General features: G+C 42.1%; 2 protein-coding genes and 1 pseudogene across 2 annotated transcripts; all 3 read right to left on the bottom strand.

Annotated features, from left to right (window-relative positions):
* Positions 1 to 10748: 10748 nt before the first annotated feature.
* Positions 10749 to 34636, bottom strand: LOC147458177 (uncharacterized; annotated as a pseudogene).
* Positions 34637 to 55387: 20751 nt separating this feature from the next.
* On the bottom strand, positions 55388 to 108479 carry LOC147458178 (chaperone protein dnaJ GFA2, mitochondrial-like). Its single transcript, XM_086512902.1, has 17 exons — positions 108293 to 108479; positions 107993 to 108073; positions 107810 to 107901; positions 107652 to 107735; positions 107528 to 107566; positions 107187 to 107303; positions 58472 to 58522; positions 58301 to 58388; positions 58136 to 58200; positions 57974 to 58051; positions 57818 to 57890; positions 56566 to 56657; positions 56418 to 56489; positions 56257 to 56313; positions 56129 to 56177; positions 55976 to 56042; positions 55388 to 55868 (listed from the first exon to the last, which is right to left on the bottom strand). Exons 1-17 carry the CDS (start codon positions 108417 to 108419, stop codon positions 55766 to 55768), a joined length of 1335 nt encoding a protein of 444 aa, XP_086369028.1. The 5' UTR covers positions 108420 to 108479; the 3' UTR covers positions 55388 to 55765.
* A 5102-nt stretch (positions 108480 to 113581) lies between these two features.
* Positions 113582 to 114904, bottom strand: LOC147458179 (uncharacterized). The gene is made up of 4 exons (XM_086513407.1): positions 114578 to 114904; positions 114340 to 114502; positions 114011 to 114130; positions 113582 to 113733 (listed from the first exon to the last, which is right to left on the bottom strand). Exons 1-4 carry the CDS (start codon positions 114902 to 114904, stop codon positions 113582 to 113584), a joined length of 762 nt encoding a protein of 253 aa, XP_086369533.1.
* Between the last annotated feature and the right edge of the window lie 29275 nt (positions 114905 to 144179).

Genomic DNA, 144179 nt, shown 5'->3' on the forward strand with positions numbered 1-144179 from the left:
GGCTTAGAGCTCGAGTAGGAGACTGTCGAGATTTTAGGATAGGTGTCGTTTCTGTGAAATGAAGGCATGTGCAGAGCATCAAAGTTTGCTCAAAATACCCCCAATATTTAGTCATAGATTCCCAAAATGCGTAAATTGCCTTCTTTTGTGAGGTATTTTGTGACAAATCACATGCTAAGCACTAAAAAAACGATCTCAATTGTCAAAATGGAAAAGAATTAGAAAATCTTGAAAAATCCAACAAAGATAGATACAAGGGTATTTTGGGAATTTTTAAATTTGAGGAATATTTTGGGAATCTCCACAAATTAGAGGGGTATTTGTGACAACCCAATCCATATCCCAGCCTCAGTCGGCCTATCAATCAATGTACAGGTTTCTGATACAGGTGGACTCTAAAGTCTGTTGTGATGCTTGCTCATCTGAATGCCGCGTATTGCAGTATGAAAAAATCAGTAATCTCCCTCTGTGAGTGTCTCCTACCGTCTGTTCTCCTCAAGAGGCTCTCCCTATGTTTGTGCAGCTCCAATAAAAATAGCCCAAGGCATCTCTGATCCTAATATCTCATAACTTTGGCCAGTGGTCCAAAACCCTCTCTGAATAGGCAGTGGAAGCAAGGGGTTTGAGGGTAAGAGGGGCCATGCCGCCGCTGAAGGCGGCGCCGTTTTACTAGTAAAAGTAATGGGGGGGGGGATGGGTCCTTAAACAAGACCTATTTTTTACTACTGGCGCCTCTAACCTAGTGTGACTCGTTGGATTGTCAATTGCACAATTGTGACAAAACTGTGAAGTCGAAATCTACATTTCTCTTTTTTTTTTTTCTTTGTGGAAAGCATTAAGAGATCCAAAGTAGAAAAGCTTTCAAGGAGTTGGTAAGTGATTGCATGTAATGCTGGGCGCTTAGGCGTTGGTTTGACAGGCCACAAAAGGATTTGTTAAATGGAAAATTACCAAAATACCCGTCTAATTTGTGGAAATTCCCAATACACCCCTCTAATTTCAAAACTTCCCAAAATACCCTTGTATCTATTTTCGTTGGATCTTCAAGATTTTCTAATCTTTATTCTTGTTTGACAATTGAGATCGGCTTTTGAGTGCTTAGCATGTAATTTTTCACAAATTACCTCCCAAAAAAAAAGCAATTATGTCTAAAAATAATGAAGGAATTCATCTCCAAAGCCTACATAACCAATTCAAATTTTAGTTTTAGCATCCTGTATGGTAGACAATCGCTCTTCTTATGAAAAGCTACAAGTTTTCTTGTTTTTCGAGAAATTTACTTTCACAACCAGGTGTATTTTGGGAATTTTGTAAAATTATAAGGGCTTTTTGGGGATTTATGACAAATTATGGGGGTACTTTGGGAATTATTGAAATTTAAGGGGTATTTTGGGAATTTCCACAAATTAGAGGGGTATTTTGATAATTTTCCCTTTGTTAAATTATAGTGGGCAGTCAAAAAGTAAAGGTCCCATCTCGCTAAAGAAGGCCAATCAAATGCCATTGTCCACCCAAGACAGGGATGAACGAAAAGGGGGAAACAAGTGAAACATATGACCAAGAACAAGAGGCCACAAGGAACACCTCCAATGTTAACATCCTGTTGCCCACCAGCACACGAACACTCAACACGTAAATATTGTGAATGATTGCACACAACACTCGTGGCCACACTCACAAGAAGAATTAGAAATTTTCCCTTGTAAGAAAACGGAGCCTTTTTCAATGTTTTTCATACAATGCATAACATCATGAGTAGAGGCACCACATACCTAGCTAGGTACGATTGGGGGCAAGGACACCCCCCCCCCCCCCCCCCCCCCCCCCCCCTCCCGGCCGGTGGTCCCCTGCCCCCATCGTACCTAGCTAGGTATGAGTGGCCTCCCTCATAGAAGCTCATAATGTTGAGGTAAGTGAGAATGTGGGAATTATTGTGAGAATTTGTCCAAAACTTCTTGCAACTCCATACCACTTGTCGACTATATTGTGCCCCCCTCAATTCATTGTAAATATGCATACAATCATATTAGTTTGGCCTCTTTACCAAGACCATATATACATATAATTCATTAGCAGGATCATGTACGTAAAGGCTCCTACAATGACGTGCATAACAACATATGGGGAGCTCACAAATTAGCCTTAGCAGGCTTTGGTTGCTATCATACCCATGTATGTGAAGCATACAAGCCTTGCTAGCCCAAAAGCTCACATGGACACCCTCTTCCATGTATTCTACCTGCATCTTGCATCTGCTCAACCATTGACTCGCCATAATGACTCTCCAGTCACAAGCAATGCTTATTTTATTGTGTCTCTCTCAATCCATTGTGCTCAGCTCAATTCAAGGTTCATGTACAAACAACTATACCAGTTCTAGCTAGGGAAGTGCAATCTAAATGTCTAGCCTCCGCTAAGTTTGAATCTCCTTTGCAAAATTTTTTGGAAAGAGGCAATGGCATGGATTTCCTTGTAGGGCCCTTTGCAAATCCCAGAATTCCCCTAATGAAATTGTGTCTTGTCATTTCTCTCTCACCCTCTCCTTACATGCTTCCCATCCCTAATGAAAGCCCACGGTTGTGCATCATGTCATTGTGACATTGTGAGTTACAAATTCCGTGGTTAGGCAAAGGTCAATTGTAAAGAAGCCTGCTTTTTGGACTTGAAGAAGAGAAGTGCTTGCACAAGTGGCATTGTAGTATAATTGGTTGTTGCTTTTCCAAAGAGTTGACATATTCATGCGATCGAGCTTCCAATTATAGTAGAGTGCTCACTAGGGTGTGGAGCAAGTATTTCTTGTGCACGAGCCATTGGAGAGCGCCATGTATGAAAGTCATTGGTAGAGTAGATGCAGGAAGAAGAGGTGGAAGAGGGTTTCCATGTGAGATTTTAGCCTAACACGCTTCACATACATGGTTACAATAGCACCAAATTCTAAGGCTAGTTTGTGGAGCACTTTTATAGGAGCCTTGATTTGGTCATTTTAATCCATGACATCTATTTATGGTCTTGAAGTCACAAATATAAACAAAGATCAAGGTTAATTACCCTAGTAGGTAGAGCGACATAGGTGGTTGGCGGGACACATTAGCTCTTTATGTTCAACAATCCTCTTTTCTCATTTTCTAGAGGTAGAAATAAGAAGTGGAAGAGGGTGTCCCTACGAGCTTTTGTGTGAGTGTCTTTTGGCCTTCCTCCTTCACTTCACCAGATATAAATTACATAGATAGATTTCAACTCTTATACCTACCTATACTGGTCAACATGAGCAACACAACATAATTATGCTCAACTCTTCCAGCTTGAGCACTACCTAGAAAAACTAAGATGCTTAGACCACATAGAATATTACTTGAAGCTCTGGGACTAACTCCTCGCTCATTTGGTGGCTTAGCTGCCCGACTCTGACTATTAGGCCATGTATTTTTAATGGAGACTTGGACGTACCAGTTCAAAGCCAGAAACCCAATTCCATAAGTTCTAGAAATTTAGACCTCTTCCATTGTGTTGGTCTTTGGATGCCACCATTTAGTCATGTAGGTTGGCATATTTTGCCTCTTCTTGACTTGCTTGTTGTATGTTGACAGTGCTTTGTGAAACAAGTCGTTTAGCTCTTATAGACTGATGTAGCCTAAATATTATTTCCATGAGAAGCAATTGTCGATAGGTGTGGGTTTTTTTTAATTGAGTTTCTACTAGCAGGATGTCCTCAAGTATGTCTACAAGATCATCAAGTCAGATACCCCACTATGAACACCACATTTGGATTTGAATTTTGGTGTGTTGATAGTTTATGATCTTTGTAGCCTCCTCATCCACAAATTTTTGAATTCGGATCAGTTTTTCCCAACCAAAAGTGACTTCTACAGTCTGTTGTAGAGATTTTGAGAATGTTTCTCTTTTGCTCTTTTGACCACTTTTTTCAACTTTTTTGCCAATGGTTCTTTTGGGAAAAGTGTGTCTATGTCTCAGCTACCCACTGCTCAAATATCAGCCAAAAATCTTGATGAGATACATGAATTGGGATCCATGTTCCATCAAATCTGAAGACCAAATTTAACTTGATAAATACATGCAGTGTTAGTAGTCTACTTCACCACTTCTTTTTGAATTTGGATAACTTTTTCTTTGTCAAAAGTGAGTTTTTTTGTCTGCCCTACAATTTTGGCTATTTACTGTGTTGGCTATTTTGACCCATTTTTCTTAGTTTTTTGATATGATACCTTTTGGCAAAGTTGGTTCCACTAGTTATTAGGGATGTATTGGTCAAATATCAGTCCCAAATGTCAAAAAGGTACGTGGATTGCGATCCATTTTTGGAAGCATTTTGTCATGAATTTGTTTTGCTGGGCCTTTATTCCATGTACAAGCCAAATCTTACCCCTTTATTGATTTGGATCCCAAAAAGTTGGAAAATCCCAAATTTTGTGTCTACAATGCCTGTTTTGCTTTTTTTGCCCTATCAGCCAATTCTGATGTAATTTTTTAGTTTTTCTTTCAAGAAAATTTGATCAAAGGAATATCCCAATGATGCACAGTGTCACTAATTAATTTTTTACAAAAATGGTCTTTGGGGGTCATGGATCGCAATCCATGTTTCTCCGCAGAATCTAGTCAAACTTTTCAGATTGTTTCTAGAGAGTATGTTGATGTCCTTGATCCACAATTTTTTGAATTTGTATCACTTTTGAGGTTTCTACCATCAAATTTTTAGAAGTTCAAAGTTATGGTCATTTCGGCCAAAATATGATTTTAACCCTTTTTTACCTCAATCTTTTAGCCCATATTTGATGATGGTAGTTTCTACTTACCCTACTCCTAAGTATAAAAATGAAACTAGGAAGAAAAATGAACAAAACGATACAAAATAAAGTCAAAACGGAAAACAAAGCAGCACTCTAAAAGCATAGAGAAAATCAAAAAATGAAATGATTTTGGCTATCTCATTCACAACCCTCTTTACCTCTCAAGAATAGACCTAGCAAGTCCTTGACTTCTAGACTCTACCAAGCACTAAACCTCGTGTCTAGCTGCTTCACTGATAAGGTGTAAATGGAATGGAGACGAATCTTCAAAAAAGATGCTCTCACACTAGGTCATTCACCATCTAAGGATCATATCTTCGGCAATGATGCCAATGTTGACGGACCGCGACCGATGTCTGTAGCATAGCTATATCGCACTAACATAATGTCAATACTCAAGGAAGTGACTCAGAGACTCTTTCAGGTTGTCAATTTCAAGAAGTGAACCTAACAAGCAAACACACCAACTCAACAAGTAAACCACCACCACTCAATGATCAAGGAAATGTGCCTATGTCCTTCTCTCACCACTCTAGGTCATCATGCCATTTTGGCACTTGAATGGACTCAAAATGCAACGAAACTTTAGGAGAAGGTGTAAGACACCTAGGGACACTATCTTACCAAGTCTGGTTGCAATCCAACAAGGTACCAAAATCACTATTCATCATAAAAAGTGTCCTAAAAACTACAACAGATCACTCCAAAAATTTCGTCCAATGGTCTAGGAACACTCTCCTATGGTCAAAACGTTAAAAAACAGTGATTTAAGCACTCATATTTGAAGATTAGGCTCACTAATGTGTAGTCGCAAAACTCAACAAAACTAACAATGCTTACTCTTGAATGAAAGAGCAAAGAGAGAGGAACACAATGCAAGCGTGTAGTCGTGAACCTCAACAAAACCGACAATGCTTACACTTAAATGAAAGAGCAAAGAGAGAGGAACACAATGCAAGCGTATAGTCGCAAACCTCAACAAAACCGACAATGCTTACACTTGAATGAAAGAGAAAAGAGAGAGGAACAGAATGTAAGTTTCACAATTGAAAATGGATTAGCCAATCATTTGAAAAGTTGGTTACAAGTTTGAGCAGCTTAGTAGCTTGAGCGCATGTGCAACATAGCTCTTACTTCTTCTCCAGATAAGCCTCCTTTTCACATTAAGGTTATTGACATTTATACCTAGGGCTTTCTAAATGGCCAGTGGTTGGCTCACATGGGCTTTTACACGTATTGTTACAAAATTACATCTCAAGGAATTGACTTGCTACTCTGGAATCAAGATTTACACAGAGTATCACTTGACTAGCTCAAAAAAACAATAAGAGTACAAATCTTGTGTCCGACTACGTGTTTGGCCAGGTGGGTGTCCGTATGGTCAATCCCCTAGCACTCACACTACCTTTTTCCTATCACATCTACATTTTGGGCAGACGGGTGTGAAAAACCAGCTATACCAAAGTGTGTTTCAAGCATTCAAACATGGCCATAGGCACCCAAAAAAAATGTTTGGACACCTACGTTTCCATACATAGGGCTAACCATGCGTGGTTACATTGTCCCAAACACATTTCCTAGCACATAATCTTGAAAACTTAAGGAAGTTCCATCCATGGCATGAAGCACTAAACCACCTCCAAAATAACCAGGATATGAAGTAGGAAATGGAAGGGTATGATGTGTAGCCCGTTCATTACTCCCTTGGCCATTCACAAACGATTTCTATCTAGGTAGGTCAAGTTTCTTTGGATCAATGGACACCACTTGTTGCTCAATCACATGGGCATTCCCTTGAGCATCAAGAGACCCCTTTGCATGAGGGATCTCCTTTTCCTACAATGGCTCATACATACCCTGTGTCGGAGCATGTAAACCTTTTGTAGGAGCCGGTAAGAACTCCTCCACCCTTGGATTCTTGACCAACTGCTGAAAAATTTTCATGTAGCTAAGTAGATGATCTTTAAACAACCTGTCTTGTTAAAGAATCTAATATTTACTTTAGATTCAACAAAATTTTAACTTATGTAGCCAAGTAGATGAGCTTTAAACAATTTGTCTTGTCAAAGAATCTAATACTTACTTTAGATTTAGTGGAATTTTAACTTATGAAAGGAGAGAGTTTTCCTAAAAAGAATTCTTTAGAGGAGATTAGAGGTTGTGCCAGGGTGATTTCATTGCACATTTACACATTAAAACATTAAAAATTATGCACATAATTTGACAATTAAGATTGACAACTTGATGAGGATTGGATTTGGTTAGAGCCGGGGTCCCCCCTCCAAAAGGTCTTTGGATTACAATTCTCTCTCAAAGAGAGCTTTGATTCCAGCATAACTTGTGTTCTTCTGGAGCTTTTCTCAAACCAAGTTGCTGGTGTTCTTCAAGATTCCATGGTATAACCCTCCTTCCCAAGCCCTAAACACCCCACTGGGGAGAAAGAACTATGGGGTAAGAGATAGATAAGGGTGAAAGAAGTATTTTTCAGGCAAGAGATTTTTTTTTTTTGTATACGCTTACTCCATGGGAAATCCCTTAGCGTAGCTTAGCATAATAGAGTAGTAAAAGAAGAAGAAGAGAAGAAGATGAAGCTTTCACTTTCTTGGATTTTTATCCATAGCCAAGTGCTTGAGCATGATGGTCACCTCTTGAGATCCCATGAGAGAGAGAGAGAGAGAGAGAGAGAGAGGGAGAGATAGATTGATTATCATCCACGGAGGATCAGATATGACCCATGGGACCAAAACAAAACATTACATTTGTTCTTTTGGGGTGGAGGTGTTAAATACATATCAGCTAGGGACTGAGGTTCCATCAAGGGGGAAAGAAACAAGATCAAAACCTAAGGCGGGTCAGGTAAAGGGGGAGTTGTCTTGGGAGTTCGAAACTCCTGAATGATGGCTTTACCACTACGATAGATTGCCCATTTACCTCATTTACGAGCTTCATGCAACTACTTGAGCTCGCTTGCTTTATGCTTGAGTTGGTTTCCGGTCAATTCCTCGACGATCCAAAGCTTTTTCCCCTTGAGGCGGTAGGATTGGCATAGCAGCCTTGTCCATTCTTCTTTGTTTTTGAAAGTGAGGATGCATTGGATAGGTGGTACATGACTATGCATGTCGTTTTTCCAAGAGACAATGCCGGGCTCGATGTTGATTGGTTGAAGAGTGTCATTGAGCTTGGTGATGGCTTCTTTGAGGGTGTCCTCTTTGGTACACCATGGTGTGGAGAGTCCTCCAATTCTAATCTTGAGGGCAAGGGATTCTTGTAGCCGGCATTCTTGTAAGGCCACTTGGATTTCGTTGTTGATCTTCTTATGCGCTATTGCATTGGCTTCTTGCTGAGCCACCTTGACACTCTCATTGAGAGAAGCTTTGACTTTGTGTTTTTTTGTGAGTAGAGTTTCGTTCTCCTTTTCAGCATCCTCGAGCTTACTCAAGTGTTATTTGAGTGCAGCGTACTCCAAAACATGTTCTTGGATTTGAGCCTCTAGGGCCGTGATCCTCGCGTCTTGGCGAGTGGCGGGATCCTTCTTGGGTGCATCTGCCACAACAAGAAAACTCTTGCGTGTGTTGGGGGTTGGCGTGTTGAAGGAAGACATGGCTCGTATAAACCTTGAGTGTTGTGAAAACCCTTGAAGCTCAACAAAAACCTATGATTATCCTTGTGGAAGTGGAGGTCAAACCTTGAGTGTTGTGAGAGGGGTGTGAAGACCCTTGAAGCTTGATGAAAACCTACAGGACTTTGTCCTTGTGGAAGTGGAGGTCAAAGTCAAGTGGAGCATCCAACTCCAGGTAGCCCACATGAAGACCATAGTGCCGTCATGGTAGAACCGCCGTCGAGTGACTGTGTGGAAGCGAGGGTTTTCTGAGAGAGTGGGAGTAAGGGGCGTGGTGATGCAAAGACTGTTGCGCTGGTCTGGTTCGCAAGTGCTGCTATTTGTGCTAGTTTGTTGAGAGAGTGGGAGCAAGGAGTGTGGAGCTTGAGTTTGTGCATGGAATGGTAGAGGCTAACGTCCCCCATAGGGCAGTCCCTCGCCCATAGGGGGACTGAGGGAGGGACGAGACAGAGAACGGAGCTAGGGTTTGAGCGATATATATATATGTGTGTGTGTGTGTGTGTATATATATATATATATATATATATATATATATATATATAGAGAGAGAGAGAGAGAGAGAGAGAGAGAGAGAGGGGGGGGGGGGGGTTCATAGCTTTCCATCGCTAAATATTGTGCAGGAGAGGAGGGGTGGAGCATGCAGTTGAGGAGTAGATCACCTTGCACCAATGACAAGAAGAAACCATATGAGAGATCCCTCCATTAATAGATTGAACGAGACGATCGAGAAGGATTGGGGAGGATGAACCCTTGTGATAGTTATTGGCGCTCGGTGTGGGCTGTTCTTGATGAGGTACAAATAAAAGAGAAAGACAACAACAAGGAAAGAAGGTGGCATCCTGTCCGGTGACAAACTAGCTACCAAAATGAGGGAGCCCATACAAAAGGTAAATATAAGTTTGTTAAAGGGGGTGTTATAGTGTCGATAGTACCGATAGCCGTAAGCATTTCAATAGCTTTTTTTTTGGGTGGGAGGGGGGGGGGGGGGGGGGGGGGGGGGTGAGTCAGGATTTGCGTTTTAATGGGATTTCGAGCCCTAGAAAGTGCAAGCTGCTTTGTATGGGCAAAGCGTCCATAGCAAATGGAGGGCAGAAAGACAGCTAGAACGTTGAGTAAGGTAGATCAAACCGTCGTTCTCTAGGCTCACTGGGATCCCCAAGCAAGATTCTTCCAAGTAAAAAATGAGAAGCATGAGAAGAACAACTTCATGGGAGGTGAGTATACGAGAGGTAAGCAACCCATGTGATATAGGCTGCGTGGTTTTCTCGACAAACTCCTCTTCTGGCCTTCCATAGTACGGCTTTGTCTGGGTGGGAAGATAGACCAGGCTCCTTGAGCCCACCATATTGTGAAAAAGGGCGAGTTCTTGTAGTATTGGGTGCCCCAATACCTTCCTTTGAAATCCAATGAGGTTAGTGGACGGGGGTGTCTGGTGAACTTAATGAGATGGCACCCGTCTGACTAGTCAAGCTAGCCCCATTTAGGCCAGAGTAGAGGATCCGTTTTAGGAGGGGCTTGGGGCACTTGTCTCCCCACTTTTCCATAAAAAAGGACCAGAAGGACCCAGATTGGTAGGCCTCCCATGTATTGGGTGACTTAGTCTAGCCCATGAGGCCCGCATAGATGCCAGTGTGGCACGCCACCATGTCAATCTCCTCCAAGGTAAGCTCACTGGGGAGAACTAGATGGTCAATTACCCGTCAAATGACCCTCTTAATGTTGCATCTTAGGTTGGCTAGGGTGGCTACACCAAAGCCGTTCTTTGGCACGAGTCGCAAGTAACTGGGAAGCTCTACATATGAGGTGTTGCACGGGGCATCTACGGTTGAAATATGGGCTATCTTTTGGGCTAAATAAGCAAAAGAGTAGGTAATATGTGCTGGTTATAGCCTTGGTCTCCTCATTGAGAAGATTAACGAGCTCTTTGTATCAAGAGGGGGTGGCAGCCAACCTCGATAACCCAGAGCCCAAGTGGCCCGATAAAGCCTTAAGACAGGCCGGCCAAGGTAGTACTAGGCAATAAGGGTGGCAGCCCATAACCTGTTTGCACGGAGGCCTTCTCCTCCTAGAAATAGAGCCCCCCCACATGTTCCTTTAGGCCCTCTCTTACCTTGATGTGAGACAGTGCCCAATGAACCATCTGGTACTCCATCCATATCCCCTTCCTGCAATAGGCCTCCCCAAGCTCCGAGTACTGCTTTAAGAATTCCAAGGTCCTCTCCACTTTGGGGCGGGTTATTTGATCCAGAGGCTCGCCCTTGTTCACTCCCATGACCGATTCTTCTTCCAAGATTGCCTCCCCCCCCCCCCCCACCCCCCCAACGCTAGTTGGATAGAAGGCACCCTCCCGTTTTAGGCTCATCATCCTTTCCCTCCACGTATTCCCGACTGGATAAACTATCACCAGTATCGACACCGTCCACACCTTCAACATGGTCGACCGTCTCAAAGCCTCCTTGTTCCCATCCTTCCTTGTCCTCCTTAAACCCAGGCAGAGGATCAATTTTCATCCGGTACCGCATCAAACCAGTTATTTTGTTCTTCCTTATGGGTTCCCCATAACCGAGCCTTAGCCCTTGCACTACTCTCCCTTTAGATCTCCTCCTAATAACAACGTCGCGATATCCCTGCGATCATATAATTTCATCTAACACATCCAAAAATTGGTTAAATGGGATCGGTTCTATCCCATTCGCATCTACATAGAGGATATAATCCTCGTAGAGAGACCCAAGGATTGGCACCTTCTTTGCTCCTAGTGGGATTTTGGCCCCCAGGTCATACCTCACTTTTATTGTTACCCACTCTATCAGCCCTGAAAAGTCTGTCCCCCCTCCGGTTAACTCGTTAAGGGCTTTTTCACTGTGATCTATCGGACGAAATTCACAAGGCCTAGGTAACTAGCCCGTTGGCACCCCCTTGAGCATTTCAATAAGAAAGGGATTGCGACATGTCACCATTTTGGGTGTCTATATAAAGAGAAAGCGTCTCCTCCCCCTGCTAGATCGGTCCATGTTGTCGAGAAATTTGCGGTCTTGCCAGAAAAGCACCGGGCTTTTGGCTGTGAGAGTTTGTGAGAGAACTCCAAGAAACTATATGAAGGAGTTAAACCATAGATGCCATGAAGTATAGGGTTTGGAAGGAAGTGTAACCGAAGAAGCCTCACTCTTTCTCTCTTGCACTCACACACACAAAGAAAGAACACAAAAGAGAATATCAAAACAACACAAAGATGAAAACATCAAGGCTATGGTCATATTGTATCATGGGTAATATGAAAAGGTTATTAGATGAGTTAATGGAATTCAGTCTATGCCGACCAAATAGGCTACAAATCGTTCTTTGGAATTGTAGTTTTGTGCTTACCATAATATATATATTTTGTCTAGTGATTGAGATTAATTGTGTGTACAAATCCTCTTGTTCATAGCAAGATAACTACACTTATGTGGTCTATAAGAGGTAGTATGATGGAAACTGGTGAAAGAAGTATTTCATTGAGCCTTTCTGGGCCAAAGAGAAACACAATACGTTGTTGAAAGTTTATTTTACGGCTAATCCATACGTTAATTCTAATAGATCGCACAAAGTGGAAGCGATAAAAATTCTCATAATGTGGATTATTCATATAGGCTAACTCTAGTATGTGCAAAATGTAGATATGAGAGAAGAGAAGAAAAGAGAATTTCCCTCCCAAGCCCTATTCTTGCATGTAGGCAATAAGGATACTGCGGGGAGAGATGTACCTGTAGCAAGGAGAACCTAGAATTTGTAGACAGAATGAATTTATAAGAGTGAGAGAGATAGGTTTGGTGAGAGAGGGAAATGAGATTAGAGATATATGTGGGGTTAGAGGTGAAAAAGAAAACAACAAGAAATCAACAAAATATCAAAGTAAAACACATCTTACTTGACAAACTTTTTGGGAGTTGTTCACCATTATGATGGAGAGAGAAGAAGAGGATAGACTTCAAGTCTTGATTGATATACCAAGTTCAAGTCCTTCTTTGATTAGAGATTATCTTCCAAGGATAGCTTACAAGAATGGCTAGTCTTCCTCTAGGAGTAAGTGTAGGCTTAGGCTTATGTTTATGGCTAAGTATAATTAGGCATTACTAATCTCACTCCCTCATGAATTCCTCTCATCAATGGCTTAAATGGTTTTCAAGGAAGAAGAGGATCCCTTTTATATATGAAGGAAACCCCCAAGGGTTTACACAAGAAGAGAGAGCCAGTGTGAACAGAAACTGGAAAAGTTAACCGTGGCTCCAAATAAAAAAGTAAAAATATGAGCAAAAACTTTAGCTTATAAGCTATGACTCCCATTTTATATACATTTTTCAATTCGGATTGGAACCTTTTGTAAAAAAATCATCAAAATAGGGTACAGTTTTGGCAGCAAAAGTCTTCTTGTGGTCCCCTTAGCCTAGACTTTTATTTAATTCCAATGGACACCTCATGCCATATGAAAGCATAAAATTGCTCCTTGACAAATTTTTGTAATCATGCTTGCAATAATGCATTAAAATAGGTGTATCTTTGAAAATCATGACACCTAATGTCCCACTAGGATATGATTCCTTCCTAGTAGCTATTAAAAAGAAATATAAGAAATATATGAAAATCCATAGAATATATATTATATTGAAAGTTACCCTAGATATAGGATCTAGCTAAGGTGTGAGATGATAATGAGATAGTATAAATAAAGAACCAATGCTTTTTGCCCCAAGTTAAAGAGGCGGAGCTATTAACGCTTTACCCATAGTATTTTTTGACGATAAAGTAAGAATAGGTTACCCTTGAGATACATAACAGGATGAGATAGAAAGATTGTTATTATACTTAGATATGCATATGTACATTATAAGAAATATAATTATGTATCTAAAAAGTTTCAAGATAAATCTTGTAACATGCGCTCACACTATGTATGTGTCACAGCAAGACATCCACCCCCTCTAAACTTGCACATCCTCCGGTATGTGCCACATTCTCTCGTTGTAAGATTAGCCCTCTTGTACATCTTCCTTTCTTTCTTCTTCATTGGATGGTTCCAAAGCTTTTGCTTCACTTTGATCTTCACATGTGTTTTGCTCTTCCTCCTCATCAACATCTTCTGGATCATTGTCTCCTCTTCTCTTAAACATTTTGATCCTTTTTCCTGCAATGGGAATCTTTACTTCTATACCATCTAGTTCAGACAAGCTGTAAGTAGCATTTTCATGCACATGCTTTACAACATACGGTCCAAACCATCTTTTTGAGAACTTACGCATGACTGTGTGTTGGTTATCAAGGCTACTATCATATACTAAAACCCAGTCACCTTTGTCAATTGGTTTGCTCCTGAGTGGATGTCGCTTCTCAAAGTAGTCCTTGTTTTTCAACCTTTCATTTTTGATTCGTTCTTTTGCAGCCTCAATGTCTTCAGGTCTTCTCTCTAATTGCCTTATGCGCAATGCAAGGAGATCTTCCCAACTAAGCCCCTCTTGCCAAGGTAGTACATTCCATGTGGGAATTGTATCTTCAATCGGCATCACTGGCTTTTGACCATGCATTAGCTTTGCAGGCATGTATCCAGTTACTGAGCTATGTGTTGTACAATCATCCCATAAAGCATATGGTAATAGTTTTGGCCACTCACCAACTCTTCCTTCGCAAGCCTTGGCCAAAGCTTTGATGATAGGAGGATGCCCTCTTTCACTCTTTCCATTGCCTTCAGGGTTGTAAGTTGTAGTAAGAGAAATCTTGATTCCTAATCTGGAAAAGAACTCCTTTGCTTCCTCGGCATCGTGTTCACCTCTATCTACAGTGATCTTTCCAACACAACCATAACGACAAATCACCTCATCAAAAAGGAATTTGCACACAGCTTCTGTGGTTTTAGCTCTTAATGCTCTTCCTTCAACCTGGTTAGTTAGGTCCTCTCATGCAAGAACCAAATACCTCATCTTCCAGAGTCCTAAAGGCATTTTGACTAGATCCACAACCCATTTATAGTGCATGGCTAGTGGATATGTAGGGTGCAATCCATCACGATGTCGGACATTTGAATACATTTTACAAGTTACACATGACTCTACAAATTGAGATACATCTTTATACATACCCTTCCACCAGTATTTTTCTTTCAACTTGGAGAAGGTTTCCCACACACCCCTATGTCTAGTCCATAGACTCTCATGAAACTCTTGCATGAGCTTTACTTGAGTCTCTTTTTTACATATAACCCTTTGTGGTGTAGCACCCTTTTGTTTACGATGCTTCCACAAGTAACCATCCCTCAAAAAGTACCCATATGCTTTCCTACGTATCCTCCTAAATTCTTGTTCAGACCAATCATCCTATTTTGCTAGAGTACTCAAATAGCTTCCAATAAGAAGTCAATCACCTTCATAAAGATTTTTCAAGAACAATTCAAGTGGATTAGTCATGGAAACATTGTTACCTTTGACATGAGAGATAGAATAGAACTTTGTGCCCACATCATCTCCCTTATCAATCATTTGTGACTCATCTTCATACCTTGCCCTTGATAGCATATATGCTACTGTATTGTCTTTACCTGCAATATGCTTAAACTCGGGATTTAAGGACTTAATGTAGGCAAAATCCACCGCAACATAGCAATGTCTAGCGTTGAGCAGCTTGTAATTATCCCAAGAAGTGGTAGAAAATCTGTTTCTACAACCACACATGCACCAATTAGGTACTCTTTCCCATTTTTCAAGGCTGTAACCATACCCCATAACTCTCTCTTTATATGTGGATAGTTTTTTTGGCGAGAACTTAGTGCCTTTGCTCCAAATCTTACCACATACTTGTGTCCTTCTTCGTCATCTTGCTTTATTGCCCATCCAATCCCTGTAAACTGGTGTCTACTGTCACAATTATTGGCCTTTGACACTAATAGTCTACCTTTCTCAAAGTTGGTGATGATGCAGTTCATAAAGAGGATCAGCTACATGTACATAATGTGGAATCCAAATAACATAAAAGACACATGCTTTCAAAAACCTTCTAACCTCAGTGATGCTAGTGCATGTTTCTTTCATTCTTTGGATGGCATCTACCTTTGTTGGACAAGGTTTCCTACCATATGGCCCGCACATGTGCCCCACAATGAGCACTTCATTGACACCAAACATAGACTTTTTCCCTGAAAATGTAAGATTCACTTCCTCTAGCCTAGATAGAATTTTATCACAATCATTTATGTGATTTACCACAAACCTGCAACATCCCCTAAGATCCAAAGCTTCATATTTCTCACTTTCTTCACATCCTTTGATAGGAAAATCATCAATGAAAGGCATTGTGATTTGAGGAATAAAGTCACGTAAGACCTTATTCATCCCATTCATCATATGTGAAACCAAGTTGGTTGCTCCCTGCAGCAAGGTACACATCCTTCCAAACCCAAAGGTGTTCTCATGGTTGTCAAGTCAGTCTCACAAGTTGAAAATTGATCATACCCTGAGTAGAGATCCCCATTGAGTAGATTGGCCTCCCTGCAAACACCTCTGCAAACTCATCCACAATTGGACCTATACCTACATTTCTAATTGTCACCTTGTTCACTGGTTGCATATCTTGGGTGAAGCGTAGAGAACCATTCTTCTTTGGAACTGTGAACCACCTGTTTGAGTATGGAGCACAAGAAGGCTCCAAAATTCCAATTTTGATCTTCTTATTCAGTAGCTCTAGTAGCTTTGGCAAATGTGTCTTTGGAACTGGAATAGGCCACAGATTTCAAGGCACATGAGGTATTGTGAAAATTACCATAGGAGCTATAATAGAAGGATCAACACATCCTATCTCAAGTGGCTCAAATGCAAAAGCCTTACCATGCTTTGAAAGCATTTCTTTGAATCACTTTGTCTCCTCCTATGTTAGAAACTCCTCGCAACCAATCTGCAACTCTTGAAAAGATTATTTTGTGAAGGTGTGCTCGATCTTTTTAGGATTCCTTAAACTTGGTTGCAAAGAAGATTGCTCAATCTTTTCCCTATTGTTGGGTGGTAAGGGTGAAGCTACTAGTTTCACCTTCTTTGCTACACTCATGTATTTAGTTTCAATATGGACTTCTGGGCCAAGTTTTTGATCTTCTTTGAAGGCTTCTATGACTTGATACATTTCCATAGAGCATACTTCCACAACACTATTTTCAAGATGCAAACTAGACTCCATTATAGCATCAAGCTCACCTATAGTATCTACAAAAGAAACTTGCTCACACAAACCCAAAACATTTTCAATAGGCTCTAGCAACCCACTCTCTTTCATGCCTATTTGTACATTATTTACATATTGCCTCTCACATCTCTTCAAATCTTCAACTTTTATAAAACATATTTATCCATTGCTTGTTACCAAGGATCCCGTTGAGAAATTTTCACCTATTTTTGGATCCGACGAGACCCTTTTTCTTTTTGTACCATTGCAATCCCGCTTTACAATGGTACTTGCCCAAAACCCATCATTTCCCTATGATCATGTAACTCTTTTCTCACCTTTGGTAGAGGATGTTCTCTGAGGTTGTCATGATTTCTTTCATGGTTTACACAAACTGTGAGAAATTGGACAGCACGTTTACCATCTTTGCTACATATCCTAGCATATGTAGCATCATTTTGTTGGCATTTTGTAATATACGCATGCACTGACAAGGAGTCCACTGGATCATTCCATCCTGTTTCTACACGTATGCAATCACCTGCTTCATGTAGAATCTCTTTTGTAAGCTTTCCCTTTTTAGCTAATTGCATGACATTTGGCCAAATTTGACCATGATGGTCACTCACCTCTTCATCACTAAGATGCTCAATTTTTACTCGATAAGTAGCTACCTCAATTAAAGAGGTGGCATGGTTAGTTGCCATATCTTCAACTAAGGTTTGCATTCCCCCCTTCCCAAAGTTAGTTCTCAAGGGTAGACATGTCTCTCTTAAGTGGATTTTACCATCCTTAGAAAAGACAACATCTTTTGTCAAAGCATCACTGAAACTATCACAATCCCTTGTCACATGGTCTGTACTATCACACCAAATACATCTATTAACAAACCCTTCTTTGGGCTGTTGTCTTTGCCTAGGAAGTGGCCCTGATGGTTGGCCTTTTTCTTCAAGCTTTGCAAGCTTTACCTTCAAGTCACGCATTCCCTTCACAAGCTCATCTAGCATAGACTCATGAAACTTAGGAGCTATAAAAGTAGGCTTTACCATTTTGTCAGAAGTTGAGGTGGAAGGACTTGTAGTGCTTACTACAATCTTGTCCCTTCTTCTTTGTCGTTTGGAAAGCAGTGAGATAGCACCTTCAACTTCATTCCGGTTGGTCTTTAGTCCTTTCAGCATCTTTATCTTCAAGAAGAAGCTCCAAATTTTCTTGAAACTATTTACCTGTAGCTTGTAAGAAAAGATATGTCTTCTCTGCATCTAGTGTGGCCCTTTCTGTCCTAGTGACTTGTACATAGTGCCCCTCAAATTCCCTAAGTAGCTCTATTATTGATAGTCTTGCTTTGGCTTGACTAGCCATTCTAAGAATGTCCTTTTGGTCACTCTCTCAGAGTACTCCATGAAATATTCCTCCTTCAAAGCTACTTTGAGTTCTTCCCAGTTTCTCCCATGCCCATCTTTAATTCCCCTAACATATTCCCTAATTTTTGGAGCAACAACTAGCTCAAAGCTTTGAATCATATCACCTTATGAAATGCGATGTAGCTCCATCTCCTTCACATACTCGCATAAGTACTTGGTTACATCGTTGCCATTAAAATGATCCACTCTATTGACGACTGCTTGTATGGCCTTGGTTGTTGAAATCTCCCTTCTTTCAGTGGCATGTCGTTGTTGCATGAACATTGCGAATGCTTGAAGCATTTGCATTGTTGCTGTATGCATACCCTATTGCTCAACATGATCACCCATACCTACCCAAAAACTCTCACCCTGGCAGATTTACGTCGGGTTCACAAAAAACAAGTCGAGAAATTTGCGGTCTTGCCAGAAAAGCACCGAGCTTTTGGCTGTGAGAGTTTGTGAGAAAATATAAGAAATGTATAAAAAATACATAGAATATATATATATATTGGAAGTTACTCTAGATATAGGATCTAGTTACGTGTGAGATGATAATGAGTTAGTAGAACTAAAGAACCAATGCTTGTTGCCCCAAGTTAAAGAGGCGGAGCTATTGACACTTTTCCCATAGTATTTTCTGACAGTAAAGTAAGAATAGGTTACCCTTGAGATAAATAATAGGATTAGATAGAAAGATTATTATTATACTTAGATATACATATGTATATTATAGGAAATATAATTATACATCTAAAAGTTGCAAGATAGATCTTGTAGCATGCGTTCACACTATGTACGTGTCACTGCACGACAACGTCGGGCCACCTCCAGTTGGTCGTAAATAAGGAGTGGGTGTGGGCTTAACCCAACATAGTGGGCCTCCCTTTAGCTTCTATTGTTATCCTCTTGTTGGAGAGAAAACTTTTTGATATACTGGCGGTCACATTACTCGATTATCGAGTAACATCTTGAAAGAGCAGCAAGTTCTTTCCTTTTAAGAGTGTCAGCTCAAATCGATTGGCTATCCGTCTCACGTCCAGGCTCTCTCACCTTTCCCCTATAGGATGTACTCCTAGATCTCCATTAGGGTCGACTTCTCCGTGGCCCTGGGCCCCCATAGAAAGAGACTGAACTGCTCCCAGGTATCTAATGTAAAGACTAGCCTCAGGAAGGCTCTCAACAAGTTTAGCTTTAGGACGTCTCCATCCATCAGGGTCAGGAGGAAGATTTTCTAAATAGGGGTCATTGGTGTACACGAGAGAGAGAGAGAGAGAGAGAGAGAGAGAGAGAGAGAGAGAGAGAGAGAGAGAGAGAGAGAGAGCTTGATTTTCCAACTTGGGCGCTTGAAAGAGACAGCAAAGAATCCAATTTCCCACAAGCTAGTCTCTTTTATCCCCTGAGAGTTTATCCCTTCCCCCACTTGTCAAAAGCCCAAAATTGGGTGCTAGTGTATGAATCAATCATATGAAAGGACCTAAGTGGAAACTTTGTGCATTCTTGTACACTTGTACATCAATCCATACTTGAAACACTCGCCCTCCCTTAGAATCTTCTTAGCAAGTGTACACACACACACACACACACACACACACACACACACATATGTCGCTTTCATATGTGGCTTATTGTCTGAGAATGAATACTTGTTGTCTTTTAAACTCTTTTTTGTATAAGTATAAGTCTAAAAACAACAACACACACACACACACTTGCTAACTTCATTGGTGCTACATTGGACATGTGGTCTAGCCAAGCTTAGTAAGGAAGGAATGATTTAACCTTAGACTATAGCTTTTCTTCATCAATTATTGAAAAACATAAACTTACCCTTTACTTTAATTATCTTGGGTGCACGACCTTTGCACAAACCTTGGTGGCTTTATGAAGCTGACACGGGCTACAACCTACCTACTACTTTAGGAATTGCTAGATTAGAACAACTTTGGTAAAAAAGTAAAACTCACCCTTGGGCTTTAAAACTTCACCTCCTACACAAAACCTTAGGATAGTGCTTTGGAGGTACCATCAAGCTGCTTCCAAAACCTACTAAATTTAGACCTACTACATTTAGACATACTACATTTAAACTATCTATGAAAAGTTCTAAATTTACTCTAAGGATTTCCAAACTTCTTACTTGAATTTTGAAGATTTATTTTAATTACTTGATCTTAGCACAATTAATTTCTATTTTTAGGACTCCTATCATTGCTTTATGTAACCTCCTTTGTCATGTACCTTTGATAAAGGTTGTTGGGGTAAGCCTTTAGCTTACACTCAATACATGGCCAACCCTAAACCCAAGAAAACTAAGTATACACCCTTTTGTGCATGAATGCATCTACTACACAAATTACCCTAACACATGCTTCTTTATAGTCACATTCTATTTGGTATAGCACATGCTATTTGACCTTTTACCACATGTGATCAATATCACTTTCCAAGATTTAATGCCACCTTTCTTTTTTGAGCCTATACAAGTCATTGTGCTCATTCTCAACATGAATGGTTTGTTGTATGATCCTCCATAGCTACAACTCTCCCTTTCAATTAGTATCAGAGCCATCACCATGTTGGCATGAGCATAAACCCTAATCTCTATATATTCTCTATGCTAGATTGAACATCACTATATGCTTAATTGCTAATCATAATTTCCTCTTAGACTCATTAGGAATAATAATACCTATACTCGTTGATGTAATCAAGGTTTGGGCATGTTCTTGGTGATTCCAATGAGCCACTACCCTCACTTGGTGTTATCACTAGTGCATGGTGTGCTGAGGATTAGTTTTTTCTATCTTTGGACTTATCGCATTGTACATAAGCCCTAATATTGAAACTTTGGATTCTTAGTGCACTCTGCACTAAAAGCCCATTTTGCATCAACATCAGCATCACAATCTCCTTTTGCAGAAGACTCAACAATAGCTGCTTAGCCTCGTTTGCCTTTGATTTTGGAGATTGCTCGATCAAGTGATTGTTAGCTTTGCAATAATAGCAACGCATCTTCTTTTTGCCCTTTTCACTAATAATTCCCAGAGGAGGTGCTACCAACAAAATCATTAGGAACAAATGATTTGCCACTTTCTCAAGAACCATGAGAAATGGCTACATTGCTATTACCACCTTTTCTTTGGGCATCAATACAAGCCTATTCAACTGCATGCTATTTAGCCTTGTTCTTTGAGAAACAATAAAAGCATGTTCAATTGCATGGTGTTTAATAAAAGTTTGGTAATAATTTGGCAAAGCATCAAGAACAGTCTGCACAAGAGAACTGTTAGAAATGACTTCACCTGTAGAAATGAGTTGCTCATTAATAGGCTTGATACCAGAAAGGAAAGTTTCCATGTAATATTCATCATGCATAATCTTTGACTCTAGCTCTTTACGCAAAAATACAATTTTAGCCTCAATGCGACTTGCATAAAGACCATCAAAAATATCCTAAGCCTGTTTGTTGAGCAAATGTGAGGAGTAATAGTGCACTTCATAGATAATGTAATCAATGCATGAGATTGCACATCTCTAACATCCCAATGAGCTTGCTCAGTTGTAGGCAAAACAGCTCTAGCAACAAGGTTTACATTATCCTCTAGTTGGATGCATCCACCTTGCATCTTAAAAAGGATAATTCTTTAATCTGGCAAGATATCATCAGACGGCCTTACCACTTCTTAAAACCTTGTTGTCATATCGTACAATTGCCACTTGCTACAAGATATATTCTTGAACTTCAAGCTCGGGTGGTTCTTCAATTGTTGGCTCTTTGGGTGGCTCGTTGTTATAAGGTTTGACATGAAGGGCATTGTGAATGAGCCAAATGATTTGGTTCTTCAAGGCTAGACTTTGTAGAGTATTTAAGACCAGATGGTGATGTCCACTCTTGGTTGGGTGAAAAAGGTACATGGATCGCAATCCATGCTGGGTAGGATTTGGGATTGTCATTAAGTACACATGTTCCTATATCCCATCCTAGTACACTAGTGAAATTTTTTCAAGTTTGTACATGTTTTTTCTATGTTTACTTCAAGTCTCAGTTTATGACCATGTTTTTCCGACTTTGACCATATATATGAGTTCTAGACCCCTTTTTGATCAATTCCTTTTGTTGGTTTCTGATGTTTCCTTGACTTCTGTTGATTTGTATGTGAGGATCACCTTGCTATCCCTTTGTCTATTAATTTTCAATGCTCTCTGATTGCATGTAGAGTTGGAGATCCAGCTGAGCAAATTATGGAACCTTCAAAGCACTTTTAGCAAGATTTCACAAACTTTGAAATTTGAATGTTTCTCTTTGTCAGTTTGGTTTCTCACACATCTGCTTTGAACTTCAAAAGAAACACTTATGGACTATCCTAACATCAATTTCCCTGTATTTCTCTTGTATAGAACCATTGGTTTGTAAATTTGAACTCTGTCAAAATTTTCTTGAGGAAGATCCATGTTCTGGGGTCAAATGCTACCAGACTTGGTGGGTTTGCTTTTGACACATATTCTAAGCCATTTGACATAGAATTTTGGGCTTATGATCATTCTATCACATGTTAGACCTAAAATGACGATTTGTAGACTGAAATTGCTAAAACTTTTGATTCTTAGTAATTTAGTGTCCCATTTTGTACCCAATTTGCATGGCATGCTCCTCTTTGCTACCTCTAACTATAGGCTGAGTTTTTTGTTGAATATGGGGTACATGGATCACGATCCATGTTGGAGCATGATTTGAAAATCCATATAGCACAATGTTTTTATAGGTGAATGGGAAGTGCACTGCCCACTTTTCCTTGAATTTAGGGTGTCTCAATCTTTTGCAATTGTGATTAGTTGGGTTGATTCTACCACATATCAGGAGTCTTCTGGTGAAACGTTTTGTGGTTTTGACATGTGTAGTTGCCCCAAATTGGTTCTAAAAGTTTGCAAATTTTCCATCTTTGCTTTAATCTTTTCTGCTCATTTGATGTTTTTGGTACAGCGTAGCACATGCATAATTGTTCTTGCAAGATTAATGATCATACCTGACAAACCTGGTGCAGTACAAGATGCTATGATGGTCGTAGCAAGCAGAAGTGCGTCAGAGAAGTCTAGGTTTCTCAACTTCTCTTCCTCTCTCGAAGCAAATGAGTTTGAAATGCCCAATTCTGACTATATGTCCCTAACCTACCCAGAAGGCCTTGTGCATAGTTACCTTGATTGCTCATATTTTTTGTCAAACCACCTGTGGTTCAAACGGTTCATCATTTGGACATTCGATTGCCAAATGGCTTTTAATCTGCAGTTTTGATCCCTCACGGGTTGGCTTTCCACATTTTCCATGTTCGAAGCCCCTGTTTTGTAGATTTGACGTTTGCTCTCAGAATTGAATTTCGACTGTCCTAGCTCAACTTATTAGTTTTTAAAAGCTTTTTTCACTTAAAATTAAAAGAAAATTACCTATAATAATATTTATTCAGCAAAAATTTGCCAAAATGATTATTCTCACTCATATATACATGATCCTAATGTAGCATCCTACTTCTAATGAGTTTTTCAATATGGCTCGGTAATATGCCTAAAAAAGCTCATGAAAAGACAAACAATGTGTTACTCCCCCTTCTCATTCTGAGTCATCCCGGACGAAGATACTACATGGTGCATGGGCTCAAATTATGTGTTCTATGGAAGGCCATGTAATGTGGCCCTATTGTGCAAATTGAAGAGATGCATGGGGTAACGAGATGATGTGAAAAATGTGGGTCGTGAACGGTCTGTTCAGTGTCTTTTGTTGGTGAGATTGCTTTAAAACTACTATGCCTGAACAAAAGAATTTGGATAAAACGTTGTCAAGAAGTGTGCAGTGCGACCAGGAAAGCACCTGGCCTCTGACTGTGAGGATTCGTAGCAAATTCAAGCAAGGCATTGATGATTTGAAACCAAAAACACACTAAAAAAGAAAAAAACTCCAGCCATGAAAGCTCCACTTTGAAAAAGAACCGATACTAACTCAAACATCTTGTGTGTGTGAAGATTAGGTGTATCCTCGCTCCCAATTGCACAGATGCAGTGCTCATTTGACCTGTTAAAAACCCTAAATTGACGCTTCGATTCCTCGTTGTGACCATTTTATGGAAGTTTTCGTACTTCATTGGATAAGCCCAAGTAGTTATTTAAGGAGGGAGAACCCTAATTAGAGGCCTCACAACGTCAAACATGTAGTAGAAGCAGCACGGGACTGCACTAGCACCCTATATGGGGATGGTTGTATCTCCTTGCTTATATGCCCAAATGAGCTCATTATTGGCTCTAAAACTTCCTCTCTACTTAGGCAACAATGACACCGTTGTTGATGTGGAATTTTGAGTTATTTTTAGCTATTTTGAGCTATTTTTAGGCTATTTTTAACTATTTTAAAGCCATTTTTAGCCCAAAAATGGCCCTCTTTGTTTGTATAAAACCCAAACGAGCTGGGGAATATCCCTAATTTTTTGGAAAAATCCCATTAGACTCCTTTTGAATAACTTGATTCTTTTCCCTGTGATGGGAATCTTCATTTTTGTCCCATCTAATTCATGCAAGGTATAAGTTGCATTCCCATGTACATGTTGAACGACATAAGGACCAAACCATCTCTGAAATCTTTCTTATTGTTGAATGTTGGTTGTCAAGGCTGCTGTCATACACCAACACCCAATCACCTTCCTCAATAGCTTTAGGTCTGAGCCTATGCCTCTTATCAAATTTGTCTTTATTCTTTAACCTTGCATCTTTCAATCGTGCTACTGCATTCTCAATATCTTGAGGCCTTCTTTCTAACTGTTGTATGTGCAAAGCAAGAAGGTCTTCCCTACTCATTCCATATTCCCAAGGTAATACATTCCATGTGGGCATTACATCCTCAATTGGCATTATAGGTTTCTGACCATACATCAACTCAAAAGGCATATAACCAGTAATTGAGCTGTGAGTTGTACGATCAGCCCATAAAGCATAAGGCAATAACCTAGACCACTCTCCCATTTTACCTTTGCTAACCTTAGCCAAAGCTTTAATGATAGGAGGATGCCCACACTCTGATTCACCATTTCCCTCAGGATTATATGCAGTAGTGAGAGCAAGTTTAATGCCCAACCTAGAGAAAAACTCCCTTGCTTTGTCAACATCCAACTCACCCCTATCCGATGTTATTTTCCCAACCCAACCATAACAGCTAATTATATAATCCAAGAGGAATGTACATATCCCTTCTGTGCTTTTCGTTCTTAGAGCACGACGTTCAACTTGGTTGGTTAAGTCTTCTCGTGCAAGCACTATGTATCTCATTTGCCATAAGCCCAGTGGCATTGTAACCAGATCTACTACCCACTTATAGTGCATGGCCGATGGGTAAGTAGGGTGCAACCCATGACGATGACGTACATTTGAATACATTTGACAGGTTTCACAAGACTCCACAAAGTGAGATACATCTTTATACATACCTTTCCACCAATACCTCTCTTTCTATGTTAGTAAAGGTTGCTCATACGCCTCTATGTCCAGCATAAAGACTCTCATGAAACTTTTTCATAAGCTCATTTTGAGCACCCTTATCATTCACAACACTCAAGGGCATTCCATTTCTTTGTTTGGATGCTTCCATAAGTACCCATCTTTCAAAAAGTATCCATAGGTCTTTCTCCGTGTTCTTTTGAACTTTTGATCATTCTACACTTCTCGCCTTGTCAAAGTGCTCAGATAGCATCCAATGAGCAACCAGTCACCTTGATATAGGTCCTTTGTAAATGACTCAAGTGTATTTTACAGGTAAACATGATCACCCTTGGCATGAGAGATACTATAGAATTGTGTGTATACATCGTCGCCCTCAACAACCATGTCTTCTTCATTTTCATACCTTGCTCTTGAAAGCATATCTGCAACAACTGGATTATCTTTCCCTACAATATGCTTAAATTCTAGATTCAAGGACTTTATGTAGGAAATCCATCTCAACATAGCTAGTCGGGAGTTGAGCAGCTTGTGATCATTCATAGAAGGGGTAGACAAGCAATCTCCACAATTACATTTGCTCCAATCAAATACTTTGTCACATTTCAATGTTGTGACTACTTTCAATAACTCTCTTTTTACCTATGGATAGTTGCGTGACGAGCACTGAGGACTTTTGCTCCAAATCTCACCACATAGCTTGCCATCATCATCATCTTGCCCAATTGCCCATCCAATTACCGTGGGGCTAGTATCCACTGTCACATTTAAATGTCTTCCACATTTATAGTTTTATTTCCTCAAAGTTGAAGACATAGGCAACAACTTATTTTATTTTCTCATGGCATGGGTATGCATTTCTTCCCATTGAAACTTTTGATTCTTTCTCAAAAGCTGATACAAAGGTTCTGCCACACACGCATAATGTGGAATCCAGATAACATAGAACACACATGCACCCAAGAACCTTCAAACCTCACTTACATTAATACATGTCACTTTCATTCTTTGAATTACATAATCTTTGTAGGACAAGGCCTTCTACCATATGGCACGTATGGCCCATAATAAGAACTTCGCTCACACCAAACACTGACTTTTTCCCAGACAAGGTAAGGTTCACTTCTTCCAATCTTGACAAGATCTCATCACAATCATCGATATGATTTGCCATAGGCTTGTGTCACCCCCTTGAATCCAGATCCATACCTATATCACTTACATCACATCCTTTAATTGGTACATCATCAAGAAGGGGCATTGTAGTTTGCGGTATAAATCACGTAGGACTTTGTTCATACCATTTATCATACGTGCAACTGAATTAGTTGCTCCCTAAGGTAAGGTGCACATCATTACTAGACCCCAAGGTGTCCTCATGGTAGTCGTCCCTGCTTTCCATTGCTAGTTGGAACTTGATCATACCCTGAGTACAAATCCCCCATAGAATATATTGCCCTTCTTGCAAATGCCTCTGCAAATCCATCTACAACTGGCTTTGTACCCACATTTATAATTGTAACCTTTTTGACAGGTTGCATATCCTGGATAAAGCGTAAAGAACCATTTTTCTTCAAAACTGTGAACCACCTGTTTGAATATGGAGCACAAGAAGGCTCCAGAATACCCATCTTGATCTTTTCATTAAGCAACTCAATGAGTTTTGGCAAATGGGTCTTTGGAACTGGAATAGGCCTCAAGTTCCAATGTACATGAGGGATAGTGAAGATCATCATAGGAGCAACAATGAATGGATTAACACACCCTATCTCATGCGGCTCAAATGCAAAAGCATTTCCATGTTTGACAAGCATTTCTTCAAAGCATGCTCTTTCAACATCTATCAAATTGTCCTTGCAACCAATCTTTAACTCCTTCAAATTATATGTGTGAACTTATGTCCAATCTTTCTCGACTCACGAAGAATAGGTTGCAAAGCAGTTTGATCCATTTTATCCGTATAGTCTTTTGGTAGAGGTAATGCCATTGGTTTCACTTTCTTTGCCACATACTTTGTACTTGGTCTCCACTCGTACATCAACACCTTGAGCATTTCTAAAATCCTCAATGACTTTGTACATTTCTATTGAGCATACTTTCACGACCTCACTTCCTATATGCAAATTACAATCCACTAAAGACTCTAAGTCTTGCATAGTATCCACAAACTAACATGCATCAAACACACTTGCAATGCACTCACCATCTTCTAGCAAACCATTCATCTTCAAACCTCTTTGTACACTATTTACATGTTGTCGTTCACCCAGCTTTAAGTCCTCACACCTTGTAAAAACAATAGATCCATAGTCTGTTAATCCTACAAAACCTATGGAAAATGTTTTCTTTGCATATACATCATGCAAGAACTTTTCTCTTCTTGTACCACTGCAATCCCGCTCTACAATGGTACATGGACAAAACCCCTCATATCTATGTAGTCCTTGAATTCTTTGTTTGTCTTTGGCAAGGATTGCTCTCTAAGACTTTCACGGTTCCTTTCATGGTCCACACAAACAGTAAGGAACTGTACTGCACGCTTCCCATCCTTGCTCCTTATTCTTGCATAAGCTGACCCATCATCCATCACCTTGGTTTCCATGCGAGTAGTAGTGATGTATGGCTGCCCAAGGATAAGAGGGTATGTAGACATCTCATGTACAAAGAGATTCTGATCATCTTTCACATCCGATATAGTCACCTTTACATTTGGACAAGCTCCGTACAGCTCCGCGGATGATTTGTTTTCTGCACAAATCATCCATCCATGATTTATATCAATTGGGCATTTTCCTTTTTGATAAAGGCTCTTTGACATGAGGTTAATTTCTAACCCATGATCTATCAACACAATGTATGGCTCTTCTAAGTCTGCCATTTTTACCAGGGTCTCAGTAGTTGCTCTTGCCCAATGATTCTTCAAGTAGTAGCTCTTGTGAGTGGTCTTGACTTATTCTTCATCATCCAAGAAGTGAACATGTTTTACTCCTCCCCTAGACATGTACCATCCAACAAGATTTTCTTCCCCTTGCTCGCCATAGACCAGTACACCATGTGCATTTAAAGTCTCTTCTTCACCTTGTACATGGATAGATTCAGTAAGAGATTGTCACTTCCTCTTTATGATATCGATTATTTCTTTGTGGAATTCCGGCTTTGCTATACCAAGGACCTCACCCAAGGTAAATTCCACCTTATCATTTAGAATCCTCTCTTCCAAAACCTTTTTGAGATTGGTTGTTGGAATTAGGGTTGCAGAGAAACGCACACAGCTTGGAGAAGATGTAGGAAGCTCAAGGTACACAATAGAAAGTGCGTTACTTAGTGTGCAATGGAAAGATAGGTAGCCCTAGAGTGATGGGCGTATATACAATGCATGGGGGAAAAAACCTCCTAAAAAGGGAAATAATGCCCCAGCAATCCTAGTGTGTTCACACACATCACTACCACATGTATATGGTAACAAATTCCCCCTGGAGTGATGCGGTGAAGGAGAGCTAGCACATGAGTAAAGGGAAGTGCCATGCCCTGAGGACATGATCAGTCCACAAAGGGGAGTAAGCCTAAAGCTTTGCAGAAAGCTTTGAGCTTCTTACGGTCAATGCCTTTGTGAAAAGATCTGCAAGGTTGTACTGTGTTGGCACATAAGCCAAGTTGATCTCTCCTGCTGAGAGCCTCTTTGTGACATAGTGGTAATGCACCTCAATGTTCTTTGTGCGAGCATGAAAAATTGGGTTCCTTGCAATTGCCAATGCGCTCCGACTGTCATTGTAGATAGTGTTAGCAGTGTCCTGTCCAACACCCAAATCAGATATAAGGCGTCTGAGCCGTACACACTCAATCGTAGTTGTGAAGGCTGCCCTGTACTTAGCTTCACAACTCAAAGTGGCCACAGTAGGTTGCTTCTTGCTCAACCATGATATACATGAACTGCCAAGCATGAAACGAAAACCACTTGTGGACACTTGCGTGTCAAAACAACCAGCCCAATATCTGAGTCCAAAAAAGCATGTAAGTCTAGCGGCAGTGATCCTTCCTTGGGACAGAACAAGCCAAGATGTAAAGTGCCACTAAGGTAGCAAAAAATCCTCTTGATAGCCTACCAATGCTTAGACCCTGGGCTATGCATGAATATGCTGACCTGTGAGACTGCAAACTGAATATCCGGCCTCGTGTTGCATACATAAATGAGGCAGCCAACAACAGTTTGGTAAAGAGTGACATCAACAGGATCACCAGCATCATGTAGACTTAACTTCAAACCTGTTTCCATGGGAGTGGAAATACGTTTGCAATCCTCAAGTCCAAACTTAGCACTGTTTCTATGTAACTTTTCTGACACAAAGCAATACCGCCATCACACTGCTTAAACTCTATGCCCAAATAATGATGCAACAGTCCCAAATCTTTCACCTTGAAAGTAGCATTCAAATCAGTCTTAAATTCAGCAATATGTTTCTCATTTGGTCTAGTGATCAGCAAATCATCTACATAAAGAACCACAATGAGAAGTACATCACCCTCACGCTTTACATACAATGTGCTTTCTGTTGGACTGTTATACAAAAGTCTTGTTTGACCAAATGAGTGTCAGCTTTCATACCAAGCACGAGGAGATTGCTTTAACGCATACAAAGCCTTGTTACATTTGCATACTTTGTCCTCTTGTCCTTTCTTGACAAAACCGCATGGCTGCGTTACATAAACTTCCTCAAATATGTCACCATTCAAGAAAGCAGTAACAATGTCTGATTGATGTACATCCCAACCAAAATGAGCTGCCAATGCATATAGAAAATGCATAGTAGTCATACAACAAGTGGGAGCAAAAGTCTCTTTATAATCTATGCCTTTTTGTTGTGCATAACCCTTTGCAACAAGTCGAGCCTTATAGCGATTGATCTCACCATCCGCCTTGCGTTTCAACTTGTAAACCCACTTCGTGACAATGGCCTTTTTGCCAGGAGGCAAATCACGTAAAGTCCATGTGTCATTTTCTATTAGTGAATCATATTTTGATTGCATGGCAGGAATCCAATTTTTTGAATTTTGTCCTTCATCAAAAGAAAAAAGCTCCTCAACATCATGTAAGCTAGACACAGCCAAAGCATAACAATTTGATGCATAAGATGCATGGCAAGAGCCTGAACGAGTACGACTAGATAAAGGTGCATCCAATTTACTATCCCTCAATGTATGCACCAGCCATTTGGCATACCTCTAGCCGACTCATTTTCAGTAATGTCTCTATGTAACACTTTCAGAAACCCCCATGGGCTGTACATTTGCCTCATTGGAACTTACATTTGTATTTCCACCACTGAAAAGAGGCAACAAAGTATCATAAATGTCTTGTGAGCTTACATTACTATCTCTAGTACATGACAGCAAGGGCTGAACTGAATCTTCCACAAACACTACATCGTGTGAAACTAGAATACGCTTTGTTTGTGGATGATACAACCTGTAACCTTTGCTTTCAGCACTATAACCAACAAAAATACATTTGACAGCCTTATTATCCAATTTATGCGTTGTGTTTGTGGCACCAAAGCATATGCCAAACAGCCAAAAACACGCATGTGCTCAATAGAAGGCTTTCTATCATACCATGCTTCATATGGAGTAATAGACTGCAAAGCTTTTGTAGGACACATGTTTAATACATAAGTGGCACACATTATGGCCTCAAGCCAAAAAGAATGAGGTAAAGCTTGACTTTTTACCATACATCATGCCATTTTAGTAAGTGACCTATTTTTCCTCTCGACAACACCATTTTGATGAGGTGTATAAGGCACTGTACATTGGTGTTTTATCCCACGACTAGCCAGAAATGCATTAAATTGATGACACATATACTCCCCCCCTCGATCGGAACGGAAGGTGCCCATAGTACATTTCAAGACATTTTCAGCCATAGCTAGAAATTGTTTGAAGCACATAAAAACTTCGGACTTCGCTTTAAGTGGAAATACCCATGCATGCCTGGAGTAATCATCAATAAAAGTCACGAAGTAAAGGTAATTGCGCAAGGACAGAGTTTGCATGGGCCCACAAACATCACTATGCAAAGCTACAACCTGCATATGGCCCGAACTGAACCATCCTTTGGAAACTTCGAACATTGCATCTTACCCAAAATACAACCTTCACAAACATGTTTGACAGGTGCTTCAAGAGGCAGCAAAGAAGCAACCATATCAGATTTCTGCAAATGCAGCAAACTGGCAAAATTCAGATGACCAAAACGTGCATGCCAAAGTTTTGCATCTGAAATAGCCCTTGAATCTGCAACTACATTTGCAAACTTTTATCCACACTTGTCATACAAAGTGAGCTTATACAACCCACGACACAAAAGCCCAGATACAACAATTTCATCACCAAAACTGAGATCATGAACTGTACATCTGTCATACACAAATTTGACTACAAGTCCAAGTCTAGCAAGTGCAGATACAGACAAAAGAGTTTTCTTGATTCCAGGTACATAAAGTGCATCAACAAGTGTGAAAGAACTGCCATTTGCAGCAATAAGCACAATCTTTCCAAATCCATGAACCGGATAAGAGGCATTGTTGGCACAAGTGACTAAATTCCCATGAGGGACATACTTGAGAGATGTGAACAATTCACGATGTGAGGTAATGTGCTTTGTAGCACCACTATCGAAATACCACACATGTGAATTTGTAGCAACTGACATGCATGCATCATGGACAGCAGGATTGTAAGTGCACTCTGCACTAAAGGCCCATTCTACATCAACATCAGCATCATAGTCTCCTTTCACAGAAGACTCGACAATGGCTACATTTGCAGTGGAACCACCCTCTTTCTTCTTAGCCTCTTTTGCCTTCCACTTAGGAAACTACTTGATCAAGTGATCATTAGCTTTACAATAATGGCAACACATCTTCTTTTTGCCCTTATCACCAAAATTGCCAGACGAACTGCTGCCAGTAGAAGCATTGGGAATAGAAGTTTTGCCACTCGTAGCAGAACCATAAGAAGTGATTCCTTTGCTGTTATCACCCTTTGTTTGAGAAGCAATAAAAGCCTGTTCAACTACATGCTATCTAGTCCTGTTTTTTTTTTTAAGTGACTCTTGCAACAGCAATGTGCATAATGCATCAAACTTGACAACTTCTAGATTTCCTTGGGTCATAAGTCTCCAAGTACTAGCAAAAGTCTGGTAAGAATCTGGTAAGGCATCAAGAGCAACTTGCACAAGGGAACTGTCCAAAATGACTTCACCTACAAAAATAAGTTGCTCATTGATATCCTGACGCAAGCAAGGAAAGTGTCTCATCTTCCTCATGCATAATCTTTGACTCCAGCTCTTTACGCAGCAAAGCAATTTTAGCCTCATTGCGGCTTGCATAAAGACCTGCTAGAATATCCCAAGCATGTTTTGTAGATTTTGCTGAACGGATGTGAGGAACAATGGTGCGCTTCACAGACAACACAATCAATGCATGAGCCTATGCATCCTTTGTATCCTAACGAGCTTGTTCTATTGTAGGCAAAACAACTCTAATAGCAGCAATCCTTGCAGCAAGACCTACAACATCCTCAACGTCGCCTACATCCTCAGAACCAGGACGTACATCAATGCCCTGCACAATATTCCAGGCCCTTTGACACATTAACGTGTTGCATCATATAAGCCCACATAGGGTAATTGTCCCCATCCAACCTGTCCTCAGCAACAAACATCTTGAACACATATGTGTTGTTGTTAGTTATGGTAAGTGCTACACCTGATGTGAAAACTGCCCGAAAAGAGGAGAAATGGAGCGGGAACAACACGTTCTATATAGCACAAACTGCAGAAGATTGTAAGGCACTTGTTATGCAGAAAATGGCACTGACAAAAATTTTTCATAAAATGAAGAAAATGCCTGTGCAGGCCTGCCTATAGTGGAAACGGAGGCCAAAATGAGCCCGAATCAAAAATCTGAGCAGACTAAGCTCTACGAGCTTATCCAAAATATTTGTTGACCTACGAGCGCTTGCCAAACCTCATTGTAATCAAAGAAAGTGAGCATGCGTGTGCTGGAGCAGCTGGCGACTAAGCCCGGGAGGACGCAACCTGCTCTGATACCAATTGTTGGAATTAGGGTTGCAGAGAAATGCACACATCTTGGAGAAAACGAAGGAAGCTCAAGGCACACAATAGAGAGTGTGTTACTTAGTGTGCAAGTGCAATGGAAAGATAGGTAGCCCTAGAGTGATGGGCGTATATACAATGCACGGGGGGAAAAAACCTCCTAAAGAGGGAAAAAATGCCCCGGCGGTCCTAGTGTGTTCACACACATCACTACCACATGTATATGGTAACATTGGTTTCCGCCTCTATGTCAAATTGGAGTTTGTAGGCCGGACCCTTTTCTTTAGATTTTGCTGCATCCTTCTTCTTTTCTTTAGAGGCTTCCTACATCGGCACTTCAAGGACAGACTTCTATTGCAAGGAAGGTGATCTAGGAGGCACTGTGTCATTTCTACCTCCACTCCTTGTAGCCCGTTTTGAAGGCCCTTCATCCCCATTCTCACGCCTACGTTTCTCTTTGACAATGGCCTCATTGGCTTGACACTTGGCAATGTATGCATGCACTGACAAAGAGTCCAAAGGGTCATTCCAACCTGTTTCTAGCCAAATGCAGTCTTTAGCTTTATGTAAAACCTCTATAGTCATTTTAACCTTCATAGCAGATTCTATAGCGCATGGCCATAGCTCTCCAATACCATTAGATGCTTCTCCTCCCTAACCTTGAATCTTTTTTTCTTTATAGGATCCCATAGGCGTCTGCCTCAACCATTGAGATGGCATGGCTAGTAGCCATGTGCTCAACTAGCTTCTTCATTCCGTCTTTTCCAAAGTTTGTCCCTAAGAGCTTACCTATTTCACTTAAGTGAATTTTTTCATCTTTAAAAAAAACAAGCTCCTTTATCAAAGATTCTTTAAAGATTTTACAATCCCTCCTTGCATGGTCAGTACTATCACACCATAGACATCTAGTAAGCTTTAACTTGAGCTCTTGCATTCCCTTGACAATATCCTCTAGAATGGACTTGTTATTCTTCGGAACCACAATAACAGGCTTTATGGGACTCTCAGGAACGCTTGGGGATTGAGTAGGGTTAACTATCATCTTGTCTCTTAGTCGTTGTTGCTTAGATAGCAGTGAAATGGCGTCTTTGACCTCATTCCAATCGGTCTTTAAGCCGTGTTCAGCATCTTTTTCCTCAAGTAGTAACTCTAGCTTCTCTTGAATCTCTTTACCTACTGCCTGCAAAAAGAGCTTTGTCTTCTTTGAGTTTAGCGTAGCCTTTTCAGTCCTTGACAATTGATCATATCAGCGTTCAAATTCCCTTAGCAATTTGGTAGGCAAAAGCCCCTCTTTTGGCCAAACTACCCACTCTAAAAAGTCCTCTTTGTTACCCTTTCGGAGTCTTCCACAAAATACTCTTCCTTCAAGGCTAATTTGAATGCTTCCCAAGTTGCCCCATGCTCATTTCTAATTACCCTTACATGCTCTCAAATCTCAGGAACCACAACTAGTTCAAAACTTTGCACCATCTCTGCTTCGGGCACTCGATGTAGCTCCATCTCCTTTACATACCCACAAAGGTACTTTGTTACATCTTTACCTTTAAATTGGTTCATTTTCTTTACCACAGATTGAAGCTCTTTGGTTGATGAAAGCTCCCTCCTTTTCGCAGCTTGTTGTTGCTACATAAACACCACAAAAAGCTTGAAACATTTGCATTGTGACTGGATCAAATCAAACCCCCTGTTGCTCTTGTTGCTCCAAAATTTCATCACCAAAACTGAGATCATGAATTGTACATCTGTCATCCACAAATTTGACTACAAGTCCAAGTCTAGCAAGTGTGGATACAGATAAGAGATTCTTCTTTATCCCAGGTACATAAAGTGCATCAACAAGTGTGAAGGAACCGCCGTTTGCAGCAGTAAGCACAATCTTTCCAACTCCCTGAACCGGATAAGAGGCATTGTTGGCACAAGTGACTGAATTCCCATGAGGGACAGACTCGAGAGAGGTAAACAATTCACGATGTGAGGTAATGTGCTTTGTAGCACCTCTGTCGAAATACCACACATGTGAATCTGCATCAACTGACAAGCATGCATCATGGACAGTAGGATTGTAAGTGCACTCTGCGCTAAAAGCCCATTCTGCATCAACATTAGCATCACAGTCTCCTTTCACAAAAGACTCAACAATGGCTGCATTTGTAGTGGAACCACCCTCTTTCTTCTTAGCCTCTTTGGCCTTCAACTTAGGACATGATTTGATCAAGTGATCATTAGCTTTACAATAATGGCAACGCATCTTCTTTTTGCCCTTATTACCAGAATTTCCCGACAAATTGCTGCCAGCAGAAGCATCAAGAACAGAAGTTTTGCCACTCGCAGCAGAACCATAAGAAGTGGTTACATTATTGTTACCACCCTTTCTTTGAGAAGCAATAAAAGCATGTTCAACTGCATGCTGTCTAGTCGTGTTTGTTTTGGAAAGTGACTCTTGCAATAGCAATGTGCATAATGCATCAAACTTGACAAGTTCTGGATTTCCTTGGGTCATAAGTCTCCAAGTACTAGCAAAAGTCTGGTAGGAATCTGGTAAGGCATCAAGAACAGTCTACACAAGGGAACTGTCTGAAATGACTTCACCTGCAGAAATAAGTTTCTCATTGATATCCTTGACACTAGCAAGGAAAGTGTCCATATCATCTTCCTCATGCATAATCTTCGACTCCAGATCTTTACACAGCAAAGCAGTTTTAGCCTCATTTTGTGACTTGCATAAAGACCAGCCAAAATATCCCAAGCCTGTTTTGCAGATTTTGTTGAACGGATGTGAGGAACAATGGTGCGCTTCACAGACAACACAATCAATGCATGAGCCTACGCATCCTTAACATCCCAACGAGCTTATTCTACCGTAGGAAAAACAACTCTAACAGCAACAAGACCTGCATCATCCTCAACATCGCCTATATCCTCAGAACCAGGACGTACATCAATGCCCTGCACAATATTCCAGACGCCCTTTGACACAAGAATGTGTTGCATCATATAAGCCCACATAGGGTAATTGTTCCCATTTGTTGCTACTATGATATATTGAGTGTGTGTGTGTGTGGTATGCAAGAGGTATGATGGAGCCTACAAAATATATACCCCACTTGGCAAAGGCTTGAAGTCCTATCATTGGGCATAATGGTGTTTCATCTCTTTGTAGAGCTTTAGTGCATTGGCATTCATCACACCATTTTACATGTCTCTGCGTCTGTGAATAGTGTTGGCCACCATATTCTGGCATGAAGTATCATCTTTGAAATTTTGTCAGCAGAAAAATTTTCACCTGGCTGGCTTGAGTGTGCTTGTTCTAGGATGGAGAAATATTCGCTTTTAGTATCACATAATCTCAGTTGATTGTCATTAATTCCTTGCCAGTACAGTTGGATTGAAATCATCACATAGTGATTTGCTTCCTCCTCTATAGTTCTCATTCATGCTTACTCAATCCCCTCTAGGAACGTCTTCGTGTTTGAGTACTCGATAATGTAAGTACTCAATTTGGGCGCTCCAATTACTCTCTATATGCAAATATGCCCCACTCTATTGCAAAAATTGTCTTATGTTGATCTTATGGTTTTATGGTCAACTGGTTGTAGCCTGAGAACCCATCTAAGAAACTGTAAGCTTCCTTCCGTGCAACTGTCTCGATCATGTGATCTGTTATTGGTAGGGGATAGTTGTCTTTGATGGTAGCAACATTTACCTGTTTGAGGTTCACATAGATCTGTAACTTTCTATTCTTTTTGGGCACTACCACAATTGGGGACACCCAATCAGTGTGTTCAATCTCATAGATAAGCTCTGCAACCTTGAGTTTGTTTATCTCTTCCTTAATCTTTTTGGAAAAAGTCTCATTGTACGTATAAGGATGTTGTCTGTGCGGTTTGGTGTCATTCTTAAGGGGTATGGTGTATTGATAGATTTTTGGATCTATTCCCTTTAGATCTTTGTATGACCATGCAAACATGTCTTTATATCATCAGAGTGTTGCTATCAATAGCTGCTCTTCTTCTCTTGTGAGGTCACTAGCAATGTATGTTGGCTTAGGTTCCTTGCCTGGTTCCGCTAGGTCTATACACTTGGTTTTTTTTCCCCATCATATGAGGTTCCAGGTTCCTTTGGGTCTCATTTTGGCTTTTGAACTACAATTTTTTTGTCTTGGATAGTGTACCTTTTATAGTGGGAAGCTGCATCAAACATATCATTGTCAGATTCATCATCAAAGTCCAACTCCGTTGTCCAAACTTATTTCAAAGTTTGTTTCAATTTGTTGTATATGTGTTTGCACTCTGTTTTTTATCATTTTGTTGACTTTTTAGAGTTGGTTGTTATGGAAATTATGGCCCCACTGTCTAATATAGCAATTGTTTTTACTCCTTTGTATTCCACACGTAAGGTAGTGTTTCCTTCTTCTCCTTCATAGTAATCTCCCACCTTATTCACGGGTACTGGCTCTGGTTTAGTCTGTTTTGGCGTCTGGTTATTTGATATTTTTGGAGGAACAATTGGTTGCAAAATTATCAGTCCTATTTTCTCCAAAAAAATTCCCACTTCTTCCCAAAGATGAGGTCTTACTTGCAGTAACTCAGATAGAATTTGCATACAATGGATAGGAGACGACATCTACTAATGGAGATTTTTAGTGTCCATCATCTTAGGACCAGATTTCCATTGCGATGGTACTTTTCTAATTCTAATCTTATTTCATGGTTGCCAATGAATGAAGGTAAAGTTTTCAAAGACTCACGTTTGATCTCATCAGACATTTTTAGTACCTGCATCACCATATAGTGATCGAACATCGCCAGGGTAGAACTCATGGTCTAGATGGATCTCAGTTATAGGGGCTAACTCAAGGGGTCGCACTTCCATATTTTTTGTTTCGAATATCCTCCCACAGATCAGAACCATGTGGCCATGGTTCTTCTACTTTCAAGATTTTCACAATTGTGCATGAGCACAACCCATCTGTGGTATTGGCTACCACCCTCGTATCTAATGATGTTTCAACTATCGGTTCTTTTTTGTCTCTGTTGTCAATACCTCAATTCTCCATCTCTCGGATTATTTTGCAGATCAACACCTTAATATTTGGAGCGCTCGAGACAGGTGGTTCCATAAGAGCTTGGGCCGCTTGGATAAGCTCCTTGCACATTTGCAACCTCTCTTTCTCATACCATGGATGAGGATATGTTAACCATCTATGCTCTTGGGTTTGGTTGGGATTCAGTCTAGCTTCAAAAGCCTTCAAAATTGCATCTAATGGCTCAAAGACTTTGTCCACCAAGATCGAACCTCCAAAAGGTATTCTTGATGGTTTTCCTAAAACATTTTTTTATTTATGGTCACTTTCCACTCTCAACTATTCTTCCGTTTGCTACAGTTTGCTTTGCAGGCTGATTTTTATTTTATCCTTTTGGATATCATCTTGTCCCTTTTTGCTTTCTAGGATTTTCTGGAGGTTCTAACCGACAAATTCTCTATCTCGGTTTGGTTGGGTGGGATGTTTTTATCTCCCATAGATATATTTATTGCTGCTTCTTGGGCTTGTGCTCTTGTTACAACATTCATTAGAATTGCTGGCTCCATTTCTAATCCACTTGAGCTTGATACAACTTTGATTTTATTTATGGTAACCTTTCCTTTGTTATCAAGGTTGAAGAGGTGATACTCGTCCCTTGGTATGTGTCCTCAGTCACCTCCCCATATGCTTTACAGCTGTCTACTAAATACAGTGCCTCTTTAGTGACTTGCTCAAAGGTAACGCATGCCTGGAGGTGCAGATCCTTTTTGAGAGTATCATTGTGCAATCCTTCTATGAAAAGGACTGATAGTCTCTCAAACTGATGTAGCTCTTTGGTGGGGCATCTTTCAATGTATTGATTGAATCGAAGCGAGGCGTCTTTCTCCTTTTGTCCAAATGCATAGATTTGGGAGACCATATTATGCTTAATCCCTCTTTTTGAGAATTCCTCTATAAATTTTTGTAGAAGTTGTTCTATGTTGGGGAATTCCCAGTTGTTTAATGGCTAGAACCAGATCAAGGCTATTCCTTCTAGGGTCAATCCAAATCCTTCATACTAAGTATGAATATCCTTTACATGTTCAGTCCTCAACACTTGTTTCAAGATTGAAACATGTGCATACCGATCCCCCGATCCACTATACTTTTTGGGTACACACTTGGCCACTTGGGATGGTCGCATGGGTCTAGTCTTGGCAACCATCCTAACCATCCTCGGTCCTCCTGATATGGTCTCTCTAGTTTTGTATTCTCCCCTTGGCACTACACTCAGTGTCCTATTTCCCATTCTTTCATCAGGTCATTTTGTTCAATCTTGTGTAATAGCTGAAGGGATTATAGTTGTGTAAGTCAAATCATGTGCTTCACTACCCCTGTGTGTCTTCAAAGAAATCCTACACCCCATTGATCCCACGGGTCCTGCATTCAAGAATTGTTGGTGCCCAAATAATTCTTCCACTTCATTCTTATTGGATTCAATATCCAATTTTTGGTCTCGTTTGAGTTGTCATGGGTCTAACTTGCTCAGGGTTTACATAATATTGATGGAGTGGTCCACCAAAGTATGTATACCGCTCTAGCTCCTTATGGTCTATAGGAAAGCATTTACAGCCATGCTTATCCATCATGACCACTTGGATATTTCTCCCCTCTGTGTATGTAAAAACATATAGTCTTTTGTGGTCGGTCAGCTCCTCAAAGCGCGGTTCATCATATCTATAATAGAGTGTTTGTTCTCAATTATTGAATTTATATAGCCCCATGTAAGTGTTGTCTATATTAAGCCGCTCCGTCTCATTAGTGCACCTAAGTACAACGTTTTTCTTATCCAACTTGGGCAGCTCATCCACTAACTCCTCATCTACTTTGTCCTTGGTGCCAATCAACCCCCATTTGTCCACAATAAAGGGGTTGTCCACAACTAGATACATCATTTCTTCCCAGTCAAAGTATCTATCTCTGTTATAGTCCACATCTACAAGGTCCTTGAACTTGCTTGGTTTTTTTCCATCTTAATACAGTAGCAATCCACTCCATCGTTATAGATTTTAGCTTTAAGCTCATTTTTTAATTGAAATTTTTGATACAATAGCTTGATGTTTGATGCAGGTCAAGAAGGATTGTCTTCGTGGAAGTTTCTTCCTTAAAGCTCACCATATTGAATCCCTTAGCCATTATGGTGTATGATCTTTTTGATGAGGTATCAAACAAAATCTTATCTAAAATGGCTTCTAGCGGATGTAGTGGATTTTGATTCACACTCTCTTTAGTTGAGAGGTTGCTCACTTGGTCTCTTAGGATGGGATTCGTATCCTCATACAATCTTCCTGATCGTAAATACATGAAAAATTGATTTTACAAAACCCCAACTTCGTTACCTCATTGGCTACTTGTATTCTCCAATTTGTCTTACTTGTTGGGCCATACTCTCTAGCACTTGCAACCTGTCGAAAAATGCTTGCTGGCTATGATTTTATAGCCACTCTTGTTAGTCCAAGCTTACAATCGACAAAATTTTATTTGACACTTTCAATAACTTCACAATTTTGCTTGTAACATCCATAACTCAAGTCCAATTTCAATTTTGAAAAAACCACCAGGGTCCTGGGGACTATCTCTAGCTATGGTGAAATTTTGGTCTCATTATGTCTTAGAGGAACATGGATCGCGATCCATGTTTGGAGGTCAAACTGACCCTTTTTGGTACCATCAAAATCAGCATGATTAGTAGGTCCTTTGGTACTAATTTTTTTGAAAATGCACCTCTGGGTTGGAAATTAGGTTAGTTTTTGCACTTGCTCAGAATGTTTGACAGTTCTGGGCTTTTAGTTTGGTTTATGATATCCAAATTCACTTTTGAAAAAACCACTAGACCCCTTGTGATGGACTCTAGCTATGGTGCAAATTTGGTATCAGTTTGTGACAGAGGAACATGGATCCCGATCCATGTACCTATGTAACAGATTTCACTGAAAATTGGCATACAGCCTCCCCTTGGTCCACTGATGTCTGCTATATGGTTTTTGTGTGCTTTGGACCTTTTTGTTGGAATTAGGGTTGCAAGAAAACACACACAGCTTGGAGAAGACAAAGGAAGCTCAAGGCACACAACAAAGAGTGTTTTACTTAGTGTGCAATGGAAAGATAGATAGCCCTAGAATTATGGGTGTATATAGAATTCATGGGGGGGAAAACCTCCTAGTGAGGGTAAAAAAATATCCCGATGGTCCTAAGTGTGTTCACACACATCACTATCACATGCATATGGTAACAAATCCCCCCTGGAGAGTGATGTGTTGAACGACAGCTGGCACATAGAATAAGGGAAAGGCCATGCCCTGAGGACATGATCAGTTCACAAAGGAGAGTAAGCCCAAAGCTTTGCGGAAAGCTTCAAACTTCACACAAGACAATGCCTTTGTGAAAAGATCTGCAACATTTTGTCTTGTGTTGGTACTTAAGCCAAGTTTATCTCTCCTACTGAGAGCCTCTCCTTGGCATAGGGGTAATGCACCTCAATGTGCTTTGTGCAAGCATGAAAAGCTTGGTTCCTCAAAAATGCCAATGGGCTCTGAGTGTCACTATAGATAGTGTTGGCAGTGTCCTTTCCAACACACAAATCAGCCATAAGGCGTCTGAGCCATACACACTCAATCGTAGCTATGAAGACTGCCATGTACTCAGCCTCACACCTAGAAGTGGCCACAGTAGGTTGCTTCTTGCTCAACCATGATATACATGAACTTTCAAGAATGAAACAAAAACCACTTGTGGACACTCCCATGTCCAAACAACTAGCCCAATCTGAGTCCAAAAAAGCATGTAAATCTGGCGGCAATGATCCCGCCTTGGGATAAAACAAGTCAAGATGTAAAGTGCCACTCAAGTAGTGGAAAATTCTCTTGACACTATTCCAATGCTTAGACCCTAGGCTATGCATAAATCTGTTGACCTGTGAGACTGCAAATTGAATATCCGGCCTCATGTTGCATACATAAATGAGGCATTCAACAACAGTTTGATAAAGAGTGACATTTGCAGGATCACTAGCATCATGAAGACTCAATTTCAAACTTGTTTCCATGGGAGTGGCAATAGGTTTGCAATCCTCAAGTCTAAACTTACATAGCAATGTCTCTATGTAACTTTTCTGACACGAGGCAATACCACCATCACACTGCTTAAACTGTATACCCAAGTAATGATGCAACAACCCCAAATCTTTCATCTTGAAAGTAGCATTCAAATCAGCCTTAAATTCAGTAATATGTCTCTTATTTGTTCCAGTGATCAGCAAATCATCCACATAAAGAACCACAATAAGAAGTACATCACCCTCATGCTTTACATACAATGTGCTTTTTGTTGGACTGTTATGAAAGCCTCATTTGACCAAATGACTGTCAGCCTTCTCATACCAAGCACGAGGAGATTGCTTCAACTCATACAAAGCTTTCTTACATCTACACACTTTAGCATCTTGTCCTTTCTTGACAAAACCGCGAGGCTGCATTACATAAACTTCCTCAAATATGTCACCATTCAAGAAAGCAGTAACAATGTCAGATTGATGTACATCCCAATAAAGTAAACTCCTAATGCACATAGAAAACGCACAGTAGTCATACAACAAGAGGGAGCAAAATTCTCTTCATAATCTATGCCTTTTTGTTGTTCATAACCCTTTGCAACAACAAGTCAAGCCTTAGCGATCATTCTCACCATCTAGCTTGCATTTCAACTTGTAAACCCACTTTGTACCAATGGCTTTTTTGCCAAGAGGCAAATCACAAAAATTCCATGTGTCATTTTCTATAAGTGCATCATATTCTGATTGCATGGTAGCCATCCAATTTTTTGAATTTTGTGCTTCATCAAAGGACAAAGGTCCCTCAACATCATATAATCTAGACATAGCCAAAGCATAACAAACTGATGCATAAGATGCATGGCAAGAACCTGAACGAGTACGACTAGACAAAGTTGCATCCAATTTATTGTCACGCAAAGTATGGATCAGCCATTTAGGCATACCTCTAATCTACTCATTCTTAGCCCTTTCCTCATCAAGTACATCATGTACATCTACATCAGTAATAGGCTGATCTGTAACATTTTGAAAACCCCCATAGGCTTTACATTTGCCTCATTGGAATTTACATTTAAACTTCCACCATTGAAAAGAGGCAACAAATTTGACTTGTGTTTGTAGGTCAAAAATGAAGCTTTGTGCACCTTCGTTTTGTTTTATAATTCCATTGGCATCACATGATGTTTTCCCATCATCCCAATGAGGAAAATTGTATATAACCTCTATATGGGAAATTCCCATGAAGTTAGAAATCAATTCCAAAACTTGGAAAAAAGAGAAGTTATTATCTATAGAGTCCACTAGATCCTTGTTATATGGTCATTTGATCTTGTGGAACTATTTTATAGGTCTATGATATGGCCCCCTTTGAGTTTGGTTCACTTTGGTGTATTGGGCCAATCACTATGGTCATTTCTACATTCATTTGTCTTGAGAAGGCCATGATGACCTAGGGTTCTTTTGAGCTAGCCATTTGTTAAACCTGCAAACGAACATGCTCATTAATAAGTTGGTAATTCACTCCTCATATCTTGTGTGAGACTGCGTAGTGTAGGACCCATTAGAAGCTCACAACCGCACGCACAAAGTAGGTCTGGACGAGCTCTCTCCAAAAGCCACAAGTAAAAATGAGGCTCTATTTGACCTACCTAGTACATATATACATGGGGTCCCCAGCTTCTCATCGACTCACTTTCTCTCATAAACACTTCAAGCATTACCTATTTTATAGCAATTTCCATGTCGCTGAGTCTGCATTCAGAAGTGCCTCCCCTCCTCCTAGTTCAAGTCCTCTAGGACAAGAGTGTGTAGTTGAGGTAGTGCTATGCATGGGTTGAAAAGTCCTGTATATGGATAGCTTGAATTGGATCTACCATGCTTGTGAAATCAATGCATTGTTAAACAATACGTAGTGCAAGAGGAGGGTGATGAGCTGCTTCCTCAAGGGTGTCTAATGCCGAGGCTTCTTGATTTTTTTTTCTCTTATATAAGAGATCTTGAATAAATTGAGCACATTATTTGATAGTAAATCATGAACAACCATCATTTTCTCGTGGAGAAATATTTTGAGATATTGATTGTTGCTTTGATGTCGAAAGTGACGACTATTAAAGCTCTCATACCCACTTATACGCTGATGGATTGGTTTCTTTGCTTTGGGTTGATTATTTGGCTTCCAAACCCATTTCTTCTTAGGTGATTGCATCTTCTTCTTTTCTAGTCTTTCATGGTTGGTTCTGAGGCTTGCAGGATAAATGGCATGAGTAATTCTTGCTAGGATTCTGGCAAAGATGTTGTCTCTTGGAGTACTTTGATTGCAGGGTATGCTTAGAATGGAGGTTGTGAGGGTGACCTTTCAATAATTTTTATGGAAATATCTATGGCTAATAAAGATTGTAGTTTCCATGCAAACCCTATGTAAAGGTGCACAATCTTCTCAACAATTCTACACAATGCATGCAATGTGCATAGGTGGACATTTTGAGAGTGAAATATCTAATGCGGCTTGAAGGTTTGGATCTCTAGAGTGTCTATCTAGGGCTTTCTTCCAATTAGTAGGATTCAGCTCCTTTGCTACACCCATGCAGAAGATACAAGGACTTTAGGCATTGGCACCTTTTGATACATTTTACATCCACTTCAATGTATTTAGGTCTCCCCCCATGCGCCATTTCACCTTGTACCTACCAAACGACTCAACATCTAGATCCTCCCCATATGTTGGCCTTGATTATTTCTGTAAGGGCCTTCCCCTAACCCTTATGCAAGGAAAACACATCTAAGCTGCCGACTTAAAAGATGAAAAAGAAAAAGAAAATAATAGAAAGAAAAAACTATTCGAGAAAATTCGGGCTCAATTTAAGCACCAAAGTATACTCTTGAGACGCTTCTAGCTTATGGCATGGGAACATGGACATAACCAATGCATAGGAAATTAGCTTTTGATTTTGAGAAAAATTAGCATAAAGGAAAAGAGAAGATAAGGGAAAAAGAAAAAGATCAAAATAAAGAAGGAAAAGAGAAGATAAGGATAAGATAAGTAAGTAACTTGTTGAGAAAGTTTTGATAAGCAAGATAAGTTATCAAAGAAAGATAAGCTATCAAGATAAGTGAAAGCACTTATCAAAAATGTGCATAAAAAGAGGGCTTCTCTTCTCATTTTTCACTTCTCTCCTCCATTTTTAGGATGCAACTAGAGAGTAATTTTTAGAGAATCTTGAGGAAGCCATAGCCAAGCCTCTTGCAATACACACACACACCTTCTACACACATCTCCTTCACACATCTCTTCTCTAAGAGAATCCATGGCCAAAAAACCATAACCATGCTTCCTATAACTTGATCTTCTTCTTCCCATTACACTCTCTCATAACCCCTAAGCTTTACATAGCTTGAATCTCTCTTGCCTCTCCTTCCAAATAGTGCAAGTGGTGGTCTTGAAGAGGGGGAGAGTCGACTACATCAACAAGCTTTTCATTCACCTAAAGCAAGGAGAAGACTCTTACCATACACACCAAGGTAATGTTTTCTTGTCATCTTCATGCGATTGCACACCTTAACCATTGGGTTACTCTTCATTCTACATTAATTCATGATTAAGCTCTCACCTTTACATAAGCAAACTTTCCTCTTTCTTAGAAGGACAAAGTACTAATGTACTCTTGTTAACTAACAACATTACTAACCACTAACTACGATGTTATTTCAAGTTTTTTATTTCAAATTTTTTTATTTCAAGTTCTTTAGAGTACCCTGCAATATGGCCTTGAGAGAGTAGAAAGCACTCTCTTTATCCATAGGTGACTGGAGATCATACTTAACTAAACAGTATGCCCATGATGAATTGTGACTAATATGTATAATTACCCCTAATTTTCCTCAAACATTTTGTTGATCGACTTTTAAGTTACTCTCTTACTCTTGTTCTTTAAAGTTAGTCTTATTTAAATGAGTTAATAGAGATAAAATTCCATAAATCAAAGGAAGTTGAATATTGGATTTCTTTTTGAAACTAACTTTAGTTTCCCAAAAGAGGCAATATAATTTCTATAAAAGATCTCTTATGAAAAGGCTCACCACTTTTCTTCATGCATTCAATTTAAATAAAGAAAGAATCATTTTTTTCCCTCTCTGTAAAATATGTGCATAAGCGTTTTAGTAATATAATTAAGCTAATATCTAATTCTGTCAAAGAAGAAGTTAATTCTTGAAGGATAATTCTTTCATAAACAAGGGAGTTTTTTTGTAAGATTCTCATTCCAAGTAAGGTTATCCTCCTCTTGCCGATTGGAAAATCCCAAATCCTTAAACCTTTCCTAGAGCTATATAATTAATCCTCCCCATGGTAGTAAAGGTATGCCTAAATCCCTTCTTAAGGAAGAATTTGTTAATCATTCATACACTATTACATGAGCATTTTTCACTACACTAGCATGTCAACTTTTAAGAACTTTGTAATTTTTGTACACTACCATGCATGGAAGGGTTTCGCTTTTGCATAAGCACTCAAAGGAAGTTTCTTGATTATTTTTCTCAAGATTGCAAGTTGGTGCATTCAGAAGTTTTGTGTTTACCATGCATAGATCACACCAAAGCAAAACTCATTGTACAAAGTATATACATTGTTCATTTCAAGTTTGTCTACTTTCAAATTTGTTTTGCAAATTCGAAAGGGGAGAGTAAGGGGATAGCTTCACGGAAGTGATGCCCGTGTTGCTTGAACATAAAACTCCCATCACTTCCATGGAGATCCCCCATGGATGGCAAGTGATATAAAGAAAACATATGGGATTCGTTTATGACGGTGTTAACTTGAAACTTACTTGAGACAAAACCTTAAAATTCCAAGAGACTCGTTGTTTTCTTAAGGTGTCGTTTGAGTAGACATTAAAAGGAAAAAGGAATCAAGGGATTTTAACTCAAGGAACTCACACTACGATTAAAACCTTTACGAAGAAGATTTGACGTGGATAGCCCTAGCATAACATAGAAGATTTAAGAGTGAGCTTTGTCTTACATGTTTGGAAAAGGCCGGCACAGGTGTTTACCTCTGGGATGCAACGAGGGATGGTCCTTTTTGGCTATGACTGATAACCGTTGGTCTATGTTTTCAGTTCGTGTTTGTTCATTGCCCTAGAAATGGGATTGAATAAGAGGGAGTCCCGATCGGGTGGTGAGATCCACAGATGCGTTTGGAAATCGGCCTAGTCCGAGTAGGCCTAATGCCAACAAGAAAAGGAGGAATAAAAATGGATCCATGAAGGGATTAGGATAAGGTAGGAGGAGGTGAATTAATTAAGGAACTCTTCTGATTGTTTGGTAAAAAGGAACCCTGGAAAGGCTAGGAAACTAGATGGGCTATTCTGCAATTGTCCTCATCAGTCGAACCTTTACTCTACTTCTCAGATTATTGATTTAAAAAGAATCTAGAGTAGAATATTTTTTAAATCGTTTCCTACACACGATAAAGAAAAATAAGAATTAGAAATTGTATCAAAGCGTCGCCTCCACACGTGGCGGATGAGACAGGATATCCAAGTCCTAAGACAAGGATAGGGATATGCATGGAAGAGTATATGTGATTGCTTGAAGATAACTATATAATTTTACTAATACTAAAGAGAAAATAAAATAAGATATTCTAAAAAGAAAAAAGGTGGGAATGACCTGATAAATGCACACTTGCAACAACAAGGGCATGCAACAGTTTGCATGTTGCTTTCAAATGCTTGAAATGTATTCTTGGTTTGACATGATTGGAATATTGAGTATCATAGTACTACCTTGGGAAGGTGCATTTATCAAATGGTTTGGTGGATGAGTGGATTTCGGAGGGGTAATTTGTTGGCCGAAAAGTTGAACCCAATTTTATGTTGTCCATTAAGTTAAGTCAAAACTAAGAAAAGGATTCCGATCTGCGGAGTGGGAATCAAACTTGGGAACGAATAGTTTGTGTAGTTAGTAAATACACTCATCTTAAGGGAACGTACTGATGGTCGTGCTCAGTCATAACCGAGAAACAAGCGTTAGTAATTTTGAACCAAGGGTGAACTAGAGAACTCCCACCAATTGACCCTTGAAGGTTGAGCTTGAATTTAGTCTGATGACTTTGATTGGAAAGTTGGACCGGTAAGCAAAGGTGCTTCAGGGCTAAAGAATTCATACAAGAGAAAGTGAATGTTATCACCCCCTTAAGTTGGCATGGAAGAGCAGGAGGAGTCGTGTCTTTGTGTCGGTCTCAAGCGGGAGGGATGTCAGAGATCACGGTGTATCCATTGGGAGATGGTACAGCAGTCGGTGGTCCCTCGCATGGCCCTCATAAGTGGTATCAAAGCATAGTTTTTATCCTTGTCCAGATAAAGATTTTTAGTATGAACTTTTGTAGGAAGAGAGTGAAATATTGACAAAAATGACATGGGAATATTAAGAAGAGAAAGTTCTCCAGTTTTTGTAAGAATAAATGAAGATAGCAAGTGTAGAAAAGAATGAAGAAAAGAAAGAGGACATGATAAAGAACTTTATCTACCTAATATTCCTACCAAAAAAAGAATTAGGAAATCTGCAATTATGGGAGACCCAGTAAATTATAACTAGAATAATGCCTTGGGGGCCATTACTATGATTTGGATAACCTTTATCTAGAAATGGTGATAGAAAACAAATGGGTGTAGGTCCCAAGTATTCTTGTTGGACCCTTGTTGAAAACAAATTGGCATTGTAATTTGGACTCGCAAGTCATCTTTTTTATCCAAGTCTACAATCTTATATTTTGCACCTACTATGAACCCTAGAGATTTAAGGACAATCCTCTGAAAAGCGTGAAACGGGAGAACTTGGAAAAAAAAATGTTAAAGCGCTTCCCTCGAGCATTAATTATTTCCCACATGTAAATTTTGGATGAGATAAAGAGAATCCATCTTTTGAAACGTCTGAGTTTTTATAAATCTACCCTTGAGTATTTGTGAATCTATCACTAAGAGAAAGTAGTTTTGTTTGCCACAGCCATAAAATATGTGCCACGTAAACTCCCAAGAAATAGAGCTTCTCGGGACTTGCCTATAGCTAACACTTCAGATTCAGTTCTTCTTGATACACAAGCGCCACCACCACCTCAAGTTGTCCCTGTACCAAATCAGATGTCGCTTGCTATAACACTCGTAGAAGATTTTGGATGTGACAAGGATCTGAAGGCCCTGTTCAAATTTTTTAGGGACAGGTGATGATGTGCCTACTCAACTAGAAGAATGGATAATTTAGATGGATGAATACTTTGTTGTTGCCAGCTACAATGAAGTTTCTCAAAGAATAATAGGGAGAGCTAAGTTAGAAGGACCAGGAAAAACATGGTGGAAGCTCAACTGTCAATCTCGCCAAGTACCAGAGGTGACTAAGAGTTGGGATGAGTTAAAGCATTATCTCAAGGAGAGGTATCTTATTCCACTACTAGGATGAACAACTTTCTTTCTTGCAATCTGGGGAATAGGTATGTTGAAGCTTACTAAGAGGATTTTTTCGGCTTTCACGATATGCTCCTCTCATGATAGGAGAACAAAAGCTAAGTCGATTCATCCTTGGGCTTGGAGAAGATTTGGCTCCCAAAGTAGAGTTCCTTTGACTTGTCTCACTCGTAGACGCTCTAATATGGGCCAAGTCAAAGCATAAGAGCATTTTTCAAAGAGGCACTACAACCAATAGGAAGTGAGAATTTCCTTCCTACTCCAATCAACCCTGTCAAGCAACCAAAGTACCATTTATACCAAAGCCAATTGCCCAACCCCAATCACCACCGCACTTTGTTAGTGTGAATTCTCTTCCAATCACTCAGAGTGGAAGGCAAATTCGGTTCTACGAGTGACTGGAATTCGTTCATAGGAAGGCCCAGTGCCCTAAAGGAAATGACCCTAGTAATTGAAACCTCCCTGTTAACCTTCAGAATCCACCCAATCAAGGGGGACAATTCAAAAACATTAGAGCAAGAGGAAGAAATCCAACTCAAGCAAGAACTCCCCCTACCACTCAATTTCATTCTCGAAGGCCAACCGTCAATCCACCTAGATGAGCAACAATAAACTTTGTCTCCGTAAAGGATGAAATAGATGAACAAGCCATTGTTTATGCTACCTTGGATACTAGTAACCGGAATCGGCAATTACCCATTCTTGAGACTAAACAAGAGTATGAGGATGGAGTTAGAGATAATTTTAGACATGAAGGAAACAAAGTTGCTACATAGAGAATAGTTTTGGAGTTTTTGGTCCAGTGGGAGGGCTATCCCACTGAAGGTACTTCATAGGAAGACCACGAACATCTTATTTCTCAGTTTCCTCATTGTTTTGTAATGAGATTTCTCCTTTTGTGATAATATTAATCTTCCCTAGCCAATGTAATCAATGAAAACAAGCTCCATCTTGTTACCTTTTTGTGTCACTCAACAAATGCTACCTTTTGTAATATGATTGTTTTTGCTAAATAATAACAAGATTATGTTATCCTTTGTAAGTAAGCTAGCTATAGTTGTATTTCTCTCAAGGGATTCTACCAAATACCATATAAACGAAGCTAAGAAAAAATTTAATTGTATTTGTCAAGAGAAATCAGAGGAAGAAGTATTTAAGACAAGAACCAAGATCTTAATAAACAACAAACTTGTTAAGAGATACAACGAAGACGGGTTTTTACAAGTCAATAAGCCCATCCATCGCATGATCACAACAGCAACTATCACAAGCGGGACACATATTAAGCTTTTTAGCCATAGGAAGAATTCGCTATGAAATTGCTGCACTGGTCTCTCAACTATGAGGTGAGAAGTTAAAGGGTCCCCTAAGAGGTAAACCAAAGTGAGGATAAAGATATATCTTTTGATGAGGAAGAAACTGTGGTCAAGCGTGATAGAATAAAATTGCATTCAAAAAGAGATTTATTTATATATAATTCATGTATAAATTGGGATAGAACCATCAGAGAGAGAGAGAGAGAGAGAGATCCTCACCTGCATCCATACAAAGAGAGACTATTTGTTAGCCCATTATGAAGTTTACAGGCTTCAAAAGACTCCCTACTTATTATTGATCACCCAAATTCTTGGATTAACTGTTCAAGCATTTGTTTTTACCTAATTGATTTTTGAAAAATTCAAATAACCCTCTTTTAATCTTAAGCTCCACAAAGCATCTTAATATTCAAAGTGTTAATGATTTTACTTATCAAAGTATGTGAGATCTTTCTGGTATTACCATCCGTGACGAGTTTACTTCCTTCTTACTCCGTATAAATATCAATTAATAGAAAGGAAGGTCAATAGCTCCATCTTATAACCTCCAAAAAAAGGGCTTTTCTTTATAGTGTAAGAAAACAATTCTCAGATTATGCCTCAACAAGAACCATGGTTTTCCTCTTTATTACAAAAACCAAAACTCCATGTCTTCTCATTAAAATTTCATAACACCTGTTATCCTTTAACTTAAAAAGGATTCCTGGTTTAAAGTACCCTACAAAAGCAAACAATCAGTTCCAACCTCCAAACCTAAAAGGGGAAAGGAAAGCCATCTTGGTCTAAGGGGTTCAAAATGGTATAAAAACTACATCCCTTACTTGAGACCCCTTAATGTATGGAATATTTAGTACCAAATCAGGCATAGAGAAAACCAACACCTTTAATGGATTTAATAACCCAATAGACCAGTGGATACATTCTAGAAAACACCATTTTAGAGGCAATAATAATCTTGCCAATGCTCAAAAGAAAAGGATCTCAAATCTGCCCCACATTACCTTCAAACCATATGGTTTTCTCCTATCAAGATGATTATGAGTTGAATTAAAACCTCATTGCAAGCATAGATTAGTCCAGAAAACATATTAGTAATAAGTTTTGAAACTTGTCGTTAGTATCATGACCATAACAAAAGCATATTAGTGGCCGAGAGAGAGAGAGAGAGAGAGAGAGAGAGAGAGAGAGAGAGAGAGATCGCACATGCCAAGGCAATTCAAGGGGGCCTTTCCATGCCCAATGGCTTGTATTTTGTGACCGACGCTTATGCGGATGATTTCTTAATTTCTCCACAATCTCGCTCACAATGTACAAACAATGAAACTAACCTAGCAACCCTGTGGACTAAGATGTTAGCAACCTTGTGTGGACACATGAGAGTTCATGCTTTGCTGTTGGACTCTAGATATGGATTTCATCTATGGGCACGGTTCTAATCATATTCCATATTCAACCTCTTTGGTTTTGGCATGACACGTGATATTGTGCTATCTCCAATGGTTTAGACAACCTTGACACAAGGCAAGTCGTTGAGCTTTCACATATTTTCATGGAGTAGAGCCTTTCTATTGCAAGAATTACGTGGCGTTGCATACGCTATGGTTATTTCTTTTCTTTATGCTATTCGAAAATGAAATTTGGGAATGCTTAGTCAGTTCCATTTAAAATTGTTGATTGCTTGCAAGGTTGATGTTTTGATCGCCTAAGCTTCTCCTCCTTTCATGCACGTAGCACTTCTAATGTTATGGCCTTTATACTGTCTTGGATGAGTCTTCTGGATTTTTGGTTCGTCACTACCAAAGTATGACTATTTTCGTCCCCAAAAAGTTGGTCTAGGCAAGGCTTTGGCCTCTCAACCTCCGGGTTGTGGGTTTGAATCCCACGTTGGGTCACCTCTAGAGGGACACCTTGTGCTGACTTGGTGTTCACGTTGCTAGGGCTCTTGCCCTTGGACACTCGAGTGCATCCTCCTTCTGTGGTGGGTAACCTGCTGAGGAGGAGGTTCCTAGCTGGTTGCTACGAGTTCTCTCCATTGTTCCTAGCATATGGTGCATCAATTAGGTGGCCATGGTGATGCCTATGGGTGGCTCGTGCCCGATGGTATGCAGCCCTTGCCCGACCATGTTTCATGGCTAATATTTGGAAGGGATAAGCACCTCCCCCTGTGGACCCTAGTGCGTAGAAAAAAAAAAAGATATGACTTATTTCATGTTCTCTCCGTGCCATTCCACGCACTTTGGGTTGTTCATCATCCACAAGCTTTTTTCCATGGCTCAGTTCTTTTGTTTTTGCCTAATTAGCTCCTTCATTCGCTCTCTGTAATTGTTTCCATTTGGGAGACATTTCATTTCAATAGATTGAGGTCTTCTATGGCTGTTTCTAGCCTTTTGTGATGGTTATGTCTTGTGCATTAATGCAAATTTGACTTCATCAAAAAGCGTGTGCTTGCACGCACACATGGCATGTGCAAATAGATATCTTGTATCAACCCGCGTCTCCTAGACTGTGAAACGTTTGAACCACTTTGCCATTGAAGATTCAGTTGACCTCAAAATACCATTCTCAATCTACATATTCATGCTTTTGCATTTCATCTATGAGGTAGCCTTCCATTAGGATACTCTATGTGAGGGAGGTGCTCATGCATTCAATGGCTACAAATGAATTCATCCTATATCTCACGAACTTTCCTTATCAAGGATAATGCCGAGTTTTAATTCCACTACGTCCTGAAGTGGGCTAGGAAATAGTTCGTTGCTTACAGTAATATTTGGCAAGCATTTTCCTACCTGGATATTACAAGTCATATTATGCATCAATTCCTTCCCCAGACCTATACAAATAACTTTGGTGCATAGCTACTTTCACTATGTACCCATTGGTTCCGGAATCAAAGATCGAGCAGGGAAAGGACACTGAGTGTCCTTTGTCCTTTCCCCTGAAAACTATCGACCCCATGGCGAGCGGTTGGGAGACCGCAGGCCATGGTGGGTAGCCAGCTTCCGAGGGCTAAGTGTCCTTTCCCAGCCAACAAGAATTGAGAGGATGGCCTAGAGTGAACCCTGAGCACATTAAGAGCAAAAGAGGGCGTACGGGACTGGTTGGGAGTGTGCAGACAGATCAAGACTCCATGCAGATTCCAGGTGCTGATGTGGCAGCAGCTCAAGACATTCCACATGTTGAGGTGGAGCTCCCTCATTGTCTGCAGGCTGGGCAAATTCCACCTGCTGATGTGGTGCGCTTCCAAGCGCTGCAACACCCCGATCCGCAGAGGAATGAGCAGTAGATGGACGGTGCAGATTAACTGCCCCACGACTCCTGACCTTGACAGAGCAATGCAACTATATGTTCCATGAAGAAACCCACATGTTCATGTGTTTCACTCAGAACTTAGAACTTCATGTTATTGTCTACATTTTATTCAGACCATGTGACCTCTTACTACTCTACTCTTTTGCCAAGTAATCAATTAAAAACGTGCAAAAAAATTCTACAGCACAATTCCATGGCAGTCACTGCCCCTCTTTTATGACTCGTGAAAGGATATAACATTTGGCCCATGTTCATAACTCTTCTTCAAGACATACACAATTGTTGACAGTACTAGAGAGCAAACTTCAAAGAGAACTTCAAAGATGCCTCAACTGCCTATCTGCTTGCGGTACCACTAAGGCTAGCTTTTTTAATTGTCCTTGCAGTCTGAACTTGAGAATTTATTGCAGTTTGTGAAGATGGGAAATGCAGTGTTGATGTTGGCTCCCTGGACCGAGCCGGCGGCTGACAACTGGCAACCACATGGGACCAGTCTTTCTATCCAGGAACCATGGTGCTTGAGAGGTTTGCCAGGTCGCCCTGAATTGAACAGATTAAGACTTGTCCCAGATTTTAAGAATCACTTTCAAAGAGGTTCCAAGTTAACAGTTAAGTCATATTATGCACAAAAGCTCAAAGTTCAGAAAGAGCCATTGACGCTATAGCATCAGAAGATGTTTGAAAAGTAAGGTTTTTATACAGAATCTAGCTCCAAACATCATTTTCTTGTCTCCCAATGTTGACATCTCAATGGTAAAATATCATCTGAAATTTAATCCTATCACCATGAGCTTCTACTAACTGACTAACAATGTATATCTAGACTCGGAGCCTCAAAATTGGAGGCAGCCGACCCTCCCAGTATTTTTGCCTCTCGCCTACTGGGCTACCATAACTAATCAACAATTACAGCTGACTCTCCCCATATCATAACCGTTGCACGTCTCCTACTGGGATATTAATTAATCAACTATCACAAGCCTGCACCTGCAGCCACTTCAGGTTCTTCAGAGCTATCTTTAATCTCTTCTTTTACATACTCCTCGAGAAGGGCAACTTGCCGCGAACTAAGTCTCCTGATGCAGAAGAACAAAGACTTGAAATAGTGAAGGCATTATGATAAAAATACTAGAACAAACCAAAAATTTGCAAGCGGAAGAGCTAGATTTGAGGCAAGACTCACGTGGGCAGAGTGACACGGATGTGTATGATCTGGTCACCATATAAACGAGAGTTCAGCATCTTTATTCCTGCAGAACAAGATGAAAATGCTCAAGATAAACGGTCAAGTAAACTCATAAAACTCACTACAGGAGTCCTAATCTCCTTTCCACACCTTTTCCTTTGAGAATATCCTTGTGCCCATGCTGTGTTCCAGGGCGCACCTGAGCATACAGCATTCCCTGTTATTTGACAGAATATACATGGTCATATGCCCACAAACTAAACTAATTCAAACACCACCTTCAGTAGTAGATCTCCGGTCAAACTTGGGACTTTTATCTCTCCTCCAAGAATGGCCTAGAAAGAAGCAGCTCATACAATATCAGTGTGAAGCCCTGGATGTTGAATTTGTGTAAGTGAAGCATCATGCAAATAGAGTTCTCACTCGGAGAAAGAGTCACCTTCGTGTAACTTATGGTGGCATCAACATGAATGTTGGCCTTATCTCGTCTGAATGCAGAATCAGGCATGACCTACATCCAATATAAAATAAGGCTTCTACACAATGATTCATGAATGCCACATCTGACTTTGTTTTAGGCAATCAACCTTTGTTGTCACATAAACATCTCCTTTCGTATTCCCCGCAGATGTCCAACCCCCTTGTTTACAGACCTGTATGGTGGTATCCGAGTCCACACCTGCAAAAGATGACCTTCCACGCATTTCACAACAGATCACCAGCTTTCACATATAAATTTCACTGCATTTATGGGATTAACTACTTCAAAGCAGACAGGAAATACCACAAAATATCCTTCTATGCCGACCCCTCTTAAGTTGTTGATTGTTCAAATGAGGACTGCAAATACCACAAAATATCCTTCTATGCCAACCTCTCTAAAGTGTTGGTTGTGCGTACAACAGGTCATACGAGATGCATGATTTTGGAACCTTGAAACAACTGGTAGATTGTCCTTGTAAACACTACCAATAGATCCACTTAAGCATCACGAGAAACCTCACACAATACGCCCAAGTCAATAAAAGACCTCAAGTTGACAAGAGAATTCAGTAACTTCCTTCCACCGTATGTGCCTGACACTTTTCAAATGCATCTTTGAAATTGACTTCTGAAGGAAAGATGAACTAGTGAAAAGATCGTTTATCTTGCCAGCACTTTCTTTTTGTCTGCACCCATCCATATGCCCTTTCTCACAGAACGCCAAAGTCACGACTCCCAACCACCACTTCACCCCAACAATCGAGTATCACAATCGCAACAACAATGACTATTTCTTTGCTGCTTTTCCCTTGAAAGGCCCTTTTGACAGGACACTAATTTGCAAAAATGCTTAAAAAGCATCTCACATAGCATGTCAGTGATTCGCAAGTGAGACTAAAAGATTCTTGGATCCGTGCACGGTTCAATAAGCACAGCCAAGAATGTTCATCTTCAAGAGCATGGTTGTGGATGCAATATAATCTTAAACCTTTTTCAAAATCTCCTTAGAATCCACTCATTTGCGTCAGCTGAATGGTAACTGACTAAAACAATAATTTAATCACAGTTTTGTTTAGTCAAGAAATCATGTTAATTAGTCTGAGAGCACCAGTCTTTGATAGTCAATATCTGCATAGAAATGAAATTGGTAGTCTCCTAGTATAGACACTCAGCAAAACTCATTAGTCAAAATGGGTAAAACACTTCAGGCAGCCCAAAATCGATAATAGCACAAGCAATTCCCTCTCTATCATGCTGGTAGCTATTCTTCTCTATTTGTGGGAATCCACAACCGAGGCAAAAATGGCTTCTACATCATAAGGACAAAACAAAAGCATAAAATATGAAAGGTCTCACCTGCAGGAATCTCAACAGTCACTGTTTTTTTGGCCTTGACAAAACCCTTCCCGCTACAATTTTCACATCTCTCCTACATCAGCATAAGGGAGTGCATTAAGAAAAAGCAGGCCAACTAAAACTGAAGAATTTACTGAATGAAAATTGACTCTTTACTTTCACAGTTTGACCAGCACCATCACAGCTTCTACATGTGGATTGAAACATGAAGCCTGGCTGAGCCCGTGTAAAGGTCTGAAAGCATGCAACACCAATACACTGAAGCGTGATACCAAAGCAATCCTGTAGCCTTCACAAAAACAGCTGCCAACAACTCACCGAGCCAGATCCATTGCACTTCTTACAAACATTTGGTTTTACTCCAGGAGGGAAACCCTTACCCCCTGTCAACATAGAAACCAATCAGGATATAGTCCAATAACATGCACCTTCGAAACCTGATTGGCCCAAAATAAAACAAAACACAAGCTTTTTGAGACATACTGCATGTATCGCACCGTTCAGATGCTTGAAATGACACCTTCTTGGAAACGCCATAGACAGCCTCCCTAAAAGTAAGGTTCAATGTAACCTGCATAAATATAACAGCATCTCTTTAATTGTGAATGTCGACAATATACCAAAAATCACTACTACTTTGAGAAGCACTTTTACCTTGACATCTTCGCCACCTTCTTCATCTTTATCCCTCATCATTCCAAACAACTGCATTTACATAAATTCAAATTAAGTAGACCAAAGTCGCTATTTTTAAAATCCTTTGATGGAATAACCTAAAGACGCTACTAATAGTACCCTACACAGTCGGAAACCATGGGGAACCCAAGAAGTTTGTAGCTGATGGGCACCACGTGCCAATAGAAAAGAATAGAACTGGAACAACCACTTCAGATCTCTCAACCGCTTAAGTGTATGATCGATTCTTTGTGCCTTTAAAGCACGCACATCGCAGGGGATAAAATTAAAAACGCAAAGAGAGAGAGAGAGAGAGAGAGAGAGAGAGAGAGAGAGAGAGGCGGAGTTCCACTCCTAGATGCAATATCCCCAAAACCCTGGTGTCACTTTTGGCATTTCTATTATATTGCTCTTGAGAAGGTACAACTGCTACGGGGAAGAGCTCTCTACAACCTACAACTGCTAGACTGCCAGGAGGTTCCCCCAAGGCTCATATTTGAAGGCCCCAGACCCCGAAAAGCATCAGATACAAAAACTAGCACCCATAATCAATTGTGCCTTGCGTAAGGACTGCCACGTCAGCAACCCGGAATCGCAATGCTTTTCACACAAATCCGTACAGGCTGCCATATCATTGCTTACAAGCTTAAAATCATCCTTCCTTCAGTGGAAATGCCACGTCGTCACTTTTGCAACATACCCCCCTCTTAAAGGGAGAGCAATCGGCCCCGATTAATTCAATCCGATCCTTTAGCACACTGCTAAAGGACACTCTTAAAGGAAGAGTAATCGCCCACGAATATACCTCATTCAATCGGATCCTTTAGCAGACACTGCCTTCATGTATACATGCCAATGACCATCATTACCATACAGCACATTCTCTAGCATGCATTTCACCATACAAATCCACAATCAGATTTCTATCTAGTCATCTCGCCCTCATCAGAACCCTTAATATTCCGGCGTAGCAATATTAGCCATCACACTTGATCTCTCAAGTGTGTCTAGATACACTAAGCCCGCATACCAAGTCTATCTCATCCAAACTGGAACTACTGATGCACCAGATTCATATGCTTCAAAAAATGCTAGGCAAATGACACAGATGAGCATAAGCAATCACAAAACATAAGGACATCCATATACAACCAAACACTCCCTGCACCGCAGCTTGCGTCATTGAGATGGTTCCATTTACAACTAAACGATGCCCATACCCTAGCTTGCCCTCTCTAGAGGCTCCAAATACAACAAAATGTTCCCCATATGCAAATCTACGTTGTTCAGAGGCTTCCAAATACAACTAAACGATCACTAGACCACAGTCTACGCTGCTTAAAGATAACCATTTACAACTAAACGATCCCCAAACCACATTCTACGCCACTTAGAGGTTCATCAAACAACATTGCAACTAGAATCAAACAAATTCAATCGCCACCATGTCACAAATGTGATAACGTGGCATACTAACTTAAAAGGACCTATTTGTTTAAGCATTCGAAAGAGGCTGAAATGAGTGGACCACAAAATATGATGACATGGCACCTCTATGAACACCCTGGAATTTGAGACCGATTTTTAGGGTTGATATAAAAATCCCGAAATTTTAGGACTTGCCTTGTGGGCACCAGCTTTTCAACTCTGATGCTTTTTGGCCTTGGGCCTCCAATTATAAACCTTGGGGGCCCTCTTTGGCAGTCTAACCGCACGTAGAATAAAGAGGAGGTGCTCCTCGGCGAGTCGGCAGTTGTACTTTGTGATTATCAATAAAGAAAGAGAAATACTGAAAGGGGCGCCACGCTTTGGGCCAAAGCTTCTAGAAGCGCAATTCTCTCTCTCTCTCTCTCTCTCTCTCTCTCTCTCTCTCTCTCTCTCTCTCTCTCTCTCTCTCTCTCAAGTGTCCATTTCCCGCTTGATTAACAAGTCTTGAGTTCAACTCTTGTAAGGTGCAGCGGAATGAATGTTTGAACTTTGCTCAAGATGAGTGCTCCGAACTGTGCTCAAGGTTCCTTTTGTTCTTATGGAAGGGAGAGCCTTCCGTTCTTAATGAGAGAATGCTATGATCACAACAAAGTGAATGGACATTGTGCGTGTAAGTGTATGAAACTGAGAGATAGAGAGATACTACACCAGAGACGACGTAAAACCCTCCTCCGAAGGCCCCACTCTCGTCGGCGAGAGTGGTCTACTATTGATTGCACAAACTGGTACAATGGGAATGCATGTGACTGATGCAAGTCTAGGCTATGTTGGGGTGACGACGGGGACGACGAGACCGACCTAAGGGCTGAAATCTGCAATCTTTTATCTGCTGTCCAAAAACGCTATGGGCTGAAATCTGAGGTCCTGCTATACTGCTGTCCAAAAACGCTAATGGCTGAATTCTGCTGCGGCGGAAAAACGCTGATTCGGCTTGTCGAAAACGCTGATTTCCTGCGGGTCTTTATGGCTGAAAACTGCACTTCGTGTAGGCTGAAAACTGATGGTCTTTAGGCTAAATCTGGGACTGCTTCCTTGCTGAAAAACGCTGCAAGAAGGGACGGCAATCTGGGCTTTTTACTAACGCTAGGGCTGAGGTTTACTTGCAGTGAAGATCTGGGATCAAAACGCTAGGCTTGTGGTCTTGCTATCGCCGGAATCTGCAAAGCAAATCGCTTGCAGATCTGGTGATGAAAACGCTAGGTATTGACTTCTGCTCCAAAAACGCTAGGTCTCTTTTGCGGGGGGGGGGGGGGGGGGGTCTGCTGAGAAGGTGCCTGTTGAGCGTGGAGCTCATGCTGCCTCTTCTACCAAATAGTGCTAGTCTAGGTTTGCTTATATACAAATCTACTCAATTTGCCCTACCTACTCAATTTGACTTCGGCTCCAAAAATGCTAGGTCTCTTGGGGGGGGGGGGGGGGGTTCTGCTGAGAAGGTGCCTGTTGAGTGTGGAGCTCATGCTGCCTCTTCTACCAAATAGTGCTAGTCTAGGTTTGCTTATATACAAATCTACTCAATTTGCCCTACCTACTTTCCAACAAAAGTCACTTAAAAATAATATGTGAAAAATGTCAAAAATAGGAAAAATAGGCTAAATCGTCACGTGACACATCCAGCCCTATGTGTCCGTGGACAAGCTACAGCATTATCAGGGTTCAGTCAGTCTAGATTTAGAAGTGATCTGGCACTTTTGTGAGTCTATTCGTAGACCGTGCATGCCCAGTCACTTAGTGTAGATGCATATCCTCTGGTTGCACTCAGCATGATCATCAGTATTCCCATCAGATTCCATCAGGGGAATTTTCCAATGCATTTAGCCTATTTTACCTATTTTTGGCATTTTTAACTTATTAATTTAAGTGACTTTCCAACAAAAGTAGGTAGAGCAATTTGGGTAAGAAAATATCTAAGCAAACCAAAGCTAGCACTATTTGGCAGAAGAGGCAGCAGGAGCTCCACGCTCAACAGGCAACTTCTCAACAGAACCCATCAGAAGGCCTAGCGTTTTGCAAATTGCAAGACCTAGCGTTTTTTCCATCAAGATCAGCCAACGATTTGCTTTGCAGACTCCGGCGACAGCAAGACCACAAGCCTAGCGTGTTGATCCCAGATCTTCACCGCCAGAAGCTTCATCACCTAGCATTTTTGGAAAGACCAGCAAGCTGGCGTTTTTGGAGACCCCATCAGCTAGCGTTTTTGGATAGCCAACGTTTGCATATTTCTCTTTGATAAACTACCTCCGTTTGGACCCCTTTTGAGATGCAACCATCTCTCCTCTTGGTCCCTTGCTGAGGTAGATCTAGAAGCAATTATGACACATTGCTCTTTGGTAGACCGCCTCCTTTCGGACCCCTATTGAGATGCAACCATTTCTCCTTTCGATCCCCTGTTGAGATAGGTCTAGAAGCACATATATATATACTAACTCTTGTTCCCCTTTTTTCTTCCCATATTAAGTGATCAGTTTAATATGAGAAAATCATTTGGTAAAGTTAGATATTATATTTTATGACAAGTTGTTTGACTATAATTTTTTGATCTTAGAGAGTATATTTCTTGTAATGGGATGGAGCACTCATTACATCTTTACCCTCCTCCTCACTGGTTTCCATTTCAGCTTTATATCTCCTTTAGAGCTTCCTTCAACTATTGATATTGCTTTTTCCGTTCAACTTGTGTCATGGGGTAAGAACCTCAGTTTTCAGCCTTTAGGAACCTCTGTTTTCAGCCCTAAACCTGCAGATTTTCAGCGTCAAAGACCCACCGAAAACAGCCCCCAAATCAGCGTTTTTGGACTAGTCGCAGATTTCAGCCCATAGCGTTTTTGGACAGCGGTAGAAAGATTGCAGATTTCAGCCCTAGTGTCAGCCTCGTCATCCCCATCGTCATCACCGACATAGCCTAGACTTGCATCAGTCTCATGCATACCATTTGTACCAGATTGTGCAATCAATAGTAGACCACTCTCGCCGATGAGAGTGGGACCTTCGGAGGAGGGTTTTACAACGTCTCTGGTGTCGTATCTCTCTTCTCTCTCTATCTCTCAGTCTCATACACTTGCACGCACAGTGTCCATTCACTTGGTTGTGATCATAGCACTTTCCATTAAGAACGGAAGGCTCTCCCTTCCATAAGAACTAAAAGGAACCTTGATCACAGTTCGGAGCACTCATCTTGAGCAAAGCGCAAACATTCATTCCACTGCACCTAACATAAATGCATTGGAAAATTCCTCTGAAGGATTCTGATGGATTCTGATGAAAATGCTTATAATCATGCTGTGTGCAACCAGAGGATATGCGTCTACACTAAGTGTCTGAGAATACACAGTCTACGAATAGACTCACAAAAGTGTCAGATCACTTCTAATCTAGACTGACTGAACCCTTGCTATGCTGTAGCTTGGCCACGGACACATAGGGTTGGATGTGTCAGGTGACATCCCCTCCTTTTTAAAGTGAGGTACTAGTACCGAACTGTATGGCGTCGAGGGAGATCGATCACCAACAGCGTCCGAAATCCTAGAAGGACTCTTCGCCGGCCCACTCTGATGTGTAGGTCGTGCGGTACTTGAACTTCATAAAGGTCTGCAACGCTTGCTTCTTTGGGCCACGCCGAAAGCGACACAAAGTCCTCTGTGGCTCCTTCGATGCTTCAACTTCGTCTAGAGTCATGCTTCTTTCTTCTTCAAGAATCTCCATGGCTGAAAATTCCTCAAAACCACTTCCAACACAAAACCATGAACATACCTATTCCATGTAAAGTGTGTGGAAAAAATCTTGTCTTCCTCAAAGACTGTGCATGCAATGTAGATGAACCAATAGACGGAGTGCTAAACCGTTCACCACACACACGCAAACAATGAGATCGAATCTTTCTCTTCTGATCGAAAGCAATCAACTGTGGCAATTCACAACGGAAATGCCCATGCTTGGTGCTCATACTTTCATGTGCTCTTTCTACAACTGTGTCATGCCAAGGAAGAGACATGGAATGTGACTTCCTTGAATGCATACTTTTCAGCTTTTCATGAATAATCCACATACATTCGTGCTCATTCATGAGTGAAACGTGCTCAACGTACAATATGTCATGCCTAATAAAAGGGATCGCATAAAGACGCTGACTAAAATACAGCAAACGATCACGAATGAAACACTCGTACAATACGTGCGTATGAATCATGCGAACACATAATACTTCCTGTGAGGGTTGTAACAAACTTGGACACTCCAAGTTAAGAATCAACCGCGACAGCACCAAATAACCACTTCAAAACAATTCACAGATCACAATAGATTTGCACTGGCCCGGCGGAGTTCCGTGCCTAGAGATATTGGCCCCAGAGACTGGCGCCCCTTTCGGTATTTCTTTTTGTATTAATCAATCATCAAAGTACAAGAGAGCAGTTAGGGTTTCACTCTCAGACTCTGCGTCCAGATGCTCTGAGAAGTGAGGCCCTCACCACTAATTTAAAGGTTACAAGGGATGCCCAAAAGCAGAGCCCCAAAAGCTTTTAAAATCAAAAGCATCAGTTCTCTCTCTCTCTTAGAGAGTCTTTTCTCTTTTTTTTTATAAAAAAAAAGCAAAAGCAAAATTCGCGTCGCTCATCATTTTCCAAAAGAAAAAAAATTTTATTTTTTTTATTTTTTTTTTAATAATCCGCCTCCGCGATTTCCGGAATTTAGGGTTTTTGGCAAAAATTAGGGTTTGCAGGAATTTTAGGGTTTCTGGCAGAAATTAGGGTTTCTGCTGTCTGCCACGTCATCACTTTGTGACATACCCCCCTCTTGAAAGCATTGTAATCGACCGCGATTACGCCTGCAAAACCGACAAAAGCCATAAACTGTCTTAGCAGACACTGACTGTTAGTACCTACGTACTAGGAACACACATCTAGCACATGTACAAAATCGACAGTCACATCACACGACATCACAGGACATCACCAGACATCACAGGACATCACATGACATTCAACATTCATTCGGATCTTAGACCATGATTTATCGGCAATGTAGCTAGCAATCACATCTAGGTCCAATCGGGACCTCAACGATGTCCGATTGACTAACCCCTATTGCAACCATGTCTATTCGAGATCAATCAGACCAAAATGCTGCAGTCATTTCGGCTATCAGTTCCTGCACTCACAAGAAGTCAAGAACAAATCAGTATCATAATCAGGAATTCCATTTCATAAAGTCATCCAGCAGAATACTGTCAGCTCTCAGTATCCCTGAAGCTCAAAGAGACATCAGTGACTTTAGTATCAAAATCGAGGCATCTGTTGACAAAGGAGTGGAGTGACTCCCCTCTTGTGCATCCCACTGCACCAGATCTTCGGCCAAGCTGAGTTCTGGGTTCCGTTTGGAGTAGACTATGCTAAACCAAAACATCGAGGTAAAGTTTCACAATCTGAGGAGTATCTGCTAGGTCCTCCTCCTCCATCCACTTCGCATCAAATGCAGGAAAGTTCTTGAACTTAACCAAGAACCGCCTTCGGACTTTACCCTTATTCTTCGTATCATTATGTGCCAAAATCTGTTCAGGAACAAGGATCTCCTCGTTTTCTTCCACTTCGGGTTGCTCATCAGGCTCCCCATCATCAGGCACATCACCCTTAACAGGGTTCAAGAGACTCACATGCAATGCATTATGAATCCTCCAAGTATCTGGCAGTTTCAATCGGAAGGAGACATCATTTATCTTGTCAGTAATCTGGAAAGGTCCGTAGTATCACATACTAAGCTTTGAAAAAAGCCTCTCCTTTCCCTGTTTCTTTCTTAGGCGTGCCTTCTCAAAAATAAGAGCACCCAATCATCCTCCTTCAGTTTCCAGTCGCGACGATGGCGATCCGCTGCCTTTTTTCTGTCGTTCTTGAGACTCCTGCAAAGTCTCGCGAACCTTGGCAAAAGCCGTATCCAAATCTCGCGAATATTCATCCGCTTCAAATTTATAATTTTTCGTGCTCAGGAAGGATGGAACCTTCGCAGCAGTTTCAACAATCTCACATGGCATCTTCCCCGTCGAAGAGTGTATCGTGTTATTGTAGGCAAATTCCACCAAAGGTAAGTTCTTTTCCCATTGAGTCTTCTGATCCGAGATACAAGACTTCAATAAATCTAAAATCACTGAATTGACAATCTCAGATTGCCCGTCAGTCTGCAAGTGGAACGATGATGAGAACTGCAACCGCGTGCCAATGTTCTCCCAAATTGCCTTCCAAAACAAACTCATAAATCTGGGGTCTCTGTCGGAGACAATCGTCTCAGACGTGCCATGTAATCGGAAAATCATCGTGATCATTCTGTATTCTCGGGAGATCAAAAAAAATGAAATCCATTTCAATACTTTCCCAGGGGCGGGTGGGTATGGGTAAAGGCTGTAACAATCCCTGTGCTTTATGCCTGTCAAACTTGACCTTCTGGCATACCAAGCAACTGCGCACAAACTCTTCCACATCCTTCTTCAGTCTCCGCCAAAAGAAATCTCTCTCTACCCCTTTCATGGTGGTAGCAATGCCGCGGTGACCCGTAAAAGGTGGACAGTGGCAATCAGTCATAACCTTTTCCCTCAACGGCTGTGTAACGCACAACATAGTCTTTTTCATCAAGTAGCCTTCCCGAAGGGTATATCCAGCTACTGTCTCCCCATCCCGTATCCGTGTGAAAATATCTGCAAATTCTGTATCTGTGGCACACTGATCGACCATATCCTCGAAGCTCCTATGATGTATCGCGGAAATAGCCAGAACCAACGGTTTCCGAGACAAAGCATCTGCCACCACATTCTTCTGTCCTTGCACATGGACAATCTGGAAGTGAAACTGTGACAAGATGTTCGCCCACCGCATCTGCTTTTCCGAAAGCTGCTTCTGTGACAAGAAGTAGCGCAAACTCTGATGGTCTGTAAAGACAATAAAATCCGCTCCGAGTAGGTAATGCCGCCACTGAGTAAGAGCATGGATAACCGCCAAAAGCTCTTTCTCATAAATCTGTGCTGTCATCTCCGGCCTAGAGAACAAACGGCTCTCGTAAGCTATGACATGGCCTTCTTGCATCAAGACCGCACCCAGACTACGACCACAAGCATCACAATATACTTCGAATGACTTCTGCAAGTCCGGCAAAGTCAAAATAGGTCCCGTAGTCAATTTCTCTTTCAATGTCTGAAAGGCAGTCACCTCTGTGGGTCCCCACGAAAAAGGTACTCCTTTCTGTGTCAAGATATGCAAAGGGGAAGCAACCTCTGCAAACTTTCGTATGAACCGCCTGTAGTATGAACATAGTCCCAAGAAGCTTCTAACTTCATGGACATTCCTCAAATCGGGCCAATCACGGATAGTCTCTATCTTGGCCGGGTCCATTTGCACTCCTGTTGTGTTGCTGACACAATGTGTCCCAAAAAGTGTATCCATGGTAGGAAAAAATTCACTTTTCTTTGCATTAATCACTAGCGTGTGATCTCGTAATGCCTAAAAGACTTGAAGCAGATGATCTCTGTGTTCTGCCTCATTCTTCGAGAAAACAATGATGTCGTCAAAGAAAGTGCCAACAAATAGCCTGTACTCTCGAAAAATCCTGTCCATCATCCGGTTAAATGTCGCAGGAGCATTGGTTAAGCCAAAAGGCATCACCAAAAACTCAAATAACCCAAAAGTCGTCCGAAAAGCTGTCTTGTAGACATCTCCTGGCGCTATCCTGATCTGATGATATCCACTCTTCAAGTCAATCCTGCTAAAGCACGAGGATCCCTGTAACCTGTCGAGTATATCATCGATCCTAGGAATCGGAAATCTGTTCTTGATGGTGATTTCGTTGAGAGTGCTATAATCGATGGACATTCTCCAAGATCTGTCTTTCTTCAAAATCAACAACACTGGAGAGCAATACGGTGAAGTACTAAGCTGGACAAGACCCTTTTCCAAGAGGTCTTTCACTGAGTTCATAATCTTTTCATTCTGTACTCGGCTCACACAATAAGGTGGCCGATTCGGTGGTGTGCTTCCAGATATCAGATCAATGGTATGATCTTCAGGCCCTCTCAAAAGCAATCGGCATGAGCGTGGAGAAAAAAATCTTGGCGTTCTTTTCTTCAGGTCAAAACATATTCAACTTTTATCCATGGTTCAGTTCTCCCAAAAGAATGAGTAAGAAAACTGAAGTTCATCAAGTACAATCTCTAAGCCCTTCATTTATCAAAGTCGCTTTCTCGGCCCGGTAGTCAACCACGGCGTAGTTCTTGTGGTACCAAGGGATCCCGAGTAGAACGTCACTCACGTGCCCTGAACACCCCTGTCATTGCAAACGAAGTTTGCCAATGCTCGGTGTAATGGCAACATCCCATCCGGGTGCCAGTCGAACTACCTCCGCCAGTGGCGTCAGTCTGTCGGGCGCAGTTCCAAATCGAGCCGCCAATTCCAAGTGAAAAGAAGTTGGCCTTGGCTCCTTCAAAAGAGCTTCTTGATCCTTCACTTTGCCCCAAAAAAAAACGGCAAAGTTTGTACTTTCATTCATTTGATTCGGTGCAAGTCCCACGCCATGTGGTACCAGTTCTGCTTTTCTATGTGCCTTTTCTGCCACATTCCTCAGCTGCTCTCGAACTCTCAGACCTGTCGTCGTCTTTATCATTATGTTCTTTCTGTGCCTTATCAGGGCACTTTGCGGAAATATGTCCATGTTTCCCGCATCCAAAGCACTTCCCCTCTCTGATGAAGCGAGCTCTCTCCTCAGGAGTAAGCTTGGGTCGTGCATCCTTTTTTTTTCTCTGGGTTGCTCTTTTTCATTCTACTTTCATTCCCAGAAGTCTGTTTGGCTCGTTGTGTCATGGCCTCATCTGTGGGGTAGGTCAGACTGCCAGAGTGAATGGCAAAGCCCCGCTTCGCATGACTCATCAACTCCTGAATAGAAGCTGACTTCTGTTCCAAGCAGTGATCTCGGATCTCTGTAGGTAGACCCAAGGTAAACCGCTCAATTTGTTCTCTGAACGAGATCTTCTTGAATGAAGAGGCAGGTAGAAAAGAGCTCCAGAATCTTTCACAATAAGAATTCACTGTATCGCTCTTGGTCATCCGGAGATGGTTCCAAGCAGCTCGTATATCTCGCTCAAACTCTTGAGTCAACCAAGAAGAAATAAAAAGCCTCTTGAATTTCATCCATGTAACTGGCACAGTCTTGCTTAATAGAAGCGTGGACCACCAAGTACGAGCATTCCCCTCAGAGTAAGAGGCAGCTCTCCGAATCTTGGAGTGCTCTGAATAGCGTCCTCCCGCGAAAGCGATGTCAAACTGCTGTATAAGAGACAAAGCCTTCGAAGCATCTGAGTATCCTGAAAAGTATCAAACTTGATCGAGTGGCCACCTTCCTTAAACTCTCGGACTTTCTTGCTGTTATCTTCGAGAAAGTCATACTGGTTGGCTTTGTAAAAATTCTTCTTGTTCGCATAAAACTTTCCGTCATCGGAATCTGAGCTGTCTGTAGACGAGTCCTCAGTAGAACTGTCAATCTCTGGGCGAGATGTAGCCTTCTTTGCCTTTCTCTTGCCCTTTCCAAAGCGTTGCTTCTTGCTTCGCTTTTTACCTTTTCTGTCTTCTTCGCTCGAATCCGAGGAGCTAGAAGAACTGTCAAAAGAAGAAGAAGAAGAACTGGGTACTCCTTCAAATCGAACACGCTTCTTCCGTTTCTTTGCTTTGTCGAATGTCGACTGACGACCCAAATATCCCGGGAAGTCAGTACCTTTGTTCTGCTTTTTGCCGTGCTTTTTGCCTTTCTTTTGCACGTCGAAAAGCTGAGCAATCCGTGCATCAACCACGTTCTCCAGTTCCTTCTCCGTATATTTCTTGGAGGTAGAAGGTTTCTTGAGAGCGGGTTTCGGGAGTGGTGTTGTGGTTCTCTGCCACTCCATCTGTACCTCTTTCAAAGAGGTCTGGTTCATATATTTTACCATCTTCGGGTCCTTGGTAAAATTGAGCATCATCTTTGTTGCATCGCCAATCAATTGACGACGCTCCATCTCTGTTTGCTCCGCCTGAGTAGGCCGAGGCGGGCCATACTCTCTGTCTGAATCTTCGTTGTGATCCCAGCCCGCATCTCCAGATGCAGAGGGAGTCGACTGATCATTGCCTGAAGCCATAGGTGCCGCGGAAAAAAAAATTCGGAGATCGGATTTCCCGTAGAAGAGAAATCGGCCGTGCTCTGATACCACTGTAACAAACTTGGACACTCCAAGTTAAGAATCAACCGCGACAGCACCAAATAACCACTTCAAAACAATTCACAGATCACAATAGATTTGCACTGGCCCGGCGGAGTTCCGTGCCTAGAGATATTGGCCCCAAAGACTGGCGCCCCTTTCGGTATTTCTTTTTGTATTAATCAATCATCAAAGTACAAGAGAGCGGTTAGGGTTTCACTCTCAGACTCTGCGTCCAGATGCTCTGAGAAGTGAGGCCCTCACCACTAATTTAAAGGTTACAAGGGATGCCCAAAAGCAGAGCCCCAAAAGCTTTTAAAATCAAAAGCATCAGTTCTCTCTCTCTCTTAGAGACTCTTTTCTCTTTTTTTTTATAAAAAAAAAGCAAAAGCAAAATTCGCGTCGCTCATCATTTTCCACAAAAAAAAAAAAAAAAAAAAAAAATTTAATAATCCGCCTCCGCGATTTCCGGAATTTAGGGTTTTTGGCAAAAATTAGGGTTTGCAGGAATTTTAGGGTTTCTGACAGAAATTAGGGTTTCTGATGTCCGCCACGTCATCACTTTGTGACAAGGGTTCTTGAGACCTAGGCTCGAGAGCCAAGATCGGTGCTTCCTGAAGGGGTTCTTCCTGAGTGGGTTCTTTCTGAGGGGGTTCTTTTGACCTAGGCTCGAGAGCCAAGATTGATCCTTCGTGATTGATCGAATTTGCAACGAGGTTAGCGTCACTAGAAAAAGCATCAACTAACTCATCATCCTTGTGAACAATCACGTCATCTTCATGCAAAACATCATGCTTGTGAGAAATCACATCTTTATCATGCAACTCATCATGCTTGTCAGTGTCATCTAAATCATCATGCAAATCATTGTCATTCAAATCATCATGCTCATCATTATCATTCAAATCATCATGCTTCTCATAAACATGCAAATCATTGTCATTCAAATCATCATGCTTCTCATAATCATGCAAATCCTGTGTGTCATGCTTTGGAGAAGAAGAGACTGAAAGAGTCTCCTTTTCCCGAATCTCTTGCATTTGTGCCTGCACTTGAGAAAAGAGTCGCAAGAACTCTTGCATTTGTTGGTCGCTCTTTCCTTTGACGGCGGCTGCCATTCTTTCTTGGTGTTTGCGCTCCATTTTTGCTTTTCTTTCTGCTCTTCTTTTTGCGTGTCTGCATTCCATTTCTGCAATTCTTTCTGCATGTCTTGCTTCGCGTTCTAACTTCCTTTCCATGAATATCTAGTCAAAAGCCTCCATAGGAGTTAGTGCAATCCTTGACGTAGATGGGGAAGGGGGAGGGTCAGAAAAACCCCCTGGTGGGGAAAATTCTTCTTCGCCTCTCTCATGCTCATCACTTCCAAGCGAGTATCCATTCCACTTCGAGTGATGACCATTCTGAAGTCGTGGGTTCTTGTGGGTTCTTGTGGTTCTTAAGTTCACGAGGAACTTGGGTTCTTTTGGGTCTTGGGTTCTTGGGTTCTTGAGGGTCTTAAGGTTCTTGAGGTTCTTGAGGTTTTCTTTCGCTTGCAATCTGTGTGAGAAGGATCTTCTCTTCACCCGAGTTCTACTCTTTTCTGCGGGCGCACCCTTGGCGGCCTTGCGCTCACACCAAGGTTGCTTTTTCCCACCTCACATCGATTAGCCGGCCGCTAAGTGCACGGTCCGCTCTCAATGAGTGAAAAGAGGCACAAGGGGAGGCTGGACAAGCCCTTCTTTCCTGGGATTCCAATCACTCTTCAAAAACACAATTAGGAAACGACACGCCTAAGCGAACTTGGGTTCGTGCCACCTCAACAAGCAAAATTTCCTTCAGTTATACAGAACACTGCCAAAGCTCTGATACCAATGTAAGGTGCAGCGAAATGAATGTTTGAACTTTGCTCAAGATGAGTGCTCCAAACTGTGCTCAAGGTTCCTTTTATTCTTATTGAAGGGAGAGCCTTCCGTTCTTAATGAGAGAATGCTATGATCACAACAAAGTGAATAAACATTGTGCGTGCAAGTGTATGAGACTGAGAGATAGAGAGATACGACACCAAAGACGTTGTAAAACCCTCCTCCGAAGGCCCCACTCTCGTCGGCGAGAGTGGTCTACTATTGATTGCACAAACTGAAACAATGGGAATGCATGTGACTGATGCAAGTCTAGGCTATGTCAGCGATGACGACGGGCACGACGAGACCGACCTAAGGGCTGAAATCTGCAATCTTTTATCTGCTCTCCAAAAACCCTATGGGTTGAAATCTGAGGTCCTGCTACTGCTGTCCAAAAACGCTAATGGCTGAATTCTGCTGCGGCGGAAAAACGCTGATTCGGCTTGTCGAAAACGTTGATTTCTTGCGGGTCTTTATGGCTGAAAACTGCACTTCGTGTAGGCTGAAAACTGATGGTCTTTAGGCTGAATCTGGGCCTGCTTCCTTGCTGAAAAACGCTGCCAGAAGGGAGGGCAATCTGGGCTTTTTACTAACGCTAGACTGAGGTTTACTTGCGGTGAAGATCTAGGATCAAAACGCTAGGTTTGTGGTCTTGCTGTCGCCGGAATCTGCAAAGCAAATCGCTGGCTGATCTGGTGATGAAAACGCTAGATATTGGCTTCTGCTCCAAAAACGCTAGGTCTCTTGGGGGGGGGGGGGGGGGGGGGGGGGGGGTTCTGCTGAGAAGGTGCATGTTGAGCGTGGAGCTCCTGCTGCCTCTTCTGCCAAATAGTGCTAGTCTAGGTTTGCTTATATACAAACTTACCCAATTTGCCCTACCTACTTTCCAACAAAAGTCACTTAAAAATAATAAGTGAAAAATGTCAAAAATAGGAAAAATAGGCTAAATGCACTGGAAAATTCCCCTGAAGGATTCTGATGAATTCTGATAAAAATGCTTATGATCATGTTGTGTGCAACCAGAGGATATGCGTCTACACTAAGTGTCTGGGTATGCACAATCTACGAATAGACTCAAGTGCCAAATCACTTCTAATCTAGACTGACTGAACCCTTGTTATGTTGTAGCTTGTCCACGGACACATAGGGTTGGATGTGTCACGTGACAACTGTCCTCGTCGGATAGATTTTTAAGGTCTCTTAGGATAGTTTCCTACGACGTTAAAATTCTCTTCTTCGTCTCTCTCTAATTCAATTTGTTGCAATTTCTCTCACAAACTGCTGACGTGTCAAGCCACTTAAGACCCAGACGGTTAGGACTCCTCAAACCTAACCCTAGCCAACTTGCAGGCCAAAGGGCCTAAACCCTAGCAAAAGCAAACTTACAAGGTTCCTGCCGAGTGGCCCAATTATGGGTTAGGATTGAAAACCCTAACTGTCACAAAGTGATGACGTGGCATCACCTAAAGGAAAGAGCCCGTGTAGAGGGTGTTTGAGACACTCTGGAAGAAGCAGAAGAAGTTTTAGCAGCTTGCAGATTATGGCCAAGACGCCCAGAAAGGGTTAGGTTTAAAAACCTAACCTATCCCAACTTATGGAACCCGACCGAGGGACCAAAATCCTTTCAAAAAAAGCAAGACCCCAAGTTTGCGTAAAAACGTGTTGAAATGGCATGTTATACGGCGGAAATTGCGGAGGTCTCATGATGTGTAGCATCATCCAGACAACCCATGGGGTGCTTGCTTTTGGAGCCAGCAACTTTTAGAACTGCATCTTTTCATGTTATTGCTTTTGAGTTTGGCCAGGGGCCTTTATAAGTGTGTCTAGGGACTCACGTGTGCTGAATTTTGTGTGCGAGCGATAAAAAAATAAGGACCCTCGTACATTGTACTTTGAGAAGCATAAGAATAAAGAAATTCCGATAAGGGGCTCCAGTCTTTGGGGCTAGTGCGTCTAGGTGCGGAACTCCGCCATGCCGTGTCGTCTCTCCTCTTCTCTCTCCCTCTACTTTTAGTTCTATATAGTTGTTTCCAGTTTCTCTCACATGTGTTGATGTAGATCTTCGGCTTGGAAATTAGGCCACTCGGAAAGACTTGTAAGTTGGTAAAACTGTTTCTATTTCTTCTTCTCTTAGGGTTTAGGCCCCTCAGCCGGGATCTCCAAGTCGGCTCAGGTCTTCAGTGGCTTCCCACGTAGCAGTTTGTGGCATCCCCCTTCTTGGAAGAAGAGTAATCGTTCACAATTAGCTCAAAAATTTCCGAGGGAGAGGGACAATCAGTTTTCTCATTCCAAATGGGAGCGGGAGCTCTTGATATTCAACGTAGCAAAATTAGCCATCACACCCAAACCTGACTTGTCACGATTGTGACGTATTCATTGTCTTTGTATTACCTTCTTCACTTGATTCTTTTGCAGTTACAAAGACGTACTAGATCAGAGACCCCTGTTCTCGAAAGGATGTGTCTCTTCACCCAAGAGTCGCACCTGTTCGATGAATAGATAGCCATGCCTCTTCAACGAATGGCTGCACCTTTATGTAGAAAGGTCACAACTCTACAACAAAAGGACACGTCACACGACTATTGGCCTAGAGTCATGTTTGTTGACCTATGGTCATGTCTTTTCATCGTGTCTCTTCCGTTTTTATATAAGAACACCCTTGTAACACATTTCAATCAATCAACACAGATCCAGTCTCTTGAGTCTTTATCTCTAGTTCTAGTTCAGTTTATCTAAGTTCAGTTATGAATAAACACATATAGGAAGAATGTTCTTCATAGTGGTACCAAAGCAAATTTTTCCCCGGGACCCGAAGGTTGCGAGCCTCTCACCCTCGCCGCTACGTGCTAACACTCTCCCAAAAACGCATGGAAGCAGAAGAAAGGTGGTAGACACACACGAACGAGCATGAGGTAACTTAAATTCTTATGTTTCAATTACATAGGTAACAGATAAAGACAGAGATGCGTGTGTGTGGCGTACCCGGTGAATTTCTTCCCACCTTCTACGGATAATGTAACAAACTTGTTGGCTTAAAGGCCTAAATAACCCCTTTTTGTACATTTTTATACTTTGTTCACGTTCACATTGAACTTGGACATATTTTTTTTAAATCACTTATAATAAAAGTGGAAAAGCCCAAAACTAACTTATTGAGGTTTCCCCAAAAACGCTCTCTCTCTCTCTCTCTCTCTCTCTCTCTCTCTCTCTCTCTCTCTCTCTCTCTCTCTCTCTCTCTCTCTCTTTGATTTCGTGAAACCGGCCTGTAGGGCGGTAGGCTTTGGCTTTCACCCGAAATGCTTTACTTTAGACACACACACACAGAGCACTTTGCAAAGGGAACCTGCGACGGGAATCAACACTTAAGCACACACACGGCTCGGAAGCTAGAACGCTCCGAGCAGACGCCGACAACCTGTAGGCCCCAAAATTGGCGCCCCTTTCGATATTTCTTTATACTTTGAGAGGGTAAATTACAAAGTAGAGTCCTGGGAATCCTTTACCTGTATCCTGTTAGATACTACTAAATTTGGCCAAATTTCGGCAACATAACAACCCCAAAACTTGCACGAAACCAATTCCCCTGCTAGAACTCATTTGCACTGGCATAAACCCTCTGATTCCTGCCCAAAAACAGTAAATTCAGGTCGCTGTATATACTGGTTTTTGCCTTGTTTCCAACCCTAAACAGTCCCCAAACTGTTCTCTGTCGGTGGGATACGATTTCCAAAGGTTCTGCCGTCCGTATGGCTGAAAAACAGTCAATTTTCTGCGCATACACAGTGCTGAATTTGCACCTGTACGGTGAGGTTATGACCCTCACCGGTGCCTGCTTTGGAGTAGCAGCAACCTACCCCTGTTCCTGCTCAAGGAGGCTCTTGCCTCAACACAAAAGCATGAACCCACACAGTTGTACATCAGTCAACTGAAGAGCCCTCTTGTGGGGCATCACATAACTGCACGTAGGGTAGAGAGAGAGCAGTGTGAAGCGTGCAGGGCATCACTCCTAGCACCACACTATACATGAGAGGGAAAGAAAGTACTCCATAGCTCTTAACCTGTGACAAAATGCAAATGAGGCCTCTTCCCATCTTAAAATTCAGCGCCACTTCTTCTGCATGAGGCAGGTGCACAGAAATGTGCCACTTGGCGCATTTACAAGCTTTTGCCCGTTTCGGGGTTGCCGCCTAAAAATCTCCCGACTGGTCGCCCAATTGACTTCGCGGCAAAGTTGTAAAGTGTTCCCCTAGTCATACAAGAGGTAATGACACGAACACATTTCACAGCCCAAAATAGCAGTTCCCTAAATTTTAGGAAATGATTCTGTTGGGCTCCCAATGGTCATCTGACCATCTATCCTCATTGGGACCGCATCCAAAAGTGCAATGTGGCCCAATTGTTGGATACTTTCTGTTGGTAGTCCCACCTTGACTTTATGCCTTTATTGAGTTCACTTCCTAGTATCCACAAGCTTGCTAAGTGCGACTGTCACAAACGGGAGCGCATAACAATATAAAATATACTCGGATAAATAGAATTTATCACTTAATACTGAAGCCAAAGGATATAGAGAGAAATAAATAGAGAGAGAGAGAGAGAGAGAGAGTGAGGAGATCGACACAGTACTGGGGACCAGAAGATGGGCTGGTCCCTCCCCCCCCCAAAGAGAGTTCTATATTAGGGAGAATCTTTTTACAAGCACAAGAACCGGAGAAAACCCCTCCGTTATATCTCTGACTCGATGGTCGTTCCTTCCCGTAAGGGAAATCCGAGAGACAAGCTCTCAATCCTTTTTCCGTCTGTACTCGGAGTTGAGACTCCGCAGACAATTTCCGAATTCCGTTTCCGGAATTCCCAAGCGTAGGCCAAAGCCTTCTCGCTTCTCCTTCGCGATGAAGTACCTACAAACACACACGCAAACACGCGACAACAATTCGTATAGCGAATCCACAATAGATACCTGTCACTCTTGCGCGGGAAAAGCGACTTCCGTGCTTCGTAGTCTCGCGATCTCTCGTGTCTTCTGGTGGCAAAGTCTTCGTCTTCTGGCGGCAGAGTCTTCTCTTGCTGGCGTTGGTAACTCCTTTTCAGTGAGGGCATGTGGTGCTTTCATAGCTCCTTGACCACGGCACGAATAGCTGCTCGCGTAGAGATCGTGGCCGTTTTTTTTTTTCTGTTTTACCCGAAATAGGGAGAGAGAATTCGCTGGGTGGTTTTGTTGCTTTATTTTCTAAGTGGCTGCCCACTTATTAAGTGGACGCCGGCATATTTTAAAATTGGTCTGAACCTGCCCAAAAACTCAATAAAACCTTATAAGTTTAAAACAATGCTTTTCACAACACTTCCCAGGCGTCCCTGGATGCAACCACATGCACAAATGCAATGCAGATGTTGCTAAATTGGCTTTATCTAACAGAAAAATAATTCTAAACGAATTATTGGAATTTTAAGTGAGAGGGTTTTTCTCACTGGAGACATCCGAGTACAGAGTATTCCTGGTGCGTCATTCAAAGTAATGACGGGAACACTGTGAACGGGAATATCTGTAAGGCCACCAAGAACGGGTACTTCTGATCCTTCACATCGGATGGGTGACAGGGAGCATCGGAAAGAAGTATCCGACCATCCGGGAACGAACATCTCTGATGCGTCATAGGATGGGTGACATAGAGCATCGTGAAGGAGATTGTACCGTAAGTTCGGTAGGAAAGGACTAGGTGATGGGTATTCCTGATGCGTCACAAGGTGGGTGACGGGTGCATCGAAAAGGGAATATCCATAGTCGGGAGGAAATTCCGAACTGTGTTAGAATTGTGCACAAGGAAAAGCAAGCACTTGAATGAAGATGGGTTCAGAGGAAACTTTGAGGAAAAACAGATGCTTTCTGAGAAAGCGGGATTGCTTTTCGGGAAAGCAGATGCTTTCCCGCGAGGAAGTTTATGTTTGCATTGCAATTGTGTGTGTGATTGCATCCAGGGACGCCTGGGAAGTGCTGTGAAAGCATTGTTTTTAACTTATAAGGTTTTATTGAGTTTTTGGGCAGGTTCAGACTATTTTTTTAAAATACGCCGGCCGCCCATTTAATAAGTGGGCAGCCATCTGATAAATAAGGCAACAGATCAGCCAACGTTTTCTCTCTCTCTTTTTCTGGCAGAACGGAAAAAAAAAAAAAAAAAAAACGGCCGCGATCTCTACGCGAGCAGCTATTCGTGCCTATAAAAGCATCACATGCCCACACTCAAACTGCTGCAAATTTTCGTCGTAAAGAAGACGTTGCCGGTGATGCCCATGGCTGCCCCAAGTGTACCAGATGTCACCAAGACCCAGTGCGCGAGTTCCCTCGCGAAGAAGTGCCTACGAAGCGTGTTTCCATCGCGACAAGTTGCTGTTTTTCTCTGTTTTCAGCCCATAAACGTCGTAGACGGGGCTGATTTACGAGAAGGAACCCGAGAACACACCTCTTTTGTGTGTAGGATTGGACGAGAGGATTTTCTATGGAGAGATCTCTTCCGTGGAATTGCTTTTCGAGAATCGAGTTGCGTTTCGAGCGTCGAGACTTTGAAGGTAACGATTTTCATGTTCTGATCTTTGAGTATTTGATTGCAGGTGTACTTCCTCTTCGTGAGGGAGTAGGAGCAGAGGAAGGCATGAGCCTTTGCAGGAGAAAAGCGCTCTGAGGAACTAGAGCCAGATCAGCCCAAGGGTTTCGTACCCGAGTTTGGAAAGTAGATCCACGGATCGGAGAGAGGTAGTCTCTCAAGTTGTGATCCGGAAGTTGGGATTCCCAAGTAAGGACTTCGTGTCCGGAAAAGCAGAGTTGTTCTGCGGGAAGAGGACTCTGGAAAGAGAGTTGGAAAAGAGTTGCAGGGATGCCATGCCCTGAGTCTGGAAGGTGAGATCCAGAGGCGTTGATTCTCGAGGAATTGGAATAAGGAACGCAAGTTCCTTGGAATAGGGTTTTGCCCTAGGAATCGGAAGCTGAGGCTTCCGGAAACCATCAAGTCTTATTCTAGAACGAACGTGGTAATACGTTCGGTTCAAGTGCTTGTATAGACTTCTCCTCAGTAATAAAGATACTATTACGGGGGGGGACCAGCCCATCTTCTGGTCCCAGTACTTTGTCGATCTTCTCACTCTCTATCTCTCTCTCTATTTATTTCTCTCTATATCCTCTGGCTTCAGTAATAAGTGATAAATCCTATTTATCCGAATGTATTTTATATTGTTATGCGCTCCCGTTTGTGACAGCAGACATAGATTCCTCGCGGGAAAGCGTTTGCTCTTCCCGGAAAACTCGTTAAAATTTTCCGCTTTTTAAGAAAAGCTTCTCAGAACCCATCTTTATTCTTGTACTTGCGTCTTTACGCGTATTCCTCTTTTCCAGTTAGGATTTCCTCTCGACTATGGATAGCCCCTTTCCGATGCACCCGTCACCCACCTTGTGACGCATCAGGAATACCCATCACCTAGTCCTTTCCTACCGAACTTACGCTACAATCCCCTTCACGATGCTCTATGTCATTCATCCTATGACGCATCAGAGATGTTCGTTCCCGGATGGTCGGATACTTCTTACTGATGCTCCCTATCACCCATCCGATGTGACGCATCAGAAGTACCCGTTCCTGGTGGCCTTACAGGTATTCCCTTTCACAGTGCTCCTGTCATTACTTTGAATGACGCACTAGGGATACTCTGTACTCGGATGTCTCCAGTGAGAAAAACCCTCTCACTTAAAATTCCAATAATTCATTTAGAATTATTTTTCTTGGTGTTCCAAGCGAGAAAACCCTCTCACTTATAAATCCAATAATTCATTTAGAATTATTTTCATGTCAGATAAAACCAATTTAGCAACATCCCTCTCACTTATCAACGGTTGTCCTTAACTGTAGAGGTCCAACTGAACTACCCGGAGAGAAAACGGAAAATTTTCAAATCTTGCTCAATGGTGAGTTGAGCTAGTCCTTTCTCAAAAGAGAACTTCGAAATTAAATTAAACAAAAATTCAATAATTCAATACTTACCTTACCGGTTCATGTCCTTCCTCTAGTACCTCGAGGATATCCTTCACCAATCATCAAACTTACGAGCCATGTAAGAACTCGTCATTCGCGTCTTTCCAACAGATCGGAAGTTTCCTCATCCAAGAATCTGCCGACTCAATTCCACCTTCTCAATTCCGAGAAGAATAATCCTCCTAGAAATCAATCTAGGTCTATGTCCTTGCGCATAACCTTGCGCTATTAGTCCTGAGGATATTAAACCTCTTAGGTCCTCCCACATAGGGAATGCCCAAGTCATAGGGCATTAAGCTCGATGTCTTTCTTTCACAAACAGGGTTCGCTAAAGAAGGTTCTTGTTTCGGGCCGTCGCTCAACGTAGACAGACGATTCTAACCCGAAGATTCCTTGTGCACGGTGGCACTTTCTTCTAATATTTTCCTCCTGTGAGTTATTACCACCAGCAGTGTTTTCTCGACGCCCATTAGCGTCTCTTCCTTACAAAATCATCAAAAATGATTCACCTTGCAAGCATCAATGACGACTTACAAAATCTCAAGCAGATAGGATTCTAGCCATAGCATTTTCTGAACGTACATTCAAACCCGATTCACAATAGAGCGAACCCTCTTTGATTCTTAGGGATGTTCTCCCATATGTAATTCTTACCATTTTGAAACGGTTTGCGAATTATATTCTTACAAACAGAATAGTTCGAATTTATTCCAGCAGCGTGTAAATGCTACTTGACCTGCTCATGGAGAAACATATACCGCAACCAAAAGTTGCTACTATAATGGTAAAAGCACATAGCATTCTCAATGATCAACGACCATCAGAAAACCTCTTCTCCGTAGAGAAACTCAAATTCCTTCTACCGAACACATCTCAAATAGAGATTCTCGTGTCGGAATATCCTTGGCGCAAAAAAGCGCTCAAGAGAGTATAACAAACTCCCGTCCAGTTCCTTAGCATAGGTCTGCATCTTCGTGTGTTATCCATGTACTCAAAAGTGTACATAATTCTTAAGTTGTGTTAAAGTTTCGGTGAACCTGGGAAATTACCTTCCCTTCTTAAGATCCTTAGAACGAAGACGCTCAACTTGATGATCACTTGGCTCGATCTTAGAGCAAAACCCGCTCATCAAATAATCTAGGATTTTAATCCTTGGATTCCTCAAGCAAAGAGAGGGTTCATTCACTTGTGCAAAAAGCACTACCATATCTTCCCTTACCGGGTAGGGGGTGTGGGCTTAAAGAGTACTCAAGCTTCATGAAAGCTTTTCTTTGCTTGAAAACTCAGAATGGTTCCTTCATAATTTCCTACCCGCAATAGCAGGTAATTTGTTGGAGAACTACCGGATACCAGATCAATCATGGACCTTCCGGATGGTTAAGCAAAGCAGTTCATCGTATAAACAATGTTCTGACTCAACCTTACTCTCATAAACACTCGAGAGTGATTGTCCTGGTTAGACACAACCATACCTCGTGCAAAAGAGCAAACAAGCATAATGCACTTTATGATTTCCTCAAAGATGTAACTTTGATTAAAAACCTGCCCTCTCACTTAAAGTTCAAGGGTCTTCTATTCAAGAACTCAGGAGTTAGATTTAATTCCCTTACTCCAAACTTTCTGTGTTCAACGTTTCTTGTCCCACCACGGGGATTGGATTCTATGTACACTAAGGTGTACACTTTCAGCTTTGTATTGCTGACCCCACCATCTGCAGCAAAGTATCTTGCAGATGCATTTACAAAATTCGGGCAAAAGTCCTGTGTTGAATTTGTTCATCTTTCCTTCCTCAGAGAGGATCAAGAATGGAGCTACCTTGGCAAGAGTGAACCACTACTTGCTTTGACTCGCTTGTGTTCCTATTGGGCAAACCAATCCCAATCTTCTTGAATGCCTTCCTCAAAGCGTAGAGGAAAAAAATTTGTCCGAAAATTCAGCCTTGAATTGAATCCAAGTCTTGTTGTAAGTTCCTTGCAAAGCTTTGGTATACCACCAAGTACTTGCAATCCCCCTTGAGGTGTTTGGTCACATGCCTCACCTTCGACACTTTTCAAAAATTGCCGCTTGCAAAGGCAACTTCAAACTGTCGAATGAAAGCGTTAGCTTTTGGGACATCTTCCCATCCGTCAAAAGTATCAAACTTGACCGGAGTGTTCTGAGGTCTAAAGACCTTCTTCATATCCTTCCCGGAATGATGGGATTTCTTGGCTATGGTTATGGATTGATGTTCATGGATATTTTCTGGATTCTGAAGGATCTCGAGCATTCCGCTCCTTGGATTCTCTAGGTTCTTGAGCATCATGCTCTTGTTGCCTTCTCAGAGAATCCCAAGTCTTGTGTCGACTTCTTGCAGAGAGAAAAAATTCCAACTCTACGAGCTTTTTCCTGCAGGACTTAGGTTTCCGCCTGCTTACTTCTCTCTTGGCTTGTCATGGCTTCTTCCAGTATCTTCCCAGAGTCGTCCTCCTTTACAGAGAAAGAGAGGAGACCATGCTCTGATACCACTGTCACAAACTGGAGCGCATAACAATATAAAATATACTCGGATAAATAGAACTTATCACTTAATACTGAAGCCAAAGGATATAGAGAGAAATAAGTAGAGAGAGAGAGAGAGAGAGTGAGAAGATCGACACAGTATTGGGGACCAGAAGATGGGCTGGTCCCCCCCCCCCTAAAGAGAATTCTTTATTAGGGAGAATCTTTTTACAAGCACAAGAACCGAAGAAAACTCCTCCCTTCTAAATCTCTGACTCGATGGTCGTTCCTTCCCCTAAGGGAAATCCGAGAGACAAGCTCTCAATCCTTTTTCCGTCTGTACTCGGAGTTGAGACTCCGCAGACAATTTTCAAATTCCGTTTCCGGAATTCTGAAGCGTAGGCCGAAGCCTTCTCACTTCTCCTTCACGATGAAGTATTTGCAAACGCATACGCAAACACGAGATAACAATTCGTATAGCGAATCCACAATAGAACCTGTCGCTCTTGCGTAGGAAAAGCGACTTCCGTGCTTCGTAGTCTCGCGATCTCTCGCGTCTTCTGGCGGGAGAGTCTTCGCGTCTTCTGGCGGTAGAGTCTTCTCTTGGGTGTTGGTAACTCCTTTTCAGTGAGGGCATGTGGTGTTTTTATAGCTCCTTGACCACGGCACGAATAGCTGCTCGCGTAGAGATCGCGGCCATTTTATTTTTTTTTCCTTTTCTACCCGAAATAGAGAGAGAGAATTCGCTGGGTGGTTTTGTTGCTTTATTTTCTAAGTGGCTGCCCACTTATTAAGTGGACGGCCGGCATATTTTAAAATTGGTCTGAACCTGCCCAAAAACTCAATAAAACCTTATAAGTTTAAAACAATGCTTTTCACAACACTTCCCAGGCGTCCCTGGATGCAACCACATACACAAATGCAATGCAGACATAGATTCCTCGCAGGAAAGCGTTAGCTCTTCTCGGAAAACTCGTTAAAATTTTCCGCTTTTTAAGAAAAGCTTCTCAGAACCCATCTTTATTCTTGTGCTTGCGTCTTTACGCGTATTCCTCTTTTCCAGTTCGGATTTCCTCTCGACTATGGATATCCCCTTTCCGATACACCCGTCACCCACCTTGTGACGCATCAAGAATACCCATCACCTAGTCCTTTCCTACCGAACTTACGGTACAATCCTCTTCACGATGCTCTATGTCACCCATCCTATGACGCATCAAAGATGTCCGTTCCCGGATGGTCAGCTACTTCTTACTGATGCTCCCTGTCACCCATCCGATGTGACGCATCAGAAGTACCCGTTCCTGGTGGCCTTACAGATATTCCCTTTCAAAGTGCTCCTGTCATTACTTTGAATGACGCACTAGGGATACTCTGTACTCGGATGTCTCCAGTGAGAAAAACCCTCTCACTTAAAATTCCAATAATTCATTTAGAATTATTTTTCTTGGTGTTCCAAGCGAGAAAACCCTCTCACTTATAAATCCAATAATTCATTTAGAATTATTTTTCTGTCAGATAAAGCCAATTTAGCAACAACGACGAAGGGACCTAGACATCCTCTTACTATACGAATTCCAGTGCCGACCACTACTCATCTGCGGGTGAAACTACCGTTCACATTGGCCATACAATGTCCAACCGTTTGCTACTTCAAAAAGAGGGTCTCAAAAGTAAAACAAAACCCAAAGAAACCAACAACTAAAGTTAGCGGTTGCCATGTCCTCGTGACATAGTTAACAGCTGCAACGTCCTCGTGACATTTCGATCTCTAGCGCTAGCTCTCTGCTGCACTGTGCCTTGCTCTACCCGGCCCAATCATGCACTCCTTCACCTCGCGCATCTACCGGTAGCCCCTCCTTCGCTCTTTCAACTAGTATCAAAGCCCTAGGGTTTCAAAACAACCCTGTGCAATCAACTAGACAGCAAGTTGAATTTGCTCTCCCGCGATTAATTACGCTTCCATCGTAAAGCCCCTTGCTTCCGGGGTCGAGAAGGTCACCAAAACTGCCAAAACAGCCCAAAACAGGTTGTTTTAAGGTCAAAACAGGTTGTGTTAAGGTCAAAACAGGTGATGTACAGGTTATTACATGTTTAAACAGTAATACGTAGGTGTACCAATTTTATGGGATCACATGTATTGATGTTGTGTGCGAGGATTTGAGTCAAAAGCTGAGTACATGTGATTTAAATCGAATATTCAGCTGAAAATTCAGACTTAGACAATTTCATGTAAAGAAATTGTGGCCTATTGTATGCAAAGTCTTGTGGTTGCTCCTATTTGCTGAAATTTTCAGCCTATTGCATCTATCTTGTATACATACTTATGGTTGAGTTGAGATGGCTTCTTATTCTTCCGCATTTGATACTAAAAGTTTGATGGAAATCAAACGGTTTGATGGTCAAGGCTTCCATCTTTGGCAAGAACGCATGCAAGTTATCCTTTTCTTAAAAAATTGTGAAGATGGATTGGAACAGAATAAGCCAACGTTTGTCTGACTTGGAGTAGGCCAGGTTGAATAAAAAGGCCATGGCCTACATCAAAATGGCTATCAATGATGACATTTTGACGGACATCAAGCATTTGGACTCTGCTTATGCAATATGGCAAAAACTAAAGTCGAATTATGAGAACACCACACCTGTAAACCAGGTGCATTTGATGCGAAGGTTGGTGAATATGCAGCTTGATGACTCGAAGTCAGCTGCTGAGCATTTGAGTGCTTTTACAGGTGTGTTGAGTCAGTTGCAGGGCAGTGGGCTTCAGCAATTTGATGATAAGCTGAAAGCTATTTTCTTGCTTATGACATTGACAAATACTTGGCAAACATTGGTTGTCTCCTTGAGTAACAGTCCCACCCTTCGATCTGCCTCAAAAATCTTGTCCTTTGTATGCAAAATGGGAGGAACCTTTTTGCCGCCTTCAACAATCTCAAAAGGTGCTTTGCCAGTAGACGAATGCACCGTATTATTGTACGCATACTCAAGCATAGGCAAATACTGTTCCCACTTGCTCTTATTATCTGACACACAGCATTTCAGCAGATCTAAGAGAGTAGAATTAGCCTCTTTTGACTGTCCATCAGTTTGTGGATGAAACGAAGACGAGAACTTGAGCATAGTGCCCATGTTCTCAAACAATCCTCTCTGGAACAAACTGGTCATGCGAGGATCACGATCACTGATAATCAATTGTGGCATACCATGGTACTTAAACACATTATACATGAAGAAGCGTGCCATCTGATCAGATTTTATCTTCTTCCTGACAGGGATAAAATGGGCCTACTTGCTGAACCTGCAAATAATGGTCCATAAACCATCATTCCCTGTTGGCGTTCTTTGAAGATCAAAGATAAAGTCCATAGCAATGCTTTCCCATGGCTTATCCGGAATCGGCAATGGTTGTAACAACCCTGGTGCCTTTTGCCTGTCAAACTTGACCTTTTGGCAAACTATGCATGCTGGCACAAAGGCATCCACATCTCTCCTCAAGGTAGGCCAATAGAAGAATGTCTCTACCGCTTTAATTGTCGCATCAATACCACGATGCCCTGCATACGGTGGGACATGACTCTCTTCTATGACCTTATGTCGCAATGGCCTAGTGACACAAAGTCTGCCATGCATCATCATAAAACCATCTCTGAGGAGGTAGTGCTCATGATGTTGCCCCTCTTGTAACTGTTGAAAGATTCTTGCAAAATCGTCATCAGCAGTATATTGTTCCTTCATGTCATCTAGCTCATGATGATAAGGAATTGACACAGCTGAAATTTGTGGCTTTCTTGATAACGCATCAATCACAACATTCTTCTTGCCTTCCACATGCATAATCTGGAAGTGCAACATGGAAAGAATGTTTGCCCATCGCATATGCTTTTCGGATAACTTTGACTATGTCAAGAAGTATCGCAAGGTCTAATGATCTGTTTGGACAACAAAATCAGCAAATAAGAGGAGCGCATGAATCACGGCCAAGAGCTCTTTCTCATAGATTTGCATAGTCCTCTTTGGCCCTTGCAAAATTCAGCTTTCATAGCTACTACCCGTCCGTCTTGCATTAGCACTGCTCCAATGCTACTGCCACACGCATCACACTAGACCACAAATGACTTCCTGAGATCTTGCAAAACAAAAAGACAACTTTCCCTTTAAGAGACTAAAAGCTGAAATCTCTTTTTGGGTCCATCTGAAAATGACCTCTTTCTTTTGCAAAGCGTGAAGAGGCGATGCTATCTCTGCAAAATTCCTGATAAACCTTCTATAGTAGGAACATAATCCCAAAAAGCTTCTGACATCGTGCACAGTCTTCAAGTCTGGCCATGTCTTGATAGCTTCGACCTTTGCGGGATCCTCTAACACCATCCTTTGAGACTATGTGGCCAAGAAAGTGGATCTCTTTGAGGAAGAATTCACTTTTCTTAGGATTGACAAGTAGCCTGTGACTGCGCAGCTCTTCGAACACAATGGTCAAGTGACGCCTATGCTCCTCTTCATTCTTCACACTATCATGTCATCGAAGAACGTCCCAACAAACTGTTGATGCGAGCGGAAAATCCGGTCCATATTCTGTTGAACGTGGCAGGAGCATTCGTTAGACCAAACGGCATCACTACAAACTCATAAAGACCAAATGTCGTTCTAAACGCATTCTTATGCACATCCTCTCGCCTTATACGAAACTGATGGACATCATCAGCGATTTCAGCAGGTCCTCAGCAGCGTTTTCAGCAGGTCATTAGCAGCATTTTCACTTGCAGATTTCAGCCGTAAGGTTTCATGACCAGCCGTACCGGATCAGCCAGTCAGTTGCAGATTCGGGTCGGAACAAGCAGCCTTTTATTCCCTTGCAGTTTTCATCCATAGCATCGTCGTCGACACCATCGTCGACATAGCCTTCATTTAGCATCATAGCATTTAGAAGCATCGTACCAGACCTTTTGTGCAATCCAAGAAAGTACCTCTCTAGCAATAGAGAGGGTCCCTTGAAAGGGGCGTTTAGAAACCCATCTGGTGTGGTATCTTCTCTCTCTCTCCTTAGTACTCTCATTCAATTGCACTCTCGGTGTCCGTTCACTTTGTTTGGTGATTGCACATCCACTCTCTCTCTAGCACAAAAGGCTCTCCCTTCCGGTAAGTAAAAAGGAACCTTGAGCACTTATTGTTCACTCATTCGGAGCCGTAAACAATCATTTACTTCCGCTGCACATTACATTGGTATCAAAGCTCTTTGGAAGTGTTCGGTATTATCACTCAAGGAAAGAACCACAAGAAATTTTTTGCTTGTTTTGATATACGTAACCCAAGACCACTTGGGCGTGTCGATCCCTAATGTGTGTTTTTGAAGAGTGGCAGGAACGCAAGAAAGAAGGGCTTGTCCACCCTCCCCTCGTTCCTCTTTTCACTCATTGAGAGCGGACCTTGCATGTAGCGGCAGGCCAATCGACGTGAGGTGGGATAAAGCAACCTTGGTGTGAGCGCAAGGCTGCGAAGGGGTGCATCCGCAGAGAAAAGTTGAGCTTGGGTAAGAGAAAAGCCTTCTTAGACGCAGATTGCAAGCCAAGAACCCCAAGTACCCAAGAACTCAATGCATGGTCATCACCCGAAGCGGCATGGATACTTTGCGTGAAGGTGATGAGAGTGGAGTTGGAGAAGAAGTTTCTACAACAAGAAGATTGTTCCCCGATCCTTCCCCATCCCCATCTACGCCACAGATTGCACCAAATCCTATGGAGGCTTTGGTCAAGTCGATGATAGAGATGATGCTACAAGACGTGCAACCTGCCGCCTTAAAGAAAGAAGGGCAGCCATGGAGCGTGAGCGTGAGCAAGCGCGCTTGGCAACCGAAGAACGAAGAGCAACTATGGAGCTTGAGCGTGAGCAAGCACGCGAAGCTCAGTGCATAGTGGCCGAAGAGAAGCGCGCGGCTATGGAGTTAGAGCGAGAGGCATAGAGAGACCAACGCATGAAGGAGTTGGTCCTATAGGTACTCTCCTCGAAGTCCGAGCCACTCAAGGAGGTTGACGAGTCATCAGGTAGCACACACAGAGACGCAGATTTCAACAACCCAATCACTGAGAAGTTGACATTTATTAAGTATGATGGTAAGATTGATGCTTCTTTGATTCATTCTTGGTTGCATCAATTTAATGCGTACTTTGCGCCTATCAAGAAAACAAGTAACAGGTAAAGTTGATTGTTGCCATGTACCTAGCTGGTGATGCCATTAATTGGTATCAAGCTTGGCAAGAGTCACAGATGGCTGAGCATCTTGAGCATGCCGAAGAAGGCGTACCCCTCTCTTTCAATTGGGTCGACTTCCAAGACAAGCTCAAGACTCGCTTTATGCCACCACAGTACATAGAACGGTTAAAGGAAGAATTGCATGGTCTTGAGCAAAGTGGATCTCCTGTCCTGTCTTTTTCTAAACGTATTTTGTAGATTGCGTCCAATTGCGCAAATCGGATGCTGAACGAAAGGAGGCTTTTCTTTTTGGGTTAGACGAGTAAATCAAGTTTGATGTGCAAGTCCTTAGCCCTAGGGATTACAACACGTAGTGGCAATTGCTCTCGTCCAAGAAATAAAGCACAACAAAGGCAAGCCTAAGGAGGCCAAGTCGTCTCAAAGTACCTCTCAAAACCCTCAGAACCCAACAAATGGTAAGAACGGTAAGACCAATGGTAAGCATAACGGTAACTCTTCTTCTCAATCTTCTTCCACACCTAGAGCACAGAACTCTCACAATGAATCTAAGGGAACGAACAAATCTCAAGATACACCTAAGTTGACACCTGATGAAAAGTCTGCTCAAGAAATTGTAGGAGGATGGTTAACCTTAGAAGAAAGAGCCACTTATGACAAAGAAGGAAGATGCTATCAATGTCACACTAAGGGTCACATTAAGAAAGAACGTCCTAAGAAAGCACCACCAAAAGCATCCACAAATTCCACATCTTCTGTCAGTACTATGATAAACCCAGAAAATACACAACATGTCTCTGATGAGGACCTTGATGAGTCTCTCTTTAAGTGTTATGGGCATGTGAATGGTCAACGCATTGTGGTCTTGTTTTGACTCTAACAATATGCATGATGTGGTTAGTGCTTCTCTTGTAAAGAGGAGTCGCCTAGAAGCTCTTCCAGCATCTCCTATCGAGGTGTCTGGATTCGCTCCCGACATGCACTCTTTAATCACGCATGAATGTCCTAGTGTGTTAGTTTCTGTTCAGCAAGCATCTTTTCGTCGAAAATTTGATGTTTCTCCTCTCTCAAGATGTGATATGATTTTCGGCATTAAATGGTTTTGTGAGCATGATCCACATATTAGTTGGAAAGAAAATACGCTCACTCTCACCCGGGAAGGTTCCTCTCCCGCGGTTATCTGCAAAGAGCAAGGCCTCCATTCTTTTAAGCGTGAGTTACGACGAGGAGCTCAAGCGGCATTCATCTATCCCACTCAAGTGACGCAAGACCTCAAGACCCCAAAATGATACTCAGGTTTGTTTAAAGAGTAAGCATCTTTTTTACAGGACGATCTTCCAAGTTCCACCCGGTCTCCCTCCCGAGCGTCCGGAGGATCATCACATCGAACTTATACAGGAGCTACACCCCGTCAGTAAGGCTCCCTACCGATTGAATAAGTCTCAAGAAGCACAGTTAGAGCGGCAACTCACCGAGTTAGTAGCCAAGGGTTTCATACGCCCTAGTGTAAGTCCTTTTGCTGCTCCAATTTTGCTTGTTCGCAAGAAAAATAGGTCGTCTTGTTTGTGTGTAGATTACAGGGCACTCAACAAGATAACTGTGCAGAACAAGTTTTTGATGCCTTGCATTGAGTGTATCCTCGATCGGCTCAATGGCGCAAAGGTGTTTAGCAAAGTCGATCTCAAAAGTGGGTACATTATGTAAGGGTATTCAAGGGCGAAATCCATAAGATGGCGTTCCGCACAGAGCGAGGGCAATGGGAGTATGTCGTGATGCCTTTAGGATTGACAGGTGCCGCGGGTACATTCAACCGACTCATGGTAGGACATTTTGGAGACATGATTGGTGTGTGTTATTATTTGTCTAGATAATTCTCATTTTTTCTACCTCATGGGAACAACACGAACGGGATGTGGAAAGGGTTTTAGCCCGATCAGATGAGTGTCGGTTGTACATTGTAGATAAGAAGTCAGAATGTTGTTTCACGGAGACCAACCAAAGGACTTTCCGAAGAAGAAGAACTAGAGATCATTGATGAAGCAGAGGTCACGGAGCCGGAACAGATTCCTTTGCATATGGATCGAAGAAGCAAGCACAACAATACCTTTTGAAGTTCAAAGATCGAGGCACCCATGAGGCAGTGTGTGTGGATGAAGCATTTTTCATAGACTACCCGGAGTTGTTGGCAGACTACAAGGACGCCATGCAGCTCGATACCAGTAACTCTGTCACAAGGACATGGCAACTGCTAACCTTAGTTGTTGGTTTCTTTCCAATGATTTTTGTTTAATTTTTGAGACCCTCTTTTTGAAGTTTCAAATGGTCGGACATTGTATGGCCAATGTGAACGGTAGTTTCACCCGCAGACGGGAAGTTGGTCAGCACTGGAACTTGTAAAGTAAAAGGATGTCCCCGTCGCACTTAGCAAGTTGGTGGATACTAGGAAATAAACTCAACAAAGGCATAAAGTCAAGGTGGGATCACCAACAGGAAGTATCCTACAGTTGGGCCACGCTGCACTTTTGGATGCGGTCCCGATGACGATAGATGGTCAAATGACCAGTGGGAGCCCAACGGAAGCATCTCCTAAAATTTAGGGAATTTCTAATTTGGGCCACAAAATGTGTTTGCGTCATTACCTTCGGTATGACAAGGGGAACATTTTATTACTCTGCTGCAAAGTCAATTGATGCACCAGTTGAGAGATTTTTAAGAGAGAAGCCCAATGCGGGGAAATTGCATGCATGAGTACCAAGTGGCACTTTTTGGTCAATGTATCAAGTTTGGGAGAACAGAACTCGTAACTGACTTTTTGAAGCAGTTTTGGAGGCTGATAACTGTGATTTTCAGCCATTTCTCTCCATTTTTTACCTTCCCATGACTTTACCTCGGTCCAAGAGCTCATTTTCGGCATTGGAAGGCATCAGATGCGTGTTTACAGGGCTGTTTTGCTACGTTTTCAGTGATACGCAGGTTTTGGCAGCCATGGAAATCTTAGGTTAAGAGCTATGGAGTGCTTTTTTTCCTCTCATGCACAGTGTGGTGCCAGGAGTGATGCCCTGCATGCTACACATTGCTCTCTCTCCCCTACGTGCAGTTATGTGATGCCCCACAAGAGGGCTCTTCATTTGATCGATGTACAACTGTGTGGTTTCATGCTTTTGTGCTGAGGCAAGAGCCTCCTTGAGCAGGAACAGGGGTAGCTAGCTGCTACTCCAAAGCAGGCATCGTGAGGGTCATAACCTCATCGTACAGGTGCAAATTCAGCGCTGTGTATGTGTAGAAAATTGACTGTTTTTCAGCCATATGGACGCCAGAACCCTTGGGAATTGTTGCTAAATTGGCTTTATCTGACATAAAAAAATAATTCTAAATGAATTATTGGATTTATAAGTGAGAGGGTTTTCTCGCTTGGAACAACATGAAAAATAACTCTAAATGAATTATTGGAATTTTAAGTGAGAGGGTTTTTCTCACTGGAGACATCCGAGTACAGAGTATTCCTAGTGCGTCATTCAAACTAGTGACGGGAGCACTGAGAACGGGAATATCTGTAAGGCCACCAAGAACGGGTACTTCTGATGCGTCACATCGGATGGGTGACAGGGAGCATCGAAAAGAAGTATCCGACCATCCGGGAACGGACATCTCTGATGCGTCATAGGATGGGTGACATAGAGCATCGCGAAGGAGATTGTACCGTAAGTTCGGTAGGAAAGGACTAGGTGATGGGTATTCCTGATGCGTCACAAGGTGGGTGACGGGTGCATAGGAAAGGGGATATCCATAGTCAAGAGGAAATTCCGAACTGTGTTAGAATTGTGCACAAGAAAAAAAGCAAGCACTTGAATGAAGATGGGTTCAAAGGAAACTTTGAGGAAAAACAGATACTTTCTGAGAAAGCGGGATTGCTTTTCGGGAAAGCAAATGCTTTCCCGCAAGGAAGTCTATGTCTGCATTGCAACTGTGCATGTGATTGCATCCAGGGACGCCTGGGAAGTGCTGTGAAAGCATTGTTTTTAACTTATAAGGTTTTATTGAGTTTTTGGGCAGGTTCAGACTATTTTTAAAATACGCCCGCCGCCCACTTAATAAGTGGGCAGCCATCTGATAAATAAGGCAACAGATCAGCCAGCGTTTTCTCTCTCTCTTTTTCTAGCAGAACAGCGAAAAAAAAATGGAAAAAAAATAATAAAAAAATATTTATAAAAAAAAAAAAACGGCCGCGATCTCTATGCGAGCAGCTATTCGTGCCCGGGGCTAGGAGCTATAAAAGTATCACATGCCCTCACTCAGAGGGGAAGACCAATCTTTGCAAGGAGGAGATGCTGCTGCAGATTTCAGCCGTAAAGAAGACATTGCCGGTGATGCCCATGGCTGTCCCAAGTGTACCAGATGTTGCCAAGACCCAATGCGTGAGTTCCCTCGTGAAGAAATGCCTACGGAGAGTGTTTCCATCGCGAGAAGTTGCTGTTTTTCTCTGTTTTCAGCCCATAAACGTCGTAGACGGGGCTGATTTACGAGAAGGAACCCGAGAACATCTCTTCTATGTGTAAGATTGGAAGAGAGGATTTTCTATGTAGAGATCTCTTCGAGGGAATTGTTTTTCAAGAACCAAGTTGCGTCAAGCATCGAGACTTTGAAGGTAATGATTTTCATGTTATGATCTCTGAGTATTTGATTGCAAGTGTACTTCCTCTTCGTGAGGGAGTAGGAGCAAGGGAAGGCATGAGCCTCTGCACAAGAAAAGTGCTCTGAGGAACTAGAGCCAGATCAGCCCAAGGGTTTCGTACCCAAGTTTGGGAAGCAGATCCACAGATCGAAGAGAGGTAGACTCTCGAGATGTAATCCAAAAGTTGAAATTCCCAAGGGAAGGACTTCGTGTCCAGGAAAGCGGAGTTAATCTGCAGGAAGAGGACTCTGGAAACAGAGTTAGAAAAGAGTTGCAAAGATGTCATGCCTTGAGTCTGGAAGGTGAGGTCCAGAGGCGAGAACCTTGGTTCTCAAGGATTTGGAACAAGGAACGGAAGTTCCTTGGAATAGGGTTTTGCCCTAGGAATCGGAAGCTAAGGCTTCTAGGAACCATCAAGTCTTATTCTAGAACGAACGTGGTAATACGTTCGGTTCAAGTGCTTGTATAGACTTCTCCTCAGTAATAAAGGTACTATTACGGGGGGGGACCAGCCCATCTTCTGGTCCCCCAGTACTGTGTCGATCTTCTCACTCTATCTCTCTCTCTATCTATTTCTCTCTATATCCTTTGGCTTCAGTAATAAGTGATAAAATCTATTTATCTGAATGTATTTTATATTGTTATGCGCTCCCATTTGTGACAGGAATCGTGCCCCACTGGCAAAGGACAGCTAGGGGACTGTTTGGGACTGAAAACAGAGCAAAAACAAGCGTGTTGTATTTACTGTTTTTGGGCAGGAATCAGAGGGTATACGCCAGAGGAAGTGAGTTCCAACAGGGAATTGATTTCGCGCGAGTTTTGGGGTTGTTATGCTGCCGAAATTTGGCCAATTCAGGTAGTATCTAATGTGATACAGGTAAAGGATTCCCAGGACCTTACTTTGTAATTTTCCCTCTCAAAGAATAAAGAAATACCGAAAGGGGCGCCAATTTTGGGGCCTACAGGTTGTCGGCGTCTGCTTGGAGCATTCTAGCTTCCGAGCCGTGTGTGTACTTAAGTGTTAATTCCCGTCGCAGGTTCTCTTTGCAAAGTGCCCTGTGTGTGTGTCTAGAGTAAAGAATTTCGGATGAAAGCCAACGTCCACCGCCCCACGCGCCGGTTTCATGGTTCCGTTGCCGGGACATCAATCACTTTTTCCTCAAGAAGTGAGCCTCGGTTGTTTTGGGTAGAGACACAGAGTACAGGAACACGGGATTACACTATGGCCGATAGAGGGAAGGGCATTATGGCAAGGGTTACTCTCCGCAGGACAGACAGGAAATTTCGTATGTTCGCCCTGCCAAAAAGTGATCAAATTAGGGCTGATTTTCTGCTGCGTTTTTAGGGTTGCAAGTATGAACCAAGATGGGATAGGGAGAGGTCTCACAATGGTAGATTGACCACTAGATCTCCTGCGGGAGTGATGTGGGTCTGCCAGGTGACATGCTGCTTGCCGATTCTCTGAGGCGATTGCTTGGATTCTTTGACGCATCGGTAAATCATCTTGAAATTTGAGCTTACTTGGTCGTGGGTGGTACGTCACAGTATTGTGGAATTATGTTGGTTTGCAGTGGCTCTTGCACAGGTAAAAGTTAAGGGGCAAGTTGCTAGATGCTATTTGGTGAAGTTCAAGAACCATCCACCTATGGATGCAAAGTGGATGGAAGAGCATGAATTGTCAGAGCCACCAAATGTATTGCAGCTTTACCTTGAGGCCTTTGGGTTACAGCCTACGTATGTCCCAACCCAATGTCTGCAAAGGAGGCGTAATGATAGAGCTAGCACATCTTTTACTCATGGATTCAGTGCAATAGCAGTGTACAATTTGACAAAAGAATGAAGGTCTCATTAAGTCATTTGTACACATGTTTTGACAGCCTTTCTTGCGAATACATGTGATGATAAAAGGGTGCTTACAACACAAGATCATCAGTGGCATGTATTTATGGTATGCAATCGAGGACGTTTGCGATTTTAAGAGGGGGGTATGTCACGAGGACGTGGCAACTGCTAACCTTAGTTGTTGGTTTCTTTCCAATGATTTTTGTTTAACTTTTTAGACCCTCTTTTTGAAGTTGCAAATGGTCGGACATTGTATGGCCAATGTGAACGGTAGTTTCATCCGCAGCGGGAAGTTGGTCAGCACTGGAACTTGTAAAGTAAAAGGATGTCTAGGCTCAGTTCAAGATCATGTAGGTCCCCCCGTCGCACTTAGCAAGTTGGTGGATACTAGGAAGTGAACTCAACAATGGCATAAAGTCAAGGTGGGATCACCAACAGAAAGTATGCTACAATTGGGCCACACAGCACTTTTGGATGCGGTCCCGATGAGGATAGATGGTTAGATGACCAGTGGGAGCCCAACGGAAGCATCTCCTAAAATTTAGGGAATTTCTAATTTGGGCCACGAAATGTGTTCGCGTCATTACCTTCGGTATGACAAGGGGAACATTTTATTACTCTACTGCAAAGTCAATTGATGTACCAGTTGAGAGATTTTTAAGCGAGAAGCCCAATGCGGGGAAATTGCATGCATGAGTGCCAAGTGGCACTTTTTGGTCAATTTATCAAGTTTGGGAGAACAGAACTCGTAACTGACTTTTTGGAGCAGTTTGGAGGCTGATAACTGTAATTTTCAACCATTTCTATCCATTATTGAGCTTCCCATGACTTTACCTCGATCCAAGGAGCTCATTTTCAACATTGGAAGGCATCAGATGCGTGTTTACAGGGCTGTTTTGCTGCGTTTTCAGCGCGATACGCAGGTTTTGGCAGTCATGGAAATCTTCCCCTTTTTGCATCTATTTGTTCACATATGCATTACAGGTCAAGGACAAAAGAGGGGACGCTCGATTTATGCTGGGAGGATGCTTATTGAGAACCTATCACACAGGTTAAGAGCTATGGAGTGCTTTCTTTCCCTCTCATGTACAGTGTGGTGTCAGGAGTGATGCCCTGCACGCTACACACTGCTCTCTCTCTCCCCTACGTGCAGTTATGTGATGCCCCACAAGAGGGCTCTTCATTTGATTGATGTACAGTTGTGTGGTTTCATGCTTTTGTGCTGAGGCAAGAGCCTCCTTGAGCACGAACAGGGGTAGCTAGCTGCTACTCCAAAGCAGGCACCGGTGAGGGTCATAACCTCATCGTACATGTGCAAATTCAGCGCTATGTATGCGCAGAAAATTGACTGTTTTTCAGCCATACGGACGCCGGAACCCTTGGGAATTGTGCCCCACTAGCAGAGGACAACTAGGGGACTATTTGGGGCTGAAAACAGAGCAAAAACCAGTAAATACAGCGTGCTGTATTTACTGTTTTTGGGCAGGAATCAGAGGGTATACGCCAGAGGAAGTGAGTTCCAACAGGGGAATTGTAACAAACTTGGACACTCCAAGTCAAGAATCAACCGCGACAGCACCAAATAACCACTTCAAAACAATTCACAGATCACAATAGATTTGCACTGGCCCGGCGGAGTTCCGTGCCTAGAGATATTGGCCCCAAAGACTGGCGCCCCTTTCGGTATTTCTTTTTGTATTAATCAATCATCAAAGTACAAGAGAGCGGTTAGGGTTTCACTCTCAGACTCTGCGTCCAGATGCTCTGAGAAGTGAGGCCCTCACCACTAATTTAAAGGTTACAAGGGATGCCCAAAAGCAGAGCCCCAAAAGCTTTTAAAATCAAAAGCATCAGTTCTCTCTCTCTCTTAGAGAGTCTTTTCTCTTTTTTTTTTATAAAAAAAAGCAAAAGCAAAATTCGCGTCGCTCATCATTTTCCCAAAAAAAAAAAATAATAATAATAATAATAATCCGCCTCCGCGATTTCCGGAATTTAGGGTTTTTGGCAAAAATTAGGGTTTGCAGGAATTTTAGGGTTTCTGGCAGAAATTAGGGTTTCTGCTGTCCGCCACGTCATCACTTTGTGACATACCCCCCTCTTGAAAGCATTGTAATCGACCGCGATTACGCCTGCAAAACCGACAAAAGCCATAAACCGTCTTAGCAGACACTGACTGTTAGTACCTACGTACTAGGAACACACATCTAGCACATGTACAAAATCGACAGTCACATCACACGACATCACAGGACATCACCAGACATCACAGGACATCACATGACATTCAACATTCATTCGGATCTTAGACCATGATTTATCGGCAATGTAGCTAGCAATCACATCTAGGTCCAATCGGGACCTCATCGATGTCCGATTGACTAACCCCTATTGCAACCATGTCTATTCGAGATCAATCAGACCAAAATGCTGCAGTCATTTCGGCTATCAGTTCCTGCACTCACAAGAAGTCAAGAACAAATCAGTATCATAATCAAGAATTCCATTTCATAAAGTCATCCAGCAGAATACTGTCAGCTCTCAGTATCCCTGAAGCTCAAAGAGACATCAGTGACTTTAGTATCAAAATCGAGGCATCTGTTGACAAAGGAGTGGAGTAACTCCCCTCTTGTGCATCCCACTGCACCAGATCTTCGGCCAAGCTGAATTCTGGGTTCCATTTGGAGTAGACTATGCTAAACCAAAAGCATCGAGGTAAAGTTTCACAATCTGAGGAGTATCTGCTAGGTCCTCCTCCTCCATCCACTTCGCATCAAGTGCAGGATAATTCTTGAACTTAACCAAGAACCGCCTTCGAACTTTACCCTTATTCTTCGTATCCTTATGTGCCAAAATCTGTTCAGGAACAAGGATCTCCTCGTTTTCTTCCACTTCGGGTTGCTCATCAGGCTCCCCATCATCAGGCACATCACCTTTAAAAGGTTTCAAGAGATTCACATGAAATGCATTGTGAATCCTCCAAGTATCTGGCAGGTCCAATCGGAAGGAGACATCATTTATCTTGTCAGTAATCTGGAAAGGTCCGTAGTATCACATACTAAGCTTTGGAAAAAGCCTCTCCTTTCCCTTGTTCTTTCGTAGGCGTGCCTTATCAAAACGTAAGAGCACCCAATCATCCTCCTTCAATTTCATGTCGCGACGACGGCGATCCGCTGCCTTTTTCTGTCGTTCTTGAGACTTCTGCAAAGTCTCGCGAACCTTGGCAAAAGCCGTATCCAGATCTCGCGTATATTTATCCGCTTCAAAGATCTTATCTTTCGTGCTCAGGAAGGGTGGAACCTTCGCAGCACCTTCAACAATCTCAAATGGCGCCTTACCCGTCGACGAGTGTATCGTGTTATTGTAGGCAAATTCCACCAGAGGTAAATATCTTTCCCATTGAGTCTTCTGATCTGAGATATAAGACTTCAATAAATCTAGAACCACTGAATTGGCAATCTCGGATTGCCCATCAGTCTGCGGGTGGAACGATGACGAGAACTGTAACCGCGTGCCAATGTTCTCCCAAATTGCCTTCCAAAACAAACTCGTAAATCTAGGGTCTCTGTCGGAGACAATTGTCTCAGGCATGCCATGTAATCTGAAAAACTGGGCCACAAACAGTCTCGCTAAGTATTCCGGCTTGACTGTTTTCTTCACTGGAATGAAATGAGCCTGTTTCCTAAATCTGTCAATAACAGTCCAGATACCATCGTGACCACTCTGTGTTCTCGGGAGATCAAAGATGAAATCCATCGCTATACTTTCCCAGGGGCGGGTGGGTATGGGTAAAGGCTGTAACAATCCCTGTGCTTTATGCCTATTAAACTTAACCTTCTGGCATACCAAGCAACTGCGCACAAACTCTTCCACATCTTTCTTGAGTCTCGGCCAAAAGAAATATCTCTCTACCCCTTTCATGGTGGTAGCAATGCCGCGGTGACCCGTAAAAGGTGGACAATGGCATTCAGTCATAACCTTTCCCTCAACGGCTGTGTAACGCACAACATAGTCTTTTTCATCAAGTAGCCTTCCCGAAGGGTGTATCCAGCTACTGTCTCCCCATCCCGTATCCGTGTGAAAATATCTGCAAAATCTGTATCTGTGGCACACTGATCGACCATATCCTCGAAGCTCCTATGATGTATCGCGGAAATAGCCAGAACCAACGGTTTCCGAGACAAAGCATCTGCCACCACATTCTTCTGTCCCTGCACATGGACAATCTGGAAGTGAAACTGTGACAAGATGTTCGCCCACCGCATCTGCTTTTCCGAAAGCTGCTTCTGTGACAAGAAGTAGCGCAAACTCTGATGGTCTGTAAAGACAATAAAATCCGCTCCGAGTAGGTAATGCCGCCACTGAGTAAGAGCATGGATAACCGCCAAAAGCTCTTTCTCATAAATCTGTGCTGTCATCTCCGGCCTAGAGAACAAACGGCTCTCGTAAGCTATGACATGGCCTTCTTGCATCAAGACCGCACCCAGACTACGACCACAAGCATCACAATATACTTCGAATGACTTCTGCAAGTCCGGCAAAGTCAAAATAGGTCCCGTAGTCAATTTCTCTTTCAATGTCTGAAAGGCAGTCACCTCTGTGGGTCCCCACGAAAAAGGTACTCCTTTCTGTGTCAAGATATGCAAAGGGGAAGCAACCTCTGCAAACTTTCGTATGAACCGCCTGTAGTATGAACATAGTCCCAAGAAGCTTCTAACTTCATGGACATTCCTCAAATCGAGCCAATCACGGATAGTCTCTATCTTGGCCGGGTCCATTTGCACTCCTGTTGTGTTGCTGACACAATGTGTCCCAAAAAGTGTATCCATGGTAGGAAAAAAATTCACTTTTCTTTGCATTAATCACTAGCGTGTGATCTCGTAATGCCTAAAAGACTTGAAGCAGATGATCTCTGTGTTCTGCCTCATTCTTCGAGAAAACAATGATGTCGTCAAAGAAAGTGCCAACAAATAGCCTGTACTCTCGAAAAATCCTGTCCATCATCCGGTTAAATGTCGCAGGAGCATTGGTTAAGCCAAAAGGCATCACCAAAAACTCAAATAACCCAAAAGTCGTCCGAAAAGCTGTCTTGTAGACATCTCCTGGCGCTATCCTGATCTGATGATATCCACTCTTCAAGTCAATCCTGCTAAAGCACGAGGATCCCTGTAACCTGTCGAGTATATCATCGATCCTAGGAATCGGAAATCTGTTCTTGATGGTGATTTCGTTGAGAGTGCTATAATCGATGCACATTCTCCAAGATCTGTCTTTCTTCAAAATCAACAACACTGGAGAGCAATACGGTGAAGTACTAAGCTGGACAAGACCCTTGTCCAAGAGGTCTTTCACTGAGTTCATAATCTTTTCATTCTGTACTCGGCTCACACAATAAGGTGGCCGATTCGGTGGTGTGCTTCCAGATATCAGATCAATGGTATGATCTTCAGGCCCTCTCAAAAGCAATCGGCATGAGCGTGGAGAAAAAAAAAATCTTGGCGTTCTTTTCTTCAGGTCAAAACATATTCAACTTTTATCCATGGTTCAGTTCTCCCAAAAGAATGAGTAAGAAAACTGAAGTTCATCAAGTACAATCTCTAAGCCCTTCATTTATCAAAGTCGCTTTCTCGGCCCGGTAGTCAACCACGGCGTAGTTCTTGTGGTACCAAGGGATCCCGAGTAGAACGTCACTCACGTGCCCTGAACACCCCTGTCATTGCAAACGAAGTTTGCCAATGCTCGGTGTAATGGCAACATCCCATCCGGGTGCTAGTCGAACTACCTCCGCCAGTGGCGTCAGTCTGTCGGGCGCAGTTCCAAATCGAGCCGCCAATTCCAAGTGAAAAGAAGTTGGCCTTGGCTCCTTCAAAAGAGCTTCTACATCCTTCACTTTGCCCCAAAAAAAAACGGCAAAGTTTGTACTTTCATTCATTTGATTCGGTGCAAGTCCCACGCCATGTGGTACCAGTTCTGCTTTTCTATCTGCCTTTTCTGCCACATTCCTCAGCTGCTCTCGAACTCTCAGACCTGTCGTCGTCTTTATCATTCTGTTCTTTCTGTGCCTTATCAGGGCACTTTGCGGAAATATGTCCATGTTTCCCGCATCCAAAGCACTTCCCCTCTCTGATGAAGCGAGCTCTCTCCTCAGGAGTAAGCTTGGGTCGTGCATCCTTTTTTTTTCTCTGGGTTGCTCTTTTTCATTCTACTTTCATTCCCAGAAGTCTGTTCGGCTCGTTGTGTCATGGTCTCATCTGTGGGGTAGGTCAGACTGCCAAAGTGAATGGCAAAGCCCCGCTTCGCATGACTCATCAACTCCTCAATAGAAGCTGACTTCTGTTCCAAGCAGTGATCTCGGATCTCTGTAGGTAGACCCAAGGTAAACCGCTCAATTTGTTCTCTGAACGAGATCTTCTTGAATGAAGAGGCGGGTAGAAAAGAGCTCCAGAATCTTTCACAATAAGAATTCACTGTATCGCTCTTGGTCATCCGGAGATGGTTCCAAGCAGCTCGTATATCTCGCTCAAACTCTTGAGTCAACCAAGAAGAAATAAAAAGCCTCTTGAATTTCAGCCATGTAACTGGCACAGTCTTGCTTAATAGAAGCGTGGACCACCAAGTACGAGCATTCCCCTCAAAGTAAGAGGCAGCTCTCCGAATCTTGGAGTGCTCTGAATAGCGTCCTCCCGCGAAAGCGATGTCAAACTGCTGTATAAAAGACAAAGCCTTCGAAGCATCTGAGTATCCTGAAAAGTATCAAACTTGATCGAGTGGCCACCTTCCTTAAACTCTCGGACTTTCTTGCTTTTATCTTCGAGAAAGTCATACTGGTTGGCTTTGTAAAAATTCTTCTTGTTCGCATAAAACTTTCCGTCATCGGAATCTGAGCTGTCTGTAGACGAGTCCTCAGTAGAACTGTCAGTCTCTGGGCGAGATGTAGCCTTCTTTGCCTTTTTCTTGCCCGTTCCGAAGCTTTGTGTCTTGCTTCGCTTTTTGCTTTTTTTCTGTCTTCTTCGCTCTAATCCGAGGAGCTAGAAGACTTGTCAGAAGAAGAAGAAGAAGAACTGGGTACTCCTTCAAATCGAACACGCTTCTTCCGTTTCTTTGCTTTGTCGAATGTCGACTGACGACCCAAATATCCCGGGAAGTCAGTGCCTTTGTTCTGCTTTTTTGCCGTGCTTTTTGCCTTTCTTTTGCACGTCGAAAAGCTGAGCAATCCGTGCATCAACCACGTTCTCCAGTTCCTTCTCCGTATATTTCTTGGAGGCAGAAGGTTTCTTGAGAGCGGGTTTCGGGAGTGGTGTTGTGGTTCTCTGCCACTCCATCTGTACCTCTTCCAAAGAGGTCTGGTTCATATATTTTGCCATCTTCGGGTCCTTGGCAAAATTGAGCATCATCTTTGTTGCATCACCAATCAATTGACGACGCTCCCTCTCTCTTTGCTCCGCCTGAGTAGGCCGAGGCGGGCCATACTCTCTGCCTGAATCTTCGTTGTGATCCCAGCCCGCATCTCCAGATGCAGAGGGAGTCGACTGATCATTGCCTGAAGCCATAGGTGCCGCGGAAAAAAAATTCGGGGATCGGATTTCCCGTAGAAGAGAAATCGGCCGTGCTCTGATACCACTGTAACAAACTTGGACACTCCAAGTCAAGAATCAACCGCGACAGCACCAAATAACCACTTCAAAACAATTCACAGATCACAATAGATTTGCACTGGCCCGGCGGAGTTCCGTGCCTAGAGATATTGGCCCCAAAGACTGGCGCCCCTTTCGGTATTTCTTTTTGTATTAATCAATCATCAAAGTACAAGAGAGCGGTTAGGGTTTCACTCTCAGACTCTGCGTCCAGATGCTCTGAGAAGTGAGGCCCTCACCACTAATTTAAAGGTTACAAGGGATGCCCAAAAGCAGAGCCCCAAAAGCTTTTAAAATCAAAAGCATCAGTTCTCTCTCTCTCTTAGAGAGTCTTTTCTCTTTTTTTTTATAAAAAAAAGCAAAAGCAAAATTCGCGTCGCTCATCATTTTCCAAAAAAAAATAATAATAATAATAATAATAATAATCCGCCTCCGCGATTTCCGGAATTTAGGGTTTTTGGCAAAAATTAGGGTTTGCAGGAATTTTAGGGTTTCTGGCAGAAATTAGGGTTTCTGCTGTCCGCCACGTCATCACTTTGTGACAGGAATTGATTTCGCGCGAGTTTTGGGGTTGTTATGCTGCCGAAATTTGGCCAAATCAAGTAGTATCTAGTGTGATACAGGTAAAGGATTCCCAGTACCTTACTTTGTAATTTTCCCTCTCAAAGAATAAAGAAATACCGAAAGGGGCGCCAATTTTGGGACCTACAAGTTGTCGGCGTCTGCTTGGAGCATTCTAGCTTCCGAGCCGTGTGTGTACTTAAGTGTTAATTCCCGTCGCAGGTTCTCTTTGCAAAGTGCCCTGTGAGTGTGTCTAAAGTAAAGAATTCCGGGTGAAAGCCAACGTCCACCGCCCCACTGGCCGGTTTCAACCTCTCCTTGAAAAAGGGGGGATGTCACGTGCTCATCTAACCCTATGTGCATGTGGACAAGCTAACTCCCAATTCTAGGCTTTAGGACAGCCTAGGAAGTGTTCTGGCACTTTTGTGAGCCTGTTCACGGGCCGTGCATGTCCAGGCACTTAGAGTAGTTGCATACCCTCTGATTTCACAACCATGATCATTAGCATGATTACCCAGTACCCAGCATGTGCATAATCCATTGCATGAGCACTCATTTTTAACAGCATGTGAACCACCTCTTATAACTTAATAAGTGACTTTTGCACTTATTAATAATAAACCAAATGGTGGGCTGAAGGGGAAACTGATTAGCCCAGCTTGGGAAAGCTATATAGGCAGGCCCTTGGCGCATGGAGAAGGTGAGAGAGAAGAAGAGAGCACAGGCATCAGATTCAGCAGGCACTCTAGCATTTTCCTCCACAGCAAACAAAGCATCAGCAAGTTGGCGTTTTTGGAAACTCTGTCAATCACTGTTTTCAGCCTATTGCCAGTAGACCTTCACCAGCGTTTTCAGCAGAACATTATCAGCGATTTAGTTGCAGATTCGGGTCGGAACAGCCAGCATTTTATTCCCTTGCAATTTTCAGCCATAGCATCGTCGTCGACACCGTCGTCATCACTGCCATCGCCATCGTCGTTGATATAGCCTTCATTTAGCATCATAGCATTTAGAAGCATTGTACCATCCCTTTTGTACAATCCAAGAAAGTACCTCTCTAGCCATAGAGAGAGGGGCCTAGAGAGGGCCCTCAAAGGGGGGGTTTGAAAACTTATCTGGTGTCGTATCTTCTCTTTCTCTCCTTAGCACTCTCATTCACTTGCACTCTCGGTGTTCGTTCACTTTGTTTGGTGATTGCACATCCACTCGCATATTCACTTCCGCTACACATTTGGAATTACGCCAAAGGAAATGGGACCACCGATGGAGGTAGTTCTAGCGGCACCAGGATGGGAGGTTGCCGTTACACCTGTCATAGGCAAACTTCGGTTGCATTGTCAGGGGTATGTAGGGCACAAGGACTTTGCATCATGCCTTTGGAAGGATGTGATGTCCTTTTGGGAATCCCCTGATACCACAAGAACAACGTCGTAGTCAATTGCAGGGCAAGAAAGACAATGTTGAAGAACGAGAAGGCTAGAGACCCAGAAGCTTAAGGCCCAGCTCTCTCTGAAGAGAATTTGCGAGGTTCTCTTCCTTTCAACACTAGCATCGAGGGCCAAAAAGTACCCTTGACCAAATTATTTGGTGGACCTAGCTAAGGCTTACCTTTTTGTTCTTTTCTCGTGCCCTTTGACCTATTGGCCCTTCTGGCATCCCTGTCCTTGGCATCTCAGTCTGGATCTAGGGCATTCTCTGATCTACCAACTGCTTTCCCTTTCCTCTCTTTCTAGGTTCCATGGGACTTGTGGGTAGCTTCCCTTGTCCATTGGCACATCAGTCTCAATCATCGGAACCTTGAGATGCACTATAATCTAGTCCCCTTTCTTCTCCGGAATCCTCAGATGAACTTGCATCTAATTCCTTTAGTTCATCGGAAGATGGGCAATTAGAGATTGCAAATTCAGTAGTTCTAGACTTGTTTAAGTATTACATCTCCAATCAGAAAGCTCAACGGGAGAATTTTTTTCCTTGGTGGAGTTTGCCTACAACAACGAAGTGTTTATGTCTACGGGGAAGGCGCCATTGAGATCATTGATGGTGCTAAGAAGGTTCCACCTATTGTAAGATTTTTGAAGCAAATTAGTATGTTTAGGATCTGCTCTCTCTCTCTCTCTCTCTCTCTCTCTCTCTCTCTCTCTCTCTCTCTCTCTCTCTCTCTCTCTCTCTCTCTCTCTCTCTCTCTCTCTCTCTCTCTCGGTCGGGCTGCCAAGGTGCGCTAGCTCTGGTTTCGGCCTCTGCCCAACAGTCGAGAAACCTACCGCCTGCAGATCTCAAGAAGTACAAAGCAAGTATTGTCAAGTACAGAACTCTGTCAACAGTGAGTTGACTCTGGTTCCTGCCTCTGCCTGCCCGACAGTCGAGAAACCTGACAAAGCAAGTTTTCTTCAAATACAGAGCTCTGTCAACAACGAGTTCGTTCTGGTTCGTGTGACAGTAAGCACTGAAGCCGACCTCAAGAAGTACAAAGCTTTGACAGTGAACATTTGCTGAGTGAGCATTTGTTTGACAGTGAGCGTTTGTTTGCTCTCTACACTGACCATTCAATTTTGTTTGGTCTTCGACAGTAAGCATTTGTTTGCTCTTCGAGAGTAAACATTTGATTGCTTCGGTGACAGTAATTAGCCACAGACAAAGGCTCTTGCACAACAGATCGAAGATTTCTCAATCATGACTTCTTTCAATACACCGACCTCTGACACACGCAAGAGTTTTCTTGCTGTGGCAGCTGCGCCTAGGAAAGATCTCGCCGCTCGCCAAGATGCACGGATCACGGCCCTAGAGATTCAGATCCAAGAACTTGCTTTGGAAAATGCCGAGCTGAAAAAACGTTTGTGTAAGCTCAAGGATACAAAAGCAACGAAGAGTGAAACTTTGCTCGCAAAAAAACTCGAAGTTGAAGCTTTTCTCATCGAGACTGTCAAGACAACTCAGAAAGAAGCCAATGAGGCATCACATAAGAAGATTGAGAACGACATACAAGCAGCCTTACAAGAATGCCGGATACAAGAATCCCTTGCCCTCAAAATTAGGATTGGAGGACTCTCCTCACCATGGTGCACCGAGGAGGATTCCCTCGAAGAATCCATCCTCAAGCTCAACGACATTCTTCAACCAATCAACATTGAGCCCGACACTGTCTCTTGGATCAACGACACACATAGGCATGTGCCTCTTGGACAGTGCATCCTCACTTTCAAGAACAAAGAAGAACAGACGAGGTTGCTGCACCAATCATATCACCTCAAAGGGACAAAGCTTTGGATTGCCGAGGAATTGACTACAAACCAACTCAAGCACAAAGCAAGCCAACTCAAAAAGATGCATGAAGCTCGTAAACAAGGTAAATGGGCAGTCTACCGTGGCGGTAAAGCCATCATTCAAGAGTTTCGAACTCCCAAGCCCGCTCCCCCTCTACCTGACCCCCCCTAGGTTTTGTTTTTTGTCTTGTATCCTTTCCTTTTCCTTTACCCCTAATGGACCCTCAGTCCCTAACTGATATGTATCTAACGCCTCCACCCCGAAAACACAGATGTAATGTTTTTGTTTTGGTCCCATGGGTCATATCTGACCTTCGTGGACGATAATTAAATCTATCTCTCTCTCTCTCTCTCTCTCTCTCTCTCTCTCTCTCTCTCTCTCTCTCTCTCATATACCCGTTAGCAAAAGAACAATTTTGCTTCAAGCAAATAAACAGCTAACAATCAAATACTGTTCCGAAAACTTACATCCTCAAATCCACCAAAACCAAATCCTTCAAAGCCACCAAAACCACTGAAACCACTGTCGTCTCCATGTCCCTGTCCACCACCTGAATCCATTTGCTCAAATGACTCACGACCTACCTGAACAACAAGTTTGCAACCCAAATTCACTCAAGATAAGCAATCAGAAGGACAATATTACTATGCATTAAGCCAAGCAAGTGTACCCTTGCAATGTCGGTACCAACAAATGAGGCAAGGAGTACTAAGTAATCCTCTCCTTCCACTTTGAAAATACTTTAGCATTATATATTTCATAGTAAGAACTCTACAAACACGCCCTTGAGTTTTCTTGCTATGCTCACCTGGTCATACAAAGCCCGTTTCCCCTCATCCTTCAAAGCCTAAAACCATTCAGAAAGATGAGGAATAAAGGTCATGCTTCTACTTCAACGGTTTTGAAACAGAGGTAAAATCAGGTCTGCTTACTTCATATGCCTTTTGAACCTCTTGAAACTTTTTCTCTGCATATGGATTGTCCTTATTCATGTCGGGATGGTGCTTCTTAGCCAACTGTGCAACCATGAATACTCACTTCAAACTTGCAAAAACATTCAAATTGTACAATGATGATGCCGTGCACTTACCGCATAGTATGCCTTTTTTATGTCAGCCTGGCTAGCTCTTCTATTTACTCCAAGAACTTCATAATAATCTCTGCTTTTCATACTCCAAACTCCTGCAAGCCCATTGATATGTAATTTCTCAACTTCTAGCAGCCTGGCTAATGGACATCATTCAGTGGAAAAATGAGAGTTGAACTTGAATACCTGTGGCATGAAAGTTTCTTCTGAGTAAAAGCGTAGAATTAAGTGAAATGCTCCCTTTGCCTGCAGCGTTGATTTGAAACCCTGCCAGTGCACATAACTAGATTGAGAACTCAAATTATTCCCATTAGCAAATGCTCACTGTTGCATACACACGTGAGTTCTACATACGCCCTTAAAATACGAGAAATTCCACATTTTTGCAATATATGTGTGTGTGTGTGTGTGTGTGTGTGTGTGTGTGTGTGTGTGTTTTAGAGAGAGAGAGAGAGAGAGAGAGAGAGAGAGAGAGAGAGAGAGCACTTCTATCGTGGGGGCACTCTTGCAAAAGCTCGCTGGGTTTCGGAGAAGCACGGTGATGATAGCGAGAGAAAGCAATGTAAGGCCGCTTCTTGTTGTGTCCAAAGCCCTTGCCCACAGCGAGCTTCATCGCCCCTGCGGCAGAGTAATTGCTGGTTGCATCTTATTTTACTCACGCATGAGGGTTCTAAAAATGATTTGAGCATTGTGCAACTCCCGAGTACAAATGCAAATACTATGTGGTAACGATTTTGGGTCAATTTGTTTGGCAAGCATCTAGCTTTTTCTCCCATACTCCCAATACTTGCTTCACTACCAACAAGGCATCTGCTTTGATCTGCAAACGTCTAATTTCCAACTATAAGCAAACTAGTATGTGACCCGCGCGTTGCTGCGGCCAAGAAGAGGCAATGTCCAATTTTAGCCCTCTTCTCCCTCTCCCTAACTCAAGGTGAAAACATTCTTTTGCATACACAATGAAGTGTCAATTATATTATCTTTATTGCTTCTTTATCAAATTTGATCTCTCTCTAAAGCTCTAATACAATACTCCATCTAACTATCAATAGTGAAATCTTATGTAGGAGGGAGGAGAAGGCATTTAGAAACTCTCAGAAGATAACCCCCAATGAAGAGCCATCCATCTGTTTAACTTGTTTTTATTTCATTTTTGAAGTATGAAGCTACAACCTAAATCTCAACCAATGCTTTTAGGGTCTGTAGATAGGGTGTATAATCACCATGAACTTGGTGTATAAACTATAACAATTTGAAGATGCATATAGAATGGAGTATGCCAAATGCAATACCACAAACCTTGCCCTTGAAGTTGCACAAAAAATGAATTTTGTGTTATCCAAAAGCTAATGTATGAATTCTCTCTCTCTCTCTCTCTCTCTCTCTCTCTCTCTCTCTCTCTCTCTCTCTCACACACACACACACACACACACACAGAGCGAAAGAGGATACTCAAACATTACTTTATTCTTTGAAAAGGAATACATTAGTCTTATGAAGTGCCATTGGACTTTTTCTAAAACAAATTTTTTGAAATAATTGATCATAAAGACGCCAGTTTACTGAACCCTTCATCTGTCAAATATGTGTTGGGTTAGGCAGTGGATATATTTGATGCCATAGTGTGCATTGCAGAGGTTTGCCTCTCTGTATTTCCTTGAGAAAAAGACGTTCACTCTCTCTTACTCATTTGGTTTGAACAAAAATAACCGAAAATTTTTCTCTTAATTGTTCTCACTTAACACAACAGCACAACAGTATTTTCTTAGTTCTTTCATAATGCCACAATAGTCTTTTCTCAATTCTTTCATAATGCCACGCATGTCATTAAGATGCAAGCATACTCTAATCATATTTAAACAACCCTCATCATATTCTATGAGGTTAGGATAGAAAGTTTTTTGTGCCATCCAAAAATGAATATCATCAATAGATAGCACTCCAAGATACACTACAAAGTGCATACATACCGAAAAGCATGTTTCCTAAGCATCAATACATATTCATCCAATAATGCTTGGCCTTGCCCTTATTGGGCAAGTCATTCAAACATTGCATTTCAAGAGACCACATTGCAAGCAGGGAACTCAACAAACACTGACATGCATGTGGACAAAAGCATTGATGCTGACCAATAATCACATCATGCATAGGTTCACAAATGATGCAAGCATCATATATGGGCCCTCGTTTTGCATCAATACATAGATTCTCTATCATGTCCATGTTGTACATACCCTACACATAAGTACATCCAAGAAATAGCATTGAAGTAGTCCAAAATACATTACACTTTATGTGCATGACCAACTTGCAAGTGTGTCTGAAGTTAACCCTTGTCACAATTATATGTATGTATCCTACAACCTTGGCATAGAGAAAGCAATCCCAAGAATGATTTCATTTTCTTTCAAGAGACCAAGACTTCTTTCAAGAGACCAAGACTAAGAACCTCATCATGTAATTCTTTGCTTTTATCAACATCTTGCTAGATTCCACATCCTCTTAAGATGCAAGCATAGATGATTGCATTGGATTATATAAGAACGCAGAAACAAAGCTAGCTTGGTTGCAAATGGGGACAAAGGTTGTGAGAAGACATCTTACACCAATATATGAATGCAAAGAAAAAGTATATGTGGAAAAGACAAAGTGTGTATCTCAATAGCACTATCTTTTCCCTCTTGTCAAAGAAGTAATAGAGACACATGCTACCAGAGAGAGAGAGAGAGAGAGAGAGAGAGAGAGAGAGAGAGAGAGAGAGAGAGAGAGAGAGAGAGAGAGAGAGAGAGAAAGAGAGTCTGATGGGGCATTCTGCATAATAATCCAATAGCAAGGAGCACTAATTGGTTGCAAATTGGTAGATGGGAGCACACAACACATGGGAAGCCCTTTTACTTTAGAAGGCCCTCTACTTATTAGAAACAATGTAAGGGGCTCTATACATAGGAAATTTTATAGAGTCACACATAGCTTTATAGTTTTCAACACATTTCATAGACCTACTATTTTATGATTGTCAATGGCCCATGAAAATCTAGCAACGCGCCTCTGCCACACACATTTGTCCATGTTGGTTGAAAAATGATATATTTTGACTTTAATTATGTGCATCTTGTGTGACAAAAGGCACACAAATTGATTTGTTCAGGGTCCATTTTGGTGCTTGCATCTAACATGGATCTAAGTATATTATAAACTAACCCTCGAGGATCCCTACTACTAAGGACACCACAATCCACAATTATACCATTAAAAAAAACTGCAAACAACATTGGTAGTGTTTCCATTGGCCATCCAACCCTCGTCCCATGGTCAATAAAGAATTGGTAACCATAAACATAGCAAGAGTGAGTAAAAGAAACACTCACTCAATCACCATGACTATCTAGCTAGAATCATTACAATAGTGTAGAGTGGACTTGAGTCACCTTCTCCCAAGGGGCTCCCATATACTATAGTAGCAAATGACTGGATTGTGGCAAGGAATGGTAGACCACATCTCTACACAAAGCAGTTCATGAAAGTATTTTGAGCTCCATCATATCTACTACCATAGGTTTGCACCACCCTCAATGCTCTCCGCTTGTGTTATATCTTGCTAAGCCCTCTCCTCTATGAATAGTTAATGCCCATTGAATTTATTATATGTGTTTCCTGGTGACTATGATGCATGTTGTGCATTGACTCGAGTACTTGGAGTCCACAATTTAAGGTCTGTATCTTTCTCTCATGAGAGAACAATGCAAATAAACATTTTTCATTTCATTTCTCTTAAACTCAAATTTTGTTGTTTTCATTTAAAAATCCTTTTTGCCTTCTCTCTCTTATATTCAGATTTTAAATCTTTACTTCAAAAGTCCTCTCTCTCTCTCTCTCTCTCTCTCTCTCTCTCTCTCTCTCTCTCTCTCTCTCTCTCTCAGTGTGTGTCTATGCAAGTAGAGCTATATTCAATGCCATAGGAAAATGATGCATAAGAGGTCTAATCATAGAATTGAGGCCTCGCTCCCTAATCTTGCTAAGAGGCCTACTACATTTGGATAAGGACTTTGATTAAAATCCTGTTGTTCAAGCTTTAATTAGAACTCTCAAACTCTCAAAACTGAGTCGATTGGCCCCTTAATCTCAGTGTTACACTTAGAGTTGCGTCCCACTGAGTGGCTACAGGGGCTCAAATTCCTCGTCGCCTTCTTAACGTGAGGTTCCGCCAAGTGGTTACAGCTCTTACAACGCTCCACCAATATGCTATAACACCAACAAAGTGGTAGCTTTTTCACAAATTTTGCAAGGCAATCTACCCATCCATCCTAGCGATGCACTTTGTCACCTGTTGCAATCGGAAAAATACCTAAAAAAGGTTGAACGTCCTATCTTCTTTCAACACCATCTCATTAAAGTGCCTATATTTAGGTTGTAGCATGCGACTGTTTACAATGTTTGCAGCTCTTTCTTCAGCCAACATGTCCACTTTCTTACACATAGAGAATGTGCGCTACTGGTGTTGGAGCCCCTCCAAGATCTTGGCGAGACAGGGCTCTTAGTTTCTCTGTGTGTGTTTGTTTTGAGATTGGGTGTGTTTGTGTGGGTCAACCCCCTGTAAAACCAAACAAAGACTTCTTTGTCTTGATCAACTCAAAAATCTCATTACAGCTATCCATGCATGCACTACACGTGCCGCCTCCCTCATTGTGATGTCACTTGCCATACGCTTCCACTGTGAATGGTGATGTCTACTGCTTCGAATCGTGGATCGGCCACTTTTTATAGCCCTTGGTTCACAACCCCTACGTTCCCTACAACATTCTTCCCAATTAGTTGGTCATGCAGTTAACTTATGAATGAGGAGTAATTAACAAAGAGCAGAGGTGTCGTTGTATCTCATGTTACCTATTGCTAGCTATGGCAGCCTCCTTCGTCCCATCCACACATACCACATTTTGCCCTTGGTCTTCCTCTTTCTTGCTTTGGTGCTTCTGATTGTGGGTCTTGAATCACATGTAGACTCCCTCTCTCCAGATGGCCATGCCCTCTTAGCATTTCTCCACATAATGTAGAACCCCCACCTGAATCAGATTCCAAGCAATGCTTGAGAAAAAGCATTTTTCCAAACATACAAAATTCTTCCAAAGAGGAAATTTTAGAAAATTAGGTTTAGTTTTTGGGTCTTTACACTCTATTTTGCCGTAGAATTTCTCATTTTCCCCTTGCTCTCAACTGGCATTTTTTAAATTGAAAACGACACGATATTAAGTTGAGACATATTTTTTCGAGACACTAATTCCAAGGTTTCCCTTTCATGACACACCATGTGCCCATTATGAAATTTTGCAGATGCTAGCAGGGCGAGGACCACCGTGCACACTATCAAAATCAACACAATATACCCTGCACTCAACCCACTGCTACTACTACTTTCACTATCACCGTCATCTATGTCAAATTTTGCACACATATACAATCATGACATTGGAAATTCCTTGGGGTGAGGAAGACACATATCGAGAGAGAGAGAGAGAGAGAGAGAGAGAGAGAGAGAGAGAGAGAGAGAGAGAGAGAGAGAGAGAGAGAGAGAGAGAGAGAGAGATCCTTGCCTCTTGTCACATACAATGTATACGTCGCCAATCCATACCCTATGGCCAATACATACACGTTTACTGTCGTTGTGTACCTTGGCTTGTTGAGCTCCAGCAATGGACTAAACGACCCGCCACCCACATGCCGATCATGCTCATGTTGGAACCTGTAGATTCGTGTTGTTGGCCATTTCTTCATCAATTATGCAGAAAGAACCACAGAGAGCATTGAGTTTTTTGATTGCGAGTTACTTGATCCGGTGGCATTTCGACGTAGACGAAAACCTGCGAGTAGGAGTTGTTGAGGGAGACTCCCTCTCTTCAGATGGCCATGCCCTCTTAGTATTTCTCCACCTGATGCAGAACCCCCACATGAATCAGCTTCCAAGCAATGTTTGAGAAAGATCATTTTTCAAACATACAAAATTTCTTCCCAAGAAGAAATTTTAGAAAATTAGGTTTAATTTTTGGGTCTTTAAACTCTATTTTGGGGTGGAATTTCTCCTTTTCCCCTTGCCCTCAACCGGCATTTTTGAAATTGAAAACGACACGATATTAAGCCGAGACATATTTTTCCCAAACGCTACTTCCAAGGGTTCCCTTTCATGACACACCATGTGCCCATTATGACCTTTTGCAGATGTTAGCAAGGCAACGACCACCACGCACACTATCACAATCAACACAATATACCTTGCACTCAACCCACTGTTGCTACTACTTTCACTATCACCGTCGTCAGTGTCAAATTCTACACACAGGTACAATCATGACATTACAAATTCCTTAGGGTGAGGAAGACACACAAACACACACACACACACACACACACACACACACACACACACACACACATATATATATATATATATATATATATATATATATATATATATATATATATATATATATATATATATAGAGAGAGAGAGAGAGAGAGAGAGAGAGAGAGATCCTTGCCTCTTGTCACATACACTATATACGTCGCCAATCCATACCCTATGGCCAATACATACACGTTTATTGTCGTTGTGTACCCTGGCTTGTTGAGCTCCTGCAACGGACTAAACGACCCGATGTCCACCCACGTGCCGTTCACGCTCACGTCGGAACGTGCAAATTCCTGTTGTTGGCCATTTCTTCGTCAGTTCTGTAGAAAGAACCACAGAGAGCATTGAGTTTTCGGACTACGAGTTACCTGATCCGGTGGCACTTCGACGTCCTCTGAGTAGGAGTTGTTGAGGGAGACAGTGTAGTAGAAGACAATGGGGTTGAAAGCGGGAACCAAGGTTCCAGCAGGTAGGGATAGATTTGATAGAACAACCGTTGTGGCAGACACCTTGCCATTGCTAGTTGATGGCACCGTCTGCGCGTCGTCGACTGCTGTTGTTGCTACCAACAGAAGCTGCAAGAAAATGCAAGAAAGAGGAAGGCCAAGGGCAAAATGTGGAGCTGCCCTCCTCCTCCTAATTCCAGTCCGGACCTGCACATTGTTGAGCTTTATAATTTGAATGTGTACCTCCATGGCTCCCTTGCACCAAAGCTTGCGGATCTCTCATCCTCAGCCTCAGCTACATGACACCAATATTTTGTTGTAGCTTACAAATGTCTCCTCTCTCTCTCTCTCTCTCTCTCTCTCTCTCTCTCTCTCTCTCTCTCTCTCTCTCTCTCTCTCTCTCTCTCTCTCTCACACACACACACACACACACACACACACACACAGTGCCAATGCACTGTCAGGCCCGATCCCGTTAGAGCTTGGAGCTTTGTTCGACACACACAGTATAATTTTTATATTCTCTAATCACAACTTGGGTGCAAAGAGAAAAAGAGAGGAGCTACCTCTCTCTATGTCCCAGGAAATAGGGCAGGTAGCATGGAATGCACCTGTAGCCCCAACTGGGGGGGGAGAGAGAGAGAGAGAGAGAGAGAGAGAGAGAGAGAGAGAGAGAGAGAGAGAGAGAGAGAGAGAGAGAGAGAGAGAGAGAGAGAATTGTCGAGAGTGAAGTGAGAGAGCATAGGAAAGAATGATGGCGGTGGTAGCCGAGGTGAATTGAGATGTAGAAAATGCAGGCTCCCATCTGTAGTAGCAGGCAAAGGAGAAGAAGCTGGTGCATGCGCCCATGAATAGCAGATCAATCGTGTAGAGCTTAGGTGGGTGTAGTGTTCGGGAAAAATGTGTCTCAACTTAATATCGTGTCGTTTTCAATTTCAAAAATGCCCGTTGAGAGCAAGGGGACAAGGAAAAATTCCATCCCAAAATAGAGAAAAATAGTGTAAAAACCTGAAAAATAAATCTAATTTCCTGAAAATTCCCTCTTGCCAAATTCAAGGAAAGGAATTTTGTATGTTTGGAAAAACGATTTTTCCCGGACATTGGGTGGGTGCAACATTCTCTCTCTCTCTCTCTCTCTCTCTCTCTCTCTCTCTCTCTCTCTCTCTCTCTCTCTCTCTCTCTCTCTCTCTCTCTCTCTCTCTCTCTCTCTCTCTCTCTCTCTCTCTCTCTCTCTCTCTCACTCACACACACACACACACTTCAGTAGTCTTGCAGCTGTGAGCATACATATACTTTTGCACGCTAATCATCCACTGCCGCTCACAAGCTCATGCAGAGCCCGCACAGACTCCCACTGTCCCACGGACACTACGCGCATTAACATTCACACAATGACTATATCTGGAGACTGGAGTGCTGCCGCGCTGCACAATGTGCACTAGCCAGCTTACTCTCATTTACGGTCTCTCTCTCCAGTTTCACACACACTCACACTGCACGAGATGATGGACATCAGGCCTTTGCACGCACGAACACACACACGCTGTCTTGTCTGCAGACTGTAGGTGGTGACTCGTCTCTCTCTCTCTCTCTCTCTCTCTCTCTCTCTCTCTCTCTCTCTCTCTCTCTCTCTCTCTCTCTCTCTCTCTCTCTCCCCACTTTCGCACACATGCAGTCCATGAACATGATGGACAGCGGGTCTTTTTGCATGCACGGACAGTAGCCGCAGTCTCTTCCCATGCAAAATTGCTGAGGTCTTGGGACTTGTTAAATGGGAGCAGATGGTGAATGCTGTAGCCTGTTATGCATTGCTCCATGGGGAAGAAAGGAGAGATTGACACGTGGAGCGCCTCTTTGAGCTCAAAATTTTTAAGCTCAATAATATATAATATAGAAAATGTGCAAACCACCTTCAAGAGCCATGTACTCTGCTTCATTGTTACTTTTTGCGTCAAGTTTCAGCCCTTGCTTCCTTACAAGCTTTCCTTGTGCATCAGAAATGACAATGCCTCCTGAAGCAGCATCATGACTTCTTCGATAAGAACCATCAAAGTATAACAGTGAAGCATCAAAGATGGCAAGAGTCTCGACTTTCTTCTTTCACACTACCTCTTCTTTAACCAAAACAGAAGTGTCTTATAAGTGAGTAAATCTGCCAGGGATTGGAGAAGGGTGGGGTGGGGGGGTGCAAGTGTTACATAGGAAAGGTGGTAGCTGCAGACGGCGAGGGCAGATGCCAGGTGGTGGCATTGGCGAGGAGAAGCAAGGCACACAATGGGCGTTGTGAGGGCTGACGACCCAAAAAAAAAGAGCAAGATCTCACCAGGTGGGTACGATCGGCTTGTAGGCCAGTTGGTTAGTGCAGCAATTTACTCTGACTCGTGTAGTAAGCTCGAGCCCTTGTATCGTGGTCGACGTGCCTATTGTTGAATTTTACGATTGGAGCGTGGAGCTAGGATAAGCCTGCGTGGATTCCACCTAATGAAATGGTCAAGGAGAAAAGTCTTTTTTCTTTTTTGCTCTTTCTTTTTGGCCCGCCCAAAAGGGTGAGACCGTGAGGCCTTAGGTTGGGTTTAGATTGTCACCCGTACCTTTTTTTTCACCTATGTGGACCAATGAAAGCAAGCACCTTCTATGAGGTGGTTCAGACTACACATTCATCTTCACTACTAGCTATGCTTAGTTGGCCTCATGAGTCACGCCCAAGAGGGTTTCTCAATGTTCCAACTTGCCCACCTCGCCCATAGCTTGTAATGCACTGCTCCAACTAATCAAATCCCACTAGGTTCTACAATTGGTTCATTTTTCGCTTTTGTGGGTGAACAACATAGTGGACAATCTAAACCTCTGCTCTATTTTTGGTGGAAAAATGCAGACAACCGAATGTGCAATCTGAACAAAGTCTTAGTGATGCCGCTCCTTTTTATACTAATGAAAAAGGAGGTGGTATTTTTTTTGTAAAATTGAAGGAAAAAAGTCAGTTTACTCTTTATGTTCATGAGTGATGGCAAGACAAGAGCCAATTCATCAATGCATTGTGTGTCACATCTTTATTGGGTGTGGGATTTCCCTTGCGGATGAGCTAGGGTTACAAAGCCCTTATGATTGAATGTTCATTCTTAAGTTACTAGGTGGCAGTTGTTGCACAGGTCTCGTCCTACTTGCCCATGGCTGCATCTCTATCGAAAGCTATGCTCATGGAGGTTTGTAGCACATGGTGAGCCCATGCCCCTTGAGCTCTTCATTTTTTGTCACTATATTTGTTATTGCGATTCAGTAGAGGTTGTTTCTTGCATTTTTACTCCTCCGAGGGGTTGAGCTCCTTCAAGAGGTCACTTGTTCAGTGTGGCTCTCCAAAACAATGGCAAGTTCGTGGTTCATCCTGCATCCATGGCATGTAGAAACAAAGGACAAGCCTGCAATCATTGAATTGCCGCTACAGATCAGAGGAGAAGAAACTGGTTTGCAGCTCGTGGTGAGACCATGCCCCTAAGCTCTTCATTTTTTGTCGCTCTGTTTGTTATTGTGGTTCACTAAGGTCGGTTGCTTGCAGGTCTTCTCCTCCAAGAGGCTTAACCCCCCCCCCGCCCGCCCCCTCGGGTCACTTATTGAGTGTCGCTCTACATAACCATGGCAAGTATACGGTTCAACTTGGATCCATGACAGGCATAAATGGAGGAGAAGCGTACTTTCATCGAAGCTAATATTGCAAATAAAGAGGAGACAAAAGCTAGAATTTAAAGCAACAACAACTGGGGTGAGGTCCAGATTTGCGCAGCTAATAAGAGGAGATGAAAGCTAGAAGTTAAAGCAACAACAGCAAGGTGAGCACCAAATTTACGCAGCCAATAAGAACAATGCATCGATTAGGTTTTTGGTTCTATGTGGAGTCTTGTTGTCCATTTCATTGACCTTTGCATGTCCACACCTAGCAAGGGCAGTGCCAATCTCTTTGTATCTATGTCCAAGGATGTCAGTGAGAGATGCTCTAGCGGTGGAGGAAGTGAAGTGATTCCAGATCGAATGGAAGGTGCATGTACAAGTCAAGGTATGGATGGTCAAGCTCCTTTGAAGTGTGCTAGGGATCAAAGGGTGCGGTGAAGATTGAGGAGATTCCAAATCTCGGGACAGGAGAGGAAATTGAGTTGAGCGATAGGAGTTCTATGGATGCAGATACAAGCTGAGAAATGGAGTCATCTCAATCAAGGTATGAAGAGTTTGATGGCTTACCTGTGGTAGATATGCAGTGAATGCATGTGAGGAGCAGGGTGAAGTGCAAGCCGATACGCTTGATGGGGATCAAAAGGAGGAATCCAAGCCTACAAGGAATGATATGCACGTAAAGATGGTACGTGGTGCCATGTTAATGGCCATGCTTGTGAAGGTTGCAAGAATATGCTATGGTGGTGCAATAGGTACAAAGTTTTGCTGAAAAGGACGAGGTAGCCCTGACTATGCAAGAAGAACAAGTGGACAGTGAGGTATGGAATGAGTTTCTATCGATAGGCATGTGGTGCTAATCGACCTTGAAAGGCCAATTGACAAAGAAGGGCTTGATGATGCTGGGATTGAGTACGACATAGGTGAGACGGCAAGCATGGAGCCAAAGATGAGTTTCCAATGCAGTAGGTATGCTCTATGGTAGATGACAAAGAATCTCGGGTGATGATTTTGCTTCCAAAGGAGGTATGTGAGTGGTGGTTGAAAGGTATGTTGGTTGGTGTAGCTGTGTAGTGGGCTAGATTATTTGTAGGCTTTGGATGCCTTTGAGTAGCATTCCAAGACATTTAAGCACGTGCTTGTAGATTATTCATTTATTGTAAATTTTTACGCATTTTTTTGGGTGTTTTGAAGAGAGCATTGAGTTCTCATTGGGTAAGGGTTTAGCTTTTAGATCGTATTTACTATGTCTTGCAGTGATGGTCTTTGTAATGGAAATTGATAAATATATGTTTATTGTAGCTGACGCGTGGCAAAATCTTGCTCAATGTATAGCCTATGCAAAAGGATATCATATTTAGGTACATTTTATTATTCAAGTTCTCTTTACGAGCAACAATCATTATCATGTCTGGCCCGGTAGTCTGTATTCATTTTGAGCATTCAAGAAATCTATAAATAAATACGTGCAAAGGAAATTGCTCACACTTGCACAGGGGGAGATTGCACCCAGTGTTTGTGTTATTCTTCTTTCCTCTCTTCTCTCTCATGGTCCCGGTGTAGCACTCCGTTCTAGGAGGTGCACATGCACGTACTTTCTCTCCTTCTCTTGCTCTTTGTCTCTCTTTGTTCGTGTATAGCTTTGATTATATGCTTACGGGATTTACCAAGCTTGTGGGTTGATTCCTTGTAGTATGTAGTTTTTTTGTATTTTGCAGGCACGCCTCACCTTTTGCTTGTTGCAGGTGGCCAATCACTACAGTATGATTTTGTAATCGGTGTTGCCTAAATCGGCGAATCTACACCGATGGGACGTGCTGCCTAAATCAGCGAATCTACACGTGCTACCTAAACCAACGAATCTGCACTTAGTAATAATTTTGTTGTTTGTTGGTGTGTTGTCTAAATTGATGAATTTGCACTTGTGCTGCCTAAACCGATAGATCTGCACTTATTAGTGATTCCGTTGTACATAAATGTAATATCATTTTTCATATCCCACAACTTAGTCATGGATTTTCCACATGTCAACGGTAGTAGATAACTATACATCAATTTCCATTACATAATGGAAATTGATAAATATATGTTTATTGCAGCTAACAAGTGGCAAAAGCTTGCTCGATATATAGCCTATGCAAAAGGATATCACATTTATGTACATTTTATTATTCAAGTGCTCTTTATGAGCGATGATCGTTATTATGTTCGGTTAGGCAATCTGTATTTATTTTGAGCAATCAAACATCTATAAATAAATACGTGCAAGAGAAAAATGCTCACTCTTGCACGGGGGAGATTGCAACCGTGCCGGTGTTATTCTTCTCTCTCTCTCTCTCTCTCATCGTGATTAATGTAGCACTCCGCTTTAGGAGGTGCATTTGCACACGCTTCTCTCGCTCTCGCTCTCTGTCTCCCTTTGCTTGTGAATATCTTTGATTAAGCGTTTGTGAAACTTGCCAAGTATGTGGGTCTGTCATTTTATGGCATGTGTTATGTTATTTTCACTATTTTGCACGGCACTCTACGCTTTCGGTCGTAGCAATCTTTATGAATATTTGGACTTATTCCAAAGCATCATTAAAAATAGTATGGTTGCAAACTAGAATGAGCAAGCCTCCCTTTGGACGAGTTCTTCAAATGATGATACCTTTAATGTGGATATATTCCATCACGGTCTAATGTGCTTTTGAAAGCAGCACAAAATACTCATTGTAATATTCTTTATTTGCAAAAGAATGCACCCGAGAATAGGTTTTGGTAATCCATGTTTATTTGTAGTAAAATATTTGGTTGTTTTTACAAAGTCTTTTTGTGCTTAAAAATGATTTTTTACTCTTTTTATTTTAGTATACTTTTTGAAGATAGAATAGGTAAATGTTTCTACTGTAAGGATATACTGTCCTACTCATGATTTTCTAACTTTTATTTTTCTATTTTACCCTCACAATTGTTGAAAATAAGGTTGCACAAAAACACACATAGCTTGGAGAAGACGAAGGAAGCTCAAGGCACACAACAGAGAGTGTACTACTTAGTGTGAAATGGAAAGATTAGATAGCCCTAGAGTGATGGGCGTATATACAATGCACCGGGGGGGGGGGGGGCACCTCCTAGTGAGGGAAAAATGCTATGGCAGTCCTAAGTGTGTTCACACACATCACTACCACATGTATATGGTAACAAATCCCCCATGGGAGTGATGCGATGAATGAGAGCTGACACATGGAGTATATGGGAGTGCCATGCCCTGAGGACAGGGTCAGTCCACAAAGGGGAGCAAGCCCATAGCTTTGCAGAAAGCTTTGAACTTCTCCCGAGACAATGCCCTTTGTGAAAAGATCTGTAAAGTTGTCTTGTGTTGGCACATAAGCCAGTTGTTCTCTCCTGTTGAGAGTCTCTCCTTGACATAGTGATAATGCACCTCAATGTGCTTTGTGCAAGCATGCAAACCTATGTTCCTTGCAACTACCACTGCACTCTGACTATCAGTGTAGATGATGTTGACAATGTCTTGTTCAACACCCAAATCAACTATAAGGCGTCTGAGCCATACACACTCAAGTGTACCTGTGAAGACTACCATGTACTCAGGCTCACAATTAGAAGTGGCCACAATAGTTTGCTTCTTGCTCAACCATGATATACATGAACTATCGAGCATGAAACAAAAAAACACTCGTGGACGCTCGTGTGTCATATAACAACCAGCCCAATCTGAGTCCAAAAAAGCATGTAAATCTGGCGGCAATGATCCCTCCTTGGGATAAAATAACCCAAGATGTAAAGTGCGACTCAAGTGACAAAAGATCTTCTTGACAGCCTGCAAATGCTTAGACCTTGGGGTATGCATAAATCTGTTGACCTATGAGACTATAACCCGAATGTCCAGCCTCGTAATTGCATACATAAATAGGGCATCCAACAACATTTTTGTAAAGAGTGACAATGACAGGATCACTAGCATCATGCATACTCAATTTCAAACAGGTTTCCATGGGAGCGGCAATAGGTTTACAATCCTCAAGTCCAAACTTACATAGCGATGTCTCTATGTAACTTGTTTGACACAAAGCAATACCACCATCACATTGCTTAAACAATATACCCAAGTAATGATGCAACATCCCCTAATCTTTCATCTTGAACATTGCATTCAAATCAGCCGCCTCATTTGGACCAATGATCAACAAATCATCCACATTTAGAACATCAATGAGAAGTACATCACCCTCACACTTTATGTACAAAGTACTTTCTGTTGGACTGTTATAATAGCCTCATTTGACCAAATGAGTGTCAGCTTTCTCATACCAAGCATGAGGAGATTGCTTCAACCCATACAAAGCTTTCTTAAATTTGCAAAGTTTACCCTCTTTTTCTTTCTTGACAACGCCATGAGTTTGTGTTACATGAACTTCCTCAAATATGTCACCATTCACGAAAGCAGTAACAATGTTTAATTGATGCACATCCCAACCAAAATGAGCTGCCAATACACATATAAAACGCACAGTAGTCATTGTGCGCTTCTATTGCACATGTTGGAGGCTGGGGACTTGCAGAACACTGTGTGCAAGCACACAATCAAACTATCCTAGTAAGCTCAAAGGGGGCAATGGTGTGTCACTCACCGCTCTATGCTTGAAGGATTCAGTGCCGCGAAGAAGAGGAAGCCACTGCCTCTACGCTCAACCGCCTCGTCGCTGCTGATGCCGCCACAATGCTCTCTCTCTCTCTCTCTCTCTCTCTCTCTCTCTCTCAAGCGTGCACACACGTATTCATGAGCACACAATGGAGAAGAAGGTAGAGGAAGAGCAAGAGCACTTCATTAGTATGCACCTCAAGAATGAGGATTTTAGGTCAAAATGGACCTTTTATATGAATATGACCCATTCACACATGGGTGCCCACAATGGCCAATCATAGCAAAATAATGTAAAAATGAGATAAGTGGTGTGCCTCTCATCGACGATCACCTATGCACCCTATAGGACCAACAAGCCCAGTCCATGACTCAAATAAAGTGATAAGGCATCAATCAAAGGTGATAGGGTGCCCGTAAGTAGTTAACATGCCCCCCTTTCTGATGTAGATTCCGTCCTCGGAAGCTAGTGAGGTGAAGCTTGTTCATCAAGGTGGAAGAGCATCTAAGATTGAATGCCTTTAGCTTTGTTCAAATACTGCAAAATCAACCAAAAATGGTAGAGTAATTGCATTCTCATAGAACACATATAATTAAAAAGCATACAGAGTGAATAAGCACACAGATTGATTGGTAACAGAATATTAAACAATTTTTCAATAGTAAACATTAAAGTGTAATATAATCAAACGCATAAGCACTTGTAAAGATTATATAAAAAAAAAGTCTAGGGTCGATAATTTAATGGTTGTTGAGAGGCACTAGAGATCAACTATTAATACCATGGGAAAGCTTCTCAATTCTCTCTGGTCATTTAAGTTGTTTAATCTCACGAGAGCAAAGTATTTCATGTTCGAGGACTGACTAGAGGCTATATCTAGAAGACCTTCTAGTTATGCTACAATAAAAGGAATTGCATATGAAATCATCACCTAAATTATTCCCTTTATTTGACCCCCAAAGTGTTTTCCACATTGATTCAATTTTTGACGTGTGTGCTTATTTTGCGTGCCTTGGGCTTTTTGCTTTTCAAGGAAAAGCGCCCACACTGGGAACCTCTAGGGCTCTAGTACTGTAGGCAATACATGTGAGTGAAGTACCAAATCAAGCTTGGATTTCTCTTCTAGCTTAAGATTTTACATTTTTGGCACTTTTGTTTTTTTGTTTTTTTTTTCACTGCATTTCAATTTTGTAACTTTGGGGGATCATATTGACACTGTTACCCTCCCTAGGCTCATCACAATAATAAACTCTCTTTATAATACTTAAGCTAAAGGTCAAGAGGGATTAAACCCACTAGAAAGTACTAGTACATTGCACACAATGCTTCATAATATCAGATTAAGAACCTAAAGTAATCATTGACAATTAGGAAGGCATTTCCCATGGTATTAAGAGAAGATCTCTAGTGTCTATCTTGGTCAAACTAGCTTAGTCAGACTTTTTGATTCATAAACCTAAACAAGTGTTACCATATACATGTGGTAGTGATGTGTGTGAACACACTTCGACCATCAGGGCATTTTTTCCCTCTTTAGGGGGTTTTCCCCCCCGTGCATTGTATATACGCCCATCACTCTAGGGCTATCTATCTTTCCATTGGACACTAAGTAACACACTCTCAGTTGTGTGCCTGAAGATTCCTTTGTCTTCTCCAAGCTGTGTGCGTTTCTCTGCAACCCTAATTCCAACAATTGGTATCAGAGTAGGTTGCGTCCTCCCGGGCTTAGTCGCAGTAGCTCTAGCACACGCCTGCTCACTTTCTTCGATTTCTGTGAGCTTTGGCTAGCGCTTTGCAGGTCGACAAAAATTTCGAGTGTGCTCATAGAGTGCAGTCTGCTCAGATTTTTGATTCGGGCTCATTTTGACCTCCGTTTCCACCATAGGTAGTTCTACACATGCAATTTTGTTATTTTGTGCAAAATTTATATAAGCACGAATTACTACATAACATGTCCTATACAGTTTGCTGCGGGTTGTGCTATATAGCACGTGCTGGTCTTACTCAATTTCTCCTCATTTCGAACAGTTTTCACATCAAGTGCATGCATTTTCCATGGCTGACAACAACACAGATGTGTTCAAGATGTTTGCTGTTGAGGACAGATTGGATGGGGACAATTACCCTATGTGGCCTTACATGATGAAACATGTTCTTGTGTCAAAAAGCATCTAGAATGTTGTGCAAGGCATTGATGTACGTCCTGGTTCTAAGGATGTAGGCGATGTTGAGGATGTTGCAGGTCTTGCTGCAAGGATTGCTACTATTAGAGTTGTTTTGCCTATGGTAGAACAAGCTCGTTGGGATGTAAAGGATGCGCAGGCTCATGCACTGTTGTGTTGTCTGTGAAGTGTAAAGAATGAGGATGCAAGAGAGCTACACAAGACAAGCACAAAGCACACAGAGATGGAAAGCTTCTTCTTCTTCTTCTCAGAAAAGAGAGTACAAAATGACTAAGTGCTAAAGCTGAAAAGTAGCACATATGTACATGCGGTCACTAAGTGTGAACTCGCTAGAAGCGTACTAGGCTGGCACTATAAGTGTAGTCCAGCTGTAGAATCACTGGCAGAGATCCTCCGTGTCGGTCACCTAACGCGCCAGTGAGTAAATGCCGTAAGCGGCCAAGACCCGTAGTGGATGCCAGCTCAAGGTGTAGAGCTCGACATCTCAACACTCCCCCTCGAGCTCTGCATGTCGCAGAGTCCAAGCATAGTCCGAAAACGTCGAAGCTTCTCAGCTCCGAGGGCCTTGGTAAAGATATCCGCTATCTGCTCCTCTGTGCTGACGTAGACCAAGTCGATGTCGCCCGCCAACACTCGCTCTCGAACGTAGTGGTAATGGACCTCTATGTGTTTGGTCCTGGCATGGAACACTGGGTTCCTAGCCAACTGCATGCTGCTGAGGTTGTCACAATGGATGAAAATCTGCTGGTCCACCTGCACTCCCAAGTCCTCAAGTAATGTGCGTAGCCAAGCTACCTCGCACGCCGCAACTGCTGCACCTCTGTACTCGGCCTCTGTGCTCGATAAAGCAACCGTAGGCTGCTTTTTGCTGCTCCAAGTAACAGCAGCACTCCCAAAAGAGAACATGAAGCCACTCGTAGATCTCCTATCAACAATGCTACCTGCCCAATCTGCATCTGTATACCCATACAATGCTAATGGTGCATCTGCTGCATAGAACAATGCGTAGTCAATAGTACCTTGCACATACCTAAGTGTGCATCGTACTCCATCCAAATGTGGCTTCCTCGGAAGTTGCATGAACTGACTCTCCAAGCCTACTGTGTAGCTCAAGTCTGGCCTCGTGATAGTCAAGTAGATTAGACTACCCACAATCTTCCTGTACATGTTGACATCCTCAACAACATCACCCTTCTCTGCACTCAGCTTTGCATTCACATCCAAGGGAATAGAAATTGGCTTACAATCAGCCATACCATACTTTGACAACATGTCCAAAGCATACTGTCTCTGTGATAGCCATACACCCTCTGGAGTCCTGATCACTTCAATGCCAAGAAAGTAGCGCAACTCGCCTAAATCTTTCATTTCAAACTCCTGTTTGAGAAGACCCTTCACATGGTCAATCTCCATAGCATTGTCACCAACAATAATAAGGTCATCTACATATATGGTAATGACCACAATCCCCACATCACTCTCACGTACATAGAGTGAATGATCAACATGAGCTCTCCTAAAACCAATACTGACAAGATACTTGGCAATCCTGTCATACCATGCTCTAGAGCCCTGCTTCAAACCATACAAAGCTTTGAGAAGTCTGCATACATAATCTGGGTAACCTGGATCGACATAACCAGGTGGCTGATCCATATACACTTCCTCTTGCAACTCACCATTCAAGAAGGCATTCTTTACATCCATTTGATGCATAATCCATCCTCTAGATGCAGCCACTGCTATGACAGCTCTCACAGTCGTCATCTTTGCCACTGGAGCAAAGGTCTCCTCATAGTCTATGCCATACGTCTGTGCATAACCCTTTGCGACCAGCCTTGCCTTGTGACGCTCAATGTTACCATCAGCCTTATGCTTGGTTTTATACACCCATTTACAGCCAATAGCTTTCTTGCCACTTGGCAATGGCACCAACTCCCATGTGTCATTTGCTTCCAATGCAGCCATCTCTTCATTCATTGCATCATCCCAATGCACATTTCCAACTGCATCCTCAAAACATGTGGGCTCCACATCCTGTATCACCTTAGCCATGTAGGCTTGGTGATGCGCTAGATACCCATCATAAGTCAATTTCTGAACTGGATTTCTGACTCTATTAGATCTGCGCGGTCCTGGGTCACTCCTTTGCCCTCTAGCATCTTCTTGTACTTTCCTTACACCAGGTGTCTTGACAGCCGGAATTCCAAATTCCTCATCAAGACTTTGTTCAGAACCATCTGAATCCATGTCTACATGTGAAAAACCTGATGATGCATCAACCATAAAGGGAGGTTCATCAACCTTTTCCTTTCCTTTTCGTGATACATTCCTTGTACCTGTTGGTGGAGTAACCTGCGTACGTAGTCTACCATTCCATGGTTTCTCAACAGAGCCACGAGAAGAGGACTCTTGTGGTCCACTCAAAACCTGTGACTGTGGCCTCACATTTTGTACAACCACATCATCTTTTACATCAGCCCCAATAGTGCCATGTGCATTACTGTACCAGCTGCTCATCTCATCAAAGACTACATCTCTGCTCACTCGTAATTCTGGTGTAGTAGGATTGTAGCACCTGTACCCCTTTTGTTCAAGGGAATATCCCACAAGAATACATTTCTCTGCTTTAGGATCCAATTTCCTACGCAACTCATCTGGTACATGCACGTAAGCTATGCAGCCAAACACTTTCAAGTGTGCCAAATCAGGCTTTGTACCTGTAAACTTTTCCTTAGGTGTTACATCATGCACCGCAGCTGTAGGTGTCCTGTTCATAATGTACACAGCTGTATTTACAGCTTCAGCCCAGAAATGATGAGGCATGTTCTTCTCATTCATCAATGCACGTGCAACCTCTGCGATGTGCCTGTTTTTCCTTTCTGCGACCCCATTCTGCTGTGGAGTATATCTGCATGTAAATTGCCTGTGTATACCATGCATTCGCAGAAAATCTGAATAATCATTGGAGAAGTACTCTCCCCCTCCATCTGACCTCAATGTCTTGATTTGCATATCTGTCTCCTTCTCAATCATGACTTTGAAGTCTTGAAAGTGACCAAACACTTCACTTTTGTTACGCATGAAGTAGACCCATACTTTCCTTGTATGGTCATCAATGAAAGAGACATAATACCTGCAACCATGTATACTTGCAGTATCGGTTGGACCCCAAACATCTGTGTGCACCACCTCAAGTGGCCTTTTACATACATTGCGCTCATGTGGAAATGAGCCCTTTGACTGTTTTCCAAACTGACATGCTGCACACACTTTATGCATACCATCCACCTTGAATTTGGGCAAACCTTTTACAATCTGTTTTGATTGCATGCTGCGCAATCTCTGCTCATTGACATGGCCAATGCGTTTGTGCCAAATGTCAACATCAGCCACAACACCTGTGCCCTGTGCAAATAATGCAGCTTTTACCTCAGGCATGTCTACATTCAGCGTAAACATTCTGCCCACACATTTGCCCTCTGTGATCAGCTTACAGCCATTCTGGAAATCTTCTACATAACAGCCATTTGGATTGAAGCGAACCTGCAAACCCTGCTCAACCATTTGTCCAACAGAAACAAGATTCTTTGTAATGTTTGGGACATGAAGTACATCTGCTAAGTACTTTGATTTCCCACTCTTCGTATTTAGAGGTATGTCCCCTACATGAGCAATGGGGTGAGCTGTGTCATCTCCTGTCTGCACATAGCCTGACACATCTGGTTTGCGCATATCTCTAAACCACTCTCCACGAGACGTCATGTGATTAGAGGCACCTGAATCCACATACCAAACATCATCTTGGGTGGAATTCTCTGCAGTCATTGTATTCATTACATGTTGCATAACAAACATGCGCTCGTTTTTGCTGTCATCTGCATCTCTGCTAGTAGATGCATAGTTGCCCTGTTCTCTCTTTCTACTTGCTTTTCCCTTTGGACAGTCACGTGACATGTGACCTCTTTCACCACAAGTCCAACATTCTCTACTATCTGGAGTATGTTGCTGCCTGCTTGATCCTGCACCACGACCTCTTTGACTCCCCCTGCCTTGAGACTGGTTTCCCCTGCCACCTGTATTGTTTTGATTTGATTGACCTTCCAGAAATTGGCCCCTGCAACCCCTTGGGCCTCGACCACGACCTCTACCTCTACCTCTGCTGGAGTTAGAATAGAAGGCCTGTTCAGAATTATTTCTGCCATGAGAAGAAGATGTGTCAAGGTTCTTCTCCTCAAGAATAAGCATAGAAATCAAATCTTGGAACACGGGGATGTCGTCTCTTGTATTCATGGAAGACCTAAAATGTACATACTCATCTCCTAGACCATCCAAGCATGCACGGACAATGTCATCGTCTTCCACTGAGACTTTAATAGATCCAAGAGCCTCAATGATACTCTTGATCTTCAAGGCATAATCATTGATTGAGAGGTTGTTCCTCTTAACCTGATTTAGCTCCGACTTTAGTTGAAGCTTCCTGGCCTTGGTGTTCACCTCGAACACTCTGCCTAAGTTTCTCCATGCAATGGCGGGGGTTTCAGCATCCTGTAGATAGCCCATCATGCCATCTGTGATGCTCATAGACAGCCAATACATCACTTTGCTCTGGCCTTGTTGCCAGTCCCTCAAAGCTTTCCTTTGTTCTGCTGTAGCATTTGCCTCGGGAATCTCTGGTTCCTTTTCATTGTCTCCTTCTACATAGTCCCAATAACCTTTTCCTTTTAGGAAATTTGTTATTCTGAACTTCCATGCAGGGTAGTTATTTTTCTCAAGCTTCTCAGTAACAATCTGATTGAAACCGTCAGACATCTTGAAGCACTAAGACAAAATAGCTGCAATCTGCAAAAACCTACAAATCTGCTGAACCTGCTATCGTGGTTCCTGTAACGCTTTCTACACTCAACGAGTGTCCACAATCAAGCGTTTCACAACCACTGTACTTGTACAGTAAATCTCTGTATACTGCACTTTGGAGACCTGTTCATAAACTTGTGCGAAAAACCCCTAAAATTTTTTTCGTTGCGCGAGGCACCTTCGGCATTTGGTCGTGGATTGCGAACGAAGGGATTGTGATGCTCTTGCTCTCTTAGCCTCTCTTGCCTGCACCAGGCTCTGATACCATGTAAAGAATGAGGATGCAAGAGAGCTACACAAGACAAGCACAAAGCACACAGAGATGGAAAGCTTCTTCTTCTTCTTCTCAGAAAAGAGAGTACAAAATGACTAAGTGCTAAAGCTGAAAAGTAGCACATATGTACATGCGGTCACTAAGTGTGAACTCGCTAGAAGCGTACTAGGCTGGCACTATAAGTGTAGTCCAGCTGTAGAATCACTGGCAGAGATCCTCCGTGTCGGTCACCTAACGCGCCAGTGAGTAAATGCCGTAAGCGGCCAAGACCCGTAGTGGATGCCAGCTCAAGGTGTAGAGCTCGACATCTCAACATGAAGCGCACCATTACTCCTCACATTCGTTCAGTGAAATCTGCCAAACATGCTTGGGATGTTCTAGCAGGTCTTTATGCAAGCCGCAATGAGGCTAAAATTGCTTTGATGGCGTAAAGAGCTGGAATAAAAAATTATGCATGAGCAAGATGATATGGACACTTTCCTTGCTGGTGTCAAGGATATCAATGAGCAACTTATTTCTGCAGGTGAAGTCATTTCATACAGTTCCCTTGTGCAGACTGTTCTTGATGCCTTTCCAGATTCTTACCAGACTTTTGCTAGTACTTGGAGACTTATGACCCAAGGAAATCCTGAAGTTGTCAAGTTTGATGCATTATGTACATTGCTGTTGCAAGAGTCACTTTCCAGAAAAAAAAGGACTAGGCAACGTGCATTTGAAAAGGCTTTTATTACTTCTCCAAGAAAGGGTGGTAACAACAATGCAACCACTTCTTATGGTTCTGCTCTGTGAGTGGCAAAACTTATGTTCCTAATGCTTGTTCTGCTGGCATCAATTCATCTGGAAATTTTGGAGGTAAGGGCAAAAAGAAGATGCATTGCCATTATTGTAAAGCTAATGATCACTTGATCAAGCAATGTCCTAAGTTGAAGGCCAAAGAGGCTAAGAAGAAAGAGGGTGGTTCCACTGCAAATGATGGTTCCACTACAAATGCAGCCATTGTTGAGTCTTTTGTGAAAGGAGACTGTGATACTGATGTTGATGCAGATAGGCTTTTAGTGGAGAGTGCACACAGAAGACTGTGATGCTGATGTTGATGCAGAATGGGCTTTTAGTCCAGAGTGCACTGTCAGTTGCTACAGATTCACATGTGTGGTATTTTGATAGTGGTGCTACAAAGCACATTACCTCACATCATGAATTGTTCACCTCTCTTAAGTCTGTCCCTCATGGGAATTCAGTCACTTGTGCCAACAATGCCTCTTATCTGGTTCAGCGGGTTGGAAAGATTGTGCTTACTGCTGCAAATGATAGTTCTTTCACACTTGTTGATGCACTTTTACCTGGGATCAACAAGAATCTTTTGTCTGTATCTCCACTTGCTATACTTGGACTTGTAGTCAAATTTGTGGATGATAGATGTACAGTTCATGATCTCAATTTTGGTGATGAAATTATTGCATCTGGCCTTTTGTGTCGTGGGCTGTATAAGCTCACTTAGTATGACAAATGTGGACAAAATTTTGCAAATGCAATTGCAGATTCAAGGGCTATTTTAGATGCAAAACTGTGGCATGCACGTTTTGGGCATCTGAATTTTGCTAGTTTGCTGCGTTTGCAAAAAATTGATATGGTTGCTTCTATGTTGCCTCTTGAAGCACCTGTCAAACATGTTTGTGAAGGCTATATTTTGGGTAAGATGCAGCGTTCAAGGTTTCCAAAGGATGGTTCACTTAGGACCACATGCAGTTTGCAGCTTGTGCATAGTGATGTTTATGGGCCCATGCAAACTCCGTCCTTGGGCAATTACCTTTACTTCATGACTTTCATTGATGATTACTCCAGGCATGCATGGGTATTTCCGCTTAAAGCTAAGTCCGAATTTTTTATGTGCTTCAAACAATTTTTGGCTATGGTTGAAAATGTATCAAAATGTACTATGGGCACCCTCCATTCCGATCGAGGGGGGGAGTATATGTATCATGAATTTAATGCATTTCTGGCTAGTCTTGGGATAAAACACCAATCTACATTGCCTTATACACCTCAGCAAAATGGTGTTGCTGAGAGAAAAAACAGGTCACTTATGGAGATGGCACGATGTATGGTCAAAAGTCAAGCTTTTCCGCATTCTTTCTGGCTTGAGGCCATCATGTGTGCCACTTATGTACATGTGTCCTACAAAAGCTTTGCATTCTATTACTCCATATGAAGCATGGCATGATAGAAAGCCTTCTATTGAGCACATGCGTGTTTTTGGCTGTTTGGCATATGCTTTGGTGCCACAAACACAACGCAAAAAATTGTATGATAAGGCTATCAAATGTATTTTTGTTGATTATAGTGCTGAAAGCAAAGGTTACAGGTTGTATCATCCACAAACAAAGCATATTCTGGTTTCACGGGATGTAGTGTTTGTGGAAGATTTGTTCAGCCCTTGCTATCATGTACTAGAGATATTTAGTAATAGAGATGTAAGCTCACACGATATTTATGACACTTTGTTGCCTCTTTTCAGTGGTGGAACTTTGAATGTAAATTCCAATGAGGCAAATATACAGCCTATGGGGGTTTTCAAAAATGTCACACATCAGCCTATTACTGATGCAGATTTACATGATGTACTTGATGAGGAAAGGGCTGAAAATGAGCAAGCTAGAGGTATGCCAAAATGGCTGGTGCATACATTGCATGACAGTAAATTGGATGCACCTTTGTCTAGTCATACTCGTTCAGGCTCTGGCCATGCATCTTATGCATTAGATTGTTATGCTTTGGCTGTGTCTAACTTACATGATATTGAGCAACCTGTATCTTTTGATGAAGCACAAATTTCAAAAAATTGGATGGATGCCATGCAATCAGAATATGATGCAATTATAGAAAATGACACATGGACTTTATGTGATTTGCCTCCTGGCAAAAAGGCCATTGGTACGAAGTGGGTTTACAAGTTGAAACGCAAGTCGGATGGTGAGATCGATCGCCATAAGGCTCGACTTGTTGCAAAGAGTTATGCACAGCAAAAAGGCATAGATTATGAAGAGACTTTTGCTCCCACTTGTCGTATGACTACTGTGCATTTTCTATGTGCATTGGGAGCTCATTTTGGTTGGGATGTACATCAATCAGACATTGTTACTGCTTTCTTGAATGGTGACATATTTGAGGAAGTTTATGTAACGCAGCCTCGCGATTTTGCCAAGAAAGGACAAGAGGACAAACTGTGCAGATGTAAGAAGGCTTTGTATGGGTTGCAATCTCCTCGTGCTTGGTACGAGAAAGTTGACACTCATTTGGCCAAACGAGGCTTTTGTAACAGTCCAATAGAAAGCACATTGTATGTAAAGCATGAGGGTGATGTACTTCTCATTGTGGTTCTTTATGTAGATGATTTGCTAATCACTGGACCAAATGAGAGACATATTGCTGAATTTAAGGCTGATTTGAATGCTACTTTCAAGATGAACTATTTGGGGTTGTTGCATCATTACTTTGGCATACCGTTTAAGCAGTGTGATGGTGGTATTGCCTTGTGTCAGAAAAGTTACATAGAGACATTACTATGTAATTTTGGACTTGAGGATTGCAAACCTATTGCCACTCCCATGGAAACATGTTTAAAATTGAGTCTTCATGATGCTGGTGATCCTGCAGATGTCACTCTTTACCAACTTGATGTAGGATGCCTCATTTATGTATGCAACACGAGGCCGGATATTTAGCTTGCAGTCTCACAGGTTAGCAAATTTATGCATAGCCTAGGGTCTAAGAATTGGCAGGCTGTCAAGAGGATTTTCTGCTACCTCAGTGGCACTTTACATCTTGGCTTGTTTTATCCCAAGGGGTGATCATTGCAGCCAGACTTACATGCTTTTTAGAACTCAGATAAGGCTGGTTGTTTCGAAACGCGAGTGTCCATAAGTGGTTTTTGTTTCATGCTTAGCAGTTCATGTATATCATGGTTGAGCAAGAAGTAACTTACTGTGGCCACTTCTAGTTGTGAGGCTGAGTACAAGGTTGTCTTCAATGCTACAGTTGAGTGTGTATGGCTCAGACGCCTTATGGCTAATTTGGGTGTTGGACAAGACACTTCCAACACTATCTACACTGACAGTCAGAGCACATTGCCAGTTGTGCGAGGAACCCACTTTTTCATGCTCGCACAAAGCACATTGAAGTGCATTACCACTATGTCAGGGAGAGGCTCTCAGCAGGGGAGATCAGCTTGGCTTATGTGCCAACACAGGACAACCTTGCAGATCTTTTCACAAAGGCATTGTCTCGTGAGAAGCTTGAAGCTTTCCGTAAAGCTTTGGGATTACTCCCCTTTGTGGATTGATCATGTCCTCAGGTCATGGCGCTTTCCTTTAATCATGTGCCAATTCTCGTTCACCGCATCACTCCAGGGGAGATTTGTTACCATATGCATGTGATAGTGATGTGTGTGTACACACTAGGACCGTCGGGGCATTTTTTCCCTCTTTTGGAGGTTTTTCCTTCGTGCATTGTATATACGCACATCACTCTAGGGCTATCTATCTTTCCATTGCACACTAAGTAACACACTCTCAGTTGTGTGCCTTGAGCTTCCTTTGTCTTCTCCAAGCTGTGTGCGTTTCTCTGCAGCCCTAATTCCAACATCAAGGGACTATGACGTAAAATTATATTGAACCTAATGTTTAATACTAAGAAAATGTGCTGAATATTGTGCTACCAATCATAGTTAAAGCAAACAAACATGGATGCTAAAAAAGACAAGAGAAAATAATAATGGACAAGAAACACCTGTTCATGTTGATGATCACGCTCGATTCGAAGAGTGAAGTAGACAAAGATTTCATGAAGTTAAAAATCCAAACTACTGCAATGCGTTCCTGTACACACTAGAAAACACAAGGAATACCTCTAGGAGGCACATCAGTGGAAGAGGCAACAACCTTTATTGAACACAATCAAAACAACATAAATAACCCTAACCTAAGTATTTGTACCCCCCTAGAGGGTCAAGGGAATAAGATATTGTATAGATGAGCGGGTAGCCCTAAGTCTAAACCCTTATCCTCGTCTTCATCAAGAAAAAAAAAGTCATCGTCAGTGAGACCATACGTGTCATCCGTGTAATCATGTAAATCTTTCTCATCATAAGATGCACATATGTTCACTAAGAATGTCACTAAGCGTGTGTATAGTCATTTTGCTCGAAAGGGTAAGCTTGTGCAATCGGAGAGACGTTCTCTACTAAGTAGGGATCAGTCGTGGTCAAGATACGTATCAACCATTCTAATTCCTCGAAATTTTTCTGATACGCTAGTGTATCTACCAAATCCCATTCACAAGCAAGCACTGGGTAGACTATGTGAAACACTTGTGAAAAGTAGAGAGGGTACCTCTCACCCAAGGTAGGAGTGGATGACTTCTAGCGTACTAGCCATATCTATACACACAGATAGATTTTGGTTAGTGTGCAAATATTATAAGGGTCATGTACTAGAATTTGTAAGTTTCAAGATTTTTGTTTGGTGGCTCTTTCTCTTTTACTTTTTTATATTTGTTTTCTTGAGATTGAGAGGTCAGGGAGGAAGCTTAAGAGGGAAGCAACTGAATGAGGGGAGCTATGAATAAGGTATATAATATTCTGTGATCTTTCCCTTCCCACGGTCTTCAATCGGCTTTATCATTACATGATTTGACTCACATGGGTCTATAGGTGTCAAGTAAGAACAAAATTTACGTTTAGGCATCTAGATTTGATCATTCTCTTCATAGTAGCCTTGGGCTTCCAATAGTCGTTTAGGAATCCAACACAACGTTTTCTTACATTTCTTAGAGAGAAATGGTCGCTAAAGAAGCTTTAGGGACCCATTTGTATGTTTTCTTTGTTATATTACGATGAGTCTTGTGTGTCTCATGCTTTGTTTCAGTTGCAAAAGTTGAAACTCTAGAGAGTTGGGCTATATGTACATATGGTTCAACCCCTTGGACATGCGACTAGGAATTACAAACTCCCATGGGATAACTGCTTCTTGACCATATACCATTTTGAATGGTGTACAATTAATAGCCACTTTGTAAGAAGTACGATAAGCCCATAGAGCTGAAGTCAGCTTCAAATCCCAATCTATGCGATGAGCTTCCACTCTTTTGGTTAAGATAGAAATTAAGGTGTTGTTAGTGCTCTCAGCTTGGCCATTTTCTTGTGGATAATAAGGTGTAGACTTATGGTGGGCTATCACGCAGTTTTTTGTGAGTTCCTTTATCACTCCATTTATAAAATGAGTACCATTGTCTCTCATAATCTCAAAGGGACAACCAAATCTTGTAATAATGTTCTCAAAGAGAAACTTAGCAGTTGACCTTGCATCAACTTTGCGTGTCGCCTTGGCTTCTGCCCACTTTGTCACATAGTTAGTGGCAACAATAATATATCGAGATTGAGTGTTACGAGCTGCTAGACCAATCGGGCCTACAAAGTCTAAACCCCATTTTTCAAATGGTTGAGTCACTTTAATAGGATGTAAGGGTATCTTATCCTTTCATTGTGTGATCTTGTCACACTGGCATTCATCACGCCCTTTTACAAAAAGTGACGAATCCTTGAATAAGGTAGGCCACCAATAACCTGATTGCAATACCTTTCTAGGAGTTAATTCCCTTGAAAAATATCCTCTGGCTACACCCATATGTGATTCTTGCAGCATGTATAAATACTCATCCTCACGAGCACAACGTCTAAAAAATATCGTTCTTCCCTAGCTTATAGAGAGTTCTTACAATTAGAAATAAGGTTCACATTCCTTTAACAGTTTTTGAGCTATATCCTTACAGAGCTCTTCGGGTGGAAAACCATTAACTAAAAAGTTCATAATCTTCTCACTCCATTCATGCATGGTCTTGACTAGGAATAGGCAAGTATCGAGCAATTTATCGTCAATTCCAATAGGGGCTTCACCATTGGGTATGTGAGACAAATGCTCATGGAACAAGGTTTATTTACTTGATACAACAACGCTTGATGATCCACATAGAAAAGAAACTTGTTGGCAAGAAGGTAGCAGCGAAATTTCTTTACCGCGTAAATCATAGCTAAACCTTCCCTCTCTAGATTGGTGTAGTTCCTCTTAGCATCATTTAATTGACGACTTGCAAAGCTAATGGGGTAATCCAATTTATGTTCTCATGGTTGAACTAGAACACATCCAATAACAAAGTTTGATGAGCCACAATACCCATCTAAAAAGCTATAAGCTTCCCTTCTTCCAACTCTTTCAAGCAAATGTTCCGAATATGGCAAGGGGTAATGTTTTCTCGTAGTGGCGGCATTGACCTTCTCGAGATCTACGCACACTCTGAGTTTCCCATTCTTTTTTGGCACAATAATTATTGGAGACACCCATTCTGAGTGCTCAATAGGGTATATGAATCCGCATTTGACAAGCTTTTCAATCTCTTCTTGAACAATCTTTGCATACTTCGGATTCATTGGGTAGGGTCATTTCTGGACTGGTTTAACCATGCTATTTATGGGAATTGTGTGTTGCACCACGGAAGGTGAAACACCTCTCATATCATGATATGTCCAAGCAACTATATCCTTAAATTCCTTGAGAAGCTCCTTAAGTACATGTTCCTCAGTCTCTGTTAGATCTTGGGCAATGAAAACAGGTTTGGACTCCTCACCTAACTCTATGTCCTTAACTATCAATGGACCATCATAGAATCCATTACTTCCATCGACAGGTGTTCTCTGGGCCTTTGTATACACAACCTTGCACTCCTCTGTGGTGTAGGATTTGAAATGCTCATGTGTAGGATGTAAATATGTGGGGTCTTGTTGTTCTGTGGGCTGTGATTTCTTTTCCGCTTCCTTTTGTTGTTGAGCTAGCTCTCAATTTTGTCATCTCCTTATAGTACAACTAAACCTTGGCTTCTTTGTAGCTTCTATATTGGGGTAAAGCCCCATGTGGCCGGTTAGGCTAGGTGCCTACCCACTATACTTATTCATTATGTACATAATAGAATAAGGGGGCTCACATGTAGAGAGTGAGTTTTAGCCCCTGCAAACACAACGTCTCTTTTTCTCCTCTCTTCTTCATTGCTGTACACACTCTCACACGCTCTCGCTTGCACACTTCAACTGGTATCAGAGCTCAGGGATTGGGAGCACCATTGGAGCTCAGTGGGGAGGCAAGCGGAGAAGCAGCAAAAACTGCAGCATGTTTTTGCAAGTCTGTTTTGGCCTACCAAAACATCTTCATTCAAGCTGATTCCTACATGTGTTAACCAGTTTTTCATCCTCTTCAACTTTGCAGAAGAAATTTTTCTAAAAATATTCACCAATTTTGAGATACGTCACCCAGACTGGCTGCACGTCTAGGGTACACATGCACAGATTTTGATAGATATGTTTTGATTTGTAAAAACAACACATTTCAGGTCCATTCCCGCCATTCCCAACCATTTTTGCATGGTCTACATCTTTGCAGAAGAAAGTTTCTGCAAATTTTGAACGGTTTGGAAGATTTGAACCGATCGCCTGCAGGGTATTCGGAAAGTTGAAGATTACGTATGCATATTGTGGTGATTTGCTACATTCGGAGAGCTCGAATTGATATTTTGTCATTCTCTTGTTTTGCGCATTGATGTTTTTCTCTCAGTGAAGAGAGTGTGGGTTGATATTTTCAACATATTTATGCGCATACATTGAGAACACTTTGTGGATGTATGCATTCTTATGAACTCTCAAGTTCGAGAGTGGATTCATTAGGTTATGTGGATTGACTTATGCGATTGAGCAGATTTTGTAAGTGTGGTGCACGGATTTACAGAGAGTTTTGCAATCATATTTAGCATGATTGTGAGCTGAATTTTCAGCTGATTTGGATGCTTTTTGATACACATTTGTTACATGCTTGATGCTCTTTTCTATTGCCATGTGGATGCACATGATGTGCGCTTTTTGGCGGATGAGATTCTTTGCCTTGGCATATGTGGGCTGATTTTCAGTTGTCTTGAGCATCAATTTGTGTCATATTTTGGTTGGTTTGCATCCAAGTTTATGCCACTATTTATATGCCTCGCTTGTAGAGTGCAGTTGATGCACTTTGTGTTTCGGATTTTAGGATTGTTTTCCAAGTTTAGGGAGTTGAGACTTTGGAGTGGCTCATGTATGCTTGAGTGCGGATTTTGTGCATGATTTGCTCATGGTATTAAGCATGTTTATGGCATGTATGGTTATTATGGTTAGATAGCCAAATACTACCAAAACTCTGCGGGATTTTTCTTGCGAGTTGATTTGTTTATGCGCATGGTTTGCAATCGTGTTTTGATTGCATGTGGCACTCAGTGGTTGCTTTGCCATAGTGTTTTGGCATTGCATTGTGAGATTGTTTGCTCATCGGATTATGTCATTGACATACATGTGATCATCTCTGCAGGAGGGAGATTGTTGATGATAGTTTCATCGATTACCACATAGTGCTCTTGGATTAGAGCGTGTGTTTTGGCATCATTTGAGCGATTTTGCTCACTTGTTCGTTACGTTGATCGCCATATTTGTTGACACTTCTCTTAGACAGATCATGCCAGCTTATGTTGTATTTTGATAGTACTTGGTGTATGAGTTAGCCAGGCTTTGGCTATTGTTAGTTGATCGATTTGTGCTTGGTCTTGTCACAGGTTATCGCCATGGATTTGGCATGTACATCATTGTCAGGATTTGTGCTTTTCCATACAAAGTTTTATGGTTCAAACTCTGAGCATTGGAAAGCAGATATGCATGATGCATTGACTCAGTTGGGCCAAGTGTTACCACTACAGGGCATGGATGCTAGGCCAGAGTCTATGACTGACGATGAGTGGGAGGACTTGGATGAGCTTGCATGTTCGACAATCATGTTACACCTTGGTGAGTTTTTCTATCGCATTGGTTCGGATGCATGTACAGCTAGAGAGTTATGGCAAAGATTGTGCAATGCTTTTGGCACAAATGAGTCTAGAGAGATGCCTACAGTCAAAGGACAATCTTGCAGACATAGAGATGTTGTGTGTTGGCATTGTGGGCATGTACGTAGGCGTTGTTTCGGCGGATGGGACAGCGCAGGAGACAACACAGGAGGGATGCTATCACTTTGGATGATGGGGGAGCAGATGTGGCGTATGTAGCTACGCATGACAGAGATGTCGCCTTTGCTTTCATGTTTACTCTTGACTTTCTTATGTCTGTTTTTGACGACACATTACCTTTGCATTGGATATTAGATGTGAGTGCAAGATTTCACGTCACGTTGAGTCGTGAGTGGTTTAGCACATATGCTAGTGGTATGCTTGGACGTGTGTGTCTAGCTGATGGTTCAATGCATGACATAGTTGGTGCAGGAGATGTCAGACTATTGTTGCCGAGTGATACATCATACTTGTTTGCGAGATGTATGCCATGTGCGAGGTTTGACGTAGAGCTTGATCTCTGTGAGTCAGTTACGAGACAATGGATGCCAGGTAGTGTTGGATGAGCACAGTTTTAGATTGCATCATAGTAGACAGCTAGTCATAGCGTGAGGTGCTAGTGTTGGCACGATTCACGCGATGCATGTGCGCCACGTACGAAACATCACAGTCTTCGTGAGTATGCAACCATGCAAAGAGACGAGGCATGTCTCCTTTGCGGATAGGTTGCATGATGCTCTAGTTTGTGAGCATGTTGAGAAAATTGTGCAGACAGTTGTACAACAGGGCATGTCATTTGTGGATACGATGACGGATATGGATGGCTTGAGTGTTGAGGATTTAGCCGTGATTCAGTCATTCATGGATATGCTTAGGCTAGAGGCTGACGAGTGTGAGTTACAGCTAGCATTGCTCTTACCACATAGGGTTCATGACAGAGAGATGCTCTTGTTGTGCATGTGACATGTGATGGACACGAGGATGGATTCTAGGGATTGGAGTTTGGATGTCAGTGTGATTTCCATGAGTGGAATTCTGAGCCAGATTTGATTGAGATGGTCAGATTGGCAGATATTGCTAGGATTGCATTAGCATTTGGGAGTCTCATGTACGAGATACTGATCTCAAGACCCGAGATTGCATTTGCAGTGGGAGCAGTTAGTCGTGCAGTGACTGACGTTGGCCTTGAGAATAGGGGCACTTTACAGCGTATGGTTAGATACCTACAGGATGTGTGCGGCTTTGGTGAGGAGTATGGTATCGATCGCTCTATACTTTCTCTACGATTAGAGCTGGATGCACACAGATTCAGTGAGCCACTGGATGTTGGCTGAGGTCATACTTGTGATGGCCTTGGACATGTTTTGTACGGTTTTATTTTCTCTCTCACAACCACATTGGCCTTCACGTGGGAGGTTGTTGGGGTAAAGCCCCATGTGACCGGTTAGGCCAGGTGCCCACCCACTATACTTATTCATTATGTACATAATAGAATAAAGGGGCTCACATGTAGAGAGTGAGTTTTAGCCCCTGCAAACACAAGGTCTCCTCTTCTCCTCTCTTCTCCATTGCTGGACACACTCTCACACGCTCTCGCTCGCGCACTTCATTCTAGTTGTGCGATGTCAATGGATTGTCGACTGCACCACATGACACTTTGAAGGGATTCACCCCAATTATTTACCAACTTTCGATGAGCATCACATGCCCCCACATAATTAAGCCATTCTACGGTAGATTTCTTTTCATTTATCCTAGCACGCATATTTTCTTCATATTGTTGCCTCTTATATCTCTTACTTCTCTTGTTTAATTTTTGATTACGATCTTCCTCCAGTGAAGGGTCACTAGATGTGCGCTCTGTTACATGTATCAGAGATTGGGAACTTGCCAAACGCTGTGTGCAAACCACAAATGGCTGCAAGCACACAACTAGATAGTCCTAGAAAGCTCAATGAGGCAATGGTGTGTTACTTATCGCTCAATGCTTTCCGTCGTGAAGGATCCCGTGCTGTGAAGAAGAAGGAGCCGCCGCCATGCTTAACTTCCTCACCATCACCGATGCTACCACAATGCTCGATCACTCTCTCTCTCTCTCTCTCTCTCTCTCTCTCTCTCTCTCCCGCCCAAGCGCGCACACACACACACACACACACACACACACACACACCCATAAGAACACGAAGGAGAAGAAGATAGAGGTAGAGGAAGATCACTTCTTAGCATGCACCTCAAAGAATGAGGATTTTAGGCCAAAATGGACCTTTTGTAAGAGTCTGACCCATTCACACATGGGCGCCCACAGTGGCCGATCATAGTAAAAATCATGTAAAAATGGAATAAGTGGTGCACCTCTCATGGGCGATCACCTACACACCTATTGGACCGATGAGCCCAGTCCATGACTCAAATATATGATAAGGTGTCCATCGAAGGAGATAGGGTGTCCGTGAGGGTTAACATGCCCCCCTTCTTGATGTATATTCCGTCCTCGGAAGATATTGAGATAAAGCCCGCTCGTCGAGGTGGAAGAGCATCTGAGATTAAATGTCCTTAGCCTTCTTCAAACACTGTAAAATCAACCAAAATTGGCACAATAATTGCATTCTCATATACAATTAAAAAGAATATGCAATCAATAGGCACACAGATTGATTCGTATTAACATAATATTAAATAATTTTTCAATAGTAAACTTTAAATTGTAATATATCAAACGTATAAGCACTTGTAAAGGTCTTAAAATAAACAAGTTTAGGGTCGCTAATTTAACATTCAAGAGGCACTAGAGGTCAACTATTAATACCATGGGCGAGCTTCTCAATTCTCTCTAGTCAATTAACCTGTTTAATTGCGAGAGCAAAGTATTTCATGTCTGAGGGCTGACTAGAGGCTATACCTAGAAGACCTCCTAGTTAAGCTACAAAAAAAGGAATTGCTTATGGAATCATTGCCTGAATTATTCCCTTTTCTTTGACCCCCCAAAGTTGTTTCACATTGATTCAATTTTTGACATGTGTGCTTATTTTGTATGCCTTGGGCTTTTTGCTTTTCAAGGAAAAATGCCCACACAGTGGGAACCTCTAGGGCTCTAGTACCATAGGCAATTTATGTGAGTGAAGTACCAAATTAAGATTCTACATTCTTGGCACTTTTGTTTGTTTGTTTTTCATTGCCTTTCAATTTTTTAACTTTGGGGGGTCATATTGACATTGTTACCCTCACCGGGCTCATCACAATAGTAAACTCCCTTTATAATAGTTAAACTAAAGGTCAAGAGGGATCAAGCCTACTAGAAAGCACTAGTACATTGCACACAATGCTACCTAAATTGGATAAAGAGCCTAAAGTAATTGTTGACAATTAGGAAGGCATTTCCCATGATATTAACAGAAGATCTCTAATGCCTATCTTGGTCAAACTAGCTTAGTCAGACTGATTGATTTATAAACCTAGACAAGGGACTATGACATAAAATTATATTAAATCTAATGTTTAATACTAAACAAATGCGCTGAATATTATGGTCAAACTAGCTTAGTCAGACTGATTGATTCATAAACCTAGACAAGGGACTATGACATAAAATTATATTAAATCTAATGTTTAATACTAAGCAAATGCGCTGAATATTATACTGCCAATCACAGTTAAAGCAGACAAACATGGATGCTTAAAAGACAAGAGGCAATGATAATGGACAAGAAACACCTGTTCAGGTTGATGATCGCGCTTGATTCAAAGAGTGAACTAGACAAAGATTCAAAATCCCAGCAACTACAATGCATTCTTGTACACACTAGAAAACACAAAAGAATACCTCTAGGAGGCACATCAGTGGGAAGAGGCACCAACCTTTATTGAACACAATCAAAACAATATCAAGAACCCTAACCTAATTATTTGCACTCCCCTAGAGGGTCAATGGAATATGGTATTGAATAGATGAGGACGAGTAGCCC

Source organism: Adiantum capillus-veneris, chromosome 5, assembly GCF_014529385.1.
Source record: "Adiantum capillus-veneris isolate H3 chromosome 5, ASM1452938v2, whole genome shotgun sequence".
Taxonomy (NCBI): Eukaryota; Viridiplantae; Streptophyta; class Polypodiopsida; order Polypodiales; family Pteridaceae; genus Adiantum; species Adiantum capillus-veneris.

What these genes read in the sequence shown, in the direction of transcription:
- LOC147458178 (XM_086512902.1), bottom strand. Translation starts at nt 108,419, where the DNA reads ATGAAGCTCGCTGTGGGCAAGGGCTTTGGACACAACAAGAAGCGGCCT. An exon ending in AGTGCAATGGATCTGGCTCG is followed by an intron (nt 58,052 to 58,135) that starts GTGAGTTGTTGG and finishes GCATGCTTTCAG; the next exon opens with ACCTTTACACGGGCTCAGCC. An exon ending in GTGCTGGTCAAACTGTGAAA is followed by an intron (nt 57,891 to 57,973) that starts GTAAAGAGTCAA and finishes ATGCTGATGTAG; the next exon opens with GAGAGATGTGAAAATTGTAG.
- LOC147458179 (XM_086513407.1), bottom strand. Translation starts at nt 114,904, where the DNA reads ATGGAGGTACACATTCAAATTATAAAGCTCAACAATGTGCAGGTCCGG. An exon ending in TCGAAGTGCCACCGGATCAG is followed by an intron (nt 114,503 to 114,577) that starts GTAACTCGTAGT and finishes GGCCAACAACAG; the next exon opens with GAATTTGCACGTTCCGACGT. An exon ending in TATAGTGTATGTGACAAGAG is followed by an intron (nt 114,131 to 114,339) that starts GCAAGGATCTCT and finishes ACCTGTGTGTAG; the next exon opens with AATTTGACACTGACGACGGT.